This window comes from Cetorhinus maximus, chromosome 13, assembly GCF_964194155.1.
Source record: "Cetorhinus maximus chromosome 13, sCetMax3.hap1.1, whole genome shotgun sequence".
In the NCBI taxonomy this organism is placed as follows: Eukaryota; Metazoa; Chordata; class Chondrichthyes; order Lamniformes; family Cetorhinidae; genus Cetorhinus; species Cetorhinus maximus.
In genome coordinates, this window is record NC_135891.1 from 44,712,953 (window position 1) to 44,847,013 (window position 134,061).

A 134,061-nucleotide genomic window follows, 5' to 3' on the forward strand; every position below is an offset into this window, starting at 1 on the left:
CAATGTATTAAATTCATAGCACTGACTAAAGATCCTTAAATTAGTAACTAGAAATTAGCATCTTTGTATGTCATAAAGGTTTGTATTTAATCTAAATCTTATCCTTTCATTTAAGGTTTCCTCGTATTTATCAGTGAAGCTTGGACAATTAGGCTATGCAGAATAGCAAAAGTTTCAAAACTTTCCTGTAACTTGATAAAATGTTGCTCTAGCTATCATTTTCAGAATTTCAGAGCAGATGCCTATGTGATACCTGCTGCTAAAGGCACTTCCCATACCTAGACCGTCCAGGACGCCTCGGATCCCCGAGGTGGGGTGGGGGGGTGCTGTTAACCGCCGCCGAGGGCGCGCGCATTTAAAAATGCACGAGGGGTGGGTGGACAATGAATCGCGAGCGCTGGCTCGAGATGATGTTAGGCGCGCGCACACACAGACACAGGTGAAACCGAGGCTGGGTTTCCGGGGCGAGTGACGTCATCTGGTAACAAAGTCCGGAGTTTGCAGGTCGTTAGGAGGGGGAGGGTGCGCGAGGCCGAGCTGGAGCCGCTGGGGAGGAGCTCGGCACGCGCAGCCGCCGGTAACCAGCTCGAGTCCGAGCACTTGGCGATTGGACAGCGGCTGCAGGAGGTGGAGGAGTGAGTGAGTGGACGGGAGGAGTTTGGCGCAGGTCTGAGATTGGTCTTGGACTTTTTCCACACCTTTCCCCCACCACCAGCACCCTCCGCCATCTCCCCACTTCACTGAGGCTGAAGCGCTGCCCTTGGGAACGGAGGGACGAGCAGCTGGCACCGAAACGGCCGAGAAACGTTTCTCCGAAAATGATCAAGACTCATCACCGTACGTCGTCCAAAAGCTTGGAAACCGTGGAGGTGAAGAGCAAGGTGTGTGTGTGTGTAAGGCGCAGTGTCTCGGGAAAGGAGGAGGGAGCTTCGTGCTTTGCCAGTCTAGCCGTTGGGGGATTAGTCCCCACAGCCACCCCCCCGGGCTGATGTTGGCACAGGATCTGTCAAGCAAGGCTGCTGAGGCCAAGGTTCAATCTGACGGTCAGACACAGGCCTGTTTCAAATGGCGATTTCAGGACATTTTATGTGTCGCTTGTGGTAGGTTGTTTCTCAGTTCAGATTTTGCTGGGGGCTGGAACAGGTGACAGCGCAGCAGAAGGAAGTAATGAGGATATAAAGATCTTTCAGAAAACTGCCAGCGGTTGTAACAAGTTTTTGATTGTGCAGCTCATTGCGTTCAATGTCATTTTTTTCCTTAGCGCTTTATAAGAAACTTTTCTAGCTTGTAAATGCCAACACAAAGCAATTAGTGATGTAGCTCAGATTCATCATACTGAGAGCGTTCCCGTAAGGATTTGTCTGGAAGCTCATCTGAAATCGGAAGGGAATTTGAACTATTCCGCGTTGTTAGGAACTGGCCAAAAAAAATAACAAATAGTTTGCACATGGCGCACAACATTGCATAAATTGGGGAATTTTTGTCAGTCCATCACAGATTTCATATTTCTCCACTAATTTGCTTTTGAATCTCTTTTTGTGAATTAATGCAATATTAAAACAGACTTACTTCACCATATTAAATTGTAATCGGCTCAAAAATTCTCAATGGGGAGATTTTAATGGGAGAGTGAGAAGATGTGGAACCAGTAATTTGAGTGCAATTTGGCCGATTTATCATGCAGCATCAGTGATCATTGGCCTAATGACATTGTATATACTGTACTACATGTCCAACACTTTTTCCTCAAGCGAATGGCTTGATGACAACTTCCTTAATTAGACCACGTATCCTGTGCACTTAAATCTTTATCTTATCTCCTGATGCCCAGAGTGACTGTAGCCTTGGATTTTCATCACAGTCTCAAATCATTGAGGATGTAAGATGCCATATATCTCTCGTCAAGTTGAAGATAGAAAATATATTAATGCAGCATCAGCTGATGATGAAAATGTATTTACAATTATTAAGTGACTTGGCAAAAGAAATTGTACGTAAAAATATTGAAGCAATAATTGGAAACAATTCTCAAGGGGTTAATCTACCCTCTTCAAAGTGTTACTTTAGCTTTTTCTTGGTTTTTGTCCTATTCCCAACTTCTTTAGATGAACCAGATAAACTGCCTTTTACTAAGTCTCATGTAGTCTTGCAATGCATGATATACTATACATGCACTTCAAATACCCTGGATTTTGTGGTGCCTATGGGCAAACTGGGATATTTATCCCTCCTTTGAATTAAAACCTTTCATTTTAAGAGGTTAAACAAAATGCTATTTTTTGATAAGACAGCGGAATAATGGTCTGTAACAGTTGTAGGGGGTTCGTTAGCTCAGTTGGCTGGACAGCTGGTTTGTGATGCAGAGTGATGCCAACAGTGCAGGTTCAATTCCGTGAAGGCCTTCTCAACCTCAGCTGAGGTGTTGTGACCCTCAGGTTAAACTCACCACCAATTGTGTGTCTGTAATGAGAGAGCAGCCTATGGTCCTCTGGGACTACAGCAACTTTCATTTTTATTTGTAACAGTTGTATTCTACATTTCAACTAGATTGTGTTAGTGCCGAATGACAATTGACAAGTGATCTGCGAGGGGTGGGTGGGTGGACTACATAGGTGAACATTTTAATCCATCTGCCTTCATCAGAGACAACTCTTTATTAATCTGTGATCAACAGCCATAGTTGATTCTCACAGATGGGGTTTCTACATCTATCTTTTTCTACATATTAAAGAAGCAGCCTCCATTTTTTGGAACCTGGCTATGTAATCTAAAGGCAGAAATTCCTGAGATACCCATGTTTAAAATGTATTTTTCTTAGCTCTCCATACATCAAAATTCTACCTCTTTTGTCACAGAGTGAATGAAGAGAGGATATTTATATTTAAAGGAAGTGCCTTCACAATTGTGGATATCTTCCTCAGTTATATAGGGACTCTATGGCTTTACCTCCACTACTTAAGGGTGGGTGGAGGTAATGTTTTCAAACCTGTTGGTCTGTTCATCTGTAAACAATATATCTCAAAAATTGATGGAGAGATTTCAGCAAAACTTGGTACCCAGATAGGGTATGGCCCAAGGAAGAACATTAGTTTTAGGGAAGATGTGAATCCGGATCTTGGGATTTTTAAAGGATCCGTTAACATTCAGAGATATGGTGAATTGACTTTTTAAAGATATTGTGGGCTGTTTTGTTTTAGAATGTTGTGGATTGTCTCAATTGATGTGGTGAAATTTGTCTCACCTGTCAAAACGTGAGCAAAATTTTCAGAGCAGGTTGTTGAATGTGGATTGACCTAAAGCCGCCTCAGTGAGATGGAATCTCTTAATAAAAGGATTTCTTTTTTTCAGTTTTTGAGTTAGTGTCAGCCAGGCAGGGAAAATTCTCTAGGTAGAGCTGCATAATTGTAATAATGTTGAATTAACACAGCGTGGCAGAGGTATGTGCTCTACTGAGTGTGCTGTTCTCTTGTTAATTGTTGTATTGTTTTGCTATCGGCATTGTCCAACATAGTTACTTAAAGTTAGTGTGGGGAGAAATAAAGGGTTTAAGTAGGAAACATTCTTTGGGTGATAGTTTTCAAACAAATCAGCTGATCCTAATTACAGCTTCCGTATATATTGGAATTCCAAAAAAGGTTGTGATTATTGATATACAGTAGTGTGAACAGGGTATGATTTTTTGTAGCATCCTGTAAAAAGATATGCATTTATATACAGTAGTACTCCAACAGCAGAACATCACTTGCTGTGTGCATATATGAACCAAATATGAACCAAATTTGCATATAGGAAATCAAATTCCACATATAGTGGGGAAGAATTAACATCAAAGAAGCTGTCCCTTTTAAGAAATTTTCCATGGTTGCATTATGTACTCTTTACATCCTCCTGAGGTGCATCCTATCAAGTGTACTGTTTAGCAATAGTTCCCATTATACTTTCTAGTTTCTTCATTTCACTTAGCTGTGTAAAACATTTTACTGATGGCTAAGGGAGCACGGGATGAAGAGAGTATGTCATTTTTATCTCAGAGTTTATCAAGGACAGGATTTGGTAAAATTTTCTCCTCATTGAACATTCCAAATCCTATTTCATTTTAGTGTAATTTCTGCATAGTCTGTCATCTTGTGTTATCCATTCCAGAGAATTCTTAGCTTGGCAGAGAAGATTATATTTTTTCTGGATTTATTCACTTACATACTTATCTAGATTTTCTTCTCTCTGGCTTCTCACAGAAAAATGTAAGAATGTTTAGATCCACTCAGTACAGTTCTATCCAGGGCTGGGTAAGGTGGTGCATTCCTGTGACTTCTAAAGAACCTCTGTTTGCACAGTGTATGGCAGTATACGCCTGTGCTTTAGTTTGGGTGCAAATTTAGTTTTAAAACATTGTTACAGCTTTTTCTCACACTTGTTTTTCCTCAAACCTTTTTTTGTGTAAGCCACGTGATAGTTTCCATAAACAGATTGTTTCTTAAGAAAAATTTGCTATCCAACGCATATGTTTGATAGAGATAAAGACAGTACTTGAAATAATACTGGTATGACAGGTAATGCCAAGTTTTTGATTAATGCTTTTACCTAAACACATGTTCCATTAAACTCCTTGGGTGTACTCCCGACCTCTCACTGTAACTTTGGGAAGTCAGTGGAAATGGGCTAAACACATGTTCCATTAAATTCCTTGGGTGTACTCCTGATCTCCCACTGTAACTTTGGGAAGCCGGTGGAAATGGGCAATCTTTCACTAGTATAGTATAAGGCACCCCTGTAAAGATTGTACCCATTAGATTATGTTCTTTGTAGCATGACCTATGGGATTTGCACTGCATTCTTTTTAGTATTCTGTCAGAATTCCAAAGATTAGTTTCTTAAAATGGTTCAAAATTACGCAACTATGCTTCAGTATTTTTTTCCTTTCACTCATTTAGTTTGGGGCTGAATTTCGACGCTTTTCCTTGGATCGATCCAAACCTGGAAAATTTGAAGAGTTTTATGGATTATTACAGCATGTCCACAGAATTCCAAACATTGATGTTTTAGTGGGTTATGCGGACATTCATGGAGACTTGTTGCCAATAAATAATGATGACAACTATCTGAAGGCAGTTAAGACAGCAAACCCACTGCTCAGGGTCTTTCTACAAAGAAAAGGTAAGAAAATTAATGCGCGCCATTAGTTAACCACTATAAATTGGCTCTTCAGGTACATGCCTGTTTTATGTTAGCAGCACTAGAAGGAATTGGTGTGATCAAAACAGATTTGAAGTTAGGAACAAAGATTGATCCTCTGAGACTGGAATATAGTTTTTTGACTGAAATAGGATATTGCATCTAATGTCAAGACTGATGTTTGTGTTTAACATTTAAATACTTTCAGCTGATGATCTCTATTTAGTAAGAGAAAGCTATTACTTGTATTATGACAACAATTGCAACAATTGTTGTAATGCCAGTACCTATTTTCTACATGCCAGTCTGTCATCATGTTAATTTTTTTTTGAAAAATATACTTTATTCATAAAATATCTGAAAGAACATTATAAAACATTTCTAAATCGCCATCACAAAAAGTACAATCAGATTCAACTTTTACACATGGATCATGAGGTGCTTGAATACAATCAATGAATATCACAATCATTTCAATATGGTCATTACAGTCAGTCACGTTCAATTATTGCTCTCTCTCAGCTACTCAGTCGCACATCAACCCAGAACTTACCCAAGGGTGATCACAAGTCAACCCCTTTAGGTTACCAAGTGTACTTGGTTGCACAAAAAATTTAAAGCCCTCACGCACTTAAATGAGTAGGTCTCACTAAACAAAAAAAAAATGAGGGGATGTTGTTTATATCTTGTGTCTATATCATTCTTCCTCTTTCCTTGTCACTTTTGAAGGAACAAGTTAATTATCTGACACTTATTTGCATTCTTTGGCTTCAAATAAAGGCTTGTCTAATGGCTTTAGTAGGTAAATGAACTAATGCTGATCTATATTTTGAAAGCTATAAGTAGCTGAAGATCACTACATTTTCCTTCTACTGCCAGACTGACGCAGGGAATCGCCCATACCTACTGACTTAATCTACAGAGGCAAGTTGGTAACACATGCTGCAGTCAGGCCCAAAAGAAAAAATAACAAATTTTTCTCATTTAATATAGTCAAATAAAGAGGGTCAAGCATGCACAATTGCAACCAAGGCAGAAGGTTATGATTTTGTCCTAATTAATACACTAAATCAACGTGAACTCTGGTTAACACAGTTGACTTTGATGATTAAATTTAGTTGGCATCTCAGAACTTGCTGTTTTTATTGAAATACTTAACCTGGTTGGTATATAACTTAGTTTCTTGCAGTTGTTGTTGGCTGCTTTACTGTAAGGCACTACTGACATGGAAATCATCAGTGGGAGGATGTGAAGTTTGTTTAAATCAATTGCACTTGAAATTTGAATCTTTATGATATTTAATGATCACAAAGGCAAATTTGATGAGAAACCAAAGTCAATCTTTTGAAAATTTTTGTCTTAGGTGGTGTATGTTTCAGGTTATCAAGTGAAGGGAAATTTAGAAACCTAAAGAGAAAAGTTGAGACAATAGAACAGTGTAGCAATTTGGACAAAGACAAGCAGAGTGGAACGGAAAGGGATAGAGAGTTTAATGTTAATAGTGCACCGATGAATTTGGTCCATGTAAATAATAATAGTAAAAATCAAATTAAAGGCTTTACCTGAATGCATGAAACATTTGCAATAAAATAGATGATCTAGTGGCACAAATAGAGATAAATGGTTTAGATCTACTTGCCAATACACAGGCATGGTTACCAACATTGGAAAATTAAATATTCTAAGGTAAACAGGATCAGTGCTGGGGCCTTGGCTATTTACAATCTATATTAAGACTCAGATGAAGGGACTTAGAATAATGCACTGAAGTTTGCTGATGATACAGAGCTAGGTGGGAATGTAAGATGTGAGGAGGACACAAAAATGCTGCAGAGATATAGATAGGATAAGTGAATAGGCAACAAGGTGACAAATGGAGTATAATGTGGGGAAATGTGAGATTTTTATGTTGTAGTAAGAATAAAAAAGCAGAATATTTTTAAAGCATGAAACTTCTAAATGTTGATGCTTTGAGAAACTTGGTTGTACTGATACAAGGAACACAAAGTTAGCACACAGGTACAGCAAGCAATTAGGAAGACAACTAGCATGTTTGCTTTTATTGCCAAGGGAATGTTGTACAAGGATATGGAAGTCTTGCTACAATTATGCAGGGCTTTGGTGAGATCACACCTGTGCACAGTTTTGATTTCTATATATCTAAGGAAGGATATACTTGCCTTAGAGGCATTACAGCGAACGTTCACTAGGTTAGTGCCTGGGATGAGAGGGTTATCCTATAATGAGAGGCTGAGTGAATTGGGCCTATGCTCTCTGGAGTTTAGAAGAATGAGAGGTGACCTTATTGAAACGTAACAAAATTCTGAAGGGACTTAACAGGGTAGACAGAGGTTGTTTCCACTGGCTGGAGAATCTAGAATATGGGGGCACAGGCTTTGGTTAAGGGGCTGATTGATTAGGACTGAGATGAGAAGAAATTTCTTCACTCGGGGTTGTGAACCTTTGATATTCTCTACCCCAGAAGATTGTGGATACTTCATCATTGAACACATTTAAGGCTGCAATAGATTTTTGATCCCTCTGGGAATCAAGGGATATAGGGAGTGAATGGGAAAGTGGCACTGAGACAGAAGACCGTACTGAATGGCGTAGCAGGCTTGAGGGGCTGAATGGCCTATTGTTCCTATTTCTGATGTTCTTTTTAATTTCCAAGTTACTGTTTATAATGTAGTGGTTTTAATACCTTCAGAGCTTGTGTGTTGTGTTGCATTAATAAAACGCATGAATTTTTGATATCTGGCTTGCAGTTTGGAAGCTCCTTTTCATACAGTGATTTGACACTTGACACATCTCGGTGCCTCATTATGTGTAATAGTGCTAAATTGTATTTGTGGATTTTGTTTTTAGCTGAAGATTTTGTTTTAGCTGAAGTTTGCTTAAAGGTTTAACCAGTTTACCAAATGTATTTTGTTTGGATCAAGATTTCTATAAACTGAAATGTTGAATTTATAAATCTTGATATCCTGTATAACTAATAGCAAAGTTTATTACAAAATTTAGTTTTCAGAAAATACTGGCATGTTGATGAAGTATGGCAGGTTGATTATATTTTTTAGAACTATCTTGCACCTGCATGAACCTCTTGTCTACAAAAATCTTACTTCATGTTGGAAGTCTTTCACTCTTTAAAAGCTTATGTTCATGTTTATATTGGAAACTGTCTGTGTAAACCTTCACTGCAATTGCACTGTGGCACCTCAGGTTTGCATCTCCGAGCCCCATAGCATGCACCTGCAGAGAAATTCGTAAACTACAACTCTACTTCCCTGATTCTCAATTTACTGTGGTTCTTTCCATTTAGCTGTAAGGTAAAATCAAAATATTGTATGAAATTAAGGACACAATGTGGGACTTTAAAATGGTAATTTATGCATCTGTGTGCCCTGATCAAATTATGTGATACCTGAAGATCATACTTGGTCTTCACTGTCTGGGATAAAGGTAACCTTGGGTGGGGCGTACGATAGGCAGTCAATTTAATATTAACCATTTTATGCTACTGACTAAAGTTAAAAATTATCCAGCATTACTGGAGAGGGACAAGTAGTAAATTATTTCTCTTATCTGTTTATGTCCACCAGAAATGATGAGGTGGCATTCTTAAGATTAGTTATTCTGTACAATTTAAAACTCATTCCTTTTTAAGTTATTCAGCGTTATAATATACATTCATAGAATCTTACACAACAGAAGGAGGCCATTGTGCCAAGGCTGAAGGAAGATTTAATTGAGCTGTAGAAAATTGAGGTGTATAAAATTGAGGGGCCTAGGTGAAGTGGATAAGAATGACCTATTTCCCTTAGAGAGATCAATAACCAGGGGCATAGATGTAAAGTAACTGGTAGAAGGATTAGAAATGAGTTGAGAAATGTCTTTACCCAGAGGGTGGTGGGGGCCTGGAGCTCGCTGCCTAAAAGGGTGATAGAGACAAAAATTCTAATTGCATTAAAAATACTTCAATGTACCCTACAGGGCTGTGGATCAAGAGCTGGAAAGTATAGTTAAGCCGTATAGTTGCTGTTTGACTAGCACAGACAATATGGGCCAAATGGGCGGCTTCTGTAAATTTTATGTTTCTAGATGTATCTTAATTAATCTCTAGTACATTTCCATACCCTTCTCTCACTATTCTAAAGGACTCTGGCCCGTTTATGTACTGGATATAAATACTGCAGTGAGCTGCTAATGCAAACTGAATTATCTTTTTATTCATTCATGGGATGTGGGCGTCATTGGCTAGGCCAGCATTTATTGTCCATCCCTAATTGCCCTTGAGAAGGTGGTGGTGAGCTGCCTTCTTGAACTGCTACAGTCCATGCGGTTTAGGTACATCCACAGTGCTGTTAGAGAGGGAGTTCCAGGATTATGACCTGGCGACAGTGAAGGAGCAGTGATATATTTCAAATAATCAGCCATCTGTCTTGATCCCTTTCAATTGACTCATTTCAATTCAGAGTTGAGCGTATTTATAAGCTTTAGTGTATGATCATTAATGTATGTTAGGCAAAGCATTGTGTAGGTAATTGTCAAGTAAAGATATTGGGAGGGCACTGTACTTAACAAGGAAATGCGTATAATGAACTTTCCTGGGCTCTCTTTGGATTGTTATACATATAAACCTTTCACCTTTTGCTTATTGGAAAATTTAAGATAAATAATTTAAGGACGAATAGGTTAGGGTTTGCCATCTATAGTTGAATATGGTTTACAAATACTCAGCCCAGGCTCGCTGGAAAAAATGCCCACCAAAGGCTATGTTTTGGTGACCCGTTGACCTCAGTGGAACTGTATTTCAGCAATGGATATTTGTTTAGAGAGAGAGAGAGAGAGAGAGACAAAAAAAATTCTTAAGCATTTGATTCAACTACTGTTGCAAGCAATCTGCAAGAACTAACCAACATTGAGAACAGTCTTATCTATTAATCAGCTCAGCAGCCTTATGACCTACAATATTTAAGCTACCTTGTTTTGCAGTGAGAATTGCAGGGATAATGAATGGTGTGCAGAGTCCTGTATCTTGTTTTGGTCTGTGGTTATTCATATGAATTGCTGCTTTTATTTAAGAACATTTTATTCAGCAGAACTTAATGCACCAAATGATTGCGGAATGAGAAGAGATATCTGCTGTGTAGTATGTAACAATGGGAACTATGATTTGCCTGATGTGAAAATATTGGAAATACTTGGCAGGTTAGGCAGCATCTTTGGAGAGAGAAGCAGACCGAATGTTTCAGGTTGAGGATCTTTTCATCAGAATCCAATTGTGCCTTATTATCTGTATTGGTAGAACATTATTCTCTCCTTTTTAGAATGTCTTCTCATTAAGTTCTTGGAGATTTTTGAAAAAAAGAAGCCTGTCTGCTTTTGAACAAGGTAATATAGTTTTTGCTTCCAGTCCTGGATGTTGCACTTTAGGAAGGATGTGAAGAGAGTGCAGAAAAGATTCTCAAGGATAGGTCCAGGGATGAGGAACTTCTGTTATAAAGATAGATTGGAGAAATTGGGACTTTTTTTTCCTTGGAGAAAAGAAGGCTGAGAGAAGATTTGATAGTGGTATTCAAAATCACAAGGGGTCTGGACAGAATGGATAGGGAGAAACTGTTCCCACTTGTGAAAGGATCAAGAACGAGAGGGCACAGATTTAAATCAATCAGCAAAAGAAACAAAAGCGACATGAGGAAAAACATTTTCATGTAGCAAGTGGTTAAGGTCTGGAATATCACTGCCTGAGTGTGTGGAGGAGGCAGATTCAATTGAAGCCTTCAACAGGGAATTACACTCTTATCTGAAAAGGAATAATGTGCAGGTGGGGAGAAGGGGAAAGAATGGTACTAAGTGAATTGCTCATTTGGAGAGCCGGTGCAGACACGATGGACTGAATGGCCCCCTGCACTGCCACGATTTTGTGGAACAAAAACTGACCTCTTGGGTCAGCTCTTAATTTAAATAGTTATATTTTAGTAGTGCCGCAAAGGAGATTGCTTGAAAGGGGTATAGAAAGTCAATTAGAAGTTGCAGAATCAGACAAACTGAAAGGTAATTGTGTTGGTGTAAAAGGAGGGCTTGATGCTTAGGCTTTTGTTGTTATTTACAATAGACAAATGATTTGGAATTGTGGACTAAAATAAGGCCATCTAAGTTTATTACTAAACTTTGGAGAGGGATTAAAAACAATATTGGAAAGTGGAACAAACAAATTGTGATAATTTATTAAGATGAACTGACAAATGACAAGTGCCATTTAATACGGGCAATGTTAAGTAATGAAACATTGGGTTATATTTTGAGGTCAGCAGTATAGCAACAGCACTCATTGTGGACCCTGAAGAAAGCTATGCACTGCGATCTAGCAATCTCTGTGGCGCACACTTCTATCCTGATGGCAGTTTAAATCTGGCGCCAAGCCAAGGGGATCTCATGGCATGCAGCAACAATAGTGGCTGCTTGCTGGCAATCGCATTGAAGCATTCACACACACAAGCAAGGAACTTAAAATTTAAAAAAAGTGAAAGATAAGTGCTTTTAAATGTTCAGAAACTGAAATAAATGATACATTGGATTAAGATGGAAGCTATCATTAAAAACGTTGATTTTTCTCAAGCCAGCATAAAATAGCAAGAGATACCCCCTGTTCAGTAATGTTTAGTATTTACAACTGTGACCTGTAAAATTAATATGTGAGAGCAAGTAACAATTTCATAATGGAGAAATTTGATATTTCGCAATTAATAAGCACAGGCAGCACTAGAGACACAAAATAATTATTTATTAATTAAATTTTAATTAATGGAGGCTGAGCTGCAGACATTGTGTCACATCAAGGAAGGGGAAAGTTACCTGGGCGCTTTATTCCAGGAGGCGGTCACACCTTAAACTAGGTAGAACTTTAGAGTTGGTCAGTCGTCAGGGACAGGAGGTGTGACTGAGTCAGACAGGAAAGGGGAATCAGCATGTAATGTTGGAGGAGCCTTTGTCCCTGACTTTGTCCAACAGGTACAGAGTGCTTGCTACCTGGTTGGATGAAGAAAAGGTGCAGGATGGATGAGCAGACTGACCATGGCACCATGTTGAAGGATCTCTTTCAAGTGGGGCGAGCAAAGAGGAATGTAGGAGTGATAAGAGACAGTATAATCAGTGAGACAGATACTGTTCTCTGCAGCTGTGACTGGAAGCTCTGATAGTTGTGTTGCCCACCGGATGCCTGGGTTAAATACATTTCCTTGTGGCTGGAGACAAATTTGGAGTGGGAGGGAGCGGATCCAGTTGTCATGCTCCACATGGGAACCAGTGACATATACACTAAGATCCCTCTGATCCTCTGTACATCCTAGGGTCCTACCATTCATTGTGTATTCCCTTGCTGTGTTAGTCCTCCCAAAATGCATCACCTCACACTTCTCAGGATTAAATTCCATTTGCCACTGCTCTGCCCATCTTACCAGCCCATCTATATCGTTCTGTGTGCGCGTGTTGGAGAGGGTGAGGGAGGGGGTGGGGGCGATACAGCAAGGGAGAGGGGGTGGGGAGGAGGGGGCTGGGGGTGAGGGAGGGAGGGGGTGGCAGGCGATTGGGCTTGATTTTGATATTATCTTTGAGACTTTCTGCAAAAAAACCCCGATCTACATTTTTAGCCTCTAATTCCAGGCCAAAGAGTGTTTCACACAAACTAACTGTCCATGTGATCCTTTACCTCTTTGTGTTCCCAACCAAGACTTCGACTTCTCCCCCATTGTTCACTGCTTTACTATAGGGATAAAAAACACATTTTCAATGCTGTTTGCAGGCAGTAAGTAGTGGAGTGCCATAGGATCAGTGCTGGAACCTCGGTTATTTACAATCGATATTAAGGACTTAAACATTTATCTAATTTTTGGTTATACGAAGCACGGTGGGAATATAAGCTGTGAGGAGGACACAGTGATATGGGCATATTAAGTGAGTAAGCAATAAGATGGAGTATAATCTGGGAAGTCTAAGGTTATTCACTTTGGTAGTCAGAATTGCAAAGCAGAATATTTTGTAAAAAGTGTGAAACTTCTAAATGTTAACATTCAGAGTGACTGTTGATGTTCAGTGTGCAGGTACAGCAAGCAATTAGGAAAGCAAATTGCATGTTGGCCTTTGTTGCAAGGAGATCAAAGTAAAAAAGATTCCTGCTGCAATCATGTAGGGCTTTGGTGAGACAACACTTCGAAGTACTCTGTGCAGTTTTGGGGTTCCTGGGATGAGAAGGTTGACTTACGATGAGAGGCTGAATAAATTTGGTCTAAATTCTCTGAAGTTTAGAAGAACGAAACGTGATTGCATTCAAACATACAAGATTCTGAAAGGGCTCCACAGGGTAGATGCTGAGAGGATGTTTCCCCTGGCTGGAGAATGTAGAAAATGAGGGCTTAGTCTCAGAATAAGGGGCAAATCATTTAGGACTGAGATGAGAAATTTCTTCATAAGGTTGTGAGTCTTTGGAATTCTCTACCCGGGGTGGGGAGTGGTAGGTGTGCGTGCGGGGGGGGCGGGGTGGTGTGCGCGCGTGGGGTGGCATGGGCGCGTGGGGTGGCATGGACACTCTGCTGTGTATATTTAAGGCTGAAGTACAGATCTTTTGGTGTTTCAGAAAATCAAGGGATATGGGGAGCAAATGGGAAAGTGGAGTTGAGGCAGCAGATCTGCCATCAGTGTATTGAATGGCTGAGCAGGTTCAAGGGGCTGTATGGGATATTCCTCCTATTTCTTGTGTTCTTTGCTTTAAGCAAGGAAGGACAATTGATTCTATTTTTCTCTTAATTGGACTTGGAGATTTTAGGAGGTGGCAGAAAAGGAAAAGAAATGAACTGATTTAATTAAGAGGAGATGTCTTCAATGAAATGGAAAGCTCTACATTTCACTCTTACAGCATGGAAAAAGACAACAATGTTCAATAAAAATGAGTTTTTGGGTAGAGAAGCATATGGACACAACTTTGCATTCTTTATAACTTTTTTTAAAAATTGAAAATAACTTTAGGAGTGTTACTACAATTGTATTAGTACTAACAAGATTTTAATAGTCACAACTTTTTAAATGGTCTTTTTATTGAAGTGTGGATTGTTTTTCACTTTAAAATTTTCGCCTTTTGCAATGTGAATTGTGTGTACATAACATGCTGCTGAAAGTACCAGCATTTGTAGATATTACCTATTATTTCCATTTGTGGGGAAAAGTGAAACTAGAGGCCATAAATATGAGAGTTACCAAGAAATCAGGTAGGGAATTCAGAAGAAACTTTACCTCCTTGAGTGGTGAGAATGTGGAACTCGCTACCACAGGAGTGGTTGAAGTGAATAATGTCTACCTATTTAAGACGAAGCTAGATAAACTTTGAGGGAGAAGGCAATAGAAGGCCATGCTGATAACTGAATGTAAGGGCAGGAAGAGGCTTGAGTAGAGCATAAATGATGAGATGGACTGGTTGGGCCAAATGACATGCTCTTTATTCTTTAATCACTTAGCTATCTAGACATAGCATGCCAGTAAAGTTGATAGGGAAATAACTTTGTTTCTACCTTCTCCCCTCTTTACTTCATGAACTACATTAACGTAGTAGATGGTGCTTTTATTTCATTCTCTACCTGAGCAATTACAGAATGAGTTAAAGCAGAAATAAACGCTTGTAAATTATACAGTCTGTCATGCATTGAACTGGACTCTGGAGCTTGTTCATTGATGATAACTATTGCCACTGGGGGAATGAATTTAACTTCAACTGCTTTAAATAGTAGGGTCCAAAAATATACATTGGGCTGTGGGGGTGGTGAGGGTGTAGGGAAAGGTGGAGGCAAAGTTGGGACTTTAATGGGAGTTAAGCATTCGCAACATTGAATTTTGTGCTCAAGTCTTAAATGCAAGGCTGAAACTCCGGTGTAGAACTGCAGCAGTGCTGTCTTTCACATGAGATGTTGAAGCCCTGTTTTGCCCTCTCTAGAGGGCACATCCCATTGCATTTTCAATAAGACCAGGGGTTTTGTTTCCGGCGTCCTGGCCAATGGTTATCCCTTAACCAACATCAATAAAGATTATCAGATTATCACATTGTTGTCTATGGGAGCTTGCTTTGTTCAAATTGGCTGCCACATTTCCTACATTATGACAATGACTATTTTTCCAAAGTACTTCATTGGCTGTAAAGCACTTTGAGATGTTGGTGGCCATGAAAGGCACTATATAAGTGCAAGTTGCCCTCATTCAGTGGACAGGAATATGTTGGTATGGTCCTGCCCAGCTGCCAAGACCCAAGGTTCTGCTTGGGAATGCTAGGGATGATTGAGCATTTTGGAGTGTGATGTCGAAGGCTTGAAGGCTATAGAAAAATTGTATTGGAAATACAAACTTGTCAAGCCATTTGGTTGAATGGACATGCTGGTTTTGATGATTAGATGAAGTCAAATTGCTTGGGCACTCTAACTGAAATTGGAATTGAGTAGGTTCCCAGTTCTACTGCTGGGAGTGGAACGGTGTGCACAGATTGTTAGCATCTAAAAGATACAGAATAATTCCGACATTAATTTACTATGTGAACTTGGCCTTGTCTTATTGGCTTTAAAGCTCTTAGTAGTACAATCACTCCTACTGCATTTGGCACACAGCCTGGGCGAAGTTATAACAGGTAAGGTGAGTCACGCTTGATATTAAAAACTTTAACATGCTTACAGGTGTATCTGGTACTACAAGCAGGCTAATGGGTTTGCCCATTAAAGTTCCAATGAAATTTGCACCCTATCTGAATTTAATATACTAACTAGTCAATTTCTAAGGTGATGGAGACAAATGAATAGCAATGGTGGAGCAGTAGGTGGCATTCATCAAGCCTGGTTATCATTTTGGCGGTGATGAAGGTAAAACGAGCCATGGTTTATTCCTTTTGCAGAGGAAGGGGACATGGAATTGGAGAGGACGGGACAGTGGCAATTTTAAGTTTTGTTGGGCCAGAACTAACTTCCATCTTGGTGAGAGGGAGAGGAATAATTGTATTCTTGTTGGGGAGGGGGTCTTTTTAGAAATAGTTGGGATCAGTTCAGGCAGGAAGGCAGGCTTATACCACCTTTGTGTGGGAAGGGAGGTTCCAACTTGAAAGTTTCTTCTGGGGGGCCAGCAGGGTTGTTAGTCAACAGGTGCATGTTGAGATACTTGGTGAGTGTGTGTAAGAGGCCTGAACTATTACCTGGGAAGGTGGGGTAGTGTATATTATGCACAAGACATCACAATTATGTGGGACAGGCTGAATGAATCAGAATTCTTTCTTACCAGGATGTGTAAACATGCAAGTACATGCATGCTTCTCAAAATAAAAAATAATCTTGCGAAATGGTAAATGCTGCCTTTCATGTGACTAAGCAGTCTTTCTGTTGTATCCTTTGGTGTTCATATGATTGATGTGCTGCTGAGGCTTTATAAGGCTCTGGTCAGACCACATTTAGAATATTGTGAGCAATTTTGGGCCCTGTATCTCAGGAAAGATGTGCTGGCCCTGGAGAGGGTCCAGAGGAGGTTCACGAGAATGATCCCAGGAATGAAAGGCTTTACATATGAGGAACGTTTGAGGACTCTGGGTCTATACTCGATGGAATTTAGAAGGGTGATTCTGATTGAAACTTACAGAATACTGAAAGGCCTGGATAGAGTGGACGTGGGGAAGATGTTTCCATTAGTAGGAGAGACTAGGACCCGAGGGCACAGCCTCAGAGTAAAGGGAAGACCTTTTAGAACAGAGATGAGGAGAAACTTCTTTAGCCAGAGTGGTGAATCAATAGAATTCATTGCTACAGAAGGCTGTGGAGGCCAGGTCATTGAGTCTTTTTAAGACCGAGATAGATAGGTTCTTGATTGGTAAGGGGATCAAAGGTTACAGGGAGAAGGCGGGAGAATGGGGTTGAGAAACTTATCAGCCATAATTGAATGGTGGAGCAGACTCGATGGGCCGAATGGCCTAATTTCTGCTCCTATGTCTTATGGTCTCTAATGGTCTTATTACATCGGTATGGTCTCAGACTGTTGGCTGGGATGCTATTTCTATCGTTGAATTTATCAAACAGATTGGGTGATACCTCAAATTTGTACCTTCATAGTTTGCCAGAGTTGGGAATAAAATAAGATCCCTAGAAAAGAGGGAAAGATGCTTAAATGAATTAACGTAGAGATGTAGCTCTTTATCTGTTTTTGGTTGTGACTGAGCTAATTTATTTTTAAAGAATTCAGATTGAAAACTAACACTGAGGGCATTAAAGTATATCTGAAGACTTCGAAGAAGTGGAAGGCCACTTTTAGAAGCCTGAGTTTATGGCAAGGTAATTTCTACCAGGTTCCTGGGAGCCAGTCTGTCTGATAGAAATTTGACTGTGGACCACTGGGCCTCCTTAAGACATATTGTGTTGCCTCGGTAACAGTTGTTTGCTTGACATTATTGTGGTGTTAGCAAATCTCCGCAGTGGTTTCAATAGAAGGAAAGTGTTGTTTTAAGGGGTGAGATTATTTTGGTATTTGTAGGTTGTATTGTTTAGCCTAGATCAACACCATCAAGTCAAATGGTTTGAATATTCTTAATAGTTGCCATATATAATCCCTAAAAAGTTTGCTTCAAACTTTATTAAAGAAACAGTCTTTTTTATGTTGCCTATTGCAACGTCTTTTTAGGCAGGTAAAATATTTAATTTATTTTTAGACACAAAGGCCTAACAAAACAAGCCAAAACAGGATAAAGCAGTTCCTTGCTGACATGTTTCCTGATCCATGCCCTTGGGCGGTTTTCAGGTTGAGAAAGTCGGAGTCTTCCAATGCTCAAGTCACTCTTGCCATATATTTTCTTTCAAAGAGGAGAGCAATTATCTTATTGTGACTTATCCCTTTATTGGAAACATATCCTATCTTTTATAGTTAAGATATTGCTTTCATTATTGGGCGTATCTTGAGTGTTAGACCAATAATGCACCATTGTAGTCATGTTTCATTGATTTTAAATATAGGAATAGATTACTGTTTCCAGTTTTTATTTTGTGGCCCAAGAATGTAGTATCTCAGATTGACCAATTCAATTTTTCACCAGAGCAACATACATTTCAAGACTACAAATAAATATTGCAGGTAAATGTAGGCGCTTGGAGATTTTGTGAACAGCAGTCTCATTCATAAAATGTGATTTCCTTGAATTATGCAGGCCCACCTTATTATTTTGCCTTTTTTATTGTAACACAGTAATTAGGCAGAAATGCACATTTAAGTGGTTCTGTTCAACAAACTGTATTTTATTTCTGTAATTAAGCATGAACACAAGACTTCTCATCCCTGGTGATTTCAACCTCTGTATCAACTCATCATGTTCTCTGTTTTGAAGTCACTGCCTTCTTATCTTCCCTAAATTGCTCCCTCCATAAAAACTCTCCAACCCATATTCACAGTCACCTCCTTGACCTTGCCATCTCACGTGGTCTTGCTAGTCCTATCATTAATTACAGATAAGGTCATCTTTGATCATTTCTTCCTATCGCTTATCACCCACGTCACACTTCTACAGCCCAACCCTACCTCCTTTACTATCTGTCCCTGGAAAAACCTCCCAAATCACTTACATTTGCACTTCCAAAATCCCAACTATCTAGTCTTTGCTCCTTCATTTGACCCAACATTTCTGCAGCTACTGATTTACTCAACCACACCCTCAACTCCACCTTTGTCCTAGTCCCCATTAAGACCATTACTCTCCCCTTATTTTGGCCATTCTCTCTGGTGCGGTACTTACCTCTGCTCCCTGAAGTCTAAGGGATGCAGGATGTGGTGGATGACTGGTTTAGCCATCCGCTGCCCGATTTGGCTGGACCACTTAAAACACTATCAGGTCCTTCTTTCACCTAATAAAACTGCTTAGTATTCTAGGATTATCCTAGAACCTTATATAGTTAAGATATTGCTTTCATTATTGGATTACCCTAAAATACAAAGATAACACTCAACTTATTTTCTATATTACAAACTGCCTTCTTAAACCCCTCTCCCCTGCACCCCTACCTCTAACAACTATAAGGAGCTCATGGACCCTGCAACATTTTCCTGGGATCCTCCAAGAACCTTTTCTCTCTCTCTCTCTCTGTTTTTGATTTGTTCTTGAGATACAAATGACGTGGGTAAGGTCATATTTATTGCTCATTCCTGGTTGCCTTAAGATGGTGGTGGGGTGTCCTTCTTCTTGATCTGCTGCAGTAATTTTGGTGTTTCTACAATTGTTTTTAGTTGGGGAATTCCAAGATTCTGATCCAGCAACAAACATTGATACATGTCAGAGTCAGGATGGTGTTTGAACTTTGAGGTGATGGGCTCACAACATTGCTGCTTTTATTCCTCTTGGTGGTTGATGTTGCAGGGGAAAAATGTTCTGTTGAAGTGACTTTTAGTGAATTACTGCAGCTTTTAGTGAATTACGGTGGTAGCCACAGTGCACCAGTGATTGACTCCATCGTCAAAACACTGATCTCCATTACAAACTGCTCTATCATTGATGGTGTTGCACTTTGACTGCTGTGGCTGCACCTTTCCAGACATGTGGTGAGTATTCCATCACATTCATGACTTATGCCATGCTGATGATAGCAAGGCATTGCGGTATCAGGAGGTGAACTACTTCTTGCGGACCATCCAGCCATAATCCTGCTCATAGACATGGAATTGTCATGACTGGACCAGTTCAGCTTCTGGTCAATGCTGACCCCCAAGATGTTAATGATGGGGGCTGTTTGGGGGAGCCATTGAAGGTCAAGGGAAGATGGCTGAACTTTCTCTAGTTCAAAATTATCAATGCTAGGCTCCTGTATGACATAAATGCTGCCTGCCTGTTGTTTTGAGGGGCAACTTCATTAAATGGGGAATTGTGTATGGAGCTGAACACTTGAATCTTCAGCAAACAGCCCTACTCTTGAAGCTGTGATGGTCAGAAACTTATTAATGGATCTGATAAAAATGGTTGGATCAAGGACAATTCAGTGAGGAACTCCTGTTGTAATTGCCCTGAGGCTGTGATGACTGGTTGCACATCTTTGGGTCAGGTATGACTCGAGCTGTTGTTTGGCCTCCAATGAATTCAACTTTGCACTGCAGTGCCATTCTCATTCAAGTATTGTTTAGCTGTTGAGCACAGTTACTATTGCCTCCAATGTTCCCACTAAACTACATGGTAGTATGATACACCAGATTGTAAAGGCTGAGTTGTCCAAACCCCTGAGGGAAACTTGAAACAACTGTCATAACCCATTTTTACATTTTATATGTTTCGAGGTACAGACTTTGAATTCAGCAGTGATAAGCCCACCAAGTTTTGGGTTTTTATAAAACTAAATTAAACATTTATTAATACAAAGATTGTAAACGGATACATACGTCTACAAAATTACTACTATAATAATTACAAAAATCCCCTAATTAATCTGACTCAGTTACACCCCCATTAAGGTGGCAGTAAATCTCATAGATTTAAAGAGACACCTGGCAAAGCACAACCTGGACAGTCACATTCAAAATGAGTTTCTTTCAGTTCTGGGTCCTTGCAGACAGCAGCTTGAGGCTTCTCACACTTGTTGAATCTTAAAATGCCTCTGCCTTGCATATAATCACCTTTCTCCTTTATACATATCTTTCTCTTTGAATGTAAATTTTCCATTGTATCATTAGGCTTTTAATTTTACCTCTTCTAACAATAACATCCTTTGATTCCACCAATTTTATTAGTAAGCTGAAAAAATAAACACACTGCCTGGCATCTTCTAGCTAGGTACAAGACTTCACCCATTCTTCACCCATGGTTTATTTAAAGATGCAAGTTGCCCCCTTGACATCTATGTTTCTAAACGTACCCATGTTTATCTAATTAACACCTCAAAACTGCTCAGAGCACCCAGATTAGCAGGCTTTAACCCAATTAAGACACACATAGACAAAAACCCCACTGGAACTCTATTTTTAAAAATAATTTCCAATAACATTATAGACATAATATATCTTCATGACACATGGTTCCACGCCAACCCAAAAGTTGCTGTGCATGTCAGTCCTTTTAAGTTGCCGCACCTGCATGGCCACACAAACAAAATTAAGTCAGCTGCACACTACAAATAAAATTAGAAGGTATGGTTGTCACTCGCGAATTACATGCATTTGCGAGAGCAGGCAGGACCTTGGGGTTTAACGATTCATCTGCAAGTTGACACTTCTGACCATCCTCGACCTAGTGACCTCTTTGAAATGAGGCTTCAACCCATGACCTAAAATAGAAGCAAAATACTGCAGATGCTGGAAATATGAAATAAAAACAGAAAATGCTAGAAAAACCCAGCAAGTCTGAAAGCATCTCTGGAGAGAGAAACAGAGTTAACATTTCGAGTCTGTATGATCCATAGCTGTTTGTTTGAGGCAGGAGTACTACCACTTAGCCAATACAAATACTTGGGTGACAGAACTTTGCTCTGATCCTTTGTGGAAATGATGACAACTCTGTAGTGGTTGTGGCTGTTTTTTTCCCTTCACTTGAGCAATATGAGTATCACTGGTAAGTTCAGCATTTGTTGCACATCACTAATTGTTATAATGTGCCCACAAAATGAGGGTAACCACGGGGCTTATAAGAGTGAGGAACTTTAATTCATTTTTCCTGCATAAATTAATTACTTTAGAGAAATTTAAGGGACTGAAAGCTGAGACCCCCACTACTTAATGGCTACACCCTCGAGTTCTAAAGTAGTTGTTTGGTAGTACAGAACTTGAGTATTGCTCAAAAAGGAGATATGCTATCTAAGCTTTTCGTCTTACACTCATCAGGATAGATTGCAAGATTACCAACAGTAAATGGAACACCAATTTACACCGCATGAGGAGAGAGCATTGTTTGGTGGGCAAGTGGACTCTGGTAGAGGCATTGCCATGGAGAATGTAACAAAGTACTGACCATACCCCACTAGCCCATGCTTGCAAAACTCAAAATATAATGTCTGACATTAGTTGTGATTTTGTGATTGGACAACGCTTGCTAAACAATCCAGATTGTGCTAAGAATTACACTGAACACCAATTTAAGATTAAAAACTGCTGGAAAAACTCAGCAGGTCTAACAGCGTCTGTGGAGAGAAAGACCGAGTTAAGGTTCCAAGCCCATTTGGCTCTTCTTCAGAGCTAAAGGGCAGTAGAAATGTGGTGAAATATATACTGTTTAAGGGGGTGGGGGCGGAACAAGTGAAGCTGGATAGAAGGCCAACGATAGGTGGAGGCAAAGGAGAGATTGCAAAAGATGCCATGAACAAAAGGTCAAAATTTTGTTTATGACATCTTTTGCAATCCCTCCTTTGCCTCCACCTATCGCTGGCCTTCTATCCAGCTTCACCTGTTCTGCCCCCCTTAAACAGTATATATTTCACCACATTTCTACTGCCCTTTAGCTCTGAAGAAGAGTCATATGGACTCAAAACATTAACTCTGTCTTTCTCTCCACAGATGCTGTTAGACCTGCTGGGTTTTTCCAGCATTTTTTGTTTTTGTTTCAGATTTCCAGCATCCGCTGCATTTTGCCTTTACCAATTTAAGATCATCAGTCAGGCTCGCAGTGTGGCTCACTTACACATGCTAGGAGCCACATATATTCACACACAGGGCCCTGTCCTTTTAAGGCAGAAGAAGCATGTCCATGTGTTGCGCCTTTTTCAGCTAAACAAAAGCTTGCGGGGCAGCCATTCCCTGGTTCATTCCGCATGACCATGCCTTGACCAATCAGACTTGACCTACCTAATTTAAAGTTGAACAAAAACTTGGCAGTTAACTGTTCCCTGCTGTATTTATGGGTTTTATGCTGTTCAAAAAGCAGGGAGGGACATTTTTGTCATTTAATCTCTCCTCCTATTTTGCTTCACCTGTCCCCCCCCACCATTTTTCAACCGCATAAAATCCATCATATTTCTACCTATCTCTGATTCTGAAGAGTCATATTGAATTCAAAACATTAACTCTGTTCCACTTTCCACAGATGCTGCCAGACTTGCTTAGTTTTTGCATCATTTTCCGTTTTTATTACTGTGAAAATACTTAATGTTGTTGTAGCTGGCAATCTAACCATTTCCTAATTCCAGATCATACTTCAGGCAACCAGTACAACTTCGACCAAACTGTGAAGTACTAAGTTCACATTTTGTTTGCTAAATAGAATGAGATGATGACTATCATTATGATATTGAGGTGGTCGCTGTCATAATTGACTACAGTATGGATCGAGAATGTAAAATGCATACTGTTTGAGTATGAGAATACATAATTTGTCACAGATATTTGAATTAGTCCTGTAATTTTGCATAAAATAATTGAAAGATTAAATTTATATCCAAACTGCGCCAAAGGATAGGTTTGTTGACATTTCCCTACATTTAATGAATTAACCCTTGTGGGAACAAATTAATAGGACTTTCTAAATAGTTGAGTAACTGTTTTGTTTCGTACACCAACTTTTGTGGGGAGTGGTGAAAGGAATGATTGGAGTGGGTTAGCGCACCAACCATCACTTCCAGGATTTGCCTTTAAGTCATATACTAGATATGACATGGGCCCTACAACATGCTACTGATTTGGCATTCGCAACACCACTTAGAAAGGTGAAGTAATTACTGATGCCAAGAGTCTAAGGTGTGCTTTTTGGAGCTTCGAGGCTGAGACATACTTGGATAGAGTGGAGCAACTTCACTTAACTGTCTCCAACAGACAGGTTAGGATCATGTGATTTCAAATGTGCTCCCTTATGCCTCCACACACATGAATTTGTATAATTAAAACATAATGTTAGAAGTATTCAACAGGTCAGGCAGCATAAGTGGAAGGAGAAACAGAGTTGATGTTTCGGATCGATAACTTGTCAGAATTGAAAGAAGTTAGAGATATAACGGGCTTCAGGCAAGTACAGAGGCTGGGGAATGGTAGTAAAGAACAAAAGAGAAGGTCATTGATAGGGTGGAAGGCAGAAGATATTAAATGGCAACCCATTCTTTGAGTACCTGTAGTATTTAGTTTATGAATTTGTGGTGGTGTGTTATAGATCACATGGAGTCTGGATTTCTGTGGCAACATGCACTTTTACATATTGTAGTCTGGAGTTATGGATAATGATGCTCCAGCTTTCTTTCTATCACATGGCTGAGCAGCAATCTTTTCCCCTCTACCATTGGTGTGTGTTGGAAAGATTTGCAGGTTAATGATCAACCTGTTTGGCTGTGTTATGAGCGCACCTTCCTTAACCATCAGGTCCTGGGGTGGGACTTGAACCCAGTGCTTCGGGCTCAGAGGCAGGGCGCTATCCACTGCACCACAAGACCTCCCATGAATTTGTACAAGGTTAAAAATCAAATTTCTCTCTTTAGATGGAGGTTTCATGCTGTTTAGACCAGATGGTCTGCTTATTGTCACTATTATAGGATTTTTTTTAGAAATATTGAATTGGTTAAGACTTTTTTTGTGGGATTACAATTGTGAACTGTTTTACCAAGTTTTTAAAACTGTTCAATGTATTTTTAAGCTGTGTTTTCCATTCAAATAACCTGACTACATTTTTCATTTTCCTACTTTGTAGGCATTGAAGGAACAAATAACACTGAGTCGTTCTGGAGTTTAGGGAAAAGGATGTACTACAGATTCACTGGTAGCTGTAGAAATGTGACAGAGAAATGAGTCAGCAAGCAAGGAACATATTTAAGTGCTATTGAAGCTATGTAGCTCAGAAAAGCAAGTGACTACCTGCAGACATGAAATGCTGGTTCAGTAAGAACAGATCAGGGAATCTTAGTGGAAGAAGATATTTGACAAACCTCTTCAGAACCAAGAGTAAATACAGGAGAAATGTACAGCACAAGGCATGCTTGGAGGATCAATCATTAAAAATACAATTCTTTGCTGCATGGGTTACTGAAAAAACTTAACTCTATACATTTTGGTCCTTTAATAGGATAAGGTCCTGATATTAGACATAACTAAAAAGCAAGATTACCCTTTGCTGGAAAGTGTGCTTGGAGGCCTCCAATGAGAGAACAGGGACATGTTCAGCTTTTGAGTTTCACAGGGCATGTTGACACTTGCTGTCCAGGTGCACATAAGCAAATTGGCCTCTTGAATGAGGTTCAGAAGATTGGCTTGTGCACTGGTAAAATCAGTGTCTTCAGGAAGAGGTAAGAAAATTAAATAGAATAATAGACTTTGACTAAATTCAGGTTTATATCCTAGGATTGTATAGCAGCGCACATTTTCAATTGAATTAGGGGGAATATAATTGAACCTTTCCTTCATGGTGACTGGGGCAGAAGGAGAAAGAAATAGCTTATTGTTCCAGCCTTTGACTTGAAAAATCAAGGAAGGGACATGGGGAAAGAAAAATGCTATTTTCTTTAGTTACAAACAGTAAATTAAGTAGTTTCTGCACTTTGCAGACTTGTATATACTACAATGTAGTAACTGGGTTTATTCATGTTTTTCTGTCCTTTTCTAGCTAAATATTAATTGATATGAAATGATTAGAACACCTGGTGTTTAAATTGTTGGTTAAGATTCCTAAGTGTAACACACTTGAAGAAAGTGCTGGTAAATGACGAGGGGAAATGATTGTTTTATGCTATACCTCTTGAAATGCTGGAAGCTAACTTCGGGAGAGTAGAAGCGTAGTGGTTGACATTTTGTGCAGTACTCATCGCTTCAGATTTTATCTAATACATTTATATCAATCAGGAGAATGGAATAAAAGGTTAGACTGATGGCTCATCAGTGTCTGCATGCTGTAAGTTAAATTTGAATAGTCAAGAAAAAATCCTTATTGTAATCAATCATGGTCTGTTCCTACCCAATTGGCACTTAAATTGGTCACTAAAATCCTTCAGGCTGGAAGCAATATTTACATTAAACTTGGCTTCTGAGAAATATGATTGTAAACCAAAATATATATGTATATTAAGCATTAAAATGTGTCTGTTCTCTTGCAGCCTAAGGATATGACTCAATTCAGTTCTCAGCAGAAAATGCTCAAAAGTTCTTGGAGGATGGTGTTCCAGTGTAGCTAGAACTTTCCTTTTATATAATTCTAGAAATACAAAACTTCATCGAGATTGAATTAACTTAATTGTTTGTGACAGGTTTAAAATGCATTTGCAATTCTGTGGAAGAAAGACTTTGCATCTCGACAGCAATTGTAGTAACTCTGCAGTGAACTTTGTTTTAATTACAATGCCACTTCATGCATGCATCGTCAATTGCTGTTGCAGTTTCAAGATTAACATCTTCAGAGGATTGCTTTATGATGTAATTAAAGCAATTCTTGACTACCTTCCCACTACTTGTGTTAAATTCAGCTCTGAAATTGTTTATCACCACTATTTATCATTTTTTAAACAATTAATAGCCCAGTTTAAACCTAATGCTGTACTTAATTTACACCTTTTTGGTAACATATATATCCAACTCTGGTTCACAGAACTACCTCTACTTCCTCATGGACACTGAATGTTTAGTCTTTGAAAAACATTTTACTGGAAGGTAATCAAAAAAAAGCTATAGAAAACGAATGACATTCATTTGATGCAACTCCTTGAATAAAATTAAACTGGGAAAGGGTGATCAATAAATTCCACTTCAGTTTTGTTTTCACTTGCTTTTATCAATCTCTCAATTCTATTCTTAACTAGTTTATTATTTGTCATTTATATAAACGACATAGATGACTATGTGGAGAGTAGGATTAGTAAGTTTGCGGATGACAGAAAGATTGGCAGGGTGGTTAATAGTGAGGTTGAGTGTCTTGGGCTACAGGCAGATATAGATGGGATGGTCAAATGGGCAGATAAGTGGCAGATGGAATTTAACCCTGAAAAGTGTGAGGTGATACACTTTGGAAGGAGTAATTTGACAAGGAAGTATTCAATGGATGGCATGACACTTGGAAGTTCTGAGGAACAAAGGGACCTTGGCATGTGTGTCCATAGATCTCTGAATGCAGAGGGGCATGTTAGTGGGGTGGTGAAAAAGGCATACGGGACACTTGCCTTTATCAATCGAGGCATAGGTTACAAAAGTAGGGAGATCATGTTGGAGTTGTATAGAACCTTGGTGAGGCCACAGCTGGAGTACTGTGTGCAGTTCTGGTTGCCACATTATAGGAAGGATGTGATTGTACTGGAGCGGGTGCAGAGGAGATTCACCAGGATGTTGCCTGGGATGAAACGTTTAAGTTATGAAGAGAGATTGGATAGACTTGGGTTGTTTTAGTTGGAGCAGAGAAGACTGAGGGATGACCTGATCGAGGTGTACAAGATTATGAGGGGCATGGACAGGGTGGATAGGGCGCAGCTGTTCCCCTTAGTTGAAGGGTCAGTCATGGGGGGGACACAAGTTCAAGGTGAGGGGCAGGAGGTTTAGGGGGGATGTGAGGAAAAAATTTTTCCCCAGAGGGTGGTGACGGTCTGGAATGCGCTGCCTGGGAGGGTGGTGGAGACGGGTTGCCTCACATCCTTTAAAAAGTACCTGGATGAGCGCTTGGCACATCATAACATTCAAAGCTATGGGCCAAGTGCTGGTAAATGGGATTAGGTTGGTAGGTCAGGTGTTTCTCATGTGTCGGTGCAGACTCGATGGGCTGAAGGGCCTCTTCTGCACTGTGTGATTCTATATTTCAGTAACAAAATTATTTTGTGTTTTCTGAATTTCTTGTATTGCATGGTCTCATTTGAAAGTGAAATCAGTAATTAAACACACAATTTTCACTAACTCTTGTAAAACTGCTCAGTGAATCAGCCAGTGTGGCTTAAAAATACCTCTCATTGCAGCATAAAACTAAAACTTCATGTTAGATTTCTGTTCTGTAAGTTTTAAATGTGCTGGCGGAAAACAACCGCCTTGTTTTATAAATCAAAGGTTTATTTCCCCTTTGGATGCTTTACAGTTTGGAAATGAACTTGTTCTTTTTAAGTGCTATAAATCAGTTTTTTTTTAAACCTCCAAGATGAAAGAACAAAAAAGCCTTCAGAATAAGGCTACTTAATGAATGGTACTAAATGCATTATGCTGCTTTGTTTATGCAGCAACGTTTTTTTTATTCATTCACAGGATGTAGATGTCACTGGCTAAGCCAGCATTTATTGCCCATCCCTAAGTGCCTTTGGGAAGGTGGTGGTGAACTGCCGCCTTGAACTGTTGCAGTCCATGTGGTGTAGGTACACCCATAGTGCTGTTAGGAAGAGAGTTCCAGGATTTTGACCCAGTGACAGTGAAGGAACAGTGATATATTTTTAAGTTGGGATGGTGTGGCTTGGAGGGGAACTTCCATGTGGCGGTGTTCCCATGCATCTGCTGCTCTTGTCCTTTTAGATGGTAGCAGTTGTGAGTTTGGAAGGTGCTGTCTAAGGAGCCTTGGTGAGTCCCTGAAGTGCATCTTATAGATGGTACAAACTGTGCGTTGATGTTGGAGGGAGTGAATGTTTGTGGATGGGGTGCCAATCAAGTGGGGTGCTTTGTCCTGGATGGTGATGAGCTTCTTGAGTGTTGTTGAAGCAGCACTCATCTAGGCAATTGAAGAGTATTCCATCACACTGCAGACTTGTGTTTTGTAGATGGTGGACAAGCTTTGGGGAATCAGGAGGTGAGTTACTCACCACAGGATTCCTAGCCTTTGACTTGCTCTTGTAGCCACAGTATTTATATGGCTAGTCCAGTTCAGTTTCTGGTCAATGGTAACCCCCAGGATGTTGTTAGTGGGGGATTCAGCAATGGTGATGCCATTGAACATCAAGAGGGCGATGATTGGATTCTCTCTTGTTGAAGATGGTCATTGTCTGGCACTTCTGTGAAGCAGATGTTACTTGCCACTTGTCAGCCTAAGCCTAAATATTGTCCAGGTCTTGCTGCATTTGAACATGGACTGCTTCAGTATCTGAGGAGCTGCGAATGGTGCTGAACATTGTGCAAACATCAGCAAACATCCCCACTTTTGACCTTATGATGGAAGGAAGGCCATTGATGAAACAGACGACAATGGCTGGGTCGAGGACACTACCCTGAGGAACTCCTGCAGTGATGTCCTGGAATTGAGGTGATTGACCTCCAACAACCACAACAACTAGGGAAGAGGATCAGTGTGTAGGTGTAAAGATTGAGTGAAGACTCAACGAGTAGTTTCAAGAACCTGGGGTCAGTAGTGGCAGGAAATTGAAGTATGGGAATAGAAATTTAGCAGTGGACTAGCTCTGATTGGAGTAATTGGAAGAAGTGCAGTGCAGTGTTAAGTGATAGAAAAGTATTACTGAAAATGAAAGGAATAATCTCCAAGACAGCTATGAGACCAGCGTTTCTATATATATAAACCTGGGCAACATCAAGAAGAGAAGAACAACGACTGGGTACAAATGAGATGCAAAGCTAAGATGGATCTGTGGAGTAATAAGAAAGGACAAAATTGTGAACCAACTCACTGGGTGGTCAGTGAAGCTTGTGGAGCATTGAAGAAAGTAGCCAAGAAAAGATTGAAATGGTGTGGTATCTGTTGCAGGGAGGGAGGGAGAGAGAGGAAACGTGGTGCTGGAACTGCCAGGAAGAAGAGGAAGACCCAAGACCAGATGGAAAGATGCGGTGGCGAGAGACTTAAAATGCAGTCAGATTGGAAGAGGAATAAGGGAGACTGACAGGAGGTGATGGAGAAGAGTGATCAACCAGCATTGTGGTGATCCTAAGTAAAATAGGGGAAGCTGAAAGAAGATGCTTATCATAGACTTTTCGGGTCCCTTTTTATGTTGCCTTTTATCTCTTCTTATACACTCCTCTTTGTTGCTCTTCCCTTTTTAATTTCTTCTCTGTACTTTTCTTCATATTTGGGTTGGTTCTCGACCAAATTATGAACCTGACTGATATCGTAAGCCTCCTTTTTTCTACTTGATTTTAATCTCTATATCCAGGAAGCTCTAGCTTTGAATGTCCTTTCCCCTTTGGGGGATGTGTCTAGTCTGTGCTCAAACTATCTCCCCCTTGAAGGGCTCTCATTGTTCATTTACTATTATACCTGCCAATCTTAGATTCCAATCCATCTGGGTCAGATCCCTTTTCAAGTCAATGAAATCAGCTCTCCTCCAGTTGTGTTGTTTCACATCTAATATTTCCTAGTTCTTTTCCATAACTCTCTAAACCTCTTACCCCACTTCATTCCTCAGATTGGATCTGAGATTGAGCTGGAAATATACTGATCAAAAAAGCTTATGTACACACTTAAGGAGTTCCTCTGACTCTTTGCCCTTTTACACTGTTCTTCTTCCAGTCTATTTTGGTGAATGCCTCATTATCACTGCAATACTTTAAAGTTCTCACATCTATTTTCAGTTTGCCATCAGATTAGCTCGTCTATATCTTTCCCACTATTTGGTGGCTTATTGTATACACCCAACCATGTAATAGCTCCTGTATTGTTCCCTAATTCAAGTTGATTAGATTCTATCTTTGAACCTTCAAGTACTACATCCCTTTTTCGTGCTGTAACAGTATCAATACTGCATATCCCCTCCTTTTGTTCCTTCCCTACTTTTCCTGTAAACAGGAATATTAAATATCTATTCCTTCCTTTGTTTCTTTCAGTCTGCTCTGCACCTTGTATTTCCTCTGTGATGCTATGATCTACACATCTGAATAAGTGTCACCATTTTTTTTGCTCATTATCTACTTAAAATGATTTGGCAATAGAACTTCAACACGTTCTTGATCACAACTGTCACAAAAAAATTAATATATGCATCAGGTATATAAGTATAACAGATTCATAATTGCTTTATTGTTTGTATTTATTTTTAGATAAATATCTGCGCACACCGCTTCCTTTGTAAATTAAATATTAGTTTAGGGTGCAGATTTATATAATTTTGCCCCTCAATTTAATACATTGGTAACATTCAGGATTGTCCTCATTAGTAGCAAGTAACATTTGTGCCACACGAGTGTCTGGTGATGTCCATCTCCAAGAAGAGAATGTGTCTACACCTCCTTGTCAGTCAATGGCATTATCATTGCCGAATCCCCCACCATAATCCTGGGCATCACCTTTGTGCAGAAACTTAACTGGACCAGCCATACAAATACAAGAGCAGGACAGATGCTTGGTATTCTGCAGGAAGTGACTCTCATTCCTATTTCCTAAAGCCTTTCCACCATCAACAAGGCACAAGTCAGGAGTGTGATAGAATGTGCTCCTTGCCTGGATGAGCACAGCACCTACCACGCAAGCTCAACACCATTCAGGACAAAACAGCCCTCTTGATTGGTACCCCATCCACCACCATAAACAACTACTTCCTGGTAATAGTGGAGCCATTGGCATACCATGACTGCAGTTTGCCCCTTCTACAAGATGCTCTGCAGAAACTCCCAAACTCGGGACCTCTACTGTCTAAAAGGACAAGGGCAGCAGATGTATAGGAACCACCAGCAGCGAAGCCCACATCCCACTAATGTATTTTTTTAAAAAAGCAAGTTCCCCTCCAAGTCACACACCATCTTTACTTGGAAATCTGTTGTCATTCCTTACTATTACTGGATCAAAATCCAGGAACTCCCAACAAACAGCACTGTGTGGAAGTACCTTTCAATACAGGCACTGCAGCAGTTCAAGAAGGCTGCTGAACATCTCTGAGACAATTAAGGATGCAGAATAGATGCTGGCCTTCCAGTGACGCCCATGTCCTAGGAATGAATTAAAAATAACTGTAAATCAAGATGCTCATCTGCTTCAGCTTAAAAGTCAGTGGTGCAGATTTTGGGTGAGCTAATGTGTGCATCAAGTCACCTTTGTGTTCCAAAAATGGTGTTTGAACTGTGTGAGCATACTTCTGGTAGGAGTCCCTCCAGCCACCACATTGGTGAGGGTAATAGTGCATGTACACTGAGCATCTGCTGCAAGCATGCAGAGCAGGCAGATCATGCCCTCACACCCACATTGCCATTTTGGAGCTCAGCACTACAGCTAAAACTGTCTCTTAGTCACGCATGGCTGAACACATGTTCAGCAGCAGGAAGGACACCCTGCCAACATCATTTAAAGGGAACATCGACTACTTACAGGTTATGATTTGTGCAGACTGTTGCTACAATTGTACAAGTGTTTACTGATTTCCAAGAGTTCTTTTAAACTTGTTAATATCTACAGGGAGTGTTGTGGCAGGTGCTGAAGGATTTCATCCTGGTTTCAAGACTCCTGTGCAAACCAGTTGCTACCGGATATAAGTGCACTAATAGACATTCCCCTTGGAATATAGCATGACTTGCAGAATGAACAGAGGATACGTAGAGCAGGACAAACTGCTAGAAGGAGAAAGGCTGTCAACATGAGGTGAAATCCAACCAGGGGTGTTCAGGAAATAATTTTCCTACCTGATCCTACTGAAAAACAATGTGTGAAATGTCTGTGCTTCACTAAAGATATTCTTAATGAAATCTACCACCTGTTGCAGTCAGACTACAGCCTCTGAGCAGGGCAAGTACACCCTTCTCAGTAGTTGTGGCACTTTTATGCATCTGACTCCTTCCAGGTTGGAGATATTTCCAACATTTTGCTATTTGCTGTTCAAACACACTGCTTTGCATGGATTACATGCTTCCCCATGGTGCAGGGTGCCATTAATTGCTTGCACACCACTTTGCAGACATTACATGTCAATTGAGATATCCCACAACTGAAAGGGATTCCACTCCCTCGACGTACAGCTGATATGTTACTGTAGATGGCAAATGATGCCTCCGTTCTGCAGCAGCCAGCTATGCCATCTGCATTTGAGTTATCATGACAAACTAAACTGTGCCTAGTGGATAACGATGACAATCTACAGCTAAAATGGCTCATGACCCTGATGCACAATCCTGCTGCCACACGAAATGTGATAAAGCAGACCACCGGTGTGCTGAAACACTGGCCTTACTAGAAGCGATAGATATGGGAGGCTACTTATCCAGTATACTCATGGAAATTCTATATAAGGGACAATGTGAGAAAAGTTTGCCCATAGTGTGCTATGTTGATAACCGGTCTCTTTGGGATAATGTTCATTCAATGAAAAATGTAGCTGAAGAAAGGCTAAGAATAGATCTAGCGAGAATAAAAAGAAATGTTAGAGAGAAGAGAACTGTCTAAGATACGATGGGTTGATACAAGTCACCAATTATCGGTTCTGTTGAAGGGTCATGAGGACTCGAAACGTCAACTGTACTCTTCTCCGCCGATGCTGCCAGACCTGCTGAGTTTTTCCAGGTATTTCTGTTTCTGTTTTCGTCACCAATTATCGGACTGTTTTACGAAAAGAGATGCCTACTCCAAGAAATTATTGAATGTAGTAGGTGGGGCTTCTTTGTTTTCTATTCCGTCATAACTTTTTTTTTGCTTTGTAATTGTTTATATGAATTTTTCAAAAGCTTTAATTTATAAGAAAAAGAGGGGAATCTGTCAATGTATCAGTACATTGTCAAGGTTCAATAACAGTCATCTTGTTGACTGGTAATCATATTGTATAGCAATTACATTGTTAATACAACTGCTTGTTGAAACCGGTAATGGGTATTGGTTCACCTATAAATAGGTACAGCTGTAGCACTCCAGTGTGGAAGGGACTGGGAGAGTCTGGTATACTGAAGATCTGTTTTGAGAATAATCCAGCTTGAGGTAAAAGACTAGCTTTGGACTCATTCTTCAACTATGAGCGCTTATTGTGACTAACATGGGAGCAGAGGTTGGACTTTAAGCTTTGGTGATTGATTGCTGTATATGAAGTTTTTTTGTCTCAGTCCTCTGAGGGAAAAGAAACATACTGCTGCTGATGCTTTAAGTTACAGAATGGCGGAAGGACAGTGCAAAATCTTGAGTTTTGACTATCCACCAATTTTTTGAGTCTGAACCATATCAGCAATGGAAAACTGAAGTTGAGATATGGACCCGGGTTACTTCATACTCCAGAAGAAACAAGGGATGGCTTTGGCTTTATCATTACCAGCAAAAAGTAAGATTAGGAGTAAAGTATTTTCAGAATGGAACATGGAATAACGTGGATCATGAAGAGCAATTGGACTTTCTGTTATAGTTTTTGAATAGGTTTTACAAAAAGGATGATTTATTGGAAGCTTATGAAGCATGGTCAACCTTTGATAGATTTAAGAAAACCAATGATCAGTCCATGGAGGAATATATTATGGACTTAAATAAATTATATTAGAGATTGAAGAGATTTGAACTTGAAATCCCAGAGTCTGTATTGCATTTAAGTTACTCGATTGTGCAAACATCCCTCACATGTCGATCAACTTTTAGTATTGACGGGTTCAATTCTGTAGGAGAGACTCTCTCCTAGACCAAGTGGCTGCTGCCCTAAAAACATTTCTGGGAAAACAGTCGTTCCCACCCACTTTCTTAGCAAATACGAACAACTATGCCTTGAAACAAAGGATGGAGGATTCTATGGCAGCTGAATTTCGATATCAACCAAATATTAGATAAAGATTCCAGTACAAACACAGGGTTACTGATAGGCAGTCTGAAAGTGGTCGTAACTTGAGCCAATTTGAGAATTGTGACAAAAAGCATGTCTGGAACGGTGAATGTCGGCGTTTGAACCTGAAAAATGCACGGAGAATGGTTTATCGGTGGTGTTGGTGTGATTCTCAATATCATTATGCGATGAATTGCCCACAGTGAAAGAATCATGTTTTTCAAGTAACCCATGCGAAGGATTCTTCTGGGGCTGAAAATGATGATGGTGACTACCATGATGGAATTGTGTTGGTCACTGAGAGTTTGGATCCAGTGATGAGTATCTTAATGGTTGATTCATTCAACTGTGCAGTTCTGGACAATGGCTGAATTTCAATGGTGTACGGGATGGATTGGCTTAACTGCTACCTGGAGTCTCTCAGAGGCAAACTGGTGAAAGGTCAAGGAGTATGAAAGCTCTACTGAGATGTTGGAGTGGTTAATAAAGGATACGACTACCTTTATTGAGCAAATCAGGGCTCGGTGTGAAATTTGTATTAAATATCGCAAGACACCAGGCCCTGCTATGAGCTTACCAGTAGCCGGGGAATTTAATGATACAGTGGCAATGAGCTTAAAAGTATGGGGTAAGGATAGGGTCTTTTTTTTGCTACACTTTATAGAAATGGTGACCAGATTTAGCCTATCCATTGTAATACATGGTAAGGACAAACGGACCATTGTCGATAAGGTCATGGAGAAATGGGTGGGAACAGGATTAGGAACACCAATGAAATTCCTGACAGATAATGGTGGGGAATTTGCTCATGAGGAATTTTGAGACGTTTAAAAATTTGAGCATCATAGATATGCACACTGCAGCTGAGGTCAGTTCAGTAACGCTCTGAGCAAGAGAAACCATGCAGTGATAGACGACATGTTACATAAAATATTGGCTGATCAACCAGATTGCAAATTGCAAACACTGCTGGCATGGGCAGTGCACACAGAGAACTCCTTGCAAACGGTTGGGGGGTACAGTCCGTACCAGTTGGTGTACGGAAGAAAGCTGAAGTTGCCTTCATTGCTATCAGATGCTTCCCCCTGCTCTAGAAGGGACGAGCATTAGCTCCATTGTTTCTGCTCATCTGAATGCTTTGCATGTAGGCAGAAAAGCTTTCATTAAAGCTGAGGTTTTGGAGAAAATTCGGCGAGCCTTATGGCAGTGCATAACACCAATGGCAATACAGTTTAGATAAGGAGGCATGGTAGATTACAAAAGAGAAGGCTGGAAAGAGTGGAAATGCCCTGGCAAAGTGATAGGCGGAGATGGAAAAGTAGTGATTGTACAACACCGGAATCAAACTGTTAGGGTACATTCTTTGAGGTAATTGGCACTAACTATACCCTTATGGGTTCTGAACAGGACATAGAAAGTGAAGAGGCACCGTGCACTTCACATCCAAACATATTGGTCAGTTATGAGGAGCAGAATATGGCAGATAGAGAGTCAACTGACGATGAACAAAGTAACACTGAAGCACAGGATAAGGCTATTCGTCCAAAAGGGCAACTACCCAAAGTAGAAACAAAGGTAACATACATACCAGGAGCAATTGTGTGGAGAGTTGCCACCATTATAGGGAGAGCAGGAAAGGATACTGGCAAATACAAATATTGGTTAAATATGCAGGATAAAGGACCGAAGATAAGACCCTGTATTGGCAAAGTGAGGTAAAGATGTGGAAGGCCAGAAAGCGCATTGCGAGTTCTGATAGTGGACCAGAAATTCTTCGTGACCCCAGGAAAAGATTGCGGACTTGCGAAAGGAATTCTGATCGCATGCGGGAAAGATCATATTGCGGTAGTCCAGAAAGAGAGGAATGTGGATGGAGGTCATAGCTTGACAAGAACGAGGACTACAGAACGTGCTAGGAATATCAATAGAAGTAAGCCCTTATGACCGAGAGGTTATAGTAGCTGCTAATAAATTGGAAAATAAACTGACAAAGGAAGCCAAACTAGAAGAGTTGGAAAGAATTTGGGGTATATACTAAAATACCTGACTGGGGACAGCCAGTCTTATCACACAGGTGGATCTGCACAGGAGAGGTACTTCCTGACAGCACCTAAAGTGAGACAAGTAGCCTGAGCCTTTGATGAAAGACTTGGGGATCAAGATGTCAGGGTGGAGTCCCCTACTGCAGGGAAAGTGAGCTTGATTTTTTTTTTAGCTTAGCTATTTTAGCATCATTCCTGGGAGTGCAAATTGATCGATATAAAGGCTGTGTTTTTGCAGGGTGAGAAATTTCAAACTTTTTTTTGAAACCACCTAAAAGCTGGCAATGTAGAATGAAAGCTGTGGAAATTGAAGAAGTGTTCAAATTTTGTTGACTGGCAATCGCATTGTATAGCAATTACATTGTTAAGACAACTGCTTGTTAAAACAGGTGATGGCCATTGGTTCACCTATAAATGGGTGCAGCTGTAGCATTCCAGTGTGGAAGGGAGGGGGAGAGTCTGCTACATTGAAGAGCTGTCTTGAGAATAAACCAGCTTGAGCTAAAAGACTAGCTTTGAACTCATTCTTCAACTATAAGCACTTATTGTGACTAACACTTTCACTGCCTGGACAGCTCTGGAGGATCCTTGCAGTTCTCAACAGGGTGGGTGTCAAGATCATGGCCTGCTGTTTGCTGCACAACCCTCAGCAGCTTTACGGTGAACAGCTGAGGAGGAGGAAGGGAGGAGGCAACCCACAGAATGCTTTCCTACCTGGGCTGTCTGTGAACAACTCATTCAGTTGTGATACCAGTACATACAACCACAATTCCCTATTGACCCAAGTACCACACCTTCCCTCTGTCTGCTTGGCCATAATACAAAAATAAAAGTAAACAAAAAATAAACATTTCAAACCAAAATTATAAATCAGCCAATGCTGTATGCACACAAACACCAACTAATCGTCCTTGTGCATTCCCTTGATCCCTGTCTTCTCTGTGCCTTTGCCTCTCTGTGTTGTCATGCAGTGCTAACCCCCGGTGGCTGCAGCATGACTGGTGGAAGGTTGCTGGCTTTCAGTGGAAATGTGTGCAGATGAAATAGAAGGCCTGACTTCAGACTACACCATCTCAGCATGGGAAGCAGCAGTGTGGGCTGATAGCCACGGTGAGAGTGGGAGAATGAATGCGGTTATCCTGAGAGGACAGCAGGCTCATGCTCCTTGGAGCTGTTGCTACTCCTCCACGCCTCAGCAGTCTTAGTAATCTATTGCAGGATGGAATGCTGAACTTCTGTGACACCCTGTAAACTACTTCTACAGTGGTATCTGTAGCTCCGACGGCAGCAAGCTCGATTGCATGACTCCAGGCTGAGCTTCCACCACATCATTCAGACTTCTGTTGAAGCTGCTTTTTTAATTGTCTCCTGTAATGCGGGCATTATTGTCCAGGCGAGCATTTATTGCCATCCCTAATTGCCCTTGAAGTTGGTGGTGAGCCACTTTCCTAAACCTCTGCAGTCCATGTGGTGTAAGCACACCTGCAGTGCTGTTAGGAAGGGAGTTTCAGGATTTGTACCCAGCAACAGTGAAGGAATACAAAATGGCTCCAAGTCAGGATGGTGTGTGGCTTAGAGGTGAACCTGCAGGTGGTGGTGGTCCCAGATACTGCTGTCTTTATCCTTCTAGGTGGTAGAGGTTGGGGGTTTGGTATGTGCCATCAAAGGAGCCTTGGTGAGTTGCTGCAGTGCATCTTGTAGATGGTACACATTGCTGCCACTATCTGTCAGTGGTGGAGGGAGTGAATGCTGAAGCTGGTGGATGGGGTGCCAATCAAGCAGTCTATTTTGTCCTGGCTTCTTGAGTGTTGTTGGAGCTGCACTCATCCAGGCAAGTGGAGAGCATTGCATCACATTCTTCACTTGTAGATGACGGACAGTCTTTGGAGAATCGGGAGGTGAATTACTCGCCGCCAAATTCCAAGTCTTTGACCTGTTCTTCTGTCCTATGTATTTATATGGCTGGTCCAGTTCAGTTTCTGCTCAATGGTAACCTCAGGGTGTTGATAGTGGGGATTCGGCAATGGTAAGGGGAGATGGTTAAATTCTCACTTTTCTTTTTGTTAAGTATGACTCTAGCCAGTGGAGAGTATTCCCTCTGATTTCCATTGACCCCAGTTTGGTGGGGGATCCTTGATGCCATACTCGGTCAAATGCTGCCTTGACATTAAGGGCAGTCGCTCTCGGCTCACCTTGAGTTCAGCTCTGTTGTCTGTTTGAACTAAGGCTGTAATGAGGTCAGGAGCTGAGTGGCCTTGGGAGAACCAAAACTGAACATCAGTGAGTAGGTTATTGCTGAGTAAATGCCGCTTGATAATGACACCTCCCATCATTTTGCTGATGATCAAGAGTAGAATTATGGGGAGGTAATTAACTGGGCTGGATTTGTCCTGCTTTTTGTGACCAGAACATACCCAGGCAATTTTCCATGTAGACTGGTAGATGCTAGTGTTGTGGCTGCCCTGGAACAGCTTGGCTGGGGGCACAGCTAGCTCTGGAGCACAAGTCTTCAGTACTATTGCCAGAATGTCCAAGGCTCACAGCCTTTGTGGTGTCCAGTACCTTTAGCCGTTTCTTGATATCATGTGGAGTGAATCAAATTGGCTGAAGACCTATGATGCAGGGGACCTCGGGAGGAGTCTGAGATGGATCAGCCACTTGGCACTTCTGGCTGAAGATGGTTGCAAATGCTTCAGCCTTATCTTTCAAATTAATGACTCCCCCATCATTGAGGACGGGGATTTTTGCGGAGACGCTGCCTCCAGTGAGTTGCTTAATTGTCCACCACCATTCATTACTGTATGTGGCAGGACTGCAGAGCTTAGATTTGATCTGTTGATTGTGGGATCGCTTAGCTCTCTCTATCGCATGCTTCTTATGCAGTTTGCCATGCAGGTAGTCCTGTGTTGTAGCTTCACCAAGTTGATGACTCATTTTTAGGGATGCCTGGTGCTGCTCCTAGCATGTTGTTCTGCACTCTTCATTGAACCAGAGTTGATCCCCTGGCTTGATGGTAATGGTAGAGTGGAGGATATGTTGGGCCATGAGTTTGCAGATTGTGGTTGAATACAATCCTGCTGCTGCTAACAGCCCACAGCGCCTCATGGATGTCCAGTTTTGACTCGCTAGACCTGTTCGAAATCTATCCCATTTAATACATTGGTATTGTCACACATTACTATGGAGGGTATCCTCAATGTCAAGACAGGACTTTGTCTCCACAAGGATTGTGCGGTGGTCACTCCTGCCAGCCTTGTCATGGACAGATGCATCTGCGACAGGTAGATTTGAGGACGAAGCCAAGTTGGTTTCTTCCTGTTGATACCCTCACCACCTGCCGCAGACCCAGTCTAGCAGCTATGTCCTATAGGACTCTATGAGCTCAGTCAGTGGTGGTGCTACTGAGCCACTCTTGGTGATGGACATGGAGGCATCCCACCCGGATCACATTCTGTGCCCTTGCCACCCTCAGTGCTTTTTCTAAGTGGTGTTCAAGGATGCAAGAAATAAGAACAGGAGTACACCATGTGGCCCATCAAACTGGTTCCCCATTCAATATGATCATGGCTGATCTTGGGCTTTAACTTAATTTTCTCACCTGCTCCCCATATCCTTTAATTCCCTGAGAGACCAAAAACCTGTCTATTCTAGCCTTAAATATATTCAACGATGGAGCATCCACTACCCTCTGGGATAGAGAATTCCAAAGATTCACAACCCTTTGAGTGAATTCATTTCTCCTCATCTCAGTCACATATGATTGGCCCTTTGTCCTGAGACTGTACCCCCATGTTTTAGACTCTCCACCCAATGAAAAAAATTCTCTCTGCATCTACTCTATCATGCCCCTTCAGAATTTTGTAGGTTTCAAGGAGGTCGCCTCTTAATCATCTTAACTCCAGAGAAAATAAGCCTAATTTACTTAGCCTGTCATCAGAGGCCAACTCACTCATCCCAGCGCCAAACTTAGTGAACCTTCGCTGTACTGCCTCCAATGTAAATATATCCTTTCTTAAATATGAAGACCAAAACTGTACATCATGGTCCAGATGTGGTCTCACCAAAAATCCAATCTCAGCAACACTTCTTTACTCTTGTATGTCAATCCCCTTGCAATAAAGGCCAACATGCCATTTGCCTTTTTCACTGCTTGTTGCATTTGCATGCTAACCTTCTGCGTTTCTTCTATAAACACACCCAAGTCTCTTTGGAGATCAACGCTTACAAGTCTTTGCACGTTTTTAAAAATATTCTTTGGACCAAAGTGAATAACTTCACACTTCCCTACATTATACTCCATCTGTCATCTTGTTGCCCATTCACTGAACCTGTCTATATCTCTTTGCAGCCTCTGTGTGTCTTCAGTTTACTTTCCCACTGAGTTTGGTATCATCAGCAAACTTTGATACACTACTCTGTCTCTTCATCTAAGATTGTAAAAAGCTGAGGCACTGATCCTTGTGGTACTCCACTATTCACTGCCTGCCAGCTTGAAAAGGCCCCATTTATGCCCACTCTCTGCTTTCTGTCTGTTAACCAGTCCTCTATCCTGCTAAAATATTATCCCCAAATTCATGAGCACTTAACTTGCCTATTAATTTTTTGGGTGGCACCTTACCTAATGCCTTTTGGAAATCCAGGTATCCTGCATCTACTGGTTCCCCTTTATCTACCCTATTTGTTACATCCTCAAAAAAACTCTAAATTTGCCAAACAGAATTTCCCTTTAGTAAAATCATGTTGACTTGTCCTAATCATACTGTGCTTTTCTAAGTGCATTGTTAAGACTTCCTTAATAATAGATTCCAGCTTTTTCCCTACATCTGGTGGTAGGCTAACTGGCCTGTAGTTCACTGTTTTCACCATCCCTCCTTTCCTGAACAGTGGTGTAACAATTGCCAACTTCCAATCTAATGGGACCATTCCTGAATCTAAGGAATTTTGGAAAATCATAGCCAGTGCATCCATTATCTCTGCAGCTATCTCTTCTAGAACCCTAGGGTATAGGCCATCAGGTCCTAGCAATTTCAGATTTTAGCCCCTTAAGTTTTGCCAATACTTTTTCTCTGCTGATCTTACTTTCCTCTTTTTAGCCTTTGGGTTACAGTCTATTTCTGATACGGAGCTTGTGTTTTCTACTGTGAAGACAGACACAAAATATTTGTTCAATGCCTCTGTCATTTCCTCATTTCCCATGATAATTTTCCTGTCTTTGCTTCTAAAGGGCCAATGTTTAGTTTTGCTACTCTCTTCCTCATTATAGTCTTAGAAAAGCTCTTACAATCTTTGTTTAAATTTCTGCCTAGTTTACTTATTCTATTTTTTCCCTTTTTATCAACTTTATGGTGTCACTTTGCTGGTTTCTAAAACACTCCCATCCTCAAACTTGCTACTTTTTTTGCAAATTGTAAGCTCCTTTTGATCTAATTCTATCCTTACTCCCTGAGTGAGCTATGGATGGGCCTAACTTGGTTAGGTTTTGCTTTTCAATGGAATGTATTTTTGATGATTTTGAATTATTTCTTTAAATGTTTCCAACTGTCCATTTACCTCCATACTTTTTTAGTTCATTTACCCAATTAACCTTAGCTTGTTCTCCCTTCATACTTATGTAATTGGCTCTATTTAAGTTTAAGATACTTGTTTGCGAGTGAAGTATGTCACTTTCAAACTTAACATAGATTCAATGATATTATGTTCACTATTTCCTAGTGGATCTTTCACCTTGACATTACTAATTAACACTGCTTCTTTACACAGTACCAGGTCTAAGATAGCTTTAGCCCAAATCGGTTCCACAATGTATTGCTCCAAGAAATTGTCACGAAAACATTCTACATCATCATTTAGACTACTCTTGCCAATTTGATTGCCCCATTCTATATGAAGTTTCAAGCCTCCTTCAATTATTACATTTCCTATGTTACAAGCTCCAATAATTTCTTGTTTTAATGCTCTGTCCAGCTACTGTTAGGGGACCCTATAAACTACTCTCCAGTGTTTTCTGACTCTTGCTATTCCTAATTTCTACCCATACCGATTCTATTTCATGATCTTCTGAGGCTAGATCTTTTCTCACTAATGCCCTTATGTCATCTTTTACTATCAGGGCTACCCCTCCTCTTTTGTCATTCTGTCTTTCTTTCCAAAATATTGTGTACCCTGGAATATTTATTTTCCATCCTTGATCATCTTGTAACCATGTCTCTCTAATGGCAATTAAATATAAATCATTTACCTCTATGCTATGAGTTTATCTATCTTACTGCAAATGCTTCGTGCATTCAGGTGAAGAACCTTCAATTTCAATTTTTTACTTTTCTTCCCAGCAATGTCTTTATTTGCCGATGCACAATTTTTGAGGTTTCCTTGCCCATGTTTGACTTGATGCCATGAGGCATCATGGGGTCCAGAGTCAATGTGGATGACTCCCAGGGCAACTCCCTGCCAACTGTACACCACTGTGCTGCCGTTTCTTGATGGGTATGCCCTGCTGGTGGGATGGTGATGGTAATGTCTGGGAAAAAGTCACACTCATGGAATTATACCTTACAGACAATGCCAGGCTGTTGCTTGACTATTCTGTGATTACTTTCCCAATTTTGGCACAAGCCCTTAAACGTTAGTAAGGATGACTTTGCAGGGTCGACAGAGCAGGGTGTGCTGTTGTTGTTTCTGGTGCCGAGGTCAACGGTGGATGGCCCGACTGTTCTCATTCTTTACTGACTTTTCTGTAGTGGTTTGATACAACAGAGTGGCTTGCTAGGCCATTTCAGAGGACACTTCACAAGTCAACCACATTGCTGGTGGTCTGGAGTCACATGTAGGCTAGACCAGACAGAATCTCAGAATTGTTACAGTGTAGGAGGTGGCCATTGGGCCCAGCATGTCTGCACTGGCTCACTCATTTTAACTTGGTGCCAATCTCCTGCCTTTTCCCTGTAACCCTGAACATTGTTTCTATTTAGGTAATCATCCAAAGTCCTCTTGAATGCCTCAATTGAACCTGCCTCCACCACACTTCCAGGCTGTACATTCCAAACCCTAACTACTCACTGTGTGAAAAAGTTTTTTCTCACTATGACATTACTAATTAACTGAAGGACCTTAGTGAACCAGATGGGTTTTTACGACAATTGAAAATAGTTTCATAATCACCATTAGTGAGATTTTTTTTTTAATTCCAGATTTATTAATTGAATTTAAATTCCAGTGCTGTCATGCATTGGCCTGGGCCTCTGGATTGCTAGCCCAGTGACATTACCACTATGCCATTGACTGCCCTTTCAGGCTCTGGATCATGGATGTGTCCACAAGTGCGCTGATGGAGTTGACTGCCACTCCAATACTGGAAAGCATGGACTTTGAGCTCTGCACAAAACCCTGTCCAAAGTTGGTCCTGGACTCCTCCATACTCCTTAGAATTGCACACAGACTTTCTGGCAAGCATACCAATGTATCAAGTATTCATTTGTGTATACCCATCAACCACCTTCTGTAGCCTGCCCTATCATTATCATTGTTTGAATCCTATAAATCCTATGCGGCAGAATTCACTTACAACCCCTCTCCCGGGAGCTTGTAACTGCGCTAACCATGCCCCAGCCCTGATTGCACACCAATCATGCCTGGTGATTTGGCATGTGTATATCCTGCCTTTTTAAACTCTCCTCTAAAGTATCAATGTCAGTATCTAAGCTGCTAGCTGTGAATGTAACTGTTTTTCCATCGTCACTATCTTCCACTTCTACATGTTGCTTACTGCCTGGCCAGTTTGCAGTTCTTTGCTCAGATTCAATGTTCACATGCAATGTATTGACTGAATTTTTGGCAATGTGGGAAAGATGTGGACACACCTCAGCAAATGGGAAACTACTGACCATTAAACTCCTTTTACAGACTATTTTGCAGGCGATCCGACAAATCCCAAAAGGGTACTACATTCATAAAGTGAAAGCCCATTCTAAATCCAAGCCCAGGTGGGAAGGGAATTGTGAAGAGCAAGAGGCGATTTGATTGAAACATATAAGATCCTGAGGTATCTTGACAGGGTGGATGTGGAGAGTATGCTTCCTCTTGTGGGAGAATCTAGATTTAGGGGTCACTCTTTAAAAATAAAGGGTCGCCCATTTAAAATGGAGATGCGGTGAAATTTTTTCTCTGAAGGACATGAGTTTTTGGAACTCTCTTCCTGAAAATGTGGTGGAATCTTTGAATATTTTTAAGGCAGAGGTGGATAGATTCTTGGTAAGCAAGGGGGTGATAGGTCATCAGGAGTAGGCAGGATGCAGATCTGAGGTTACTATCTGATCAGCCATGATTTTATTAAATGGCAGAGCAGGCTCGAGGGGCCGAATGGCCTACTCCTGCTCCTTGTTCATATGTTTGTATGAGTCCATAGATGGGTCCCAAAATTAATATAAAACAGGGGATATTATTTAAAGGTGATAAGTGGATAGCACCAGAGTCATGTCACCAGGAAATGATGGAATTGGTCTACAGAGATCTGAGAGCAGGCCACCCCCGACCCAAAACCACTTTGGAAAAGTTACAGCATGTCGGATGGTGGCCCGAGGTGAGAATGGATATGGAGGATAGTGTCAGCGATGTTTGATCTGTGCTACCAATAATCCTGATCCACAAAAGAGAGAGGCATCTATGGGACAAACTAGGAGAGTTGAGGGTCTGTGGCAAGGAATCCAAATTGATTTTATAGGACCCTTACCATGAACAAAGAGGGGGAACATGTATTGTCTGGTACTGGTGAATAACTTCACCAAATGGGTAGAGGCATTCCCCTGTAAATCTGTAACTGTGCTGTGGACAGCTAAGACACTGGTACGCCAAGTGTTTACAAGGTGGGGTTTACCTCAAATTATGAATCGATCAAAGAAGTCAGTTCACCGGTCAGGTCACACAACATGCTCTGCAGCTGCCTGGAATTGAAAGCAAGTAGCATGTGCCTTACAATCTACAATCGTCCTGAATCGTGGAGCACATGAATCACACGATTAAAACAGCACTGAGGAAAGAGTTAATGGCCCAAGGGGGGAAATGGGATGAAATTCTATCACTGGGCAGGAAAGCCCAAGGGAGCTGGATACTCTCTCCATGAGTTGGTTACAGGGAGACCATGGAGAACTCCTCTACACCTGTGGGTGCCCACTTTAACTGAGAGACAGGTTAGAGAAGTTACTATGTAACGGTTTGTAGCAAACCTCCTATAAACTGTCAGGAAGATATAATAATTCTCATGATGTTATTGGAATTTATTGTAAAATAGTGGTATCTGTGTCTGTATGCATGTGTAAGTGTGAGAGACTTAATTTAATTAAAGGCAGCTGATCTGAAGGCTTTGATGTAAACATGATAAACATGGGGGAAGCTTACAATGTAAGGTGTAAAAGGACATCTGCATTTTTAAATAAACCAGACTAGATTGTTTTCAAAGGCGGGGTGAAATGTGTCACCGAGCCAGGTGAAGTTTAGAAACTGTGTTATTTTTCCCAAAGATTACTTGTAAAACTTAGTGCCATGAGAGATTTTTTATAATTAGGAAGGTAAAGTCAAAAAGACATAGTGAAACAATGGGTATTTGCATTCAAAGGGGAAAATATGTACAAAGGAGAGAAGGCTGTGTGTAAGGGAAGGCAATCCAAGATTCAACAAGTATGAAATGCCTTCAGCCTGTATGTACCAAACTGTTGCTTCCCAGGACTGAAGTTAAGAGAACTCACTTTGAATTCGACTGTCCAGGGTATCATTTACTTTGCCTGGGTCTTTTAAAATCTGTGTTTTACTGTTGCTTTAACAAAGGTGTAACTAGGAATCGGATAAACTATGGGATTTAAAAGTTATTGTAGCATTAATTTGTAGACATATGTATGTGATTACAATCTTTTTAATTAATAAATGTTTAATTTCATTTTATAGAATCCTCTTGAGACTCGGTGGTCTTATTATTACTGAATTCAAAGCCCACATCTCAAAACATACAAATTGAAAACTAGTTGTGACAGTTGTTTCAAGTTTCCCTCTGGGATTTGAACAGCTCAGCATTTGCCATCTGCTGTGTCATAACAAAGTTCCTGAAAGGGTGGTGGAGGCAGGTTTGACCAAGGCATTCAAAAAGGAATTGGGTTGCTACCTGAAAAGGGAAAATGTGCAAGGTTATGGGGATAAGGCAGGGGAGTGGGACCAGGTGGAATGTTCTTTGAAAGCCAGTGCAGACTTAATGAGTCAAAAGGCCTCCATCTGCACTGTGGCGATACTGTGTCTGAAGGAAAGAAGGCACAAGGGGAGGGTTGTGGTGACGAGCCATGTCGAAAATAAAGGGTGCATGCTTACATCTTCTAAACCGAAGAAAAATTGGATGACAGGGAATTGGGATGTGAGAAGGAGGATTAGGTGCAAGTATACTGTTGTTACAATTTCCATAGTGACCAATAACTTTTAAAGAGATTTGACCTTCCAGTTACTGGCTGAAAGAATGACACAGCAAGATTCCACATTATTACTGTAGCAAATAAACACTATTTGATTTTTGTAAGCAACTTATACTTTAAACTACAGTGAGGGACATTCCCCTTTTATACTTAACACACATTGCACTCTCCACTGTATTATAGTCCTTATAGCAAAACAGTCCACAGTTGTTCCTGGCTTCCATTGCGTTCCCGTGTCTCTGTTTTGCTGAGTAGTAACTTCGTGTGACCATCTCCATGTGCTTCCCCCAGCTTTTGGAAGTTTTTAAAATCTACCACCAGCAGTAAAGCCTGTTCCAGTGATTCTTCCTGTGGCCATGCCAGGACGAATCTCCTGGAACCCTTAGATGGCTGCAGGACAAGTCTGGTCAACTAGAGACTGTCTTCCTTCTGCATCCTGCTGTTTAGCTCGCAAAGCCAAACAGCCTCTTCTCTCTGCTGACCACACAGAACTGCTGTCTGTTTGTAATATTCACTGATTTATAGGGAAGCTTGTAACCTGATCCCAAAATGGCTTTCTCTGCCCTCTTCCCCCTGGCTATGTGGAACACACAAACCTTGTGTCTAGAAATGCTCATTAGCTATCCTTGATCCCAACTTCTTTTCATCTTCAAAGTATACAGACCATTTGCATCACAACTGTTTACAACCTGGTACCTTCAACACCTTTTTATGGGACTTTGGGAGACCCAGAGACTAATCATTGTAATTTCAAGACTACTGCCATTGTCTCCAACTGTAAACACTTTGTACCTTCTTCTCAGCGAAACAAAATAAGCCTTTCTTTGATTTCTAACAGACAAACCATCCAAGCTTACTGTCAGGCAGACTGCAGAACATGTCACATGACCCCCCCCCCCCCCCTTCATTTACCCTAAATTTAAAGCTACAACCCCAAACTATAACCTTAGAAACATCATAGTTGTAACACTCATCTTCCACCATTCCAGCCATGCCATTAGCCACAGACCTGGTAATGGCTGATTCAATTGTAGCAAGTGCTGTTGCCTTCATCGGGGTAATGCCTGTCCCTTGCTGGTTAGCACCTGTTGCTTCCAGTTATGTGGTACCTTGTCCTGCAAAAGGGGATTGTGTCAGTGAGCATGGAGCAATCTGTTTGGATGATGTGGCTGTCACAGATGAATAGTTGGCAGTATGGGCATGCTGAGAGATGTGATTTGAAGCTTGCAACAGTGCTAAGTGTGTGAGGATGAGGTAAAGCGTTAGGTATGAGTTGTGATTGATAGAAGTTGTTGGTAGGTAGGTGAATGATGAAGGTGTGGTGCATTGAGCAGTGTGTGAGGCTAGTGATGCAGGTGGTGGGATGTGGCATTTGAAGATGCATTTACTGACATTGATCACTCGTGAGGCAATTGAACTTTTTGCGTGTTTCTGCTCGCGTTACTTTGGATTTTGTCTGGAGGACCTCCTTCCACCCAGCAGGTAGAACACATCTCTCCTTCACTTCTCAAACAGGGCCTCCAGTGCAGCGCTCAGAAATCTCGAATCCCACGTTTACCACAGTTTGCCATCCTTCTGTCTTTCCAGGTCAAAATCAGTTGTAGAATAAGTTCCTGCACCAGCCACAATGCACCTTCTGTTTAAGAAGAGTTGGCTGACTTAAAGAAGCACAGGCTAGCTTTAACTGGTGGTAGTCTCTCTTTCTCAATTTTGGATCCCCTGCTGAAGTGTATAGCTGCTCAATAGCATGGTTAGCATTGGCTGCAAGCTACAATCATGGTAATGAGCAGGCAGCACAAAATTGGCTTACTGCTTGCATCAGAAGCAACAGGTGCAGGTTAATCGAGGCTCGCAATCCCTACACCCATTATCAGGGATTAGTGAACTTTGCGGGTGGTATGTAAGTCTACTCAACTCCAAAGAAAAGTTGCGTAGCTTCGAATTGGTCAACTTTTCTGCAATATTCCGAGGGGATCGCTACTACAGGCTGAACATTTAATACTAAGTTTCTATGTTGTACAGACAATTCGTCAAATTAAATTTATTTTACTCACCTTGTCAGTCTTTAGAATATCTAATTCCACTAATCTGCATAGTTTGTATGCCATCAGCCTGTACAGCAGGTTTTTTGCCAAATAGGACTCCACAACTGTTGCTAAGATGCAAGAATCTTAAAAATCCTCTAGGATTAGAAATAGCTGGGTTGCAATATTGAAATACTGTAACAGGTCATTTGAAATGGAAGGTCATAGTATGTATTCATCTTCTGCCGAAAAAGTTTCCTGAAGACTTTACCTTTATTTAGGGGAAATACCTACTGAGACTTTTTGATAAACCTGTAACACATTTGAGCAAAATATGTTGTTATCGTGGGGTTGTTGGCTAGTGCAAGAAAGGTATGCCAGTGCCTTCGAAAATCATCAGTTTTACAGAAAGCTTCTAACCTCAATGCAGTAACAGGACAAGTGTGAAAGTATGGCTCAGTCATTATTTATTGTAGTTAGGCAATTTAACACTGGTTGAAAAAAAAATTGAGCTATTTAAATGGAACACAGGAATAGCAGTAAGCCATTTGGTCTCTCCAGCCTGTTCCAGCATTCATTGAGGTCATGGCCGATCTGTGGCCTGACTCCACTTCTCAACCTTTACCCCATACCCCTTAATATCTTTTGGTTAACAAAAATGTATCTCAATTTCAAATTTAATAATTGACCTAGCATTAATTGCCAATTGTAGAAGAAAGTACCAAATTTGTACCACCTTTCGTGTGAAGAAGTGTTTCTTTATTTTACTCCTGAAATATCTGGCTGTAACCTTTAGACTCTGCCCCTAGTCTTAGATGCCCCAACTAGCGGAAATGGCTTCTTCCTATCTATTTCCCTGTTCAGCCTGTTTGGTTTTAAGAATATGGGCATAGCGGTCTCCATGAGAAACACATCTTCCAGTGAGGAGGAAGAAGACATTGAGGGGGAGAGGGAGAAGGTCAGATGTTCAGTGGCAGAATGCACTGGAGATGCATGAGGGTAGCAGGCCTGCACCAGAGCAAGGAGCTGATAAAAGCAGGATGCTACAACCACAGAGGTGCAGAGTAAGGACTTGTGCTCCCAATCGCCTATATAGGCAGAAAATGAGTTATCTTGAAATGTCTGAGACACTGTCAAAGGAGAATCAAGCCCTCTAGAGCCACAGTGACCTCTCTCTGTGAGATGCTGGCAGGAGAGAGAGCTTCCAACTGTGTGACCATCAAGGTCACTGTGACACTGAATTTCTTAGGACTGGATCCTTTCAAGCAGCCTGTGGAGACCTCAGTGGCATTACGCAGCCTGCTGCCCACCAGTACATTTAAGATCTTTACCGATGCAATGTTCCGAAGGGCAGGTCAGTACATTGTATTCTCCATGGATTGCCACAGTCAACTAGAATGAGCCAGAGGCCTTGCGGCAATGGCAGGTTTCCCTAGGGTTCAGGGACCAATAGGCGGCGCTCACGTTGCCACAAAGGCTCCAGCAGGCCAGTCCTGCACATTTATAAACAGGAAGGGTTATCACTCTTTAAATGGCCAGTTGGTGTGTGACCACCATCGAAGAATTATGCAGGTCTGCGCTAGGCACCCAGGTAGCAGCCACGACTTCTATTTTCTCAGGAACTCCCGTGTGCCAGACATGTTTGACGGACCTGATGCCATGCATGTTTGGCTACTGGGTGACAAGGGTGATAATAAGGGCATGTTATAGAAGATGTGTTTAATCTGGATTTCAGATAACTAAGAAAGTGAAATGTAAACTTAATCATCTCTTCCTTCCTACCCTTCCCCCTCTTTCTCTCTTCCATTTTGCTTCCTTGTTCCTTTCCATTACTCTTTTTTTTTTCTCTACCTCACCCCCACAACTGTAGCTCAACGGTGATCTTGAAATGACTGATTATCAATTGACATATGAGCATGGTGTGGATCAGCAAGCTAATTATACCTAATTTGGTGTAAATAAAACTGCACTGTAATCAGTTTTGCAGTTGAAATAGGTGAGTGAATAGATGTCTTGCTATTTGTAGCATTAAAAAAATCCCCAAAATGTCCAGAATTCTTTTGTTGAAAGAAGTAATGTTTTAACTGATAGTTCAGTAAAACTTTGTTCTGTATTCCCTTGTTGGTACTCAATACATTTTTTGCTGTACTGACAATACTAAACATACTGAATGTTGAAGTACACGCAGCCACTTGGCAACATTTTCAAAAACACGGGGCTGCATTTTGGAAGCCTGATGGAGCCTGGCAAGTTGATTTTATTTGCCGAGGCATTGCCATGGAGGAAGCAACTTGAGAACTATCGGCTCCCCAAGCTCTCAGGTAATTCAAAAAAGGCGCAAGGCCTGAACACATTCCTTTTGTTTGCAGAGAATGGGCCCCTGCCTATGAATGTATATCACTTCTAGCAAGTATAAATGAGTTCATTTACTTGCCAACCAATCAGCACCCTTTTCTCCTGTAGTATAAATCATTTGAAATATGGCATTCTTGTGTTTGTCCTGAAGAGTGCAAGAACAAAAGCTTTGGTGAGGGAGGTGGTGGCATAGTGTATTGTCACTGAAATGGTATTCTAGGGACCTAGGGTTCGAATCCCACTGTGGCAGATGGTGAAATTTAAATTCAATAAAAATCTGGAATTAAAGTCTGATGATGACCACAAAACCATTGTCAATTGTTGTAAAAACCCATCTGGCTCACTAATGTCCTTTAGGGAAGGAAATCTGCTGTCCTTTCCTGGTCTGGCCTATATGTGACTCCAGACCCACAGCAGTGTGGTTGACTCTAGTTAAGAGTCAGTTAGCCCTCTGAACAAGGGCAATTAGGGATGGGCAATAAATGCTGGCCTAGCGAGTGATGCCCACATCCCATGAACGAATTAAAAAAAAACAAAAGCTTTGGCAACATGTCTCTTTTAGCAATATGGCCAATCCAACTTGGTCTGGTCTTACTCTCTCTTTCCTCCTCTACCATCCTGAGAACTTCAAAATAAAAAGAGAGCACTAGTGTCCATGGACCTGTAAATATTCTAGCATCTCTCTACATGGCACTATAGAAATGTCAGCTGTAGTAATGATTCTGGATCATACATGTTTTTCGGGACCTTATCCTTCATCTAACCCTGTTTAAAAGAACAAGGACCAAAGTGCTCTTTGTCATTGGCTATATTTTCCTGTCACTGGCTTTGATGAAAAGTTAGATACAAATACTGTATTTTTTGTTGCAAAAATTAACTATCAAAGGACAATGATGTCCTGTGAGCATCAATGAAAATCTTATGTACATTACATTAGCCTTTCTAACCAGACTAAACTTGGCATATGAATAATGCCTGTTAATTATGACGTTATACAATGTAAACGGTTTTTAGTTGTCTATTACACTTGGAGTATTTATCTGTTCAGTTGTGAAATTACAAAGTAATGTAGAAAATGATGGTACGTAAAGAAAATTGTGTCCTCAGTAGAAAGTGGGTTGTGGCATGCCTAAGCTTTGGAACTCCTGCCCTGAACCGCTGCACCACACTGCCTCTTTGATCAAGCTGTTGGTCATTTATCCTAATATTGCCTTATGTGGCTGGGTGTCTAATTTTGCTTTATAATGCTCATGTGAAGCACCTTGGGACATTTTATTGAAGATGCTATGTAAATTAAGTTGTTGCTGAAGAGAGTAATGGGATGCGGGTGCTGAGGAATATAAGGAAATAAATCAAAGGAGCATGGATAGAAGATTGGCTGTCTGGCAGGAGGCAGAGAGTGGGGATAAGGGGGTCCTTCACAGGATGGCGGCTGGTGACTAGTGACTAGTGGAGTTCCGCAGGGGTCAGTGTTGGGACCACAACTTTTCACTTTACAAATTAATGATCTAGATGAAGGAACTGAGGGCATTCTGGCTAAGTTTGCAGATGATACAAAGATAGGTGGAGGGACAGGTAGTATTGAGGAGGCTGGGAGGCTGCAGAAGGATTTGGACAGGTTAATAGAATGGGCAAAGAAGTAGCAGATGGAATACAACGTGGGGAAGTGTGAGGTCTTGCTCTTTGGTAGGAAGAATAGAGGCATAGACTATTTTCTAAATGGGGAGAGAATTCAGAAATCTGGAGTGCAAAGGGACTTGGGAGTCCTAGTCCAGGATTCTCTTAAGGTTAACTTGCAGGTTGAGTCGGTAGTTAGGAAGGCAAATGCAATGTTGGCATTTATTTCGAGAGGACTAGAATATAACCGCAGGGATGTGCTGCTGAGGCTTTATAAGGCTCTGGTCAGACCACATTTAGAATATTGTGAGCAATTTTGGGCCCCGTATCTCAGGAAGGATGTTCTGGCCCTGGAGAGGATCCAGAGGAGGTTCACTAGAATGATCCCAGGAATGAAAGGCTTAACGTTTGAGGACTCTGGGTCTATACTCGATGGAGTTTAGAAGGATGAGGGGGGATCTGATTGAAACTTACAGAATACTGAAAGGTCTGGATAGAGTGGACGTGGGGAAGATGGTTTCATTAGTAGGAGAGACTAGGACTCGAGGGCACAGCCTCAGAGTAAAGGGAAGACCTTTTAGAACAGAGATGAGGAGAAACTTCTTTAGTCGGAGAGTGGAATTCATTGCCACAGAAGGCTGTGGAGTCCAGGTCATTGAGTGTATTTAAGAACAAGATAGATAGGTTCTTGATTGGTAAGGGGATCAAAGATTACGGGGAGAAGGCGGGAGAATGGGGTTGAGAAACTTATCAGCCGTGATTGAATGGTGGAGCAGACTTGATGGGCCGAATGGCCTAATTTCTGCTCCTCTGTCTTATGGAGACTGCATTTGTGAGCAAAAAGCTAGAAAAAGTGGGCAGAATTTTTTAAAACTCAGAGGTATTTGAACATTACTGATTTGATTAGGCTGCATGTAAATTAAGAATTCAGTTTATAAACCTGCAAAAATAAATAGAAGATTTATATTAAATATTTTGTGCATTCTAAACCATTGGAGGTATTTGGATTTTAAACAGATGAAACAAATCAGTACTTCCTAAAGATTACCTCAGCAATCCGCCCCTTTCATATCCAAAGGACCACACCCATCTCTAATCAGGACACACTACTCTGCCCAAACCTACTTCCAACCTTCATAGATAAGTTGCCTCTTTCCTTCAAGCCTCGTAGCTTATTTTGAGCCTCTTTCTTTCTCCTCTTCCACCCTCTCCAGTTCCTCATTTCCCCTGCCCTCCCTCCCTTTTCCGCCAACTCCCTTTACCCCTTTCCACCTGCTCCCTCTTCCCTTTTTCCCCCTGCCCTCACCTCTTTGCTCTTCCACCTCCCCCCTGCTCCCACTCTGTCTCTTCCTCCAGCACAGAACCCTCTCTTTACCTGCTTCACCCTTTTGCACATCCACATGGCCCCCTGGTGCCTGCGTTGCACTGGCCTGGCCCCATAGTTCCACCGTGTGCTCTCTCGCTCTGTTCCCCCCTCACTCACTCTCTCCTCTTTCCCCCTCACCCATTCTCTCCTCTTTCCCCATCCCTCACGCTCTCCTCTTTCCCCATCCCTCACTCTCTCTCCTCGTTCCCCCTCGCTCACTCTCTCTCCTCGTTCCCCCTCGCTCACTCTCTCTCCTCGTTCCCCCTCGCTCACTCTCTCTCCTCGTTCCCCCTCGCTCACTCTCTCTCCTCGTTCCCCCTCGCTCACTCTCTCTCCTCGTTCCCCCTCGCTCACTCTCTCTCCTCGTTCCCCCTCGCTCACTCTCTCTCCTCGTTCCCCCTCGCTCACTCTCTCTCCTCGTTCCCCCTCGCTCACTCTCTCTCCTCGTTCCCCCTCGCTCACTCTCTCTCCTCGTTCCCCCTCGCTCACTCTCTCTCCTCGTTCCCCCTCGCTCACTCTCTCTCCTCGTTCCCCCTCGCTCACTCTCTCTCCTCGTTCCCCCTCGCTCACTCTCTCTCCTCGTTCCCCCTCGCTCACTCTCTCTCCTCGTTCCCCCTCGCTCACTCTCTCTCCTCGTTCCCCCTCGCTCACTCTCTCTCCTCGTTCCCCCTCGCTCACTCTCTCTCCTCGTTCCCCCTCGCTCACTCTCTCTCCTCGTTCCCCCTCGCTCACTCTCTCTCCTCGTTCCCCCTCGCTCACTCTCTCTCCTCGTTCCCCCTCGCTCACTCTCTCTCCTCGTTCCCCCTCGCTCACTCTCTCTCCTCGTTCCCCCTCGCTCACTCTCTCTCCTCGTTCCCCCTCGCTCACTCTCTCTCCTCGTTCCCCCTCGCTCACTCTCTCTCCTCGTTCCCCCTCGCTCACTCTCTCTCCTCGTTCCCCCTCGCTCACTCTCTCTCCTCGTTCCCCCTCGCTCACTCTCTCTCCTCGTTCCCCCTCGCTCACTCTCTCTCCTCGTTCCCCCTCGCTCACTCTCTCTCCTCGTTCCCCCTCGCTCACTCTCTCTCCTCGTTCCCCCTCGCTCACTCTCTCTCCTCGTTCCCCCTCGCTCACTCTCTCTCCTCGTTCCCCCTCGCTCACTCTCTCTCCTCGTTCCCCCTCGCTCACTCTCTCTCCTCGTTCCCCCTCGCTCACTCTCTCTCCTCGTTCCCCCTCGCTCACTCTCTCTCCTCGTTCCCCCTCGCTCACTCTCTCTCCTCGTTCCCCCTCGCTCACTCTCTCTCCTCGTTCCCCCTCGCTCACTCTCTCTCCTCGTTCCCCCTCGCTCACTCTCTCTCCTCGTTCCCCCTCGCTCACTCTCTCTCCTCGTTCCCCCTCGCTCACTCTCTCTCCCGCGTGTCCATGCCCACCCTCCCAATCTGACATTCTTCACACCCTCCACAGTTAATACATGCACTTTTCCTCCTCCTTCCTTTCTTGCCTCCACCCACCCCACCCCCAAACATTCATGCTCGCCTGCTCCTCTCATTATGATAATCATGACACTGTCTTTTCTCCACTCTACTGATTTCAGATTCACTTCTTCATTATGTCCCTCACTCCCACTTCTATCTGAATGATGTTGTTGGCTACAAGTAAAAGGGATTTTGGCCTTTGTACACGGAACAGGAATTCCTGTTCTCATGAAAATTGCAGCAGTGGGATTACTTGAAGCAGCAACAGACCTGTACTGAGCTTTGTTGGTAAGTGCAGATTGAACTGCCACCCCCTCCCTACCGCAGGCACGAATAAGTCTTCCATTACTTTGGCCTAGTAGCTATTCATGATGTTAACCTCCGTAGTGTGTGTTTACTGACTGAAAGCCATTGCCAACAGACCTTGTCCTAAACTGATGTCCGCAAATGCACATTTAACACCAAGGATCAGGAAGAATTCAATTAGATTCTATTATTCCGTAATGCAGTGGTTTTGAGGATAATTGATCAATTTACAAATGTATAGAATGACCTTTTAGATGAACCCATTAAGGCAATGTTAATAAAAGCAAGATGGTATAAGTATTAAAATGGTCCCTTCATAACTAAGAAGGAAATTAATCAGCGCTTATCTTTATAAGCATTCCAGCCCAATGACTCATTCATGGAATCTGGGTAAGTGTGTACCTGACTGAAACACAACCAGTGCAACATTCCTTGCCACACCCATTTATGCAACCAAACCGTAACAAGCAAGGTGGTTTGTTCAGTTAGTGTGTAATTGTAACCATTTAAATTGCGAAACCACTGTTAGTGTACATTGTTCAGTAGTTGCTGTTGTACTTGGTTAGCTTCACATTCCATTACTTCAGACTAATGCTTGGATAAATGAGACTCTCTTTATTCATTTATCCCTCACATACCTTCATGACATGTGGACTGTTGAACTGTGATAACCATTTTGCTAAATACTTATTTCCAACAATTTTCTACAGATTTTCTCCTTTCCACCCCCACACACTCTCCGGCGTTCCCGCAGGGGCCCCCTCCCCCATTAGTGCCCCCACAGCCCTCCTAGCTCTCCCTCGCCCTTCGCGTGCTCTTTCTCTCCCTCCCCTCCCTCCCCCGACTCTTGCTCTCGCTCACTCTCTCCCTCGCCCCCTCCTGCTCACTTGTATGCTTGCACTCTCCGTTCCCTCCCCTCAAGTGTGTGTACTCCCTTACCCGCTCTCTCTCCCTCCCCCTGACAATGTTCCCTCTCTTCCTCTTCCCTTCCAACACCACCCCCCCGCCACTCTGGCTCGCTCTTCCCTCCCTCGCCCTGCAGGTTGGACAGAGTGGTGCTGGAAAGGAGACCTGGTTTAAGGGGGGCATGCCTAGTAACGGCGTTTTGATTGGCTCCTGACCAAATGGCCAGCTTTTGTGTGAGGATAGTGCAGTAGACCAGCTCCTAACCTGAAAAGAGGAAAGACCTGAAACACCCCTCTCCTGTGTTTTGTAAGACTATAGTAATCATGCCATAGTAGCTAATCATGCCATAGTAGCTTGCTGGCAGTTCCTCACATCACTGTGTCTTGCTTTCTTTGAGAAACCCCTGTCAGGAGGAAAAGGGGAAAAATCACCAGTAAAGACATTAAAAGCAAGTTTCAATCAGAGAACCACAGACTGCAAGTGCTGGGAGCCCACCTTGTGTCAACCACAACAACCTGCAAGGAATTTGGAAGAAAGCAATCAAAGTCAACCCATTTAATCCTGAAGTCCAATTGGTGCTATTGAACTGTTTTATCTCACCCTTAATATGTATGTGTGTGCGTTTAAAAGTTAGCAGTTCATATTTCTTTCTTTTGCCACTGGTTACAGACAATTTGTTTAATGAACAGTTATTTACTTGTTAAGTTTATAAACCTGGTGCTCGTATTCTTTTAACCTAAATTAAACAGTTAGGTAGAAAAGGAGCAATTTGGTGGTCAGATTAAGCTTCTCACATTTGTCATGGCTTCGGGATCAGTGGGACTTGATACAACAGTGCACTATCCCCAGTGGAGTTGTGATAATACGAATAGCATGTTTTGTCTAGCAGAACTGGTTTTGAGTGATAAGCACCTCAGTGCTTTACATTTTAGCTTGGGAGAGGATGCTGCTGTTGGACCATCTTCCTTGCCACTGGATTCGGAGTATCTTGTAAAGGCACTGCTGGTTGTACTTCTCCAGTGCTTTGAGATGCCTACTATGGGTTGTCCAAGTCTCCGAAACATATTGTAGCACAGGGATAACTGCTGCCTGGTAAAACATGACCTTAGTCTCGGGTTTGAGACCCTGTTCCTCAAATACTTTTTTCCGCAGCCTGCCTCCAATGAGCCATCTCATCCTTCAGCTATGATGAATTTTGTCTATGATGGATTTCATGAATGAGGCTTGAAAATAATTCTGGTGCCAAGCTATTCTTTTACAGAGGCATCAGAACCCAACCCAATAATATCCTCACCTAGCATCCCTATTTGCATTTGCAGTAGGCTTTCTGTGAGGTAAACCCTGAGCAATTTCCTCCTCATTTAACCCAGAGCACCAAGGCATAGTGCACCTAGTGAACCCTGACTGATATCAGTTAACTCTGCACAGTCCATGTAGGATCTTCCTGGTTTGCATGACTCAGGACTTTGCCCTTGAATCATGTGATATTTCTCCACTGCTATACAGCAATAAAGCTTTTCCCATAGTATAGCCTTCAATAGCCCATAGCCAACAATAAGGTTACAAATTGCTTCCTAGTCGTGCTACCATAGGTTACTTCTAACTTATGAAGTTTCCACATTGTTATCTTTCCATGATGTAAATTTGAGAAAAAAGTACCTGTATTCAAATTCCAGCCCATTCCATACACTTCGACTGCATTGCATACTATCTATTGGATGGACTGCGGCATCTCTCCGTTCTGCCACCTCTATGACTGAGCAGGACAAACGCCAATATCAACCATGACCTTTAAGTGTACACCATCGCGACGTATATTGCCATTCCTTAACCATGACCAGGGACAAAATGGGTGGTAATGCAGTTTTATGAACATCGCACATGTTCTAAGAGCAAATTGAAAAAAAAGAATTAGTCGAAAAATTTGGTATTAAGCTCTATCACTTGTTTTCTCAAAGATGAGCACTATTCAACAAAAAGAAGCAGTGCTGTTGGCTAAAGCAGTAGGCTGTACAGTGCAAAAGCCAGCATTGATAAAAGTGAGTCTGTAACTTCCATCAGTTATGTCTCTTTTACCCTGCACTGGTGTGAATTGTATAAAGGAATGGTTTCACATATGTATTGCTACTTCATGTAAGTGGTTACTGGACTGTAGGAGGCCCAATCTTATTTTCATGAAATATGTGTTTTTTGACTTTGATGTTAATTGTGCTGCTGCTGCTACCTTCTGACAGCACAGAAAGGGACTAACTAGGAGCATTCCTGCTCCTATTGGCTTAATACCATGCCGGGTGAAACGACTGAAGCATCAGTGCATCTGTGTCAACTATTTTGACTGTGGGTTTATATAGTCATAGAAATTTCAGCTCAGAAGGAGACAAATTAGCCCATTGTGCCAGTGTTATGAGTTTTCTACTCTAATCCCACTTCTAAACTTCCTTCATGGATCTTTTTTAAAAGTATAATGCCCTCTTAAATTTGGATGAATTTCAACAGAGGTACAATGTATTTCATATCCTAATAACTCATTTAGTGAAAAGAATTATGATCTCTTTCTTCCCCCCCCCCATTCTTCTTGTACTCATGCTAAATATGTGCCCCCTTTTTAGTGATTCAAACAAATGGAAACAATCTTTCACTGCTTAGATTCTCAAATCATATCAAAATTTTGAATATTTCCAATTGATATTCCCTTCAACCAGTGTTGCAGTTCTAGTTTTTCTAAACTTTCATAACAGTATCCATCTCATTTCTGGTATCATCCTAGTTAATCTAATCTGCACCTGGGGGACATGAATCTAAATACACTTCTTCCATTGTGTCACAAACCATGTCTTGCCCAGATTAATCGCCAGTTCCTCCTTTTTGGTATGTAAATCCAGGAACACATTTGCTCTTTTATGATTCATTTAATGTAACAAACAATTCAATGGAAGTTAACTAGGTTATTTTTTTCAGTGAGATTGGTTTTTGTTTCCATTTTTAAAAAAAATCTGCAGTTACGTTAGAGGCCAAGGAGGGAAGTTTAATCCCCCATCTTTCTTCCCCCCCCCCCCAAAATGGTCTGTTTGAGATGGGTAGGATGTTAAAAACATAAAAAATCTCAAAGTGGACCCCAACCCGGCGCACATCTGCCCACTTCAGGTTTTAACAAAGATGTGATGAGGAGCTGGCAACCGACAAGGGGTGGGTTGATCATTTAAATATTATAATGAGGCTATCTATGTGCCTCCGATTTAATCTCCATTTTAAATTTAACCCTAGCCGAACGGTTTCCTTGGCCTTTTTGAATCTGGCAGCTAAAGAGAGATAAGAATTTAAGTGTCTTTACTGTTACCTGCCGGATTCAATTTACATGCTTCCATCTCTTTTCTCCCCCATTAATTTGATTGAACACCTGGCCCAAACCACAATGTCCGAATGACCTAACCGATCTCTCCCTCCTGTGTTCCTTGGTTGCTGAATCCTATCTCTTCCTCCTCCCTCGCCAATTAACTCTTTTGATCTCCTATGCCCCGCCTTTTCTTCCCCTCAACCCCCCAATTAATGACCATTCCAATTTCCCTCCTTGCCTCTTCTCTGCTCCCTAGCTGCAACCTGATGCCAAATACTTAGCCAGCTGGTCTTAGTGATTGTGTGGATATGTAGTCAAAAACTCCTCTTGGGGTCATTCTTGACAGCAAGGTTATGAACAGGCTGGTTCAGCCTCAGACAGTTGACAGGGAGAGAGATGGTGTCAGTGATTAGAAAACAGAGTTTGTAGTAGCTCCAAAGACAATAGCTTTGGTCTTTCCGATATTTCGTTGGAAGACATTTCTGCTCATTCATTATTGGATGTTGGACAACCAGTCTAGCAATTCAAATGGTGAAGGGGTAGTGAGAGGCAGTGATGAGGTACAGCTGAGGTCAGTGTGTATGTGGAAACTAAATTTATGCTTTTGGAAGATGTCACCAAGGGGTTGAGATGAGAAATAGGAGGGGGCCAGGGATACCAGAAGTTAAGATTGCAGGAACAGAAAAAGAAGTATTTGGTTGGTGATTTTAGACTTATGACTGGATAAATAAGAATGGAACCAGGCAAGTGCAGCGTCACCCAGCCTGGTCCATGATGGCGAGACTTTCGGAGGAGGATATTATGGTCAAACAGGTCGAGAAGGACGAGGAGGGAATAGCTTGCCTTTGCCACAGTCACATAGAATGCCTTTCGAACACTTCGGTACTGTGGCAAGGGCAGAAACCTGATTGGAGGGATTCAAACATGGTAAGTTGGGCACAGTTTTGAGAGGCAACAACACAGTAAAGGAATTTGGAGAAGAAAGGGAGGTTGGAGATGGGGTGTAGTTTGTAAGGATGGAACAGGCCAAGGGCTGTTTTTTTTTAAGAAAAGGGTGATGACAGGAGATTTGAAGGAAAGGGGGACAGTACCTTAGGAGAGAGAACCATTAACAATATCAACTGATATATAGTCCCTTTACAGTAACGTTATTCTAGACAACTTAACGAAACATGAGTATCACTTGACTGATCTCAAGAGTTTGCATCTAAACGCTGTGATGAGACAGTCATTGATAGCCTGCAAGCAGTGGTTTTATATTTGTGTTTTGGGAATAATACATCCATTTTTTTATTGTCTCTTTCTAATGTTCTAATCTCTCCACTCCTGAAGGCATTTCTCCCCAAAAGTGGCATTTACAGTAAGTATAATATCTCCTAACTAGTAAAGTGGAAGCAAATTCTGCATTTTTTTTAACAAAAACAAAAATTACTGGAAAAACTCAGCAGGTCTGACAGCATCTGTGGAGAGGAAGACAGAGTTAACGTTTCGGGTCCGTATGACTCTTCATCAGAACTAAAGAGAAATAGAAATGTGGTGAAATATAAGCTGTTTAAGGGGGGTTGGACAGGTGAAGCTGGATAGAGGGCCAGTGATAGGTGGAGGCAAAGGAGAGATTGTGAAAGATTTTTTTAAGTTGGATCCTTGCCTTTTCAGTTCATTTGTCCTATTTATAATTTCTTTCCTTCTAGTTTGATTTTCTTATTGTTCTCTTGGTTCATTCAAATATCTTCTCTCAAGGCTTGCTTTTTCTTCCCCCACCCTTTGTTTAAATTTGATACCTGTCTGGTTTTAAAATAAGTGGCTCATTCACTGCTTCTATTGGCTGATTAAATACTTTGTATTTTTTCTTAACTAATGTGGTACAGGTACTAAAACATAATGTGACTAGGATAGTTTTTTATATTGGTAGCGATTAAAAATAAATGGTAACGTTGATAAGGCCCAAAGAATGTGGTTACATTTGTACTTGAACTAGTCCATGAACAGCTGCACTTGAATGCAGCCCCTTTCGTCATCCAGTTGGTTTATTTTCTTCGTCATAAAACATAAGTTTGCACCAGCTGACTTGCATACAAACCAACAAAGCTAAAAGTTATCACATACAAATAAGTGGAACGGTATTGCATAGAAATTTACAGAACAAAAACACACCATCTGGCTCAAATAGTTTATGCTTCTGCACACAAGCTTTCTCCCACCCTACTTCAACTGACCCTATCAGCATACTCTTCTACTCCTTCTCTGTCATGTGTTTATCTAGCTTCCTCTTTAATGCATTTGTGCTATTTGATTCAACTACTCCACATGGTAGCAAGTTCCACATTCCCAGCACTCTCTGGGTAAAGAAGTTTTTCCTGAATTCCTTATTGGATTTACTAATGACTGTCTTATTCAAGACCTCAATACTTGGACTCTTCCACAAAAAGAAGTAACTTCTCTGCATCTAATCTATCAAACCCCTTTAAAATTTTAAAGATCTCTATTGGCTCATCCATCAGCCTTTTCCTTTCTGGAGAAAAAAGCCCAGATCGTTCAATCTTTCCTGTAAGATCTCTTGAGTTTATGAGCAGTTCCTGTTGAGCATAAAGGAAATGCAGAAATGCAGATAATTGACAGCTTGGCACTGCACCATGTTGAGTTCTTAATCTCAGTTGGTCTATAAAGTTTAAATGTTCCACAGTAGTACAGTAGTGGCGCAGGAGGGAAAGGAATCAACCCAACATGTTCTTGCAAACCTAATGACTGGTTGCAGTGTGTTATTAGTGGATGCCCTGCAATTATGCTCTGGTCTCCATTTGGGAAGCAGGATTTGATTTCTGAATTTTTTTGAAGAATGTAGAATTGGATTATCGCCACATGTGAAACTATTGGCCTACACTTCAGTATGATGCAACTGAGTTTTTCACACTGTTTGAACATTCGATAATCTCTCTTGTAAGGCAATATACAGACTTAAACTTTTAAATTTATAAATATTATAACTTTTAAACTGTTTTGTGTTTCCTGTCTAGCAGCTTCTGAGTATAGCAGTGACTTATTTGAACCATAAATGTCTGAAAGCAATGCAGTCATACACTATCAATTTGCACATTCTGTAGCAAGGACTTAATCAGAAAACAAAGCAGCTATCAGCATTCTTGGGATTACTAAACACTTTCTTAACAAAAGTAGTAAAGAGGAGTTTGCCTTTGCAGGAAAATTCTGTTGTCAGAAAAAATAGCACTCTGTATACCAGCAAATATTTCGGGTTTAAAAAAAATCAAAGGATTGTAGTTCTGGAATGTTGCTAACACACATTTGGGTTAAACAGGTTAAGTTGTTTCCTCATGTAAAGGGAGAGAGTGAAAATTGGTGAATGAGTCACTGAGCTATCATGAGATTATGGTTAACCTTCAATTTTAATGTAGAAGTATTTTCCATAGACACAGTTTGAAGTTGCCACAGAAGATTTAGACATTTACAACTTGCTCATTTAATGTGTTGTAAAGCATGAGATACTCATTTTTGTTTCATTTTTGCAGAGGATGCTGATTATAGTGCCTTTGGTACAGACACTTTAACACGGAAAAAGAACGTCTTGTCAAATGTACTGCGTCCTGACAACCGAAAGAAACCTCCAATTGCCATCAGCTTGCCACGTGATTTCCGCCCAGTGTCTTCGATCATTGATGTGGATGTTCTTCCAGAAACCCATCGAAGAGTGCGGCTATATAAACATGGGTCTGATAAACCACTAGGGTTCTATATCCGTGATGGCTCAAGTGTCCGAGTAACTCCCCACGGTCTTGAAAAAGTCCCTGGAATTTTCATCTCTAGATTGGTGCAGGGGGGATTGGCTGAAAGCACTGGTCTGTTGGCTGTGAATGATGAAGTTCTTGAGGTGAATGGTATTGAAGTATCGGGTAAAAGCCTTGATCAGGTGACTGATATGATGATTGCGAATAGCCACAATCTTATCATAACTGTGAAACCAGCGAATCAAAGAAATAATGTGAGGATCAGTCGGACTTCTGGTAGCTCAGGCCAGTCCACTGACAGTGGTACCAGCCATCCCACTTTTATGGCGTCCCCACATGTTATGCAGAATTTCCATTCGGAAGAAGTGGACAGTGATGAAGAAGCAGATATAGTCATCGAGGGCAGTGATGAGCCACAGCACATTCCTGTGGCAACTTCTGCCAGTGCTAGCGTAGTATCCTTAACAAAAAGTGACAATGATCATGGTTTAACTCCAAATGGCTCTGTTGCCAGCAGCGAAGGAAATATACATACATTAGCTGCCGCCACAAAAGTGGATCCTGTGGAAAAGGAGGATGTGAATAGGCGAAGCATGGAGGAGGATGGCACTGTTATTACACTATAGGTTTCTTAACCTGCACTTAAAGGTGCCAATTATATTTGTTTTTAGGGCAGCCTGTTTGGTTTTTATGTGCTATAAAGGAACTTTTTGTTATAACTTGCAAACTGCTGCATGCGTGAAATGAGCAGCATAATATCTCCAGAAGAATACAAAACTTGATGGAGTAATGAAATTTTCACTGTGTGGGCCCATTCTTTTCCATTTGTGTGCAAATATTTTAAAATATTTTCAGAGAACCGCAACTTTTAGGAAGGAGAAACATAAAAGCCCTCCCTCCCAAAAAGATATAATTAAGAAAAAGAAAGGTGACCAACATTGCCCTATCTGAATGGTGATCTGATCATTTACTCATTGTAGAAACACACCAAGGTCTGACTGTTTACAGTACAATTCCTAGAACTGATCATTCTATTTCCTTTTCAGATCCTGATTAGAATACTTGAAAACCAAAAAAAAGCTTTAACCTAACCAGAGTCTTAACTCCTTCAGCATGCTTGTTTCTCTCCCTCATCCCCCATTTTAGATTTTGTTGCATGTGTGCTTGTAATTGGTGAGGCATTATTAGGCACTTTCTATAACTAGTATGTTTAACCTACAGTGACTGCACAACAAGATGGGATTAGGAAGAATTGTAAATTTCATCATACTCCTGTAATTTTATAATTACTATTCAATTCCTCATAAAAATGCATGTTGTAGAGGCTGATGTGCAAAATCCAGTTTTTTTTTGTAACCATTTAGATCAAGTATACTGCTCAACTTAAAGGAGCAGCAAGTTTTATAATTATGGCTCAAAACAGACCAGCTAAAGTACTAACAATACCTATTGGCTACGTTAGCTCATTAAAATTGACTTCTTATATTAGAATTGTATATGTTTGCAAAGAACTATTTTGATATTCATTACCAGAGAGTATTCCTAGCTGGCTGTGTTTTTTGAAAAAAAGACAATGAGAATGCCCTCTGAGCTGCTAATAATGTGAAAGTGGAATTGAGCCAGGAAATGAAAATTTAACAGCACTGGTACCCATAAGAAAGGCATAAAATTCTTGTGTTGTGCAAAGATTTTATAAAAACTAAATCAAATAGACTAAATTGTCATCTTCAGCAAAGATCTGGCACAGGCATATGGCCTCCTTCCGTGCTGTAAACGTCTATGGTTACCATACTTCAGAATTGAGTGGATGAAATTAGAACAGAAATTAAGTTTTGCTTAAAACGCAAACTGACCAGGCACTCAACAAATCTACTGTTTGGACATAAACATTGTGTTGAAGTTGCCAGTATTTCCTTCGGATGTCCTGGGTATGTACTGTAGAATAGCATGGCTCCAAGCAGGAAAAAAGTAACTTCTTATTTATTACCCCAATTTTCTAAGGATTTTGTATTCTAGTCCACTTTGCTTAGTTTGTTGATTATTGCTTGGGGTTGGGGGGGTGGAATACAAGATTTTTACAAATGTTTTTTCTTCTTGGGTTCCCATAAGTATAGTTTGCATTTTATGAAACCATGACAGGTGTACTGTTAAAAGTAATTCTGAAGTTACATTTTCATCCTCCTGGCTTTGTAGTTTCTCAGATTTCAAATAGATTTAATAGTAATATCAAATCTGTAGTGCCATTTTATTCTGTACTTGGCAAACGTGGGAGGTCTCTACTTCTAACAAGCAATTCACAGTAGAACATGAAACGCTTTAGGATCATTAGAGGGAGATCTAATGTGGGAGAGGAGTTGTTTGCTGATCTTTTACAGGTGTCTAGTAATTAGTTGTAATGTGAATGCTTACTGTGTTACAATCCTATTGGAGACTATTAATGTTGAAAGAAATCCAAGCACCCAGTAATTAACTGACACAACTACACCACAAGATTTCATGTTTTTAAACAAAAACAAACTATTGTATACAAAAAAAAACAAAGCAAGCACCAATAACAATACTACAGCTTATAAAGACTTATGCTATAAACTCATTTCTGCTTGTTACTTCTCCCCAAGAATTCCCTTGTACATTACAAGAATCTTGAAGGTTCATTTACTTTTCCTGGGACCAATTCACAGGGTATGTCCCAGATCTCTGAAATTCACTTTAATTCCCCTCAGTGTTCCAGCTATTCTGAGGTAATATTTTATGAGGGTCCTTCAGTTAGACTTTTGGTTAAGCATCGCTCCAATTTTTATTTAATACCTCACAACTGTGAACGTCTCGGCTCCTTGTTCTGGTAGCTGGAAGTTGCTGGCAATATATAATTTTCTTAAATGCATTTTTAGTTATGCAAGAATTTTTTTTCAAGTCTGCCACTGTGCTTTGTGCACTTGCACTGTATATATTGGGGTCAAGCAGCAGCCAACTGGACAGGTGTGAGGCGAGGGAAGCTGCTGCAAATTCTGCATACTTGCATGGAAGCAGATTTGCCTGGATTGGCTCAGGAACCCTTAATAAAAGTGCTAATTGATTTGGAAGTACAGCCAATGATTCTGGCTACTTGGCAACAATACATTGATCTTGTACAGATCCTTCCACTAAGAATGCAGATTTAATTTTTTTATTAAAGAAGTCTTAGTTAACATTTGAGTATACCTTTTTAGAAAATATAAATATGGTAATTGGCAATAACTTGATATAAAAGTTATATAAAAAGTTATATACATAGGAACATATGAAATTGGCCATTCGGCCCCTCGAGTCTGTTCTGCCATTCATTAAGACCGTGGCTGATCTGTTTGTGTTTCGAATTGCACATTCCCATCTGCACCCGATAACCTTTGGTTCCCTCACCTAACAAGGATCCTCCGCCTTAAAAATATTCAATGACCCCGCCTCCACCGCCTTCTGAGGCAGAGTTCCAAAGCCGCACAACCCTCAGAGAAAAAAATTCTCCTCATCTTTGTCCTAAAAGGGCAGCCCCTAATTTTAAAACAGTGCCCCCTAGTTCTGGACTCACCCATAAGAGGAAACATCCTTTCCACACCCACTTTGTGAATGCCTCTCAGGACCTTATATACTTCAATCAAGTCACCCCTAACTCTTCTAAACTCTAGTGGAAAAAATCCCAGCCTGTCCAATCTTTCCTCATAAGACAACCTGCTCATTCCAGGTACCAATCTAGTAAACCTCCTCTGAACCGTCTCCAATGTATTTACATCTTCCTTTAATGAGGAGGCTAAAACTACACACAATATTCAAGATGAGGTCTCCCCAATGCCCTGTAGAACTGAAGCATAGCATCCTTACTTCTATGTTCAATTCCTCTAGTAATAAAGGATAGCATTCTATTAGCCTTCTTAATTACTTGCTGTACCTGCATACTCACTTTTTGTGACTCATGCACTAGAACACCTAGATCCCTCTGCAGCTCAGAATTCTGCATCTATTCTCCATTTAAGTAATACTCTCCTTTTGTATTCTTTCTGCCAAAGTGAACAACTTCACATTTTCCCACATTATACTCCATCTGCCATATTTTTGCCCACTCAGTCAACCTATCTACATCCATCTGCAACCTCCTTATGTCCTCTTCTCAGCATACTTTGCTACCTATCTTTGTGTCAACTGCAAATCTAGCTATCATGCCCTTACTCCCCTCATCTAAGTCACTGATATAAATTGTAAAATGTTGAGGCCCCAGCGCAGACCCGTGCGGGACTCCACTGGCCACACTGTGCCAATCAGGAAAAAAAAAACATTTATGCATTCTGTTTTCTGCCAGCCAGCCAATCTTCTATCCATGCTAATGCATTACCCTGTATGCCATGAGATTTCATTTTCCGCAAAGACTTTTCATGTGGCACCTTATCAAATGTCTTCTGGAAATCTAAGTGTAGCATGTCTACAGGCTCCCCTTTATCCACAGCGCACATTACCCCTTCAAAGAACTCCAATAAGTTGATTAAACATGATCTCTCCTTCGCAAAACCATGCTGACTCTTCCCGATTACCTTGAGTTTCTCTAAGTGCCCAGCTATAACCTCTTTAATGATCGATTCTAACACCTTCCCCACAACAGGCATCAAGCTAACTGGCCTATAGTTTCCTGTTTTCTGCCTCCCTCCCATCTTGAATAGAGGGGTTATATTTGCTATTTTGCAGTCTGATGGAACCTTTCCAGAATATAGGGAACTTTGGAAAGTTAACACCAACGCATCTAATTATCTCATTAGCCACCTCTTTTAAGACCCTAGGATGAAGTCCATCAGGACCTGGAGACTTGTCAGCCCGCAGCTCCATCAGTTTGCTCAGTACTGCTTCCCTAGTGATTGTAATTTCACCAAGTTCCCCTCTCCCTTCCACCTCCTGATTTGCAGCTATAACTGGAATGTTTTTTGTAGCCCCTGAAATGAAGACATAAGCAAAATATTTGTTCATTTCATCCGCCATTTCCTTATTTTCTATTAACTCCCCATTGACACTCTCTAGAGGACCAACACTCACTTCACTTACTCGTTTCCTTTTTAAATACCTGTAGAAACTCTTGCTGTCAGCTTTTACATTTCTAGCTACATTTACATTTCCTCTCATACTCTAATTTCTTACTCCTGAGTAACCTTTTAGTCATTCTCTGCCGTTCTTTATATTCTGACCTGCCACTCATCTTTGTGCAATTATATGCTTTTTCCTTAAGTTTGAAGCTTTCCTTAACTACTTTAGTTAACCACAGATGGTGGGTCCTCCCTTTGGAATTTTCCTTTCTAGTAGGAATATACGTATTCTGAGCATTCTGAAGTACCCCTTAAATGTCTGGCACTGCTTCTGTATTCTCTAGCCTAGTATCCCAGTTCAATTCATCTAGCTTTGCTTTCATGCCCACATAGCTGCCCTCATTTAAGTTTAAAATACGAGTTTTAGACCCACTCTTCAAACTGGATGTAAAATTCAATCATATTGTGGGTCGCTGCTACTTAGGGGTGCCTTCACTCTAAGGTCATTAATTAACTTACCACATTACACAATACCAAGTCTAATATAATCTGTGCTCTGGTTGGTTCCAGAACATGCTGCTCTAAGAAACTATCTCGAAAGTATTCTATGAACTCCTCATCCAGGCTACTGCTGCCAATTTGATTTTTCCAGTTTATGTGTAGATTAAAGTCACCTGTGATTACTGCAGTCCCGTTATCACAAGCACCCAATATTTCTTCTCGTATACTTTGTCCTACATTGTGGTTACTGTTAGGAAGCCTGTGGACCACTCCCACTAGTGACTTCTTTCCCCTACTATTCCTCATCTCCTCCAAACCAATTCTTCTGAACCAAGGTCATCTCACAAATATCATCTTTGACCAAAAGTGCTACCCCTCCATATTAACCTAGCTTCCCATTCTTCTTAGAACACTTAGCAAGCATTCTAATCACAATTAGCCTATACATTTATGGCAAACAGATCCTTTTACTTGAATGCACAAAAAAAATATTTTTCTAAGACAGGCCTTGTTGAACTCAATAGTGTTCAAGGTCTGAACTCAACAGTATCTGAACTTGCCACTTTGTGAAGAGGAACCTTTTTGGCCAATCAAACCACGTTGGATTCTGACTGAAGATTCTCAAATTTCCCTAGTTAATATTGAACATCTGAAACTACAGTGAAATCCTATTGATCTTGGTTTCAATTAGCTGGATTTTTAAAAATGCATGTTAATTTGCTTTGCATTCTGCCAAAGAGTGATGGATACGTATTCACACGAGTGTTCTCTTTGCTCATCTTAGCCATTCCATCCATAATTGAGTGGTGCTAGCTAACACCAGGGTTCTCTCAAAGGGATGGAAAGAACATGTAGTAGTAGACGCTGTCTGCCATTCTTGCCCAGCTGCTAGAATAAGAGAACCACTAGTTTAAAGCTGCTATTTTAGAGAAACCCAGAGCTGGCAGTTATGAGATGCATTCTATGGTCTGCATCGGCTACTGGCCAGTGCACAATGTTCGCAAATAGCTTTAAAACATTCCTCTCTGATCCAAGCAGTTGTCTGAGAAAAAATTGAGTTTGTTTTGCACGTGTACTTGTACTGAAGCAAAGTGCCACTTCCTTGAGGAGATTGTTTCTGGGAATCCAGTCCAGCTAACTTTACTCCAAACTTGACAGCTTATGTCGGTGAAACTGAAAATACTTTCTACTGACAACCTGCAATATAATTTATCTGTCAATGTGCCTCATGAAATGGCTCATAAATTGTGGGCTCAACAAAATAATTGGAGTTGATCTTTTCCCAAATTGCTTTTGAGGAGATCAGGCTTTACATGGAATAATTTTCAATCTCTTGTTCTATCTTAATTTACCTCCACAGTAATTATTCTAAACTAAAACCTGTTACAACTATTGTAATTTATTGAGGCAGACAAAATTTAAAGCTAAACAAAAGCATTTCTAATTGCCTTTTAATGCAGCTTTGTACACCTATACACTAATTTCAATTTTTAAGGGGCATCTTTTTTAAACACCATTCAGTGTTTTATGGACAAGTCAGTTCACTATGCTCAATAAATTCAAAATTGCATTCATCCATGTCAAACACATAAAAGAACTTCATGTTCCTTTGCTACTGGGATGAGCACAATCTGTCAAATGCCTTCCTGACTTGAAATGTATAAGTTTAAATTGTATGCTTGGAATTCTGACTCGTGCATACGTTTATGAGAGACAACAAAAAAAAATTCGCTGAAAACTCGTTTGTATTAAAATACTGACACTAGCAAAAAGTAGTCAAATTAAACAGAAAATATTAAGTATTTAAATTTAGGTAAATTGGCACACATACACCTAAGGTGGCTGACTTCCTCAAATGAATGTAATGCTTTAAAACCATCATTGTAAAGAAACAATTCTTGTAGCTTTTAGTAATGCTTTAAAATTAGAAGTTGAGCTGCTAAAGAGCTACGTTAGTTTTCTCAGTAGCCTCATAATTACATCTCAAATTACTGGATGTAATTTAAGAGACTTGAGTTTGAATCTGGACTGTTTTGACATTGAGTTTCTCGATAGTTAAGGACCCCCTCATTTTTAAGTACGCATATCTTGATGAGTTAAGAGTTCCTCTGGTGCCTCTAGGCTGAACCAGCAATTGAGGAAGATGAAATGTGGGCAATGTTGAAGTGAGGGAAATAGGAAATATTTTCTTTAGATCAATAACTGCAGATAAGCATTTATAAAATTAGCACACTTTCTATATAATGCAGGCATATAAGCCATATAGTGTTTCTAGCATTATATATAATAAAGATATATATGTTATATACAATATATATTTTAAAGTAAAAATGAGGCAATTTTGTAGCAATTTTCGAAAATGCTACTTTAGTGCACACTGAAAATCCTTCAAGTTCTTCACTTTCACTATTCTATGCTACTTATTTTAAAATCTAAATTTAAAAGCCATTCTTTGCTGTGTAAGCTTAACACTAAATAGAGTCAGTCATACCCTGTATGGTCCTAATCACAATGCTACTGAAATATTTAATTGCCTTAATGAAGAAAGACATTTTTTAATATGGAAGGTAGTTATATGCTTATGTCTGAAATATGACGACATGGAATATAAACAAACTACAATTTTGCTGAACTGAAGTAGTTTATATTTCAGGTAAGTAATCCTGCTGAACCTACATGAAAATAATGTACACCTCCCCTCTCCCCCCCCCCCCCCCCCCCTCCGGCTAATTACTTGACAGCTATATGATCAGTTGAGTTAAAAAGCTTAAAATTTTGCTTTACTCCATAATGAAGGGGGAATGTTTCTTTTGTATCAAAACATGATGGTCAGTCTGCAAAATCACTTTTAAATTATAACTGGACATGAAATATATGAAATGCACTTGCTTTGACCTATTCATGATGACACTGGACAAGTTTCAGATTTTCTGAACTATAACTTAAAAACCATTATCTTTGGTTACTCTGATGTAAAATATTTTCAATGAAGCATGCTGTTCCTTTTTACAAACTAAATACATGAGTGCAAAATCAGAGTTGGTACTATTCAGAACACAGTAATGCTCGTCAATTCATTGACCAACTGGCTAATGGATTAAATAGTTTATAGTACCTCTGAAGATATGTATTTTTGCTTGTGAATTTACCCTCTGCTGGCTACTAGCAGTACTACATGTCTTAATATGACCTGCTGAATTCTTTGTGGATTAGTTGTTAGCTCTTTTCTAAAATGACTGCTACAACTGGAGGAAATTGTTTAATTGCATGCTTTGAAACAGTGATTCCAAATTATCAAGTTACTTTTATCATCTTGTATAGGATTATATTATATAAAGTAATTACTAAAATGGGAAAACAAATTGCAGTGACAATGCATTTAGAGCCTTAGTCTTTTCTGTGTCTCATTTACTACCTCTTAGATTTATGTATTAAACACTGCAGTCTGACTTAAAAATCTTGACCAATTACTATCATTCCAAATAGTTTATATTCCATAATCTGAATATATAGCCACAAATTGTTTCTCTTTCAAGCAACTGTAGATGAAAAGCATTTAATGAAAATGTCCATGCTGAGTTGTAGCTGTTTTCTTGTTTGTGAATAATATGCTATGGCTTCATGATTTTTTGTGATTTTTTTAAAGAAAAGATTTGTAAAGAATAGACACAATATCAGTATTTTCTTACCACTGTACAATGTATGTTTATATGATCACACTAAAGAGAAGCTTCACATTTTAGAATCAGAGACTATAGCCTCATGCTTAATATGATATATTTGTATGAACTAGAGAAAATCAGTAGAGGTATCAACTTTTATTATCATTTTCGAGGGCTGGTTTCCCAATACTACATAAAGCATTGTGGTACTTTTTAACCTTCCTCCTGTGGGACTAAGACAATAGATTGTGGTCATAATGTACTTCATGCAAATCATGAATTTCTTTTAATAAATATTGCCCATGAGATGTTGGAACCATTCAACCTTTTTAAAGAGAGATGTCAGAGCAATTTGGAAGTTCAAAGCAAATTGTACAAAGGCGATACAGAAAAACCTGTGAAATGATGGCCTTGATCTGTAAAACCCTAATTCTTGCAGAGTTTGAGCCGTCTATAACAATTTCATTGACCAGCTTTTTGAAATTCTTTGAAGTTACTTGAATTTGTCTAGCAAACTATTCCTTGGTCCAAATAAAACAAATGAAATATTGCACTTTAAATCCCTTTGCTATCCTTTTCACATAGCACAGACTTGGTACCAAATGCCTTCTGTAGAAACGGAAACTGAAAACTTGGCATGTAAACTGTTAAATATAACAATAAAAGTTGGTGAATAAACAAATTATTTTGTCTTTGTGATACAGTTGTTTTACTTGTTGAAGACAAGCTAACCCTTACAAATGATACCTTTGTTAATTAAATTGGGAATGCTGAGAACTGGAATATATAATGTATGCAATGTGTAATGCACTCTAGGTTGCTGAAAAAGGTGATGTCAAAGCTTTTAGTCTTGCACTCATCAGGACACCACAAGAATACCAATGTAAGTGGAAAACAACATATAATAAAACAAAAACAGAAATACCTGAAAAAACTCAGCAGGTCTGGCAGCATCGGCGGAGAAGAGCAAAGTTAATGTTTCGAGTCCTCATGACCCTTCAACAGAACTAAGTAGAAATAGGAAAGGGGTGAAATTTAAGCTGGTTTAAGGGAGGGGGGGTGTTGGGACAAGCAAGCAGTGATAGGAAGAGATAACCAAAAGATGTCACAGACAAAAGAACAAAGAGGTGTTGAAGGTGGTGATATTATCTAAAAGAATGTGCTAATTAAGAATGGAGAGCAGGACAAGCAAGGTAGCTCTAGTGAGGGTGGGGTGAAATAAACGATGGGTGGAATACATTTAAAAAGAATGGAAATAGATGGGAAATGAAAAATCTATATAAATTTTTGGAAAAAACTAAAGGGAGGGGGAAGAAATGGAAAGTGGGTGGGGATGGAGGAGGGAGTTCAAGATCTAAAGTTGTTGAACTCAATATTCAGTCCAGAAGGCTGTAAAGTGCCTAGTGGGAAGATGAGGTGCTGTTCCTCCAGTTTGCGTTGAGCTTCACTGGAACAATGCAGCAAGCCAAGGACAGACATGTGGACAAGAGAGCAGGGTGGAGTGTTAAAATGGCAAGCGACAGGGAGGTCTGGGTAATGCTTGCGGACAGACCGAAGGTGTTCTGCAAAGCAGTCACCCAGTCTGCGTTTGGTCTCTCCAATGTAGAGGAAACCGCATTGGGAGCAACGAATGCAGTAGACTAAGTTGGGAGAAATGCAAGTGAAATGCTGCTTTACTTGAAAGGAGTGTTTGGGCCCTTGGACGGTGAGGAGAGAGGAAGTGAAGAGGCAGGTGTTGCATATTTTGCGTTTGCATGGGGAGGTGACATAGGTGTGGGTTGAGGAGAAGGGGGTGATGGAGGAGTGGACCAGGGTGTCACAGAGGGAACGATCCCTACAGAATGCCGCCAGGGGGGGTGAAGGGAAGATGTGCTTGGTGGAGGCATCATGCTGGAGTTGGCGGAAATGGCGGAGGATGATCCTTTGAATGCGAAGGCTGGTGGGGTGATAAGCGAGGACAAGGGGGACTCTATCATGTTTCTGGGAGGGAGGAGAAGGCGTGAGGGTAGATGCGCGAGAGATGGGCCGGACACAGTTGAGGGCCCTGTCAACTACCGTGGGTGGAAAACCTAGGTTAAGGAAGAAGGAGGACATGTCAGAGGAACTGTTTTTGAAGGTAGCATCATCAGAACAGATGCGACGGAGGCGAAGGAACTGAGAGAATGGGATGGAGTCCTTACAGGAAGCGGGGTGTGAGGAGCTGTAGTCGAGGTAGCTGTGGGAGTCAGTAGGCTTGTAATGGATATTGGTGGACAGTCTATCACCAGAAATTGAGACAGGTCAAGGAAGGGAAGGGAAGTGTCAGAGATGGACCATGTGAAAATGATGGAGGGGTGGAGATTGGAAGCAAAATTAATAAATTTTTCCAGGTCCCGACGAGAGCATGAAGCAGCACCGAAGTAATCATCGATGTACCGGAGAAATAGTTGTGGGAGGGGGCCGGAGTAGGACTGGAACAAGGAATGTTCCACATTCCCCATAAAGAGACAGGCATAGCTGGGGCCCATGCAGGTACCCATAGCCAGACCTTTTTAAAGGAGAAATTGTTCAATGAAAGAACAAGTTCAGCCAGACGGAGGAGAGTAGTGGTGGATGGGGATTGTTCGGGCCTCTGTTCGAGGAAGAAGCTGAGAGCCCTCAGACCATCCCGGTGGGGGATGGAGGTGTAGAGGGATTGGACATACATGGTGAAGAGGAGGTGGTTGGGGCCAGGAAACTGGAAATTGATGATGTGACGTAAGGTGTCAGAGGAATCACGAATGTAGGTGGAAAGGGACTGGACAAGGGGAGAGAGAATGGAGTCAAGATAGCGAGAAATGAGTCCTGTGGGGCAGGAACAGGCTGACACGATCGGTCTGCCGGGACAGTCCTGTTTGTGGATTTTGGGTAGGAGGTAGAAGCGGGCCATCCGAGGTTGGGCGACTATCAGGTTGGAAGCTGTGGAAGGAAGATCTCCAGAGGAGATGAGGTCAGTGACAGTCTTGGAAACAATGGCTTGATGTACAGTGGTGGGGTCATGGTCCAGGGAGAGGTAGGAGGAAGTGTCTGCAAGTTGACGCTCAGCCTCCGCGAGGTAGAGGTCAGTGCGCCAGACAACAACAGCACCACCCTTGTCAGCGGGTTTGATGACAATGTTAGGGTTGGACCTGAGAGAACGGAGTGCAGTAAGTTCAGAGAGAGGCAGGTTAGAATGGGTGAGAGGAGCAGAGAAATTGAGACGACTAATGTCACGCCAACAGTTCTCAATGAAAAGATCAAGAGAAGGTAAGAATCCAGAGGGCGGGGTCCAGGTGGAGGGAGAATATTGGAGGTGGGTAAAAGGATCCGTTGAACGGGGAGAGGACTCCTGCCCAAAGAAGTGAGCACGGAGAAGAAGGCGACGGAAGAAGAGTTCAGCATTGTGCCAAGCCCGAAATTCATTGAGATGAGGGCGTAAGGGTATGAAACTAAGTCCTTTGCTGAGCACTGAACGTTAAGTGTCGGAGAGGGGAAGGTCAGGGGGTATAGTGAATACATGGCCAGGGCTGGGATTGGAAGATGGGGTGGGGACGGAGGGACAGGCAGGGTTGGAGGGTCCTGGATGGGTGTTGGTGTGGACGAGATAATATAAATTGTTTTCCCCTTATATTGGTATTCTTGTGAAGTGCAGACCCAGAGCATTACCCTGGGTCTCTGGATTACCAATTCAGTGACAATACCACTATGCCACCGCCTCTCCAGTAAAGACAAAGACAAAATTGACAAAGCTGTCATGGACACAAGACAAAGGGAGTGTTAATGGTAGTGTTAAGACTAAAGAAGGTGCTGACAGTGGCGTAAAGGTAAGATAGCAGAATGTGTTAATAGCCAAACAAAGGTCAGCACTCTGTGAAAACAAAACATGGACACAAGTGACAGGTGGCCCTGTAGTGACTGTCACTTTAACTACTTTTCAACTAGTAATTTAAACAGATGATTAGTTTATTGTGTATTAAGGCTATGTTGCACTCCAAAAGAAAATTTAAAATGTGTAACTCAAGTTCCATTTTATAGTTTTATGCAAACACTAGCATAATCTGTAGACAATGGGCCTTCACAATAATTTAGCGGTTCTCAGTCAATGCATTTAAAAACCTTCCTAAAGTTTTATGAATTTGTATTACAAATTGACTATTGGAAAAAAAATTTTTGTATGTATAAATTTGTCTAAAACAGTCACGAGAATCCTGATGGGTTCTATATGCAACAGATTTTGGTTGCACAGTTCTGATTAAAGTAGTAATAAATGTCAACTGATGCAATGTTGGTTTGGTATCTTGCATTAACTTTGCTTCAAAAGAGAGATTTGCTGAGATCATATGAACCCACACACTAAGTTTAGATGAGTTTCCAATTACAATTTATCTATCCCGATGGTGGTGGGGAACCAGTTATCCAGTAATCACTAAATCTGTCACAAGATTTCCTAATGTAAAGTTGTGGTAGCATCTCAAAATTTTTGTTGCATAATGAATTTGGATATATAACCTAATTTTAAAATGTTATTTCTGGTTTCCAACAAACAGTAAAGTTAAGAACCATCTTCATGAATTCAAAATATATTTGACGCAGTGATTTTAAGGCCATAAACTAATCTGATAGACAATGTTTACTTACAAGAACAGATTATTTGGTCTAATTACCCTGTTAGGTCACTGAATGTTCATCATGTTTTATATTCGGGTAATGGAACACAGATTAACTAAACTAAAGAACTTTACTGTTCTGAGTGCAATGTTCATTTTCTCTAATCCAACATAACAGCTGGAACATCCATTTTGAGTCATTGAGCTTCTGTACTGTCACGTGCATGGAATTGTTGATGTGGAGCAGGCACTAATTCCTGCTCATATAATCTTTTTCAGTATTATACTGTATAATAAATATATTAACCTATGATTAATCACTCAATTTAAACCTGCAGTAATGACATGGTGATTAGTGTCATCATTTATGTAAAGAAAATGCATGGTTATGGGGATAAGGCAGGGGAATGGGACCTAGGCAGAATGCTCTTTCAGAGAGCCAGTGCATGCTCAATGGGCCAAATGGCCTCCGTATGCACTGCAAAGATTCTGAGATTCTAACAATATTGTGCACCCTGATTATTGGTCTCCACATGAGGTAGTTGTGATTATATCAGAGTTATTGGCTTTTGAGAGGGATGGTTTGGATCATTTTCCTATGCTTCGTGTCGGTTTCGGGCTGAATGAGGTTCCTCTTATACTGAGTAACTTGGACATAGGCTGTATTTCTTAAACTATTTATTTGCAACTATTTACAACCAAGGCCGCATGGTAAGAAACTGCACTCTTTTCACATACTGTTCTGTGACTTGTTCCTTCGTAGTTACTTGGTCATCTGATCTGATGTCATGCTTACTGTTATGACTCAGCAGTTGGTAAAGTGGAGTTATTTAAAAATCCCAGAGGGAAACGTCATAACCTATGTTTTTATTTTTGAATGTTTGAGATGCAGCTCTAAATTCAGGAATCAGGCCACCAGCTCTCAAGAGGTTTTATATCAAAATATGAGTCATTTATTAATTTACACAAGTTACACACGGCTACTAATTACTATCATATCTTTTAAATTCCACAAATTAATCTCCATTAAGGCAACAGCAACCCATAGACTTTAAGCAGACACCAGACAAAGCATTTTCATCTTACAAATTCAAAATGAGGTTCCTTTCACTTTGGTTCCTTGCAGACACAGTGGTAGGCTTACAGGCTTTGATGTTATATGCCTCTTCCCTGCTCTCACACAACTGCTGTCAGTTATACCCAGCACAGCTCATTGAATGTAAATCCTCATTGTATCACCAGCCCCTTTGAACTCCACCTCTTCTAACAATAAAACCCCTTTCATAGTATCAATTTTATTAGTAATATAAACATTGCTTGGTCTCTGCTAGCTAGGTGCCAGATTTCACCCCCCTTCTTGAATGCTCTTTTAAAAAAAAAAATGCAAATGCACTCTATCTCTCTTACACCTCAAAACTAGTACACATCAAAGCACCCAGACCAGCTGGCTTTAATCCAATTAAGACATACCCACAGACTAAACCTCTGTTTAGAAAGAAAACTATTTTCCAATAATATATACATTAATAGCTTCATGACACTTACATCATTATTAACATAATTGTCTAATTAACATTAACCCTTTACATCTCCCCCGTGCTCTCCCTCCCCCCACCCCAAGTGTAATCTCAAAAAATTATTAAATTTAACAAGCTATTTTGTTAAACTATTTACATTTCCCACCATCTCCCCCAAAGTCTTAACATTACAAGTTGAGAATGCCTGGTGCTTTTACGGCCGTCCTGATCTTGTCTTTAGTACTCTCGGTCGAGAGTGATGGTCTGTGCTCAGTTTTTGAACATGAGTGTCACTTGTGGTGTTTGATATAGAGTCTCTCTCACCATCCCAATCTTGGTAGTAAGCAAATGATTTTTTCCTTGCAGCTGCTGTTTCTCCAGAGAACTCCAAGTGGTGTCTGAATGAGATATGATCACAGCTGCTGAGTTTGCTCTAGGTCTGTACCTTCAGCCTGCCAGTCTCTTATCCATACTTTTTGCCCAGGTACTAACGTGGATAGTGTTTTTGCTCCAAGTCCAGATTATATAATCTCTCAGTTTATCCTTTAGAGTTTCCTGCTTAAACTTTACAAGCTCATTATCTTCTAAAGTGATGTTAGATCTGAGCTTATGCTGTAATGAAGGAAGTTGAGTCTTTAGTTTTCTCCCCCTTTGTAGTTCTGCTGCGAAAGTCCATTACTTAATGGCATTGCCCTGTAATTAAGTAAGTGCAAATCTAGATCATTATTCTTTTTCATAAGCATCTTGATAGTTTTTAACACCTCTCTCCTTCAGCCTGCAGATGGTGTGGCGAACTGGTCACATAGTGAAATCTATATTCTTCAGTGAATTGCCCGAAGTGTTCATTTATGAAATGGACTGTTGTCCAAGACTATTTCATCCGGACTACCATATGGAATAAATATGTTTAAGGCTTTTACCACTGCTTCTGAGGTGGTCAAATGGAGTCTGCTGATCTCCAGCATAGGACATAGCTGCTAGACTTGGTCTGCAACAGGTGGTGAGGGAACCAACAAGAGGAAAAAACATACCTGACCTCATCAGCACCAACCTGCCTGCCGCAGATGCATCTGTCCACGACAGTATCAGTAGGAGTGACCACCACACAGTCCTTGTGGAGACGAAGTGCCGGCTTCACATTGAGGATACCCTCCATCGTGTTCTGTGACATTACCACTGTGCTAAATGGGATAGGTTTCAAACCAATCTAGCAACTCGACTGGCACCTATGAGGCACTGTTGGCCATAAGCAGCAGCAGAATTGTATTTGAACACAATCTAACCTCATGGCCCAGCATGTGGCCCACTCTACCATTATCAAGCCAGGGGATCAACCCTGGTTCAATGAAGAGTGCAGGAGGGCATTCCAGGAGCAGCACCAGAAATACCTAAAAGTGAGGTGTCAACCTGGTGAAGCTATAACACAGGACTACTTGTGTGCCAAACAGCATAAGCAGCAAGTAATCAACAAAGCTAAGCGATCCCACAACCAACGGATCAGATCTAAGCTCTGCAGTCCTGCCACATCCAGTCGTGAATGGAAGTGGACAATTAAACAACTCATTGGAGAAGGTAGCTCCACAAATATCCCCATCCTTAATGATGGAGGAGCCCAATGCAAAAGACAAGGCTGAAGCATTTGCTGCAATCTTCAGCCAGAAGTGCTCAGTGGATGATCCATCTCGGCCTCCTCCGGATGTCCCCAGCATCACAGATGCCAGTCTTCAGCCAATTCAGTTCACTCCACATGATATCAAAAAATGGCTGACGGCACTGGATAGTACAAAAGCCATGGGCCCCTGACAATATTCCGACAATAGTACTGAAGACTTGTGCTCAAGAATTTGTTGCACCCCTAGCCATGCTGTTCCAGTATAGCTACACCACTGGCATCTACCCGGCTATGTAGAAAATTGCCCAGGTAGTCCAACCCAGGCAATTACCACCCCATCAGTCTATTCTCAATCATCAGTAAAGTAATGGAAGGGGTCATCAACAGTACTATCAAGTGGCATTTGCTTAGCAATAATCTGCTCACTGACACCCAGTTGGGTTCCACCAGGGCCACTCAGCACCTGACCTCATTACAGCCTTGGTTCAAACACGGACACAAGGCGAGGTGAGAGTGACTGCCCTGGACATCAAGGCCGCATTTGACCGAGTGTGGCATCAAGGAGCCCTAGCAAAACTGGAATCAATGGGAATCGGGGAAAACTCTCCACCATATCTAGCATAAAGGAAGATGGTTGTGGTTGTTGGAGGTCAGTCACCTCTCTCCAGGACATCACTGCAGGAGTTCCTCAGGGTAGTGTCCTCGGCCCAACCATCTTCAGCTACTTCATCAATGACCTTCCTTCCATTTTAAGGTCAGAAGTGGGGATGTTCGCTGATGATTATGCAATGTTCAGCACCATTTGCAACTCCTCAGATACTGAAGCAGTCCATGTCCAAATGCAGCAAGACGTGGACAATATTCAGGCTTAGGCTGACAAGTGGTAAGCAACATTCATGCCACACAAGTGCCAAGCAATGACCATCTCCAACAAGAGAGAATCTAACCATCACCCCTTGACGTTCAATGGCATTACCATTAATGAATCCCCCACTATCAACATCCTGCGGGTTACCATTGATCAGAAACTGAACTGGACTAGCCATATAAATACTGTGGTTACAAGAGCAGGTCAGAGGCTAAGAATCCTGCGACGAGTAACTCACCTCCTGACTCCCCAAAGCCTGTCCACCATCTACAAGGCACAAGTCAGGAGTGTGATGAACTACTCCCCACTTGCCTGGATGAGTACAGCTCCCACAACACTCAAGAAGCTTGACACTGTCCAGGACAAAGCAGCCTTCTTGATTGGCACCACATCCACAAACATTCACGCCCTCCACCACCGACACACAGTAGGAGCAGTGTGTATCATCTACAAGATGCACTGCAGGAATTCACCAAGGCTCCTTAGACAGCACCTTCCAAACCCACTGCTATCTAGAAGGACAAATGCAGCAGATAGATGGGAACACCACGACCTGATGTCCCCCTCCAAGCCACTCACCACCCTGACTTGGAAATATATCACCATTCCTTCACTGTCGCTGGGTCTAAATCCTGGAACTCCCCTCCTAATAGCACTGTGGATATACCTACACCACATGGACTGCGGAGGTTCAAGAAGGCAGCTCACCACCACCTTCTCGAGGGCAACTAGGGATGGGCAATAAATGCTGGCCCAGCCAGTGAAGCCTTTATCCTGTGAATGAATAAAAAAAAGTGAGTAATAATTGACAATATGAGGTAAATTTTCCCTCTGAAATCAAAATTCATTCCTAGATTCATTCCTAGCCTTTGCCAAGTTCTAGACAGAAATGTTGATGGTGGTAATAGTTGTGTAGGTTCTTGGCTGTTGATGGTACAAGTATGACACGTCGAAATAAGCACTTAAGAGCGCTGGTCAAACAAGTACCTAACTCCTCTCTCCTAACTATACTTCAGTTCTGCTGAAGGGTCGTGAGGACTCGAAACGTCAACTGATTTCTTCTCCACCGATGCTGCCAGACCTGCTGAGTTTTTCCAGGTAATTCTGTTTTTGTTCCTAACTATTCTAATCCCATTTTCCAGCACTAGGCCTGTGGCCTTGTATGCTATGGCATTGCAAGTGCACAACCAAATACTACTTAAATGTTATGAGGGTTTCTGCCTTTGCCACCCTTTCAGGTAGTGAGTTCCAGATTCCCACCACCCTCTGGGTGAAAAAATTCTTCCTCACATCCCCTCTAAACCTCCTGCCCCTTACCTTAAATCTATGCCCCCTGGTTATTGATCCCACCACCAAGGGGAAAAGCTCCTTCCTGTCTACCCTATCTATGCCCCTCATAATTTTATACACCTCAACCACGTCCCTCCCTCAATTTCTCAGCTCCAGGGAAAATAACCCCAGTCTATCCAATCTCTCCTTATAACTAAAACTCTCCAGCCCAGGCAACATCCTGATAAATCTCCTCTGTACTCTCTCTAGTGCAATCACATCCTTCCTTTAATGTGGATTCCAGAACTGCATGCAACACTTTAGCTGTGGTCTAACCAGTGTTTTATACAGTTCCAGCATAACCTTCCTGCTCTTATATTCTATGCCTCGGCTAATAAAGGCAAATATCCCATATGCCTTCTTAACCACCTTATCTACCTGTCCCGCTACCTTAAGGGACATGCACACCAAGGTCCCTCTGATCCTTGGTACTTCTCAGGGTCCTACCATTCATCGTGTATTCCCGTGCCTTGTTTGTCCTGCCCAAGTGCATCACCTCACACTTATCCGGATTAAATTCCAGTTGCCACTGATCAGCCCATCTGACTAGCCCGTCTATATCCTCCTGTAATCTAAGGATATCCTCCTCGCTATTTACCACCCCACCAATTTTCATGTAATCCGCAAACTTACTGATCAACCCTCCTACATTCCAGTCTAAATCGTTTATATATACCACATACAGCAAGGGACCCAACACCGATCCCTATGGAACCCCACTGGACTCAGGCATCCAGTCACAAAAACAACCCTTGACCATCATCCTCTGCTTCCTGCCATTCAGCCAATTCGCCAAATTGCCTTGGATCCCATGGGCTCTTACCTTCGTTATCAGTCTCCCATGCAAGACCTTATCAAAAGCCTCGCTGAAGTCCAAGTAGACTACGTCAAATGCATTGTCCTCATCTACACACCAGGTCACTTCTTCGAAAAATTCAGTCAAATTGGTCAGACATGACCTCCCCTTAATAAAACCATGCTGACTGTCCTTGATTAATCCCTGCCTCTCCAAGTGTAGATTAATTCTGTCCCTCAGAATTGCTTCCAATAGTTTCCCCACCACTGAGGTTAGACTGACTGGCCTATAGTTCCCTGGTTTATCTTTTCTTCCCTTCTTGAATAACGGTGCCACATTGGCTGTCCTCCAGTCCTCTGGCACCTCCCCTGTGGCCAGAGAGGTATTGAAAATTATTGCCAGCGCCCCTGCTATCTCCTCCCTTGCCTCACTCAACATTTCATCTGAACCTAGGGATTTATCTACTTTTAAGCCTGCCAGACCACTTAGAACCTCCTCTCTTTCTATGCTAATTTCGTTAACTATATCACAGTCCTTCTGCCTGATTTCCATTCCCATGTCGTCCCTCTCACTTGTGAACACCGACACAAAGTATTCATTTAGAACCCTACCTATGTTTTCCAGCTCCACACACACATCACTACTATGGTCCTTAATGGGCCCTACTCTTTCCCTAGTTATCTTCTTACTCTTAATGTACTTGTAAAATAACTTTGGATTTTCCTTTATTTTACCTGCCAATGTTTTTTCATGCCCCCTTTTTGCTCTCCTAATTTCCTTTTTAAGTTTCCCCCCTACACATTCTATACTCCTCTAGCGCTTCCGCTGTTTTGAGCCCTTGGTATCTGCCATAAGCCTCCCTTTTTCTCTTTATCCAATCCTGTATATCCCTTGACATCCAGGGTTCCCCGGATTTGTTGGTCCCACCCTTTATCTTTACTGGAAAATGTTGGCCCTGTACTCTCCCTATTTCCTTTTTGAATGAGTCCCACTGCTCTGATGCAGATTTACCTAAAAGCAGCTGCTCCCAGTCCACTCTGGCCAAATCATATCTGATCTTATTAAAATCAGCCTTCCCCCAATTTAGAACTCTGATTTCTGGCCATCCTTGTCTTTTTCCATAACCACCTTGAAGCTAACAGAGTTATGATCACTATCTGCAAAGTGCTCCCCCACTGATACCTCTACCACTTGCCTGGCTTCTCTAAAATTAAGTCCCTCTCTTGTAGGACCTTCTACGTACTGGCTTAAAAAGCTCTCCTGGACGCAATTTAACGATTCTGCTCCCTCTAAACCTATCACACTATGACTAACCCAGTTAATGTCGGGGAAGTTGAAATCCCCCACTATTACTACCCTATTATTTTTATACTACTCTGAAATTTGCCTACATATCTGCTCTTCTATTTCTCTCTGACTGTTTGAGGGCCTATAGGACACTTCCAGCAATGTGATTGTTCCTTTTTTGTTTTTCAGTTTTACCCATATAGCTTCATTTGAGGAGCCTTCTAAGACATCATCCCTCCATACTGCTGTAATTGATCCCTTGATCAATATTGCAATACCCCCTCTTTTACCTCCTTCCCTGTCTCGCCTGAAGACCCTAAATCCTGGAATATTGAGCTGCCAATCCTGCCCCTCTCTCATGAATCTGTGACAGCAATGACATCAGACTTCCATGTGTTAATTTGAGCCCTCAACTCATCTGTCTTATTAGTCAGACTCCTTGCATTAAAATAAATACCATCCAACCTTGCCAAACTCCCTTGTGCTTTTACTGGCCGATAATTTCTCTGCCTTCCAGACTCACTTGCTTTCTCTTCTAATTTTGGCTTTGCATCTCCCCCTGCTGAATCTCCTCTCAGGATCCCATCCCCCTGCCAAGCTAGTTTAAACCCTCCCCAACAGCACTAGCAAACCTCCCCGCAAGGATGTTGGTTCCATTCCGGTTCAGGTGCAACCCATCCGCCTTGTACAGGTCCCACCGCCCCCAGAAACGGTCCCAGAAATCTAAAGCCCTCTCTCCTGCACCATCTCCCCAGCCACGCATTCATCTGGACAAACCTCCTATTTCTATACTCACTAGTGCGTGGCACCGGAAGTAATCCAGAGATTACTACCTTTTGAGGTCCTGTTTTTTAATGTGCTTCCTAGCTCCCTAAATTCTGCTTGCAGGACCTCATCCTTCTTTCTACCTGTGTCGTTGGTACCAATATGTACCACAATCTGTGTCTGTTTGCCCTCCCTCTTTAGAATGCCCTGCAGCCGTTCAGTGACATCCTTGACCCTGGCACCAGGGAGGCAACATACCATCCTGGTGTCACGTCTATGGCTGCAGAAATGCCTGTCTGTTCCCTTTACTATCAAGCCTCCTACCACTATTGCTCTTCCCCTCTTTTTTTCCTCACCCCCCTCCCCCCCCCCACCCGCAACCCCGTGCAGTTGAGCCACTCACAGTGCCATGAGTCTGGCTGCACTCCCCAGAGGAACCATCGCTCTCACCATTTTCCAACATAGAAAAACAGTTCTCAAGCGAGATGCCTGACACCTTTCTTTTGACTGATGGTCACCCATTCCCTCTCTGTCTGCATGTAAGCTGGGGGGTGACCGTGTCTAAAAACGTGCTATCCACGAAACTCTCAGCCTCGCGGATGCACCTTAGTGCCTCCAGCTGCCGCTCAAGCTCCGAAACTCAGAGCTCAAATAGCTCCAGCTGGTGGCACTTCCTGCACACATGGTCGGTCAGAGCGCAAGGAACGTCTAGGACTTCCCACATGTTGCAGGCAGTACATAACACATGAGCTGCCCTGCCATGCCTCTAGTTGGAAAAAAAACCCTTACTTTAAGTTAAATACAGTAAAAAATAGTTAAAATATACTTTAAATAAAAACTATAACTCTTACCTTTCATTAGCTTAATCTATTTTAAAATGGAGAAAAACTGGAGAAAAACACTTACCCACTACTCACCGATCAGCTCTCACCTTTGTGCTGATGTCACTCTTTGAAGCTTCCCCGCACTCGCGCTGGTTCTGATCTCTCCGTTGCTCTTTTGCGCTGTCTTGTGATGTCACTCTTGTTATTTTCAACAAGAACTGACTGCAGGACACTCTTCCCAGACTGCTTCACCGCGATGCTGACTGCAGGACACTTTCCGGACACCCTTCTATGGCTTTAAGATTCCAGGCCATCATACGGACTGTTGTGCCCATGCTCTACATTTTATTATGCTCAAATAACCGCCATGAAGTTTTTGGAGAATATCTTCTCTCGTCGATCTCTGAATTACCAGTCTGTCATTGAAGACCATCAACAATTGTCAGGTATTTCTGCTGCTCATAATATTGCCTTAACACCAGATTGCTTGGGACATATTCATGCCAGCCATGCTGACAGTATGCTCTGACCTGAATACGTTCTGCTTCCTCGAACAGGGCTTACCCAATCTCTTTGAGCTTGTTTTCTGAGGCTGCTAGGGTATTTGTTATTGTGGAAGAATATGCTTCTACCTCAGATGAATGCCAAGTCTTGCCTGGTCAACTGTAGCTTTCAGGGTGTCTGCAGTTGTTTGACTTTTTCCAGGCATGTACTGTCTAGTAGAGTTATAGCACATGAGTCTGAGCTGGAAACGCTGTATTCTCAGCAGCATCTTTGTGATTTCCTTGGAGTTCAGAAGAGTAACTAGATGTTCATGGTCCATCTCAAACCTGAACTGTAAGCCAATTAGATAATAAGAAAATTTTTCACAGGCACATATCACTACTAATGCTGCTTTTTCAATTGTTGCTTAATGTGTTGCTGTGTCTGCCAATGACCTAGAGGCATAATAAACTGGTTTATTCTTGCCATCTTCCTGAATTTGTAGAAGTGCAGCTCCAAGACCCATCGATGATGCATCCGCTGCACTATTGTCAGTAGTTTGAGATCATCGTGTGTAAGGATGTCTGAGGAATTGAGCTGCTCTTTGATCCTCTCAAATGCATTCTTCAGCTCGACCCCCTCCCCCCCGCCCCCCAATATCATTACTGACTGTTTCTCAGCAGGCCTCATAAGGGCACGTTGACTACAGATAAATTTGGGGTGAATTTCCCCGCCTGGTTGAGCATACCTAAAAAAAAATCTTTGTATGTCAACAACACACTTGGGCTATGGAAATTCTTTAATCACCTTGCTCTTTTGAGGGTCTACAATTATCCCTTTTTGCTGTATAATATGACCTAAGAATCTGATAGTGGTTTTGTCAAAATTGCACTTTCCATTCAGAGTGAAGCTTTGCCTGTTCATATGCTTTTAAAATCTCACTGACTCTGTGCTCATGCTCTTCTTTGGTGGCACCATGGATGAGCACATCATCCATGTGACAAATGATTCCACCTTTCCCTTTGAGGATGTTGGACATTGTGCACTGAAAGATTTCTGGCATAGGGGATATGCCATAGGGAAGTCGACTGAAGTGTTACCAGCCAAAGGGTGTGATGAACATTGTCAACAATCTGATTCTTGGTCAAGGGGTATCTGCCAGAACCTACTGTTTGCATTCAGCTCTGTAAAAAGATAACTTTTAGACAACTTCGTAAGACTGTCATGTACAGAAGACACTGGGTGTATTTCTCTTTGAACAGCTTTGTTTAGCTATGTCAGTTCATCTGAGCGCCTGGTTTCACCATTTGGTTTAGGGGCTGTCACTAACCCTGAGCACCATTTTGTGGGCTCTGTCACAGGTGAGATTACGTGTTGATACAGCATCCTTTTGATTTCTGCTTTGACTTTATCCATCAAAGGCCATGGTACCCTCCTGGGAGTAAATCAGCAGATGGGTTTGGCATCTGAGAGCAGAGTGATATGATACTCACTTTTGAGCTTTCCCAATCCTTGGAATAGCTTTGCAATTTGGTTCTGAAATATAACATCTTGAGTTACTTCTTTGACTACCTGTAAAAGACCAAATCGTGAACACGCTTCCCTGCAGTGCAGAGAAATTTGCTGGTTTTTTGCTGGCAGATTTATTGTGACCTGCTCCCAATGGCCATTGTACTGTTTAGCGCTAAATAAATTGTACTTTTTTCTGAAGTAACCTGCAGTTGCTGATTTATTCTTTGACACCAACCTTCTTGCATTGGGGGACCAAATTTCAATTTTTGTCACATTCAGGACCGATAAAGTTTGGTAGAACATTAAACATTAATTGTTTTAAAAAGCTGATGTATGAAAAGAACCAACTTGCCGAGCAAAGAAAATGTCAAAACAATAAACTGATAATTTTAAAAATGAGTAATAAATAAAGACGACCATTAGTGTGTGAAAGGGTGAGTGTGTGTATGTCCAGCTTACAGTCTCTAGGTGCTCACTCACCCTCCCACTGAGAGTGTGGGTGAGAGTGTCTGTTTTTGTATGAGGATGAATGAGAACCCTGAGACTGATACACTTCCCCCCCCCCCACTCTCTCTCACACACCTCGCGTGCACACACGCACACAACTATTACACGCGCGTGCACACAGACATGCACACCCCTCTCTCTCGCACACACACACCTCCCTCTCTCTCACACACCGCCCCCTCTCTCTCTCTCTCACACACACACACACAGCTCTCCCTCTCAGACACACACCCCTCTCTCTCTCACACCCCTCTCTCTCTCACACACACGCACGGGCACACACACACACCACTCCCTCGCACACATACCTCTTTCTTACACACACACACACACACACCTCTCCCTCTCCCAGACACACACACACCTCTCTCGCGCACACCTTTCTCATCTCCCTCTGTCTCTCACACAGGCACACACACACCTCTCAAAACTTACCTTCTCTCACACGCACACGCACATCCCTCTCTCTCTCTCTCTCTCTCTCACACACACACACACACACACACACCTCTCAAAACTTACCTTTTCTCTCTCACACACACACGCACACCCCTCTCTCTCACTCACTTACACACACGCACCTCTCCCTCACACACCACTCCCTCGCACACATGCACCTCTCTCACACACACCACTCCCTCGCATACATGCACCTCTCTCACACACACCACTCCATTGCACACATGCACCTCTCTCACACACACCACTCCATTGCACACATGCACCTCTTTCACACACCACTCCCTCGCACACACGCAGCTCTCTCACACACACCACTCCCTCGCACACACGCAGCTCTCTCACACACACCACTCCCTCGCACACACGCACCTCTCTCACATACATCACTCCCTCGCACACACGCACCTCTCTCTCTCTCACACACACACGCACCTCTCTCTCTCTCTCACACACCTCTCTCTCTCTCACACACACCTCTCTCTCTCTCTCTCACACCTCTCTCTCTCTCACACCTCTCTCTCTCACACACCTCTCTCTCTCTAACACACACACACACACACGCCTCTCTCTCTCACACACACGGCTCTCTCTCTCATACACACGCCTCTCTCTCACACACACGCCTCTCTCTCTCACACGCACACACACACAAAACACACATCTCACCCCTCGCTCTCTCTCTCTCACGCGCGCACACACACCTTACCCCTCTCTCTCTCACACACCTCTCTCACTCACTCGCACACTCCCATGCGCACACAAACGCCCCTTTCGCTCGCACGCGCGCACACTAACATGCGCACACAAATGCCTTTCTCGCACACACGCACACTCATGTGCGCACAAACGCCTCTCTCACTCACACACACTCGCATGCACAATCACTGCTCTCACATGCATGAGCACACAAATGCCTCTCTCGCACAAACACACCTCTCGCATGCACGGAATTACCATGTTTGTCACAATATTAATGTAGGAGATTGTAAAGTAGGTTTATGTTTGTGTGTGTGTTAATGTGTGGATGGTTCTGTCTGTGGGCCGACTTACTTGAATTAGAATCGGATAAACTGCAAGGTTGATTTGATCAAAAGTCATTGGGCATAAATAGCATATTTGAAATAGTAATGAGTGAGCTAGGGTGAAAGTCTCAGCAGATAGGGTGTGAATGAAATTTGCATTTTAAGATAAGTGGAAAGGTCTTTGGTTTTCAAAGAAACATGATAAAGTTTTACAACTGGCAAGATAAATAGGGCAAGGTTGTTATGTTTATTTTTCCCAAAAGGAAAATGCCACATTGACAACATGAAAGATTTTTATATAATGGAAAAGTAAATTCCAAAGACATATGGGAACAATGGGATTTACAGATTAAAGAGAGATAAATATATTTAAAGAAGGATGGAAGATTGTATCAGGGTGGCTGTGTAAGATCCAATAGTTACACCATTTGAAACAGACTTGGGGAAACAGCCACTAGCCACTTTGCAGAGCCATTTTGGTCTGCTGATCCTGTAACTAAAATTGTGTTAAAAGCCTTAGGAATTCCAATATTGAGTGGGCGCTGTGATAACCTTGCTGGATGCCTCTCTAAAATTAAAATCTATTTTGGACTATTGCCTTAAAGGCAGTGTGTAGTTGGGAGTCGGGTTAATTAGGAATTTTGGGATTTGTTACAACATTAGCTAACAGTATAACTGTAATCTTGTGCATATGTTTTAATTCTTTTCTTTTGTTAATAAATGTTTTAATTTAATTTTTAATATCTCTAAAGGTGTTAGTGGACTCATTGGTTGGAATCGTCCATGCCTGCTGGGGTCGGGTGTGTTTGGTGGCATGAATGAGCAACATGGCAAGAAGGCCAAAAATTGGTTTCATGATGTCAAAGCAGTTTACAATTGTCCACTCAGTCCATTGATGGCGGGCCGCATTCCCCGCCATCAGACTTTGGGAACCTCATTGTAATACATCAGCATATCATTATAAAGCCAGCCCCCCTCAGACTTATCCCGCCTCCGCACCCCCCCCCCCCCCCCCCCTCCCCACCCCTGCCCCTTGCTGGATCATCCACCCATGTTGGTAGGAAACCACACTGATGCAAAACATGTCTTGACAACTGTGATGTGCAGAAGTCAGAAGTTACCACCAGGGCCTTGCTCACATCATGGACATCCAAGGAGTAGAAAATGCTGGAGCCCAACAGCAACGGGACCCTGGAGGAACTTCCAGGACATGCTGGGTGAAAATGGCTCTGCTACAAAGCTGCTCACGGAAGTTGGAAAGTCACTGTTGATGCTCACAATGGATGATGGTCAAGGGGGTGCGAGAGGAAGAGGTGGTGGGGGGGGTGAGGTTGGAAGGGGGGGAGGTTGGGGGAGGGAGCATGGGGGTGGTGGGGGGCATGGGGGGTGGTGGGGGTAATGGGGGGAGAAGATGGCAACTGGGGAGGTGGGTGAAAAGTGTAAGTGAAGGAGTGCAGAGGGGGGAAGGAGTTCAGGGGGGTGGGTGAAGGAGTGCGGAAAGGGAAAGGAATGCGGAGTGGGGAGGGAGAATCGGGAGGTGCTAAAGGAGTGCAGAGAGGGGAGGGAGTAAGGTTGGACGAAGAAGTAATGGTGGAGGAACGAGTTGGAAAGGGGGAATGAGTAAAACTGGAGGAGGAAGTGAGGGAGTCAGGAAGGGGAAACGAGTAAGGCTCAAGGAAGAAATGAAGCTGGAGGAAGAGGTAAGGCTGTAGGTGAGAGTCGGTGGGGGGAAAGACTAAGGGTGGTGGAAGAAGTAAAGGTGTCTGAGGGAGTCAGGAAAGGGAGGCACTAAGTGGGGTGGAGTCTGGGGGGTGACTGGTTTGGGAGGACTAAATGGGGGGAGCGGTTCCAGGGGGTGAAAGAGCCCGGAAGGGGTTCTGGGGAGGAAGGGGTCTGAAAGGAGGAAGGAGGGTAAAGGACGGTAGAGCGAAGGTAAAACCGAATTAGCACCGTGCTGTCCAAATTGAAAGTGAAACGCGAGTTGTGGTGGGCTAGAGCAGGAGCTGCATGGGATTGTGATCATTGGGTGAGCAGAGATGCAGGTCAGCGCAGATGAACAACTGAAAGCAAACCCCAACAGGCAGCATCCAAAATGCTCAGGATGTTGAGGTGAGTGTGATACGTGAAGGATCCGTGTGCATGGGAGAGTTTTTGCACAAGGCTCCGAAAGTCCCTGCCACACGCACACTTCTCCCTCCAGAATCACTCATTGGCTGCCTGCTCCTTCTGCGGTGACAGAGGACAAGGTTGAGGGACTCGCAGGCGAAGGGGACTTGGAGGGAGAGGACTGCCTCTGAGATTCCTGAGTGGATGATCCAGGGGTGTCCAGCTACTGCTCTTCCTCCCTTCGGATGCCTGGGGGCCCCGGCCTGACCCCTTGAGGGGAAGGAGCACCTGGAGGGACGTTGATGTGCCCCGTTTCCCTCTCACGTTGCCACTGCAAGAACTCATCCATGGCTCCCGCGATAGGGTGCAGGTCTGTACGCATCTCTGCATTCTGCAGGACTAGCATCCACCATCCTCCCCATGCAGACCTCCATACGCGCACGTGTGGGCACCATTTCATCAGAGAGCAGGCGGATGCACACCACCGGCTCATGTGCCACTCTGTTGAGGGCTTCCAACAGCTCTGCATGATGTTCCCACGCCTTCTGCTGACTCTCCATGATGAGTTGGAAGGCCAAATCTAGAGGCTCGCCATCTGACTCGGACTTTACAGATGCCTGATCCCCAGCAGTCCTCTGGGTGCCGGGGAGCGCGCATGAACCTGCCTCCTCCTGCTGCTGCCGATGTGTCTGCTCTAGATTTAGGTTCCACTGAGGTGTGTATCTCTGCACTGGTGGAGGGTGTGGGCAAGCACTGTGATGGGTCATCCAGGCTGCTGATTTCCAGCCCTTCAATGAGGGAGGTGTCCTCGTGGTTGGAGGTGAGGATGTGGATGGAGCTGAGGGACTCGCTGAGGGTGTCGGTCACTTGGCAGAGCACCCTGTGAACTGAAGTAGAGATAAGTAGTGCATGGCAACAGAGAGAGCACTCACTGAGAGAGGGATGACGTGGTGCAGCATCCTTATGAGGGTGTTTGCCGCCAACCTCAATGTTGCCGCAGGCAGGATCCACATCCTCACAAGTCAGCACGATAGCACACTCCTCAAAGTGAGTGAGGATCCTAATGTGGGCCACTCCACCCCTGTGTGGGACCTCTCCCTACTGACGTGAGCAGGCTTCTCCTGCATGGAAAGAGATGGAGAGAGTGTGAGCAGGACACAAGGCACTGCATGGAATGCTTGTGTGGTGAGCGGAGCCATAGACAGGATGAGGGCATAAGTTTGAGATGATATGAGCCTGATGGAGATGTGAGAGTGTGTGTGAGAGTTAGTGGTGTTGTCCCTTGAGGTGTGAGATCCCTGTGGATGTATGATGAGTTTGTGAGTGATGAGAAGAGTGAGTTACCTTGGTGGAACAGATGAGACCATTCACCCTGTAGTGGCACTGGATGGCTGTCCTCTTTTGCAGGGCATTGGCGCTGACCACCGCTGCCACCACCTCCCATGCTGGATTGGTGATGCCGCTGCCCCTCCTGTGGCCAGAGTGAGGGTAGAGGACATAATGGTGGGCCTCCATGGTGTTCAAAAGGCGTTTGAGGGACGCATCACTAAACCTCGGGGCTGCAGTCTTTTTGCCTTTTGAGGCCATCCTGTCTTCTGTGCAGCAGTCATGGGCTGGAAGCAATGAGAGGTGTGCGCACATGGCTGGACTTTAAATATGGCGCCCAGCGTGATGAAGCATTGAGGTGATGGCATGGCGGGTGAATGAGAGCCTGCCCACCATGGAAATGGCATGTTTCCTGGCAATGCATAGGTAACGTTTTACCTGCCCGCTACTGTATTTAGTGCAAATCTGGGACAATTCTGCCCATTTCCTCTGACTTCAGTGCACAAACCTTTTCGTAATAAATACAGATTGCAAAATCGTTGTGGTAGCATAGCCAAGTTTCCTTTGTGGATTTGGTCAGCTTGACAAATACCATCTGCCGTATCATAACAAAATTGGGGGCTCTTTGAGGGATTTTTGAAATTCCTTGATTGGCTTGCAGTTGGTGAATCTTAAGGCAATGGGTAGGAGAAGAACATTGAGCTCAGGAGTTGGTGTTGAGGGATTTTGAAGCGGTGAGACTGCAAATATGTCTTTAACCATTACTAAGACTTTTCTGGGAGTAGAAGATATAACCCTGATTGGTTTACAAAAAGTAATTAAGGTTATGTTAACAGAATTGGCGGATAAGATGCAATTAGGATTAAATGCAGGGGCAAAGAAAACGGACATAATTGGGGCAAAGAAAATGGACATAATTGAAGTAATAGCACAGCATTTGAAATTGGAATGGATACTTTGAGGTGTCAGCTGTGGCTCAGTTCATAGCACCCTCGCCTTTGAATCAGAAGGTTGTGGGTTCATGTCCCACTCCCGGAAACCAAGAACTGTGAATGTACTCGAAAGAGTTACATGCGATCTGTTGATAACTCGAAAGAGTTACCTGAAACTAATGAGCCACAGCTGGAGGCAGTGAGACTTCAGTTACAAATGAAGAAGCTTGAACTCAAACAAGCAACGCACTTGAAAAAACTTGAATTAGAAGAAAAGGAAAGGAAAAAGAGACAGCATTTCAAAGGGGAATTGAAATAAGAAAACTTGACCTTCAGAGGGCGAAATTAACAATGGAGGAAATAGAAAAGGAAAGGGAATGAGAATATCAGCTTAGAAGGCTGGAAGTTTAAAAAAAAGATCTCAGATGCTGAGTTCTGGTGTGGAAACAACCACTTTGAATTTAAAACCCAGGCAATTTGTGGAGGCCCTTCTGAAGTCTCAGGAAAGGGATATAGAGGTGTTCTTTATTTCACTTGAGAAGATAGCTAAGCAGATGAAATGGCCACAAGAAATCTCGACATTGCTTTTACAGTCTAGGTTGGTAGGTGAAACTCATGAGGTTTGTGCATCACTGTCTGAAGAGATATTGGTGGATTATGAGGCAGTAAAAAAGGCTGTTTTGAGTTCATATGAGTTGGTTCCTGAGGCGTACATGCAGACATTTAGGAATATAAGGAAACAGCCTGGTCAGGCTTATACTGAGTTTGAGAGAGCAAAATAAAATAATTTTGACTGGTGGATATGACCATTAAAGGTAGAGATAATATATGCAGATTTTAGAGAAGTAATTATTTTAGAAGAATTTAAAGATTCAATTCCTTCAGTAGTTAGAACTCATGTGGAAGAACAGAGGGTTAAAATGGCAAGGCAAGCTGTAGTGATAGCTGATGATTATGAGTTAGTTCATAGATCTAAACCTTTTTTCCATCACTCTTTTAAATCAGAGAAGGATAGAAAGCGGGAATGTGACAGGAAAGTAGTTAGTCAAGGAAGAGAAGGAGCAGTTGGAAATTTTCAGCAAGTTTCTTCTCAGACCAAAAAGGAAGGTGCTGAGGGTAGAAGTGACACTTGAAAACTTGGTTGTTTTCATTGTAATAAGGTGGGGGCACACAAAGTCAATCTGTTGGAGGTTACAGGGAAAACCTATTGCAGTAGTTGGGACACAGAAAAGTTCTGGAAATAAGAGTACTCTGGATTCTGAGATCCAGAGTCAGGAAAAACCAGTGGTTTGTGTACAGGTGAAGCAGGAAGAATTACCGATAGGTAAAGAAGTGGGAATGTGTTCCCAATTTACCCAGGGGAGTTCCAAAGGGCAGGTTACAGAAATGTTATAGATTTTGTATGTGAAGGGAAAGTCTTTCCATGTGTACAGGGTGGAGCAGACGAAGATATTAAAATTTTAAGGGATACAGGGCCTAGTCAATTCTTAATGTTATGGGATAGTGCTATTTGTTGTCCAGGGGAGTATTGCATAAAAGAGTGCTAATAAGTGGAATTCATGGAGATGCTAAACCTATTCCATTGTGGAAGGTAAGTTTAAAAAGTAAATTGAAAACAGGTGAGGTGATTGTTGGAGTAGTGGCAAAATTTCCCAGTGCAGGGGTTCAATTTATCTTAGGTCATGATATAGCTAGGTCACAGATGTTGGTTATGCCTACTGTAGTTGAGCAGCCTGTGGAGGTGCATTCAACAGAGGCATTGCAGATAGAGAACCCTGGATTGTTTCCAAATTTTGTAGTAAGGAGATCACAAACTCACAGGTTGAAACAGGAAGAAGAGGAATCTAAAAGGCAGAGAAAAGATGCTGACATCCAGTTAGCTGGCCTGTCTTTGAAAAGATTGTGCAGGAAGAGAAAGTTGAACAGAATGAAGTGGATGTGTTTAGTTCAGTTAAATTGTTAGAGCTACAGCAGAAGGATTCACAAATAAACAAGTTATATCATACAGCTTATTCAGTAACCTAAGCAGAATGTACTCCAGAATGTTCTTAGCTTAAAGGTAATGTGTTAATGAGGAAGAAAAGGCTGTCTCATGTTTCAGCAGATGAGAAATGGGAGGTATTATGACAAATAATTATATCATCTGGATACAGAAATGAGATACTGAAAGTAACCCATGAAATTCCATTAGTGGGACATTTAGGAATTAGGAAAACTCAGGCCAAAATACAAAAACATTTTTATTGGCCTGGACTGCATAGAGATGTAATCAAATTCTGTAGATCATATCACACATGTCAGGTGATAGGAAAATCTCAAGCAGTGATTAAACCTGCACCTTTAATTCCAATTCAAGCATTTGAGGAGCCTTTTACCAGGGTCTTGATTGATTGTGCTGGCCCCTCCCAAAGACCAAAAGTGGAAATCAGTACTTGCTGACAATTATGGATGTGTCTACAAGGTTTCCAGAAGTGATACCTTTGCTAAATATTACAGCAAAGAGAATTATAGAGGAGTTGGCTAAATATTTTACAAGGTATGGGTTACCAAAAGAAATACAGTCAAATCAGGGTTAGAATTTCATGTCACAGCTGTTTAAGGAAGTAATGAACAGCCTGGGTATAAAACAGTTTAAGCCATCAGCTTATCATCCTGAATCATAAGGTGCTTTAAAGAGATGGCATCAAACTTTGAAAACCACGATGAGGGCTTACAGTCAAGACTATCCACAGGACTGGGATCGGGGAATTCCATTCTTGTTATTCGCTATTAGGGATGCTCCTAATGAATCAACAGGGTTTAGTCCTTTTGTATTAGACTATGGTCATGAAGTAAGGGGACACTGAAACTGATTCAGGAGAAACTTGTGGGTCAGAATCCAGAAACTACTCTCCTGGATTATGTGACAAACTTCAGAGAAAGATTGAACAGAGCATGTGAGTTAGCTAAAGAACATTTAAAGACATCACAGCAGGTGATGAAGGTGAAGGGAGATAATAGAGCCAAAGTTTGTACTTTGGTTGCTGGGGAAAGAGTATTAGTTTTGTTACCCGTGCTGGGTGAACCATTAAAGGTAATTTTTAGTGGGCCTTGCAGGATTGAAAAGAAACTGAGTGAAATAAATTATTTAATAAATACTCCAGATAGAAGAAAGCAGTAGAGGGTGTGTCATGTAAATTTGCTTAAAAATACTTTGACAGGGAGGATAGCCAAAAGGAGGTGTTAATGGTGGTAGATAAGGAGAAAGAGGGAGAAATAGAAAATTCTGAAATTGATTTTCCTCTAATCAAATTGGACAATGAGGGGGTACTTAAAAATTTAAATGTAATCTTGAGTTACATTCCAGACACGTGTCAAAGTGACTTGGAGAAGCTATTGCAGTCACACAAAGCTATTTGTGGGAATAAGCTGGGGAAGACAAAATTAGCTACACATGGGGTAGAATCTTCTGTTCAGCGAGCGGGTGCGGGGCCTACTCGCTGACGCGTAAAATGATGCGGCGTGCGTCCCGATGTCACCCCGCGTCATTTAGATTTTCAGCTCGACAGGCCTGTCAATGGCCTATTAAGGCCATTAAAAAGCTAATTGAAATCATTAATGGACCTGCCCATCCAACCTTAAGGTTGGACGGGCAGGCCGGGAAACCTGCATGCTTCTGAAAAAACATGAAACCTCATTCACGGGCGGGATGAGGTTTCATGAGTGATTTGAAAATCTCAGAATATTTCAAAATAAAAGTTATGGACATGCCCCAACTCATGTAACAGTGTCACATGAGGGGACATGGCAGCAAAATTTTTTTCTGATCTTGATTTGAAGTTTCAAATCTGAGCCAATCTCAGGGAGATCTGTGTACTCTTCCGCGTGCATGCGCGAAAGAGCGCACTCCCGGCTCAGGGAATTCTTTATCCATTTTGGTAGCAAAAACAGGAAGGCAGATTATTATTTGAATGGCTATAAATTGAGAGAGGGGAATATGCAACAAGACCTGGGTGTCCTTGTACACCAGTCGCTGAAGGTAAGCATGCAGGTGCAGCAGGTGGTAAAGAAGGCAAATGGTATGTTGGCCTTCATAGCCAGAGGATTCGAGTACAGGAACAGAGATGTTTTGCTGCAATTGTACAGGACCTTGGTGAGACCACACCTGGAATATTGTGTGCAGTTTTGGTCTCCTTATCTGAGGAAGGATGTACTTGCTATAGAGGGAGTGCAGCGAAGGTTTACCCGACTGATTCCTGGGATGGCGGGACTGACATATGAGGAGAGATTGAGTCGATTAGGATTATATTTGCTGGAGTTCAGAAGAATGAGGGGGGATCTCATAGAAACATATAAAATTCTAATAGGACTAGACAGGGTAGATGCAGGAAGGATGTTCCCGATGGTGAGGGAGTACAGAACCAGGGGTCACAGTCTGAGGATATGGAGTAGACCATTTAGGACTGAGATGAGGAGAAATTTCTTCACCCAGGGAGTGGTGAGCCTGTGGAATTCATTACCACAGAAAGTAATTGAGACCAAAACATTGTATGTTTTCAAAAAGGAGTTAGATATAGCTCTTGGGGCGAAAGGGATCAAAGGGTATGGGGAGAAAGCGGGTGCAGGCTATTGAGTTGGATGATCAGCCATGATCATAATGAATGGTGGAGCAGGCTCGAAGGGCTGAATGGCCTACTCCTGCTCCTAGTTTCTATGTTTCTATGTTTCTAATTCCCCCCACCCCCCTGCCTGCACAAGGAGTGCATAGTGCTTCCTGCCGGACATCACACTGTGCGGGCCTTAATTGGCCCACACACATAAAATGGTGGCTCCCCTCCCACTCCCATACATCCCCCCCTGATGGGGGAAAATGTTGCCCATGATGTAGATGTGGGTGATTCAGTTTCAATAAGGCAACATACTTATAGATTAACTCCAGTGAAATGATCACAAGTACAGAAGGAAATCGAATTCATGCTTCAGAATGACATCATAGAGCCTAGGTGCAGTAACTGGAGCTCACCTAGAACAAAGAACAAAGAAAAGTACAGCACAGGAACAGGCCCTTCGGCCCTCCAAGCCTACGCCAATCATATTGCCTGTCAAACTAAAACATTTTGCACTTCCGGGGTCCATATCCCTCAATTCCCAACCTATTCATGTATTTGTCAAGCTGCCTCTTAAACACCACTATCGTACCTGCTTCCATCACCTCCTCTGGCAGCGAATTCCAGACACACACTACCCTCTGCGTAAAAAACTTACCCCGCACATCTCCTCTAAAGTTTTCTCCTCTCACTTTAAATCTATGTCCCCTAGTAATTGACTCTTCCACCCTGGGAAAAATCTTCTATCTACTCTGTCCATGTCACTCATAATTTTGTAAACTTCTATCAAGTCGCCCCTCAATCTCCGTCACTCTCTTGAGAACAATTCGAGTTTCTCCAACATCTCTTCATAGCTAATAACCTCCAGACCAGGCAGCATCCTGGTAAGCCTCCTTTGCACCCTCTCCAACGCCTCCATATCCTTCTGGTATTGTGGCGACCAGAATTGCACGCAATATTCCAAGTGTGGCCTAACCAAGGTTCTATACAGCTGCAGCATGACTTCCCAGCTTTTATACTCAATACCCCTGCCGATGAAGGCAAGCATGCCATATGCCTTCCTGACTACCTTATCCACCTGCGTTGCCACTTTCAGTGACCTATCGACCTGTACACCCAGATCCCTCTGCCCGTTGATGCACTTCAGGGTTCTGCCATTTACTGTATAATTCCTACCTGTATTAGACCTTCCAAAATGCATTACCTCGCATTTGTCCGGATTAAACTCCATCTGCCATTTCTCTGCCCAAGTCTCCAACCGATCTATATCCCGTTGTATCCTTTGACAATCCTCTTCACTATCTGCAACTCCTCCAACCTTAGAGTCGTCTGCAAACTTACTAATTAGCCCAGTTACATTTTCCTCCAAATCATTTACGTATACTACAAACAGCGAAGATCCTAGCACTGATCCCTGCGGAACACCACCAGTCACAGCTCTCCATTCAGAAAAGCACCCTTCCACTGCTACCCTCTGTCTTCCATGACCAAGCCAATTCTGTATCCATCTTGCCAGCTCACCTCTGATCCCATGCGACTTTACCTTCTGTACCAGTCTGCCATGAGGGACCTTGTCAAAGGCCTTACTGAAATCCATGCAGATAACATCCGCTGACCTTCCATCGTCAATCACCTTTGTCACTTCCTCGAAAAACTCGATCAAGTTAGTGAGACATGACCTCCCCTTCACAAAACCATGCTGCCTCTCACTAATATGCCCATTTGCTTCCAAATGGTAGTAAATCCTGTCACGAAGAATCTTCTCCAATAATTTCCCTACCACTGACGTAAGGCTCACCGGCCTGTAATTTCCTGGATTATCCCTGCTACCCTTCTTAAACAATGGAACGACATTGACCATTCTCCATTCCTCTGGGACCTCACCCATAGCCAGTGAGGATACAAAGATTTCTGTCAAGGCCCCAGCAATCTCTTCCCTTGCCTCCCTCAGTATTCTGGGGTAGATCCCATCTGGCCCTGGGGACTTATCCACCTTAATATTCTTCAAGACGTCTAACACCTCTTTTTTGATCTCAACATGATCCAGGCTATCGATACACTCTTCCCTAGACAAATCGACCGCTAAGTCCTTCTCTTTGGTGAATACTGATGAGAAGTACTCATTTAGTATCTCTCCCATTTCTTCTGGCTCCACACACAGATTCCCACTTCTGTCCCTGAGTGGGCCTACCCTTTCCCTGGCTACCCTCTTGCTTTTTACATTTGTATAAAAGGCCTTGGGATTTTCCTTAATCCTGGTTGCCAATGACTTTTCATGACCCCTTTTAGCCCTCCTGACTCCTTGCTTAAGTTTCTTCCTACTTTCTTTATATTCTTCACGGGCTTCATCTGTTCTCAGCCTTCTAGCCCTTATGAATGCTTCCCTTTTCTTTTTGACTAATCTCACAATATCCTTCGTTATCCAAGGTTCCTGAAACTTGCCATACTTATCCTTCATCCTGGCAGGAACATGCTGGTCCTGAATTCTTATCAACTGACGTCTGAAAGCCCCCCACATGTCAGTTGTTGATTTGCCCTCAAACATCCGCCTCCAGTCTAGATTCCTCAGTTCCTGCCTAATATTGTTATAATTAGCCTTCCCCCAGTTAATCACCTTAACCTGAGGACTCCTGTTATCCTTATCCACTAGTACCTTGAAACTTATTGAATTATGGTCACTTTTCCCGAAATGCTCTCCTACTGAAACTTCGACCACCTGGCCGGGTTCATTCCCTAATACCAGGTCCAGTATTGCCCCTTCCCTAGTTGGACTATCTACATATTGTCTCAGGAAGCCCTCCTGGATGCACCTTACAAATTCTGCACCATCCAAACCCCTAGCACTAAGTGATTCCCAGTCAATATAGGGAAAGTTAAAATCACCCACCACAACAACCCTATTGCTTTTACATCTTTCCAAAATCTGCCTACATAACTGTTCCTCAATCTCCTGCCGGCAATTGGGAGGCGTATAGTGAACCCCCAACATTATGACTGCACCCTTCCTATTCCGGAGCTCTACCCATATTGCCTCGCTGCATGAGCCCTCCGAGGTGTCTTCCTGTCATACAGCTGTGATATTCTCCTTAACCAGCAGTGCAACTCCCCCACCTCTTCTACATCCCTCTCTATCCTGCCTGAAACATCTAAATCCTGGAACGTTTATCTGCCAATCCTGTCCATCCTTCAACTAAATCTCTGTAATAGCTATAACATCATAGTCCCAAGTACTAATCCAAACTCTAAGCTCATCTGCCTTGCCTGTTATACTTCTCGCATTGAAACAAATGCATTTCAGATCCCCAGTCCCACTGTGTTCAGTAATTTCTCCCTGCCTGTTCTTCCTCTTAGTCCTACTGGCCATATTCATTAGTTCCCAGTCATTTATTTCACCTGCTGACCTATTGCTCTGGTTCCCACCCCCTTGCCATACTAGTTTAAACCCTCCCGAGTGACACTAGCAAACCTCACAGCCAGGATATTGGTGCCCCTCCAGTTTAGATGCAACCTGTCCTTCTTGTACAGGTCCCACCTGCCCCGGAAGAGATCTCAATGATCCAGATATCGGAAACCCTCCCTCCTACACCATCTGTTCGGCCACGTGTTTAGCTGCACTATCTTCCTATTTCTAGCCTCACTGGCACGTGGCACAGGGAGTAATCCTGAGATTACAACCCTAGAGGTCCTGTTTTTTAACTTTCTACCTAACTCCCTGAACTCCCGCTGCAGGACCTCATCACTCTTCCTGCCTATGTCGTTAGTACCAATTTGTACCACGACTTCTGGCTGTTCTTCCTCCCCCTTCAGAATGTCGCATACCCGATCAGAGACATCCTGGACCCTGGCACCAGGAAGGCAACATACCATCCTGGTGTCTCTTTCACGACCACAGAAGCACCTATCTGAGCTCCTGACTATAGAGTCCCCTATGACAATTGCTCTTCTGTGCTTTGACCCCCCCTGCTGAACAACAGAGCCAGCCATGGTGCCACTGCTCTGGCTACTGCTGTTGTTTTCCCCTGATAGGCCATCCCCCCGCCAACAGTATCCAAAATGGTATACCTGTTAGAGAGGGGGACAGCGACAGGGGATTTCTGCACTGACTGCCTGCCCCTTCTAGTGGTCACCCATCTATCTGTCTGTACCTTGGGTGTGACCACGTCTTCAAAACTTCTGTCTTTCCGCCACCTGAATGCTCCTAAGTGCATCCAACTGCTGCTCCAGCCGATCCATGCGGTCTGTGAGGAGCTGCAATTGGGTACACTTCCTGCAGATGTAGTTGTCTGGGACACTTGAAGCGTCACAGATTTCTCACACCCCACAGGTGAAGCACTTCACCCCAGCAGCTGCCATTTCTAGAACTATTTAATAAATTAATTTAAATCTAATAACTGCTTATTGACTCCTTATTAACTATACGTTCCCTAGGGCTAGATTCCTACTATAAATGCTAAATTCTAAGAACAGTAATCACCTGCTTCTGGTCTAGATACCCTCTACTTATTAATTAAGTGATTAATTTATTTGGTTTAATTAGTTTAACAATGTTTTATTTTCAAATTCAGTGTAGATTCCCTACCAGCCAATCAGGTCAAAGATTTACCGTGACGACACTATTAATTTTTTTTTAGGACCCGAGGTCCACCCTCCGACTCTGCTCCCTGGAACTAGGCCGCGAATCCCCGAGGTAAGGTTTTTATACTCACCCCTCTGGAACTCCACCCTCCGACTCTGCTCCCTGGAACTAGGCTGCAAATCCCCGAGGTAAGGTTTTTATACTCACCACTCTGGAACTCCACCCTCCGACTCTTGCGCCCTGGAACTAGCTATTGTGATAGTTCCATCCAGCTATGGTACCCAAAGACTGAGTGGATTATTGAAAAGTAAGTGCAGTGACAAAAGTGGATTCATATTCTCTTCTACAGTTGGAAGATAGTATTGAGAAAATGGGACAATCAGAGTTTATCACAAAGATTGACTTGCTGCGACGATAATGGCAAGTACCACTATCAGAAAGAGCAAAACAGATATCAGCTTTTGTAACACCAGATAGACTATGTCAGTTTAAAGTAATGCCATTTGGTATGAAGAATTCACCAGCAACATTTCAAAGACTGACAAACAAAGTAATTGCAGGACTGAGCAATTATGCTGTCTATATTGACGACTTGGTAGTTTTCAGTCAAACATGGGAGGAGCATTTACAACATCTGAATGAGCTGCTTGATTGATTGCAAGAAGCTAATTTAGTGGTGAACTTGGCTAAGAGTGAATTTGCAAAAGCGTAAGTTACATATCTAGGCCATGCCATTGGACATGGTAATGTGGCTCTGAGAGATGTGAAAGTAAAAGCCATTGTCAATTTCCCAGTGCCTACAACAAAGCCAGAAGTTTTCAGATTTCTTGGCATGAGTGAATTTTACTGGAAGTTTGTACCAAGTTTTAGCAGTGTGATTGCTCCATTGACTGAACTACTAAAAATGAACAAGAAGTTTCAATGGACTCAGGAGTGTCAGAATGTGTTTGATAGTTTGAGGACTGTGTTGACTGCAACACCAGATTTGGCAGTACCTAATTATGCCAAGCAGTTTAAATTGGCGGTAGAAGCAAATGATTTGGGTATGGGTGCTGTATTGTTACAAAAAGATGAAATTGGAATTGAGAAGCTGATAGGATATTTTTCACGGAAGCTGAATGTGCATCAGAGAAAATAGTCAACCATCGAGAAAGAGACTCTCGGTCTGGTGTTAGCTTTGCAGAATTTCAAGGTTTATGTTGCAAGCAATTTGTCAAGAAGAATTGCTTATACAGACCACAATCCTGTAAAATTTCTGGACAAATTTTGAGATGGAAGTGCAAGGCTGTGCAGATGGAGTTTATTACTGCAACCGTTTAATTTATAGATTATACATGTGGCTGGATGAGAAAATCTAATTGCAGATGCATTGTCAAGAGTTTAAAGTTCAAAGGAAATTGAACATTTAAAACATGGACACTGGACTGAAATGACCTTTATTGATACAAAGGATTTGTACATATTGTTAAGTTAATGCATGTATCTGGTAATGTAATAGTTTGTGTATATAATTAAGTATAGTAAGTAAAGGAAGGTGGGTTGAGAAAATGAAGCCATCTTTTAAAATTACGGCTGTTTAATTTTCTTTAAGGATGGAGGTGTCACGAAACTACCACATTTTTCATCATAATATTGTGGGATATTGTAAAGTAAGTTTATGTTTGTGCATGTGTGTGGATGGTTCTGTCTGTATGGCTGACTTAATTGAATTAGAGTCGGATAGACGGCAAGGTTGAATTGATCAAAAGCATTGGTTATAAAAAAGGTATTTAAAATGGTAGTAAGTGAGCTAGGGTGAAAGCCTCAGTAAATCGGGTGTGAATGAAATTTGCATTTTAAGATGAGTGAAGAGGTCTTTGGTTTTCAAAGAAACATGATAACGTTTTACAACTGACAGGATAAATAGGGTAAGGTTGTTATGTTTATTTTTCCCAAAAGGAAAAGGCCATATTGACAACATGAAAGATTTTTATATTATGGGAAAAGTAAATTCCAAAGACATATGGGAACAATGGGATTTACAGATTAAAGAGAGAGAAATATATTTAAAGAAAGATGGAAGAATGTACCAGGGGTGGCCAAGTAAGATCTAATAGTTACACCATGTTAAACAGACTTGGGAAACAGCCTATAGCCACTTTGTAGAGGTCTACTGTTCCAGTAACTAAAGTTGTATTAAAAGCCTTTGGAATTCCACTGTCGAGTGGGTGCTGTGGTAACCTTGTTGGATGCCTCTCTAAAATTAAAATCTATTTTGGACCATTGCCTTAAAGGGGGTGTGTACTTTGGAGTTAGGTTAATTAGGAATTTTGGGATTTGTTACAATATTAAGTAACAGTGTAGCTGTAATCTTGTTTATGTGTTTTAATTATTTTCTTTTGTCAATAAATCTCTAAAGGTGTTAGTGGACTCATTGCTTCTGAATTCAGTACACAAACCTTCTCATAATAAATACAAATTGCAAAACCGTTGTGGTAACGTGGCCAAGTTTCCCTTGTGGATTTAGTCAGTCTGGCAAATACCACCTGCCATATCATAACACAATACAGCTCTTACATCACACTCACTCACACCCCACTTACCCAAATACATCTCTTTTATACACACACACACACCTCATACACACACACACACACACTTCTCATATGCACCTCTCTCTCTCTCTCCCTCTCTCTCTCTCACACACAACCCCCCTCACATACACAACTCTCTCTCTCTCTCTCTCACACACACACACACACACACACACACACACCTCTCTCTCTATCTCTCACACACACATACACACTTCTCTCCCACACGTGCACACACACACACTTCTCACACATGGCCTTTATCCTCCTCCATTTACAACTGCCAAAAGGATTAGTCTACAAAGGAAGAGAAAAGAACAACCCCATTTCTCCATGTGTAGAGTTTTGGAGAGCACAAATGCTAATAAATATAATGTTGCTTGGTCTTTTAAAGCTGGTTACCAACTGTAATATTCCCCCATTCAGTCAGTATCATTTATTTACATGATTTCCAAATGTCTACTGGATATGAGTCTATGTTATATTCTACCATGGGGTTGCTTTACATGCGCACCCATCTGTCAGCGGGTGAGCCGACAACAATATACTGCAGATGCAGAAACCAATATAAGGTGAAGCACACGCTATTCATTTACACAGACAGCAGAGCACTAACATGATTCCCCAACAAGACCCTACTCTAGACTAACATTAACATTGTAGCCCACACGACACAGCTATTGGGTCATACAGTCACGTGGTTAATCTGCTGACATTCTCTTAAAGGTGTATTGCACCTCAGATTACCACATCCCTCCCCCTTTACTTGAAAGTACAATTTACAATTCATTAACTATTTACAAATTCAGTCTCTCAGGAGGCTTTTTCAAATGTGTTGACCATCGTAGTTCTATGACTTTGGATGGTTTATCTGAGGCCTCCCTCTCAGGAGTTATCTGTCCACTAGGCTCTCCAGTAGAAACCTGTAAGTTTACCTCTTTGACTCTCTCAGGCTCAACAGATCCTTCCAAAGCAAGGGGAGTACCTTCTATCTGTGGTGTAGACTCCAATGGGAATGTTTTCACACTCTTGAGCCCCTTCGCATGCACTCCTGCTGCCCCTCCCCTCCTAGTTCAACAATACAAAGGGCAACTATCAGGCAGGTTTTCAGAATCAGGATGTTGGGCGAGGCTAAATTCAACATGGAATGATCAGCTGCCTGTTGTGTAAAAAAAAAAAAAAATTTGGGGGCCTTGTTAGCAATTCCGCTTTTTATTTCTACGTGTCTTCTTTTGATGGGTTTTCTTCTTAGCAGTGCTGACTTTAATTTTGACTTTCTTTTCAATTTCCCTATTGGCCAGACTAGGCTCAGGTATGAGCTTAACTTGAGTGAACTCAGTGATTGAGCCTTCCAGCATTTCCTCATCTGTCAGCTCCTTTGAAAACTCAGGGGTCTCTATTTTTAAAACTTCTTGAATTACACGTAGCTGATTCTTCAGCTCTTCCAGTTCTTTTTATATTTGTTAGTTGTTTCCTGGAGAATTGAGTATTGTTTTCTTTCTTGGCTAATTGATTCTTCATCTCAGCCAGAGATATGCTGAATTCTTTCTATTCTTCCTCATACCTTTTTAGTGGTACAAATTGGGATCTGGGGGAATCTTCCAACATACAAAAGTCCTTTAGCAGGTTTTCTTTTTCTTTTTGGAGGCTACTGACTTCAACTCTAACTCTGTCCTGAAGTATCAGCTCTACGAGTGCCTTTTGTTGAGTCTTTACGTGCTCCTTTTTCCAAACAGCAACATTTCCTGTTTCTGATTGAGATCTCAGTAATTTCTCAAGATTGATCTCTCTTAAGCAGTTTCTTCTGAGGAGATTCGGTCCTCTGCCTGCTATCACCATTAGGGGTAGATTAGCAGACTGGCTTCTACATTGTATTGGAACCTTGCATATGCCTTTTACTCGTATGTCTTCGCTAGTATACGTCTTTAATCTAGCATCTGAATTTTCCAGCTCTAGTGAGTGGCCTCCTCCATTCAGATACTTAAACGTGTGTTCTCCTATAACTGTCGTGGATGCCCCTGTACCCACCTCCATTTGAATGTGTTTTCCATTGACTGTCACGTAGGTTGGCTCTGTATTACCCATTTTTAAGTTGTGTAGCGAGTAAATGACTCTCTTTCTTCTGGTTCCTCCATTATATGAATTTCACAATTTCTGCCTTTTTATTTGAAATTTTGTCTCAATCTGTCTTTACAATATTGCATAATGTGCCCATTGCAATGGCAACACTCAGTTCTTTTAAATTGTCATTCATTTGTGGACTGTCTGGTTCCATTTCTGCCATTATTAATGCAGGTTTTATCCGTTAAACCATTGCTTTTTGCTGGTCTGTTGATAGTGGCTGTTTCCTGCCTTTCCGCGGAGTCCTGCGCTTCTGTGCCATTTCTACTTGATGCTTCAATCCTGTAGCGAAGGATGGCGCCATTTTGTGCTCCCTTGATACCTTCAAAATTCCTGACTGTGCTTTTCATTGCTAGCGCCAACTCCAGCGCCTTGCTGAAGTCTACATTCATTTCTGGCAACAACCTGTTTGAACGGTGGCTCCGCTAATCCCACATACTAATCGGTCTCTTAACATGTCATTAATCGAATTCCCGAACTCACGGTGCTCTGTCAATTGTTTTAAGGCTGCTCCATAGCAAACGACTGTCTCTCCAGGGGCGCGACACCTCGAATTGAATTTAAAGCACTCTGTTGTTACCGAGGTTTTGGCATCAAACTCATCAAAGCCCTTGGAATCTGGGGCATTGAGTGCCATTAGACTATGAATTAGGCAGTATGTTTTACTGCCACATATCGATAAGAGGGTTGCACGCCTCTTTTCCACCCTCAATATGTTATTGGCCAAAAAGAAAAACGCGAGGCATTCAATATAATGTGACCAGTCATCAATGGTCTGATCAAACAGTTTGATGCAGCCAAATTGTGGCATACTGGAGGGAGATAGCTTTGACAACTATGGTGAGAGCTGTATTTACAATCGGCCTGCAAGGCGTGGCTGATTCACTTTAGTTGAGTTTCGCGTCTTTCCTCGGTGTCGTCGATTAGTCGTCTTTTTCCTCGTCACCAGTTGTTATATTCTTCTCCAACCAGACCCTACTCTAGATTAACATTAACATTGTAGCCCGCGCTACACAGCTATTGGGTCATACAGTCATGTGGTCAATCTGCTCACATTTTCTTAAAGGATTACCTCAGATTACCACAGTCTATAACACTAAATATAACTGGAGACGATTGTGGTCAGGACAGGTGCTTCATGAATTTTACTCGTGGTATCTCAAAGCACCTGTTGGATAGGCTTCCTATAAACATTTTTTTTGCTCTAGCTGAACTTCATCTCTGATATCACAATGGCCATTAAATGTGACTTTTACTGTGAGGTAATACACACCACAGTCTTATAAGTAAGTCCAAAATATGTATTATCAAGTTTGTTTTGCTTCCACACGCTAGATTGCTTCAAAGAAACAATAACTCAGAATGCAATATTTTTAACTTTAAACAGATTTGAGAGGCTATTCTTATTCATTCAATTCTTTATGCCATTTTCGAGAAGATGCATTATTGGATCAGTTGTGATGCTTTTAGTTAAGAATTAAAACATTTTCGTTACTCATGTTTTGTTCATAAATATAAATAGAAACCACCCATTGGATCATTCCATAAATATAATTCAATGTCATGCTGCATTTATGGCTGTGTACTTGTGCTGTGTTTGGCCCAATCCATTTTCAAAGAATAGTCTCCAGTAACATTTAATAGGCTGTAGACGAACATCTAGCAGACATTTGGAAGTCATGTAAAGAAACTGAATGTTAGGAAGTGTTTTTTTTAATAGTAATTAAGAAAGTGCTTATTGAGGTGGATTGTGTGCAGGGAAGAAAAAGAAACTGTTGGAAATCTGAAATAGAAACACCAAATATTAGGTACAGTTGATCTGTCACCAACCATTTATTTTTTCCACGCTAGCAATCACGTCACAACTGAAAATTGGGCTGGTCATGTAGCCAAGATGCCTGACATTCATTTACCAAAGCGAATATTACCTGGAGAGTTTGAGTCTGGGGTGCATTTTCATGGTGGTCAAAGGAAGTGCTCCAAGGACACTCTGAAGGCTTGACTTAGATGTTTTGATATCAACCCTAAGTCCCAGGGGGAGAATTTTCTCCCCGTTGCGGGGGGGTGGGGGGGGGGGCGCGGGTGGACGTACAGCCGATTGGCACCCCTGATCGGCTGAGTGCTGCCATTTTACATGGGCGGGCCAATTAAGGCCCACCCAGCGTGACGCGTGCCCGGAAGCGCCGTGCACTCCCTGTGCAGGCAGGGGTGGGGCGGGGGCGGGGGGGTGAGGGCTGCCTGAGTAGGGGAGTGTGGTCTTTCGCACGTGTGTGCAAAAGAACGCAGAAATCTCGCTGAGGCACAAAGGTGCCTCAGGGAGCTTAGTTTTAAGTTTAAATAGTTTAATAAAGTGTTGAAAAATTTTTTGACATGTCCTCTCATTTGAAACTACCACATCATCTGGGACATGTGCATTAATTTTAATAAAAAATTTTCTGAAAATTTAAAATAATTCATGAAACCTCATCCCGCCCGTGGATGAGGTTCCATGAAAAATGCGAAGGCCGCCTGGGCTCTTCGCCTGCCTGCCAACCTTAAGGTTAGATGGGCAGCTCAGCTGATTGCCTTCATTGCTTTTTAACAGGCCTTAATAGGCCTTTGACAGTTTGGCGGGCGCGCAGCCCGAACTAAAAATCTAAATGACATGTGGTGACATCGGGACACACGCTCCACCCCAGCTCACCGAGCCGAAGGTTCTGCCCCAGGAGAAGTTTGCCCGGGATCACTGCACCTGGTGCAATCAAAGTGTCGTCTCCTTCGGAAGCAAGTGCATAAAAAAGGTGCAGAGAGAACTCAAGGAGACAAAATTCCGAGCCAGCAGCTCGTCCGAGACTCAGCTGTCAGTACTATCCTCTTCTGTTTTCAGCAGAACCTTCTGAGTGAAGATCGGCCTTAACAGTTCCCTATGTACCCAGTGGAACCCTACCAAACATCCCAGATGATAGACGTGTTCGTTCTTCGAGGCAAAGATGAACTTTCTTTCCATGGCATGACGTCTTGGTATAATGAATAATAATACACCTGAAGATCTCCTTTAAGATTCACTCAAAGTAAAGAATTTAATATAAAGAAATCTTACTGCACTGATGACCCAAAATTTCAATTTCAGTCTTAAAACAAAATTTTTTATTAGTGCAATCGTGTCTGCTTCCCGTACCAGCCACCATTGTGCTCTACAGCCATTTTTACTTGAAGCCATATGCTAGACAAATTGGCTTTTGGTAGTATTTTTCCACTTAATAAGGTATCAATACCGACCAATTTGACCTGCTCCCACAAATGCAAAACCACTGGGCCCTCAAAATTGAGTTTAGCAGCACCAGTCCACCAGCATTGTTTGTAAATAAAGCATGAGCAAACAGGAAAGGTGTGGAATGGCACAGAGACTTGGCAGTTCTGACACAATCTTTTAAAGAGCAGTACAAGCTGATGAAGCAGTTTTTAAAAATCCTAAATTTTAAAAACAGGGTTTTGAGAACAAAAGCAGAGGCGATGCCAACACTATACAAAATCATTGGTCAGTCCACAGTTGGAATTTTGTGTGCAATTTTGGGCACCCTCTTTCAGAAAAGATGTCAAGGCAATGCAAACATTTACAGAAAAGATTTACTAAAATTATACCAGGGATGAAAAAACACTAGATATGAGGAGAAGCTAAAGAAACCAGGGCACATTTCATTAGAATAGAGAAAGTTAAGAAAAGACCTGAGCACAGTGCTCAAAATTAAGGTAAACAAAGAAAAACTATTTCCACTGGTTGGAATGTTTATTTATATTAAAGGTGCTATATAGATGCAAGTTGTTAGTGCTGTATTAATTATGCATTCCCGGGATGCACACTGTTTCGATGGCGGGCGGGCTCTCGTTTGCCCACCAGGCCATCACCTCGCCGCTTCGTCACACCAGGTGCCATATTTAAAGTGCAGCCACGCACACACCTCTGAGTACTTCCAGCCCAGGACAGCTGCAAAGAAGACATAGCCCCGAAAGGCAAGAAGACTGCAGCTCCCTGGTTTAATGACGCATCCCTCGAGCACCTTTTGGATGCTGTGGAGGCTGCCGTGATGTCCTCAATCCCCGCTCTAGCTGCAGGATGGGCAGCAACATCACTAATCCACCATGGGACGTGGTGGCAGTGATGGTCAGTGCCAAACCAGTGCTGAAAAAGGATAAATGATCTCTTCCATTCCGGCCAGTTAAGTCACTCATCTCATCACTCTCAACTCACACACTCACAAGCCCATCACACATCCACAGGGATCTCACTCTCTGCCAGTTCAAGGGACATCACCATTTATTTTTTCACACACACCATCATTATCCTCATCCCGTCCATGGGACCACTCACCACCCACACAGGCCAGGTATACTTATCATCTGGCCCGGCAGGCATCCTGCTTATGCTCTTTCCATCTCTATTCATGCAGGACCAGCTGGCACACAACAAAAGGGATAGGTCGTGGATCGGTGGAGGAATGCCTGAAATCAAGGTCCTCTTGGGCTTTGAAAATAGAGCCATCCAGCTGGCCGGCAAGGATCTAGGATCCAGCAGTGCAACATCCATCAGACAACCATGCTGTGAGTGATGTGTCCTGTTCCGCAGACCCTTGTCATCTATTAAATATCTCTCCATGCTTTTGCAGGCACAACTGGGAAACAGCCGACGGAGTCCATAACCCAGGGCCTCCAATCAAGCCCCGAAGAAACCTCTGGAGAGGAATCTGGAGGCACCCTCCCTGAAGTCCCATCACAACGCTCACCCACACCCTCCACCAGCGCAGACATATACCTTGGTGGGACCTAGCTTTAGAGTAGCCTCAGGATCACAGTCTGGTGAGCACATCACACTGCTCGCTGTGGCTCTTCAGCAGCGTGTGCAGGAGCCCCAGCTGCCCCTTCTTCCTGAGGGTGCTGCTCCTCCCTCTGCACAGCCAGGTGCCTCCATTTCTCTCTTCTCCTTCTTCTTCACTCCCTGTATGCCACGAGGCATACGGCTAGGTCACCAGGCTCCATGCCCCTGATGTACTCCTCCTGTAGGATGAAAGAGAGAGACAAGTGGTTTGGCTTGGGAGTTCTAAGAACCTCTCTTGCTTGAGTCTGAAGGCCCCTTAACACACCCCGGAAAGTGCTGGCAACCACTTGGATGGCCAGAGTTTAGTCCACTGCATGGCTGATTGAAACCCCACCCACCTCCACCCCACTCCACCTGACCGATTGGTGGCAGCTTTGCCCATTGGACTGCATGCTGTACTCTCAGCTCAGGCACAGGCATTCTCCTAACCCACACTGCAAGGCTGCACTGTTAGCTTGAACAATGGGGGAGACTGGTCCAAACCGGGATGACCTTGCAAGGGGCTGTGAGCGCCTCCACCAGTGACTGCTCCATGGCCAGCTTTAGCAAGGAGATTGTACAACAGGCCCAGTTATCCAATTGCTCTGCAGTCCACTAAAACACTCATTAGTTTGCAGCCTGTGCCTGAGGGGTGAAAAGCTCTGGAGCATTTGGTGGCACTTTCATGCCTCTGTGTTGCTTGAGTGGGCAGATAAGCTAGAGGCCCAAATCCGTGCATGTCAATGTGGCTGTGTCTGAACTGTCTCAGCTGCGGAGGAATGGTCACTTTATACAAGATTTCTGCTAATGCATGGCCGCTTCCCTCGTCCCAACCCCACACGTGCTTGTACACTACCATCAACCACAGTGCAGCCCTTTCCCCCCTCCCACAACAATTCGCCTCAATCGCAGGGCAGCACTTGCCCCCCGCCACGTGCATCAACCTTGAAGCCCAACAGGCGACCTGGCGAGAGCTGCACAACGTTACTGTGCACTTACCTCCGAGTTCCCCTTGAAATGCAGCCCATCAAGTGTACACCTTATACATGGTATTGTGAAACATGCCGATGTGCTCGGATGATCCAGCATGGGGGGATGATTCCGGCGAGCTGGGCTTATAATAATATGCAGATGTATTACAATGAGATTCCCGATGTCCAACAGTGGGAAACATGACCTGCCATTGACACGCAGTGTGGACAATTGCAAACTGGTTTCACGACGTCATGATTTTGGCCTTCTCGCAATATCGTCTGCTCATGCCACCGAACACGCCCGATGCCAATGGGCACAGAAAATTCCACCCTGAATCACAAAGTACAAAGCGTGAGGTTAGGGTTTTTTTTACAGTATAGAATATATTTTACTCCAAAGTGTTTTTTTTTCAGCTGAAGGGCATTTGGGATAGGACTTCTGCTTCATCTCCTAATCCTGCGGTGAACCTGGATCACCATCCAAAGTTTGAACCTAATTATAAATGAAGGATGGGCTCTCAGTGGAAGGAGTCCCATGCACAGGTTCAAATGCCCAGGATAGGGTGGGGTTGTTTTGGCTCTTTGCCATTTATCCAATACCTCGTACCTGCCTAGGGTCATTTTGGAATGGAATATCTCAGTGTCCATCAGTTCATTTGAAGCTTTCTGTGACAGGTGGGCACCAATGGACACACATTGTCAACACTGAAAAACAAATGTTATTCTAATTCTATGCATGTAATTTTACTTTGTCTGGGCTACTAATATTGGTGGCGCCCTTTGTGAAGGAGGCACCTGGTAGTAGTTTTCCTTAGTGGTGTTGGGATCATGTATGGTGTCACTTCATTGGCTCAGAAAAAAGAGAATGTCTGCTACTGCCAGATAGGAAAATACAGTAATGCTGTTGCAATATACCTTCTGCATTAGCAGGTGAAGCAACCATGAGTAAGACAATCCCCCAAAGAGTTTTGCAGCTGTTTTTAATTATGGATCTGGATAAGCCATCCTGACTTGGAAATATATTGCCGTTCCTTCACTGTCGCTGGGCCAAAATCCTGGAACTCCCTCCCTAACAGCACTGTGGGTGTACCTACACCACATGAACTGCAGCAGTTCCAGAAGGCAACTCACCACCACCTTCTCAAGGGCAACTAGGGGGGGCAATAAATGCTGGCCCAGCCAGCGAAGCCCACATCCCGTGAATGAATTATTTTTTTTTAAAGCTGTGGACTGTTGGTGCTGTTATGGGAGCAGAGAGGAAGAGGTAGTCACTATTGGCTCCTTCTTGCTATCAGTGGACTTTCTACTGCTACCCCAGCAAGTGCTGCCACCTTTGTATTGATTTTTCCAAGATTTGATGATACAGTGATAGGAAGGCAGGAAAATCAGCTGCTTTCCCTCTTCCTTTCCCCTACTACACTCTCTCTCTCTCTCTCTCTTCCCCATCCCCCAAACTCCAATCCCAGCATTTAAATAAGTTCTGTGGGTGAGATCCCTCCAGAGGTGAGGAGACAAGGAGAAGAACATTTTCAGTGCTGAGTTGAAGCTGAGATCTGACTCTTTGTCTTATTTTCCCTGCTTCTCTGTCACTATACATTGTTTCTGGGCAACACTGGTAATGCCACAGGTATTGCTCATCGCTAGTTGCTCTAAGGAGGGTGGGTCTTCTCTTTGAAGTGCCGCAATTCACTGGTGTTTGGTAGGGAATTCCAGGATTTTGACTCAAGTCAGGGTGGTGTGCAAGTTGGGAGCTCCCATGGTATTGTTGCTCTTGTCTTTCTTGGTGATGGAAGTTGCAAAGCATGCAGGTGCTATTAAGTAACATTGATGAAGTGGTGCACTGCATACCACATATTATTCATACTGCAGCCTGGTAGCGGTGGTGGTAAGATGGATATTGAGTACAGTGGAAGGGTACCAGTCTAGTAAACTGCTCTGTCTTTTGTGGTGTTGAGCATCTTCATTACTTCTGAAACCGCTTCCATACTGGCATGAGCCTTGCAGATGGTGGAGAGGTTTTGAGGAGTCAGGAGGTGAACCTCTAGTTGCTGAATACCCAGCCTCTGCCATGTTCGTGTAGCCATGTTGCTCATTCAGTTCAATCTGGTCAAAAGTGACTCCCAAGTTGCTGATGGCATGGGTTTGTCACTAGTAGAGGAGTTGTGAATGGAGCTAACACTAGAATTGTCAGGAATGGGGGTGTATGTTGACATTATGGCAAAGGGATCATTGAAACAGTTGCAGATGGTTGAGCTAAGATGCTCGCATTAGCAGCTCCTGCAATGATGTTTGGTGCTGTGATGAGAAACGAGAAACTGCCAACAACCACAATTATTTTCCTTTGTGTTGGTGTAACTTCAGCCACTGGCAGATTTTCCTTGAGACACTCACCAACAGTTGCTTAAGTTTTATGGTGAGCTGGGTACCATACTTGATTGCATCTTGCCTTGAAACATTCAGCTCTTGTGCCCATGTTTGGATTAAGGCTATGCTGTGGATAACAGTAGAATGCTCCTGGTGAAACCTGAACTGTACATCATCATGTAGGTTAATGATGGGTAAATGTTTCTTGATGGCACTATTAACGACTCCTTCCATTAATTTACTGATTTGTGGAAGGAGACTAACAGATTGGTAATTGGTCATGTTAGATTATCCATTCTTTCTGGATAGAAAATATGCTACCACTCTTGCATGTGAGTGGATAGTTGCCATAATTGTAGTTGCACGGGGCAACGTATCTATGGGAGTGGTTAGCACTGGAATATAGGCTTTAAGAGAATCATGTGCAATGGTTTTTCTTTCTGCTCCTGCACAGTCACCTCTGGTGTCCCCAAGGATCTTTACTTGGCTTCTATTTCTCATATACATGCCACCCCTTGGTGACATCATCTGGAAACGTATCAGTTTCCACATGTGTGCTGATGACACCCAGCTCTATCTTACCACCTCTCTGACCCTTCCACTATCTCTAAATTGTCAGACTACTAGTCCAACATCTGGTACTGGATAAGCAGCATTTTTTAATCTAATTAAATATTGAGTCACAATAGTCCCTGTCACAAACTCTGTTCCCTGGCCACTGACTCCACCACTCTCTCTGGCAACTGTCTGAGGCTGAGCTAGACTATTCACGATCTTATGTCATATGTCGTATGTGACCCCAAGATGATTTTCCAACCACATTTCCTTTTTTATTCTTCTATAAGATCTGAGTATTTGTTGTAGTGAGCTGCCTTCTTGAACAACTGCAGCCAGTGTACCCCCACAGTGTTGTTAGACAGGGAGTTCCAGGACTTTGATCCAGTGACAGTGAAGGAACAGGATATACTTCCCAGTTAGGATGGTGTGTAATTTGAAGGGAAACTTGCAGGTGGTAGTGTTCCCATGTGCCTTGTTCTTTTCGATCAGTGGTTGGCAAGGTTAATTATGATAAATTTCATGTTTTAAATGATTTTCTTAACAAAAAATGGCATCCTGCTTGAAATAAACTTGTTCGAGGTGTATGTCTAAACACCGGACATAGACAAGTCCTTGGGTTGGAGTATCAGGTTTTAATGTATCTAGGATAACTGAAAACAATAAATTTCTGAATACTATTGTAAATTCAGATGGAAAGAATGCAAAAGTGAGATTAATCTTAGGCCCTCAGTACTGATATATGCCAATGCCCTTCATGTCATAAAGCTTGAAATCTTACAAACAAGAAGAGTTAATATGTGTACAAAGTTCAGAAAGTCCTTTAAGCAATCTACACAATTTCAGAACTGGTTACCACTCTCAGAGCAATCAAAGCAACTCAGAGATTTGACTAAATTGAACCCCATAAGATGTAGAGCAGAAAGGTATCAATGTTGCCATATTCCTTATGTGGTTTGGGTCTTCAGTGAAGTCGTTAAATAATGAAATCTTTATGTACCTCAGTGCCTGTAATGTAAGAATGATGTATTGGTTGTAATTTTAATATAATTTTAATTCAATATTCCTTCTTTTAATATCCTGTCCACCACTTCCTGTTACCTGCTGAATTTGTTTGTCTATTTTTGTTACCGCATGATCATGTTTCCATGTTTTTAACTGGATTTCTTAGTCTATATATGATTTTTTAAATATACATATCACACTGCAATTCAGCCTTTGGACTGCGAACATGTTTCTTGAATAAAATACCATTATTGTTTTCTTTGTGTACCTGATTTGACATTGAATTCACCATTCTTACTGTATCTCCTGATTAACCAAGGATGTGTAAGTCCCCATTTTAAGTTGCCCTGCTTTAAAATTGTTTTCGTTTTAAAGTAATTATTGTTTTAGGGCAATTTTCCACTATTTAAGTTGTAATTTCTCCTTTAGAGTCGTTTTGCATCATTGCCTCACGCCATTGCTGTCTGTTTTCATTGTGTGCATGTGATTGTGTGTCATCACCGTCTGTCTTCATTGGCATTTGTCTTCACTGGCGCGTGTGTAATCACACGTCAGCTCCCTTCATGTAACATTGGGTCCTTTGACGCAACATCATTTATTAAAAAAAACCACAGGCATCCAAAGCCAGAGGTTTTGTTTTAAGTAAAACGTTGGATTTAAATTTGATTTAACTTTTGGAGTTTCAATAGTGGCTGCTGTGGGTGAGACTTTTTAATTACTTTTAAACGTGAGCCTGAAATGTCCAGTAAATGCTGGTATGTGCCTGTTGCTGCAAAGAAAGCAAGAAAAGGCATCAGCCTCGCAGTGAAATTGGATGTTTTAAAACACCCTGAGGTTGATGAGTATCTAATTTGAATATATACAGGGTTTATTTTATATTTAGTCATTTATTTTATTTTGCAAGTAATTTCAGCTAGGAATGCACTGTGCTGCACCCGTATGGTACAGTATTACAACTTGTACATCGTTTTACTCCAGCTTGAACACGGATTCCTATGGGAACCCATGATTCACGTAACGTCGTTCTAGTTAAAGCCACTATTCCAGGAACGGGACCACAACTTAAAACGAGGACTTACTGTACATATTGCGCTGGAGAGGGATGTCTCTACCCCGCAATTGCATCGTCCACATTAGATGGGCACGAGCAAAGTCTAACACCACACCGCCGTTCGTTGGCCTGCCACAGAAATTTTTGGGCCAATTAATTGGGTTCTACCCTGGAAGCTGGGAGTTTCTAGTTTGAAACTGTTGCAGCTTCCCCGGTGGTTTTAAACATCATTCCCACCCGCATGAGTGCTGTACGGTTCGGCCCTCCGACCACCAGGTGTCGCCACGCTTGCAGTGCGCGAAAACTGCGCCGCCTGCAGGGTGGGGGCGGTGACGCTCCGCTCCGGGACTTGGTCATTGCGCCACCTGGAGGCTGGGAGGGTGACGCTCCGCTCCCCGGCTCGGTCACAGCGCCGCCTGCAGGGTGGAAAGGTGACGCTCTGCTCCCGGACTCGGTCACAGCGCCGCCTGCAGGGTGGAAGGGTGACGACGCACCGCTCCCGCACTCGGTCACAGCTCCACCTACAGGGAGGGAGGGTGACGCTACGCTCCCGGACTCGGTCACAGCGCCACCTGCAGAGTGGGAGGGTGACGCTCCGCTCCTGGACGCGGTCCTAGCGCCGCCTGCAGGATGGGAGGGTCAGTAGCGCCAAACGAGTGCGCTGACGCGCTCGTCCCGTCGCCGAGGTAACCGGCCTAGAAGCCGGGAGGCTGTTCTTCAGAAACCAACTGTTTCATGGCTGAGGAGATGGAGCTGTGTCTGCCACGAGCAGCCGGAGAGAGCGGGAGCCCGAACTCGGGGCCACTGGACAGGCCGGCCGGAGGGAGCGGGAGCCCAGACACGGGGCCAGTGGACAGGCCGGCCGGAGGGAACTCGGACTCGGGGCCAGTGGACAGGCCGGCCGGAGGGAGCTCGGACTCGGGGCCAGTGGACAGGCCGGCTGGAGGGAGCGGGAGCCCGGACTCGGGGCCAGTGGACAGGCCGGCCGGAGGGAGCGGGAGCCCGGACTCGGGGCCAGTGGACAGGCCGGCCGGAGGGAGCGGGAGCCCAGACTTGGGGCCAGTGGACAGGCCGGCAGTGGAGTGTATGGCCGGGCCGGTGCAGGGCTGGGTGATGCAGCAGGGCGCACAGGAGCTGGCGGCGGGTCTGAAAGCTGATCCCTGCCTGGAGGTAATTGCACTAAGTCAGAGACGCTTCTGGGTGGCCTGATGGATTCAACACCCAGCTTAACTCTGTAAAAGCCATAATTTCAAACATCAATACAATGGCATAGAGACAATGTTTGTGGTTTGGTGTAATTTGTGTTTAATTGCATTATAGTCAGAATAAGGTGTACAAAAATGGCTCACATCCCAATCCAATAGTTTTATCGTTTAGTTCTTGCTGGTCCGGTCCATACAGCAGTTGTTGGAAATCCTTATAGACTTAAAATGGCATTTATGTAACTCTTCTGGTGTAAAACATCTCGGGGTTGCATTGATACTGCAATTGTAGCATTATTGGGGATTTGCAATAGTGGCAATGTTTAATGGGACAACTAACAAAACTGGTCATTCAGTAACTCACGGCCGTTTGTGGGACCTTGCTGTGCACAAATTGGCTGCTACGTTACAACAGTTACCACACTTTACTGTAAATGCCCGGAAAGCCCATTGGCACGTCTTGAGGTTGAGAAAGATGCTATATTAACAACAAATACTAATAAAGCATCTTTATCATAAAATTCCCAAAAGTGCTTTCACAAGAGTTTTATGAAGCAAAATATGACACTAAACCAAGTATTACAGTTGACAACCAAAAACATCAAAGAGGTCAGTCTTAAGGTGCATCTTACAGACGGAAAGAGAGGCAGAGTGGTGAGAGGGAATTCCAGAGCTTAGGACTGACCAGCTGAAGGCACAGCCCCCAATTGTGGGGTGTTTAATTGGGAATACTCAAGAGAAAGAATTGGGTGAACACTGATATCTGTGATATCTAAAACGGTTCATGGGTTGTGGGTGTCCTTGGCTAGGCTAGCATCCTGCATTGTCCTTGAGAAAGAGGTGGTGAGCTGCCTTCTTGAACTGCTGCAGCCTGTGTTGTAAGAACACCCACAATGCTGTTAGGAAGTGAGTTCCAGGATTTTGACCCAGCAACAGTGAAGAAACAGTGATTATAGTTTCCAAGTCAGGATGGTGTTTGCCTTGGAGGGGAACTTGAAGGTGTTTGTGTCCTTCTAGGTGCTAGAGATCACAGGTTTGGAAGGTGCTGTCGAAGGAGCCTTTGTGAATTGCTGCAGCACATCTTGTAGATGGTACACATTGCTAGCACTGTGCATCAATGCTGGAGGGAGTGAATGCTGAAGGTGATGGATAGGATGCCAATCAAGAAGGTTGCTTTGTTCTGGATGGTGTTGAGCTTCTTGAGTGCTGTTGGAGAGTATTCCATCACACTTCTGACTTGTGCCTTGTAGATGGTGGACAGGCTTTGGGAAGTCAGGAGGTGAGTTACTCGCTGCAGAATTCCCAGCCTCTGACCTACTCTTATAGCCACAGTATTTATATGGCTGGTCTAGTTCAGTTTCTGGTCAATGGAGGATTCAGTGATGGTAATATTATTGAAGGTCAAGGGGAGATAGTTTGATTCTCTCATGTTGGAGATGGCCATTGCCTGGCACTTATGTGGTGCGAATGTTACTTACCACTTAGATACAAACATACGAAACAGGCTGTCAAGAAAACAGGAAATTGTAATATTTTTCATCTGGTAATATCACTGTCATATTTCTTATACACTGGAAAACAGGCTGTTGGGGGTTTGTAAATATGGTAATTGGAGTAAGAGCCAGGGTGACTGCAAGAGTCAAAAACCAACAGTAAGAAGTGGTTTTGAAATGTCAATGAACTTCAATCAGAATTTTACATAAAACAATAACAGGAGTAGTTTTGAATTGAGTTGTTTTAGCTCAAAGGGGGTACACAAGTTGTAAAAAACGTGTAAGTAAATAAGGTAAAAATAGGATGAAAGCAAAATACTGCAGGTGCTGGAAATCTGAAATAAAAACAGAAAATAGAAATATTCCACCCCTCTTAAACAGCATAATTTCCATCATATTCCTACTGCTCTTAGCTCTGAAGAAGAGTCATACAGACTTGAAACGTTAACTTTGTTTGTCTCTCCACAGATGCTGTTAGACCTGCTGAGTTTTTCTAGCATTTTCTGTTTTTATTTAAGATAACAATAGGGTTAGTTTACATTTTTTTAAACCTAAGAGGTGAAGTAAAGAAGTGTCTAATCAATTCTGAAAAGAAAGCATGTCTGACGAGACTGGTTGAGACAATAGAGAGATCAAAGGGAAGGAAGTTAAGGAAATACTGAAACCTAGGTGGGGTGAACTGCTTAGTTCTCCCAGAAGACAGCAGGATAGCTGGTCAGAACTCCCAGAAGACAGTGTGAGCAAGGTCAGACCGAGAGAACCAGGTGCTGTCAGCCTTAGAGGACACTCCAAGGCAAAAAGGCACTGTGTGGTAAAAATTACTGGAATTCTATAGATTTTAAAATCTATAAGGATAGTTGCTGAACAGAAAAGGGGATGGTTAGCTTTGAGGGTAGTTAAATTAAGATCATGCGGAGCTGCTTTAAAGTACTGTTTCTTGTGTGAAGCCATTCTTGTGTTGAAGCGTAATTGTGTTTTTTTTGGCTTTATTCTTTTAGTAAATGTTTAATATAAAATCATCACAAGCATTCGGAGACATCATTTACTGATTTCAGAACCTCCTGTCATACTATGTAAATTGCAAAAACCTTTTTGGCAGCTGTTTCAAGTTTCTTTTTGGGATACATGTTAACATCATGTTAATTATACATGATGCCCTGGCACATGAGGGCATCATGTAGGTGAGAAATAGAAGGGGAGCAAGGATAGATCCTTGGGGACACCAGATGTGATGATGTAGGAGTGGCATGAGAAACCATTGAAAATATTGCACTGGCTATGATTAGATAGATAAAAATGGAATCAGACAAGAAAAGTCCCATCCAGAATCAAAGGCTGAAGAGAAGTCTGGAAGGATGAGGAACAATAGTTTACTTATCAATGCAAGTCTTCCTTTCTCACTGAATTCCAGAGGAGAGTAGTATGAGACCCCTGGAAAAGTCAGTTTCATACAGCTGGAAAACAGGAAAAATACACAGCAGCCTAGCTGTATCTGTGGAAAGAAGCAGATGGTGTTTTTGATGTGCAGATCTTTATCAAAACAGGAAGATGTTCATATGGAAGATGGATCATATTAGTCCATCTTTTGGTCATGATAAGGAGTTTACATACCCGAACATCAACCTGTCTTTTTTTCTGCAGTATATTTACTTGCTGTTCATAGACTTGAGTTTGACAATACATGGAGTTAAAGAGTAATGGCAAATCTGGTTTAAGAAGTCCTTAGGCAGGAATCCTTTGAACTCCTTGGAAACTGTATAATCTTGTCAGGAACAAAAACAAAAATTGCTGGAAAAACTCAGCAGGTCTGACAGCATCTGTGGAGAGAAAGAGTTAATGTGTTGAGTCCAGATGACTCTTCAGAACTAAAGAAAAGTAAAAATGTGGTGAAATATATACTGTACAAGAGGGTGGGACAGGTGAAGCTGGATAGAAGGCCAGTGATAGGTGGAGGCAAAGGAGACATTGCAAAATATGTCATAAACAAAAGGTCAAAGGGGTGTTAATGGTGGTGACTCTGGCTAAAGGAGGTGCTAATGGTGACATTAAGAGTAGAAAGCAGGATGAACCAGTGACAGATGGCCCTAGTGGAGGTGTGGTGGGGGGGAGGGGATGGTGTGGGAGCAAGGAGAAAAATAGGCTAAAAGGTGGGGGTAAAATAATGAATGGAAATTAATGTTAAAAATAATAATAGAAATAGGTGGGGAAAAATGTATGTATAAAAATGAAAAAATAAATATTTGAAAAAAGGGGATCAAAAAGGGGTGAGGATGGAGGAGAGAGTTCATAATCTGAAGTTGTTGAACTCAATGTTAAGTCCGGAAGGCTGTAAAGTGCCTAATCGGAAGATGAGGTGCTGTTCCTCCAGTTTGTGTTGAGCTTCACTGGAACATTGCAGCAGGCGAAGGACAGACATGCGGGCATGAGAGCAGGGTGGTGTGTTGAAATGGCAAGCGACAGGAAGGTCTGGGTCATGCTTGCAGACAGACCGAAGGTGTTCTGCAAAGCATTCACCCAGTCTGCGTTTGGTCTCTCCAATGTAGAGGAGACTGCATTGGGAGCAGCGAATGCATTAGACTAAATTGAGGGAAGTGCAAGCGAAGGACTGCTTCACTTGCAAGAAGGGTTTGGGCCTTTGGACTGTGAGGAGGGGGGAAATAAAGGGGCAGGTGTTGCACCTTCTGCGATTGCATGGGAAGGTGCCGTGGGAGGGGGTTGAGGTTTAGGGGGTGATGGAGGAGAGGACCAGTGTGTCCTGGAGGGCATGGTCCCTATGGAATGCCGACAGGACGGGTGAAGGGAAGATGTGTTTGGTGGTGGCATCATGCCCGAACATCAAGCCATTGTTTCCAGGACTGTCACTGACCTCATCTCCTCTGGAGATCTTCCCTCTACAGCTACTGAGCCACTCTTGGTGATGGACATTGAAGTCCCCCACCCAGAGTAAATTCTACACCCTTGCCACCCTCGGTGCTTCCTCCAAGTGATGTTCAACATGGAGGAGCACTGACTCATCAGCTGAGGGAGGGCGGTACGTGGTAATCAGCAGGAGGTTTCCTTGCCCATGTTTGACCTGATGCCATGAGACTTCATGGGGTCCGGAATTGATGTTGAGGACTCCCAGGGCAACTCCCTCCCAACTGTATACCACTGTGCTGCCACCTCTGCTGGGTCTATCCTGCCGGTGGGCAGGACATACCCAAGGATGGTGATGGTGGAGTCTGGGACATTATCTGTAAGGTATGATTCTGTGAAGATGACTATGTCAGGCTGTTGCTTGACTAGCCTGTGAGACTGCTCTCCCAATTTTGGCACTAGCCCCCAGATGTTAGTAAGGAGGACTTTGCAGGGTCGACAGGGCTGAGATTGCCGTTGTTGTTTCAGGTGCCTAGTTCAATGCCAGGTAGCCCACCTGGCTTCATTCCTTTTTTGTGACTTTTTAGCGGTTTGTTACAATTGAGTGGCTTGCTAGGCCATTTCAGATGGCATTTAAGAGTCAACCACATTGCTGTGGGTCTGGAGTCACATGTAGGCCAGACCAGGTAAGGACGACAGAATTCCTTCCCTAAAGGACATTAGTGAACCAGATGGGTTTTTACAACAATCGGCAATGGTTTCTTACAACAATCGGCAATGGTTTCATGGTCGTCATTAGACTTTTATTTCCAGATTTTTGTTGAATTCAAATTCCACCATCTGCTGTGGCGGGATTCGAACTCGGGTCCCCAGAGCATTACCCTGTGTCTTTGGATTACTAGTCCAGATGTCCAGTACTAATGTACTGATTGTACTAATGTACTAATGCCCAGTACTAATATACTGATTTCAGACTTGTAGCTACAGTATAATTCACTATCCAAGTGCTGCACAATGGAAGAAGGTGGGCACTGAGCAGGGGATAAGGAATTTAAGGGAGGAAATTGGGAAAACCCAAGCATAATTAAGTGGTAAGTATTTAGAGGTGTTTTCCAGCAAGGGGAGACAAAGCATTGGGGTACAATTACAGAAAAATCAGCTGGTGCCGATGGAAAAGTAAAAGTAATGGAACAAATAGGAATCAGAAATAGAAGTTGCTGATTTGGATATTTGGCTGGAGGATTCCCAGATAAGATAGACTGATGCAAGCCTATGGCTTTGGTTGCTTGGGCACTAGGGCTAACTGAGGTGTACGAGGACTCAGGTGACTGAGTTATGGGTTAGCTGCAGTTAATGGCAGTAGAGTGGTCACTGAAAAGACCAATTGAGAAATCTGTTGAAGTGATGAAGGCACAAATGAAAGGGCAGAGGAGGTGAAGTATGTTAATTGGCATATGTTTCAAAGGTAGAGAAAGCCAATCTTAGTCATGAGCGAAGCTTGAGATCAAACAGAGCTTTAAGATGAAGGGTTTATCTTATGAAGAAAGGTGGAACAGGTTAGGCCAATATCCTTTGGAGTTTAGAAGAATGAGAGGTGACCTTATTGAAACAATTAAGATCCTGAGGGGTCTTGACAGGGTGGATGCTGAGAGGATGTTTCCCCTTGTAGGAGAGATTAGAATTAGGGACACAGTTTAAGAATGGGGTCTCCCTTTTAAGACGGAGGTGAGGAGAAATGTTTTCTCTGAAGGCCGTTAGTCTGTGGAATTCTCTTCTCCAGAAAGCAGTGGAGGCTGGGTCATTGAATTTATCCAAGGCAGAGTTAGACACATTTTTGATAGTCAAGGGTTATGGGGACAGACAGGAAAGTGGAGTTGAAGCCACAACTCAATCAACCATGATCCTGTTGAAAGGCAGAGCAGGTTTGAAGGGTCAAATGGCCTATTCCTGCTCCTATGTTCCTATGTAAGAATGCGCAATACCTGGGCTAAGCCTTAGCAAATGGCCACAAAAGTTGGAAGCTGGTTCTGGCAAGAACTGAGCTAATGGCTTCAGTTTTGCTAATGTTGAGCTATAGTATCAAAATCCTGCAACTGGCGCAACTGGAAATCTGAACCAGTTTAAATACATCATAAACCAAAAACTCAAACTGTATTTCTATTTCTTACTAAAATTATTTCATTTAGCATCCAATTAATTGTATAAAAATGTTGCTGATTCATTTTATTGCTGCACAATATGAAAGTTGAAAAATATAATGGTTTGAAAGTAAGTGTAGATCAGATGCAGAATTCAAAACCCTGAAATAAGCTTTTAAAGTTCAAGATTGTTGCTTGCTTTTGAAATAACCATTCCATTAAAAAATGTTCTTTGTAAAATGGATATGTAGATTTACTGTGTTATAGCATGCAGCCCCCTTGTCTGGAACACAAAGCACAATAAAACATTATAACAGTAAAAATCCTGGAACTTCCTCCCTATCAGCACTATGCGTGTACCTACACCAGATGGACTGCAGCGGTTCAAGAAGGCAGCTCACCACCATCTTCTCAAGGGCAATTAGGGATGGGCAATAAATGCTAGCCTAGCCAATGATGCCCACATCCCATGAATGATTCTTTTTTTAATTGTGCAAAAAGTGTTTGAAAACATGACCTACAAGTTGCCATAGCCATTATAACCTGTTAACTGTATTGCCTACAGTAAGGGATAAAAATGAAGTATGCAGTGATATAACATTATAGCATTATCATTTAACAGGGACCAAAGCCAGTTATCAGCACAGCATTCCTCCATGGTGCCCCTGTACCATAAAGTCTGATTCCTGTAGAGGAGTCAATTTGACAATTTTGAGTGTCTGATTTGGATGCAACAACTGGTGTCTCTGATTTGAGCCTTTGGAAGTCTCTTTAACCTAGCCCCTTGAGGCTCAGATTCCCATGCATTAGCTGCCTATCTATGTACTTCAGGTATGGTGACATTCCTCATTCTGCTACCCAAGACCTTCGGATTTTTTATGACTTCCTGACTGCAATTCCAAAAGGCTTATCAACTGCTGTAAGTCATGCTTGAAGATTGTTAGGTTTTAGGTATAAATAGGGACACAGTGTCGAGACATTTTATCTAGAGTCAGCATAGGGAAAACATTATTATCTGAATTATTTTAATCTGATTTACTTCCCTATTTTAGAATATATACACTGAGATGCAGATTTTACATTTTACAATAATTATATAACATTGTAAAAATACAATTGATGTCATGAACAATCATTGATTATAACCAGCACATAGTAATGGGTGTAAAAGTCTATAGTTCAAAAAACCCTAATTTGTGCAAGAAACTGTAGTCCAGATTCTTATTCCACTAGGAATTACTGAATAATAAATACAGGTAAGTGAAAGCACATAACTTTCACACCAATTAATTTTTCATTTCAATTTGAAATTCAATATCGATTTCTTTTTCTGTGTGCAAAAGCACAGGAGTTGCAGATGTTTGTTACATGCAGCTGCATGTTTAAGAGTTCTTTGTAAAATGAAACAGTTTTTCTACAGATTGTGCATTTATGGGTAGAGGTTGCTGCGTATGTAAGTGCAGAAAGGTTGGCTGTCTAGGTGTCACTTTAATTCAGAAAAATCTGGATTTGTTAAGTCTGTCTACACCCTCTTCCGCAAATCTGACACCAGGTTGTTTATTAACCAGACGTGAGGTTAATTAGCCTACCTTTTCCCAACCCCCTTCCCATCCCCCAGCCACCATTTTGGGCAAGTCAGTAAGAGTACTTTTGAGTTTAAATGTCATTTTGATTTGTACCAACTGTTTATTCAAATGGTAATTTTGGCACTTTCGAAGTAAAATAATTGTTATTTAAGAAAATCCTTTAGAAACAAACATGATGCATTTCTAAAACCTTTTGTGTGCAGCAGTGTAGTGCTCTGTTACACTTGTGTGCAGCATCATCAAATTGTGGTATCTGGGTCTAACATTTCTCCCCACGTGGCTAAATTTCTGATATTTGTTGTGTTTCTGTGGGGAAGAGGTTAGGACGTTCTCAGAATGATGGATTTTAATGGGATCTTTTCCAGGGCATGGTTGCATCTCCCACTTCTCATTTCACTGCAAAATTGATGAAGTCCTTGGACTGGATAGACGTCTCATCATTAGCTGATGTGTGACACAGATCTAATTATCGAAAGGGGAATAAGATTTAATAGCGGCTTGTTAATACATTTTTGACCTTTTTATGAGGTTATCATAGACAGTTAATTCTTTAGCTTATTAAAAAAATGAAGTAGAATTTGCTAGTTGCATGCTATGTCTTTGATCCAGAACTGAGGTAAAATTTAGTGGAATCTGCCAAACCGGGAGGGGAATGGGAGGGATGGAGGATGCTGGGGAGAATCAGGTGGAAGTACCTGCAACAGGAAAACTGACCTCAGTTAAGTCGGGGGTGCGAATCCCACAGGATGCCAATTAGGATCACTGATAAGCCACTTGACACCAATTATCTCTGAGCCTACTGGAATTTAGTGGTGGCTCAGGAATTTAACAGAGCTTGCACGGGTCTCCTGTGGTGCCTCAAGGCTGCCCAACCAACTTTGTTGGATTTGCCTGTGGGAGGTATTCGATGACAGGCACTCGGTGCCCCATCGAGGGACCCGGCATTGAGAAGGGGGGTGTGCTGAAAAACCCACGCCTTGCCTCCAACGCCCCTTTTCCTCCATCGCCTCCAACACCCCTTTCCCCGCTCTCCCGTTCTCCAGCAACCCCCTTTCTGACCCTGCTCTCCACCGATCCCCTCATGCAGCCACCTGCCTCTCTACTGACTCATTTACCCCACCGCCCTGCTCTCTGCCGACTCCCTTACCCTCCCGCTCTGCTCTCTACCGACTCCCTTACCTTCACGCCCTGCTCTCTACCGACTCCCTTACCCTCCCACTCTGCTCTCTACCGACTCCCTTACCCTCCCGCCCTGCTCTCTACCGACACCCTTACACTCCCGCTCTGCTCTCTACCGACTCCCTTACCCTCCCGCCCTGCTCTCTACCGACACCCTTACACTCCCGCTCTGCTCTCCCCTGACCCCCGCCCTGCTCTCCCCTGACCCCCGCCCTGCTCTCCCTGACCCCCGCCCTGCTCTCCCCTGACCCCCGCCCTGCTCTCCCCTGACCCCCGCCCTGCTCTCCCCTGACCCCCGCCCTGCTCTCCCTGACCCCCGCCCTGCTCTCCCCTGACCCCCGCCCTGCTCTCCCCTGACCCCCGCCCTGCTCTCCCCCTGACCCCCGCCCTGCTCTCCCCTGACCCCCGCCCTGCTCTCCCTGACCCCCGCCCTGCTCTCCCCTGACCCCCGCCCTGCTCTCCCCTGACCCCCGCCCTGCTCTCCCCTGACCCCCGCCCTGCTCTCCCCTGACCCCCGCCCTGCTCTCCCCTGACCCCCGCCCTGCTCTCCCCTGACCCCCGCCCTGCTCTCCCCTGACCCCCGCCCTGCTCTCCCTGACCCCCGCCCTGCTCTCCCCTGACCCCCGCCCTGCTCTCCCCTGACCCCCGCCCTGCTCTCCCTGACCCCCGCCCTGCTCTCCCCTGACCCCCCGCCCTGCTCTCCCCTGACCCCCGCCCTGCTCTCCCCTGACCCCCGCCCTGCTCTCCCCTGACCCCCGCCCTGCTCTCCCCTGACCCCGCCCTGCTCTCCCCTGACCCCCGCCCTGCTCTCCCCTGACCCCCGCCTGCTCTCCCCTGACCCCCGCCCTGCTCTCCCCTGACCCCCGCCCTGCTCTCCCCTGACCCCCGCCCTGCTCTCCCTGACCCCCGCCCTGCTCTCCCCTGACCCCCGCCCTGCTCTCCCCTGACCCCCGCCCTGCTCTCCCCTGACCCCCGCCCCTTCCCCTCCCCCTCTCCCTCCCCCCGCCCCTTCCCCTCCCCCTCTCCCTCCCCCCGCCCCTTCCCCTCCCCCTCTCCCTCCCCCAGCCCCTCCCCCTCCCCCAGCCCCTCCCCCTCCCCCTACTATTCCTCCTCGCCGGTTCTCCCCTGACCCCCCGCCCTGCTCTCCCCTGACCCCCGCCCTGCTCTCCCCTGACCCCCGCCCTGCTCTCCCCTGACCCCCGCCCTGCTCTCCCCTGACCCCCCCATCACAGCCCCCTTCAGCCACCCCCGATCCCCAGCCCCCTTCAGCCACCCCCGATCCCCCAGCCCCCTTCAGCCCACCCCCGATCCCCAGCCCCCTTCAGCCACCCCCGATCCCCAGCCCCCTTCAGCCACCCCCGATCCCCCAGCCCCCTTCAGCCACCCCGATCCCCCAGCCCCCTTCAGCCACCCCCGATCCCCCAGCCCCCTTCAGCCACCCCCGATCCCCCAGCCCCCTCAGCCACCCCCGATCCCCAGCCCCTCAGCCACCCCCCCCCCAGCCCCCTTCAGCCACCCCCCGATCCCCCAGCCCCCTTCAGCCACCCCCTGATCCCCCACCCGCTTCCCCCCAACCCCCTCTTCCCCCCAACCCCCCTCTTCCCCCCAACCCCCTCTTCCCCCCAACCCCCCTCTTCCCCCCAACCCCCCTCTTCCCCCCAACCCCCTCTTCCCCCCAACCCCCCTCTTCCCCCCAACCCCCCTCTTCCCCCCAACCCCCCGCCCCTTCCCCTCCCCCTCTCCCTCCCCCCGCCCCTTCCCCATCACCTCCCCAGCCCTTCCCCTCCCCCTCCCCCAGCCCCTCCCCTGCCCCCAGCCCCTCCCCCTCCCCCAGCCCCCTCCCCCAGCCCCTCCCCCTCCCCCTACTATTCCTCCTCGCCGGGTTCTCCCCTGTTCCCCCTCCCATCCCTCACCGCCTCTCCTTTCCCCCCGCCCTCTCCTTTCCCCCCGCCCTCTCCTTTCCCCCCCGCCCTCTCCTTTCCCCCCCGCCCTCTCCTTTCCCCCCGCCCTCTCCTTTCCCCCCGCCCTCTCCTTTCCCCCCCGCCCTCTCCTTTCCCCCGCCCTCTCCTTTCCCCCCCGCCCTCTCCTTTCCCCCCGCCCTCTCCTTTCCCCCCGCCCTCTCCTTTCCCCCCGCCCTCTCCTTTCCCCCCCGCCCTCTCCTTTCCCCCCGCCCTCTCCTTTCCCCCCCGCCCTCTCCTTTCCCCCCCGCCCTCTCCTTTCCCCCCCGCCCTCTCCTTTCCCCCCGCCCTCTCCTTTCCCCCCGCCCTCTCCTTTCCCCCCGCCCCCTCCTTTCCCCCCGCCCTCTCCTTCCCCCCGCCCTCTCCTTTCCCCCCGCCCTCTCCTTCCCCCCGCCCTCTCCTTTCCCCCCGCCCCCTCCCTTCCCCCCGCCCTCTCCTTTCCCCCCGCCCTCTCCTTTCCCCCCGCCCCCTCCCTTCCCCCCGCCCCCTCCCTTCCCCCGCCCCCTCCCCTTCCCCCGCCCCCTCCCTTCCCCCCGCCCCCTCCCTTCCCCCCGCCCCCTCCCTTCCCCCGCCCCCTCCCTTCCCCCCGCCCCCTCCCTTCCCCCCCGACCTCTCCCTTCCCCCCCGCCCTCTCCCTTCCCCCCGCCCTCTCCCTTCCCCCCCGCCCTCTCCCTTCCCCCCCGCCCTCTCCCAACCCCACTCGCCCTCCCCCCTTTCGTCCCTCCCCCCCTTTCGTCCCACCCCCCTTTTCGTCCCTCCCCCCCTTTTGTCCCTCCCCCCTTTTTGTCCCTCCCCCCCTTTCGACCCTCCCCCCCCTTTCGACCCTCCCCCCCCCTTTCGTCCCTCCCCCCCCTTTCGTCCCTCCCCCCCCTTTCGTCCCTCCCCCCCTTTCGTCCCTCCCCCCCCTTCGTCCCTCCCCCCCTTTCGTCCCTCCCCCCCCTTTCGTCCCTCCCCCCCCTTCGTCCCTCCCCCCCCTTTCGTCCCTCCCCCCCTTTTCGTCCCTCCCCCCACTTTCGTCCCTACCCCCCCTTTCGTCCCTCCCCCCCCCTTTCGTCCCTCCCCCCCTTTCGTCCCTCCCCCCCCCCCCCTTCGTCCCTCCCCCTCCTTTCGTCCCTCCCCCCCCTTTCGTCCCTCCCCCCCCTTTCGTCCCTCCCCCCCCTTTCGTCCCTCCCCCCCTCCTTTCGTCCCTCCCCCCTCCTTTCGTCCCTCCCCCTCCTTTCGTCCCTCCACCTCCTTTCGTCCTCCACCCCGCCCCACCCCCAGATCCCCTGCACCCCACACCACCCTTCTTGCCCCTGACCGTCCCCATCTCCCTCGCCTCCGACCGTCCCCTCCCCCTCGCCCCCGACCGTCCCCTCCCCCTCGCCCTCGACCGTCCTCGCCCCCGACCGTCCCATCACCCTCGCCCCAGACCGGCCCCTCCTCCTCGCCCCCTACCATCCCATCACCCGCGCCCCCGACCTTCCCCTCCCCCTCGCCCCCGACCTTCCCATCCCCCTCGCCCCCGGCCTTCCCATCCCCCTCGCCCCTGACCTTCCATCCCTCTGCCCCGCCCTCC

General features: G+C 43.2%; 2 protein-coding genes across 6 annotated transcripts in view; both read left to right on the top strand.

Annotated features, from left to right (window-relative positions):
- Positions 1 to 521: 521 nt before the first annotated feature.
- On the top strand, positions 522 to 74,197 carry LOC144688592 (partitioning defective 6 homolog beta-like). Its single transcript, XM_078555349.1, has 3 exons — positions 522 to 881; positions 4,932 to 5,154; positions 64,086 to 74,197. The coding sequence occupies exons 1-3, from the start codon at positions 819 to 821 to the stop codon at positions 64,925 to 64,927; spliced, it is 1,128 nt and encodes a 375-aa protein (XP_078411475.1). The 5' UTR covers positions 522 to 818; the 3' UTR covers positions 64,928 to 74,197.
- Positions 74,198 to 120,734: 46,537 nt separating this feature from the next.
- Positions 120,735 to 134,061, top strand: part of LOC144688588 (biogenesis of lysosome-related organelles complex 1 subunit 4-like) — a 52,465-nt gene continuing 39,138 nt past the window's right edge. For 4 of the 5 annotated variants that reach the window (XR_013578445.1, XR_013578444.1, XM_078555342.1 and 1 more), the window contains exon 1: positions 120,735 to 121,261. Coding sequence is in view for 3 of the 5 variants with exons in the window: in XM_078555342.1 (XP_078411468.1) it covers positions 120,827 to 121,261 (435 nt within the window). In the remaining 2 variants the exon portion in view is untranslated. The remainder of the gene's footprint in view (positions 121,262 to 134,061) is intronic. The other variant, XM_078555344.1, reaches the window with a different exon arrangement.

Excerpts from the sequence above, each read along its gene's own strand:
- LOC144688592 (XM_078555349.1), top strand. The coding sequence starts at position 819 with ATGATCAAGACTCATCACCGTACGTCGTCCAAAAGCTTGGAAACCGTG. Across the intron at positions 882-4,931 it reads CCGTGGAGGTGAAGAGCAAG|TTTGGGGCTGAATTTCGACG; the intron begins GTGTGTGTGTGT and ends TCACTCATTTAG. Across the intron at positions 5,155-64,085 it reads GGTCTTTCTACAAAGAAAAG|AGGATGCTGATTATAGTGCC; the intron begins GTAAGAAAATTA and ends TCATTTTTGCAG.